Here is a 144,179-nt window from a genome sequence, read left to right as displayed (position 1 = left end):
GTGTTGGGGTGGTTTGAGAGCCCCTCCTGGGGACTCAGGTTTCTGGGAGGGGAGTTGTGCTTTTGTATTGTTTATCCTTTGTATATTTCTGTATATAATTGTATATAACTGTATATATTGTAAATAGCTGCTTGTAAATTCTGCTAGCTGTAAATAAATTGCTTCATCTATATTCCCAGGGTCCGTCTGAGTTAGCTGGGGCAAATTCAAAAGTGTGGGGGGGCGGGGTAACCCCCAAACCATCACATTTTTTTATTGGCGCCCAACGTGGGGCTAGATATTTCAGTGAGTGGAAATTAGCTCTGGGAATTAAGATGAAGCTAATCAAGCAGCTATTGTACTTGGTGGGGATTGCTGTGTGGCCTGTTTTCTGGTTTTTTGTGTACAACTGGATCAAAGATCAAATTGGTTATTTCTTGCTTCATGTAGTTTTTAAGAAGGCTAAAGTTAAGCTTTCAAACATGTTCTGGAGCTGGGGTGATTTTATTCTTGGTTATGCTGGTTTTAGTGTCACTGAGAATATTACTAGTGATATTACAAGAGTTTTTGTCAATAATGTGACGATCAGTCAAAATGCTGCTTTATCTACTGCTCTCATGAGGGTCATCCAGCCCCAAACTGAAATGCCAAGTCCATGCAAGGATTTTTACAGAAAAGAGATTGTGACGGGTTTGGTCTGCAGTAATCTGGCTCTTATGATTTTGATATTCATATTAATTTTGACATTATTGGTGAAAAATTCAAAACCAGCTTCTGTAAGGACTAGGAAAAATTCTGTGTCTCAGAAGCAGTCTCTTACACAGCAAAACAAGGGAACACAGTTATCGGCTTCCCCCTTGCCAGCCTCTGCCCCTCCTTCTCCAAGTGCTGGGAACACGGCCAATGTTCCCGCCAGTAACATAAACACTGATAACAAAAACAAAAACAATGGGCAGAGTTCGGTAGGAGCCTCAGGAGCACAGGCAGGTACCCAAAATCAGAATGTTCCCAGCAAAAATGATAACACCTCAGGGTTGGCAGGCATCCCAGGAGGACAGGCAAACAATCCCACTAATGCTAATGCTAATGCTGGTAACGCTAGCCCAGTCAGTCCAAATCCTAATGACACCAGCTCAGCTAATTTGAACCCCCAGCCAGCAGACCAGAACCAAAATCCTCCTGTTAAAAGCAAGGCAGATTTGAACTCACAAGCTCCAGGTCAGACCCCTAAGGATTCAAACCCTCCAAGTCAGACTCCTAAAGATTCAAATCCTCCAGCAGACACATCCAAGTCTGCTGCTGCTCAGGCCCTTCTGGCACCTGCTAAGGCAAAAGCTAAGACAAAGAGTGGTTCGCAGGAGGATGTAAGACAGGGGACCTCTGGTGATCAGCAGCAAGAGGAGGAGGATGAGATAGTTAGTCTGCGAGACCTTGTAGATGTGCTGAGACAACAATACTCAAGTGAGAGGAGCGCTGTGAGGTTAGCTGCCAAGAGAGAGGATGGTTCCAATGAGTTTAGGAATGCTATGAGGAAGATTGTGTTAGGCCCGGCACCACCAGATCAACAACAGGAGGAAGAGGAGGAAGATGACATCCAAGGGTCCAAGGATCCACTCAGAGAGGTCAGGGAAGTTAGGAAGGAATACACAAGAGAATCAGGTGAGCCAATCTTAAGCTGGCTAGTGAGATGCCGTGGCATTGGTGCTAATGCTCTGCAGGTAGGAGACAAGTCTGCCAAGCAGCTGGGACCACTCACTAAGGAGAGTGGAGTGGACAAACACCTGGCAAGTCCTCTTGGTAGGGTTAGCTTGTGGACACGCCTTTTGTTGGCTGTGGCTATGAGATATCCTTCCCGAGATGATTTGCCATGGGCTGCCAAGAAGTGGAACACCGTTGAGCAGGGAATTAAGCTTCTGAAGGAGTTTGCTGTGAAGGAAGTGCTTTATGGAGACCATGGCACTCATGAGCCTGACGATATTCCTTTGGGAACAGGTCTCATGAAGAAGCTGATTAAGCTTGCTCCTTCATCCTATGCTAACATCTTGGCCAGTAAGTTTCTATCAAGGAGTGATAATGGAAGATCTTTCACTGTTGGTGAATTCACTGACCAGCTCAGGCAGATTGAGGACAGCTTGTCACATTCTGGTTTAGTCTCTGCCATACAAACTATGACTACAGAGTTTAAAGATACCATGAAAGAACTGAAGGAGGATCTCAAAAACATTACTAATCTGGTAAAGGATACCAATCCTGCATCATCTGAATGGGTGCATGTTTCTGCAGTCAGGAACAGACGCCCACCTCCTGCAAGGCAATTCCAGCCTAGGAGGAGACAAATTCCACCCAGACAGCAGCAATCACGTGCGTCACTGTGGATACTTCTGCGTGACACATACGGTGAGAACATGAACAAATGGGATGGTAAACCTACTTCAGCTCTTTCAAAGAGAGTCAGGGAACTGCAGAGTGGCAGAAACAGAGGCAGCAATGCCAGAAAAGTAGCTGTCACTTCTTCAGCTCCCGAGAGCAACTGCAGTTGTTCCAACAGTTGCAATTCCTCTCGCAACAACACCAACCATTGTGTACACCCTACATGCCATGTTCAGCATTAGGGGTGCCCTGCCTCCAGCCAGGAGGAGGAAAGGGATAGTGGAGAGAACCGAATCTATTGGAATGTATTCATTAGGTGGCCTGGCAGTTCAAGAGTTCGGAAATACAGGGCTTTAGTTGACACAGGTGCTCAGTGTACTTTATTGCCATCTAATTGCAAAGGGACAGAGTCCATTTCTATTTTTGGAATCACTGGTGGATCTCAAGAGTTAACTAAGATACAGGCTGAGATCAGTTTAACTGGTAAAGAGTGGAAGACACATACTATTGTAACTGGTCCTGATGCGCCTTGCATTTTGGGAATTGACTTTTTGAGACAGGGATGTTTCAAAGATCCTAAAGGTCACAAATGGGCTTTTGGAATAGCATCTGTAGAGATTGAGGATGATAAATTGAAATTGTCCATTAGACCTGAACTTTCTGATGAATCTGCAGTTGTGGGACATCATGACATAGAGGACCTGGAAGTGCCAATTGCAACTCAAACTGTTCATCATAGGCAGTACAGAACTAACCGTGACTCTTTGTTGCCCATTCATCAGCTGATTCGTCAATTGGAGAGTCAGGCTGTCATCGAGAAAGCTCATTCACCTTTCAACAGTCCCATCTGGCCTGTGCGTAAACCTACGGGCGACTGGAGACTGACAGTTGACTTTCGTGCCCTCAACGAGGTGACGCCACCCATGAGTGCAGCTGTGCCGGACATGCTGGAACTCCAGTACGAGCTGGAATCGAAGGAGGCTAAATGGTATGCAACCATAGACATTGCTAATGCTTTCTTCTCTATTCCCATAGCAAAGGAGTGCAGGCCTCAGTTTGCATTCACCTGGAGAGGAATCCAGTACCAGTTCAATCGTTTGCCTCAGGGGTGGAAACACAGCTCAACCATCTGTCATTCAGTCATCCACAATGCACTGGAGAAAGGTAAAGCTCCAGAGCACATCCAGTACATCGACGACATCATTGTGTGGGGACAAACTGCTGAGGAAGTCTTCGAGAAAGGTAACAAAATCATTGACATTCTGCTGCAAGCAGGTTTTGCCATTAAGAGAGACAAGGTCAAAGGACCTGCCAAAGAAATTCAGTTTCTGGGAGTGCGGTGGCAGGATGGTCGCCGTCACATTCCTCAGGATGTGATCAACAAAGTCTCTACCATGGCTGTTCCCACCAGTAAGAAGGACACACTTTCTTTCCTTGGTGTGGTGGGATTTTGGAGACTACACATTCCTGGTTTCAGTCAGATTGTCAAACCTCTGCATGATGTGACTCGTAAGAGAAACAATTTCGAGTGGGGACCTGAACAACAAGCAGCCTTTGATCAAATTAAGCGAGAAATAGTCCATGCAGTGGGCCTGGGACCTGTGAGATCTGGTCCGGACATTAAAAACATTCTGTACACGGCTGCCAGTGACAATGGTCCAACTTGGAGTCTTTGGCAGAGAGCTCCAAATGAGACACGTGGTCGTCCACTTGGTTTCTGGGGACGTTGTTACAGAGGTTCAGAGACTAATTACACTGCAACTGAGAAAGAGATTTTAGCAGCCTATGAGGGAGTGAAAGCAGCTTCTGAAGTGATTGGAACTGAGTCACAATTGCTTTTAGCTCCTAGACTGCCAGTTCTTAACTGGATGTTCAAAGGTAAAGGTTCATCACCACATCATGCCACAGATGCAACCTGGTCTAAATGGATGGCTTTGATAACCCAACGAGCACGAATGGGTAATCTTGACCGACCTGGTCTAGTGGAGGTGATCACCAACTGGCCGGAAGGCACAGACTGTTCCAAACCTCCAGAGGAGAAAATAACTCGTGCTGAGGAAGCTCCTCCCTATGGTGATCTCTCTGATCAGGAAAAGAACTATGCTTTGTTCACAGACGGTTCCTGTCGTCTTGTTGGGAACAAGCGAATATGGAAGTCAGTGGTTTGGAGTCCAACCAGGAGAGTTACCGAAATGAAAGATGGAGAAGGAGAATCCAGTCAGTTTGCTGAGGTAAAAGCTGTCCAACTTGCTCTTGATGTGGCTGAACGTGAAAATTGGCCTATCCTTTACCTCTACACCGACTCGTGGATGGTAGCCAATGCTCTATGGGGTTGGCTAAAGGACTGGAAGAAGCATGGTTGGCAGAGGAAAGGAAAGCCTATTTGGTGTGCTGATCTATGGCAGGACATTGATGCACGGCTGGAGAGAACTCCAGTGAAGGTGCGGCACGTAGACGCACACATGCCTAAGAGCAGAGCTACTGAGGAACATCAACATAACCAGAAGGCAGACCAAGCTGCTAAGATTGCTCAAGTTGATACCAACTCTGAACTTGACATTGACCTTGATTGGAAACACCGAGGTGAACTGTTCTTAGCTCGGTGGGCCCATGACTCATCTGGACATCAAGGCAGAGATGGAACATACCGATGGGCTCGTGATAGGTCAATTGACTTGTCCATGGACGCTATCACCCAAGTCATCTATGACTGTGACATTTGTGCTGCTATTAAGCAGGCTAAGCGAATCAAGCCCTTATGGTATGGTGAGAGATGGTCAAAGTACAAGTATGGTGAAGCCTGGCAGATTGACTACATCACTTTACCTCGATCTCGTTCTGGCAAGCAGTATGTGCTGACGATGGTAGAAGCCAGCACTGGATGGTTGGAAACCTATCCAGTTCCACATGCTACTGCACGTAACACCATTGTTGGTTTGGAGAGACAGATCTTGTGGAGACATGGTACTCCAGAGAGAATTGAGTCAGACAATGGTACTCATTTCAAGAACAATCTTGTGAAAAACTGGGCCAAAGAGCATGGTATTGAATGGATCTATCACATACCCTACTATGCACCAGCTTCAGGGAAGATTGAACGCTACAATGGTTTGCTGAAAACCACCCTAAAAGCCATGGGGGGTGGAACTCTGAAAAACTGGGACAAACATTTAGCACAAGCTACTTGGTTGGTAAATAGTAGAGGTTCAGTAAACAGAGCAGGACCTGCACAATCAGATTTGGTCCAAACAGTAGACGGTGATAAAGTTCCTGTTGTACGTGAGAAGAATCTGTTAGGGAAAACTGTTTGGGTATTTTCTCCTTCGGGCGAAGGGAAACCTGTCCGAGGGGTGGTTTCTGCTGAAGGTCCTGGTCATACATACTGGGTAATGCAGGAGAATGGTGAAATCCAGTGTATTCCACAGAGAAATTTAACCTTAGCTGAGAGAGTTTAAATTCAAGCTGTTAGGAGTTTTCTGTTCTAGGTAACATCGGCGCCCAACACTGAGAGAATGTACGATAGAATCTACAGTACGTGAGCACGAACCCAACATCACCTGGGAGTCCCTGTTCTGAGCTTTTGAATCACCTACATCTGATTGAAGTGTGAATTGAACTTGTATATATTGTCTTAGTGTAAATATTGGTTTAGATTAGATTGGATAATTCTCAGCGATACTCTGAGCGAAGTAGACAGGGGTGGATTGTGCTAGTTTGAAGCAAGCTAGAATGTTTTGGTAACAGAACTAGATAATGGGCAGTGAAATGAAAAACAATTGATGTCAACTTCTCTCACAGTTACGCTGAGAACTCTGGGAAGAAGAAAGACTTTTTCTCCATTTTGTTTCTCTCTCTTGCTTTTGCCTTAGACCTGGTCACATCTCATTAACCCTGCTCCTACTAACCTTGCTTCCTAACCTCTTGGCTGCACCTCTTTTCTTCCCGAGAACTGGGGTAAGGCTGAGAGGGCCGGGGGGAGGTGTTGGGGTGGTTTGAGAGCCCCTCCTGGGGACTCAGGTTTCTGGGAGGGGAGTTGTGCTTTTGTATTGTTTATCCTTTGTATATTTCTGTATATAATTGTATATAACTGTATATATTGTAAATAGCTGCTTGTAAATTCTGCTAGCTGTAAATAAATTGCTTCATCTATATTCCCAGGGTCCGTCTGAGTTAGCTGGGGCAAATTCAAAAGTGTGGGGGGGCGGGGTAACCCCCAAACCATCACATTTAGCATAACTAAGAGGCTGATGAAAAGGGAAGAGAGGACAGAAAAAAGCCAAGAAAAAAAAAACCCACAAACCTACCCAAACCAAAAATCAACTAACCAATTGAAACACTCCCAAACAGCAATGAACCAAACAAAAAAAAATCCCAAACATCAACAAAATCCAAACAAATAAACCAACAAACACCCTCCCTAAAAAAAAAAAAAACCAAAACCATAACTTCTTACCTAAAAGAAAAAAAAAAGCCATGAATAAACAAATAAAGTCAGAACAAAAATCCATGAAATAATACAGAATGTGGACCCTTCTCTGGCAAGAGATAATACCAGCTAAATTACAACCACAGCTCTACTTCCTTTTTGATTTGGAAGCTTAGGAAATACTGTGTCCTGTAGTCTTTAGTATTGAAGTCACACATGGTGTGTCACCCTGTTTGCACTTTTGAGTCAGTCACACAGTAAATTAGAATAGGTTTTCACTCTTCTTTCATTCCCTATGTCCTTAGAATACCTATTGGTGAGCATAATACAAATCAGTAAGTTAGTCTTACTGCTGGGAGGTGATTGCTCTTTGAGCTGGTGTTTTGTTTAGCTGGTGGCCCCTCTGCCTGATGTGGGTCACAGCTTCCACTCCTAGAAGTAAAGGAAATTAGGTATTCACATAGCATTTCTCACTAGGAAGGTTGCCATGCAGACTGTTCATGGCAAGGCTAAGAAAGCTGCCTCACCAGCCCCTCAGAAGAGGCAGCACTGTGATGTGCATAGTCAATGGGGATCAGACTAACTCACCTCAAGGCACTAGGATCAGAAGGTGCCCTGAGTGTGTAGTTTCACAGTTGCTACAATCTGACCTCATTCTTTGCCTCCTTATTTCTGGAACAAACCTGAGCCCCTTGTGACATTCAGGGCAGCCTAGTTTCTTCTGTGCCTGAATATAAACAAAGTACTATCCTTACACTGTAACTGAGCAGGGTAAGAAACAGCCACTTATGAATTTCCATGTCAGCAGAAATTTCTCCTGGGCATTCTTCGCTGTCCTATGCAGAAGGCCTGAGTCATAAATCTGGCCCACACTACACAGCTGCATTTAAAGCACATTGTTCTGCATCCTTTGTCTCAAAGGATACTGATAGAATTTTAAAATATTCTTCACAGAAAAAAAAAAATCCATAGACATTTGTGAAGTCCTGTAAAAACATTGCCTTCATATGAATTGCTAATCATAAAATGTTTAATGTTCATGATTCACAACTCAGGACAAATTCTGTTGTTAAGCTAATTAGACAACTGCTTTTCATTACTGCACTGCTTTAGCTTCTTGCCAGCTTTGATTTTTACCATTGAAATGAGCAGGACGATTCCAACTTGCCTTCTATCAACCTGATGCACTGAACTCGTGTATCTGGCATATCTCAGGTATTTGTATAATGTCCAAATGTAATGGGTTTGCTGGTACAGCATCTGAGCTCCACCTCTGGCAACTGGTGTAATTAATGAAACAAAATAAACCAAGCATGCTTTGTAGAAGCAGAAGCTTATTGACAGCAAGACATATGAAAGGAAAGCTTGAACCTTGCTTTGCTTCAGCTGTTCATTTTCTACCAACAACATTTGTTCTCCTTCTGTGAATAATAAGGTAAACAGGAGTGATTAACAGTTTGAGCAAAGAATGTTCTCTGTGTGTAGAAGATTATACACTCTGATTCAGCACCAGTCTACATGATGATAATGGGTAAATTCGGAAGTATTTAAAACTAGTCTCTGCCCGTGGAAGAGTTGTTGGACAGGATGATCTTTAAAGGTTCCTTCTAACCTAACTGTGATGGTTTGGGCTCTTACCTGCCCCCCACACTTTGTATTTGCCCCAGCTAACTCAGACGGACCCTGGGAATATAGAGGAAGCAATTTATTTACAGCTAGCAGAATTTACAAGCAGCTATTTACAATATATACAGTTATATACAATTATATACAGAAATATACAAAGGATAAACAATACAAAAGCACAACTCCCCTCCCAGAAACCTGAGTCCCCAGGAGGGGCTTTCAAACCACCCCAACACCTCCCCCGGCCCTCTCAACCTTACCCCAGTTCTCAGGAAGAAGAGAGGTGCAGCCAAGAGGTTAGGGAGCAAGGTTAGTGGGAGCAACGTTAATGAGATGTGACCAGGTCTAAGGCAAAGGCAGAAGAAAAAGACAAAATGGAGAAAGTTTACTTCTTCTTCCCAGAGCTCTCAGCGAGACTGTGAGAGAAGTTGACATCAATTGTTTTTCATTTCACTGCCTGTTATCTAGTTCTTTTACCAAAACATTCTAGCTTGCTTCAAACTAGCACACTAAGCAAGCCTATCTTTCTATCATAAAGGACTTGACCATTAGATGCCTTCTTAATTATTTTATCACTTACTTGCCTGTCTTTCTCAAAGTATGCCATTCCTTAGGTGGTCAGTTATGAAGTAAAAGATAATAGTTTATATGTGAGAATAAATATATTTAGAGTGTAGGGCAACAGGCTAAAACAGAGTACTGCAAAGAACTAAAACAAATTTCTGATCCTTTCCATGACATAAAAAGGTACCTTAATTCTGCAGCAAGGCAGGTATAAGATCTCCTCAAAACTCCTTTTTTTTTCTTTTACCTCTTATCAGATTTATTTTTTCATCTTTGAAGTCACTGAAATAATCACAGTATCACAGTATCATCAGGGTTGGAAGAGACCTCACAGATCATCAAGTCCAACCCTTTACCACAGAGCTCAAGGCTAGACCATGGCACCAAGTGCCACATCCAATCTTGCCTTGAACAACCCCAGGGATGGCAACTCCACCACCTCCCCAGGCAGCCCATTCCAGTGTCCAATGACTCTCTCAGTGAAGAACTCTCTCCTCACCTCGAGCCTAAATCTCCCCTCTGTGTCCTCTCGTTCTGGCGCTGGCCACCTGAGAGAAGACAGCAACCTCCTCCTGGCCACAACCACCCCTCAGGTAGTTGTAGACAGCAATGAGGTCACCCCTGAGCCTCCTCTTCTCCAGGAAAAAAAAAAAATTAGTAAGTAGGTCATAACTCAGCTCACCTACCCCTCAACAACAACAAAAAAGCTTTGTTGGTGTTTTCTTCATAGAATCAACCAGGTTGGAAGAGACCTCCAAGATCATCCAGCCCAACCTATCACTCAGCCCTATCCAGTCACCTTGACCATGGCACTAAATGCCTGATCCAGGCTTTGCTTGATCATCTCCAGGGGCAGCGACTCCACCACCTCCCTGGGCAGCCCATGTCCCTTAGCACCACATCTCTGCATCTTTGAGCCACCTGCAGAGATGAGGATCCAGCCTTTGAGAATCTTTTCAGTGAAGAAGTTGTTTCTAATATCCAACCTAAACCTCCCCTGGTGCAACCAGAGGCCACTTGCCCTTATCCCATCCCTTGTTACTAGAGAGAAGAGACTGACATCCACCTCACTGCATCCTCCTTTCAGGGAGTTGTAAAGAGCAAGGTGGTCTCCCCTCAGCCTCCTTTTCTGCATGCTAAACAGCCTCAGTTCCCTCAGCTGTTCCTCACAAGACCTATTCTCCAGACCCTCTGCCAGCTTTGTTGTCTTTCTCTGGACCTTTCCCAGCATCTCAGTTTTCACAGGCTCACAGGATGCCAGAGGCCGGAAGGGACCCAAGGAGATCGTCAAGTCCAACCCCCCTGACAGAGCAGGACAACCCCATCCAACACAGATAGGAAGGAGACTTGGGGGGGGGGGGGGGAAGGGGGAAGGTAAAAGAAAAAATGCTACAAATAAGCAAGCTCTCCACAATAATTACAGCCTGCAGTGCTCAAAGGGAGATAACAGAATAAGAAGTCCTCTGCAAAGTGGTAAAGGATATATTGTTCATGGCAATGCCAGCAATAACAGCAAGTTGATTTTTACAATAATATATCTTCTTTACAGATAATAGTGTTAAAAATTCCTCTGTGCACTTTTTTCTTGCTATGAAAATGAGTAGTAGTCATTAACAAGAGCTTCTGTCCAATGTCTCAATTTTCTGTTTAGCAGATGCCACTTTTGAGTAAGGAAAACTTCAAAAGCCTGCTATTGTCAAATGAAATAAAATCAGTCACATGTTTGCACTCAGAACTCTCACTGGATCTGTAGTAACATTAGCACACACATACACAAAACCCCTAAAAAAGAAAAAAAAAACCACAAAATCCCTCATCCAAACCTCAAACTAAGCGACACCCACACATGGAGAATGAAGAATTACTGTATTATTTCATTTCATTACTTTCTGGATTTGGATGCAATTATTTTGCTGAAGTCAACAAGCCAAAACTTACTGTGTAAAATTTACCGTGGCTGATCTACAATAAAATGGCAAAGAAAAACAAATATCAGATCTTACTGTCATTACCCCTTCTCCAAAAAAAAAAGCAGATAGTAGCCAAGGATCTGTAGACTGTGGATGGAACCATGATCTGTATCAAGGCTCAGTGCCTGAGTTAGGGCAAGTCCAAAGCAAACCACAGATGTGTGAGTTCATCCTGATGCCATAGCTGTGACCCAGCTGGCATTCCTGCCTTAACATCAGAACTGAACAGTCTTGGCATTAGAATGAAGAAATGGACCAAAAGGCTGCAGATGGTGTTCTTTGAGTAACTGAGGTAATTAAATAACCCAAGACTGGAAAGAAACTGAGTGTTCCAAAAGTCTGTGCAGGTATGTTAATTTGATCACAGCTGGAAGTTGACTGATAGTGCAATGATTCAATGGAAAATAAATGCAGTGCTTCCAAGAATTTCTAACATCTATTTTTCTGTTACCCTCTGAAAAAAGCCAGAAGCATCAGCCAAATGAGGAAGTTGAGGAGAGGAAAATCTGAACTTCGCACCTCAAGAAAGCCTACACAGAATCTATTTGTCAGCAAGCTGCCTGGGCATGAATCTGAGTATTTTCCTACATTATTAGCTGTTTGAATAACAAATCAGTGAAAAGGAAGGAAAAAAAATATTATTTATAATCACAGAGTGACTGCAACAAGCACAGGGGCTGGGTGGAGATCAGGTGGTCTGTGCTGCTATGTCACTGGGAAGGAACGTGGAACCAGCAGAGGCCTATTGTTCCACTGAGTGGGTCTGGAGGCTCATTCACAGAATCACAGAGCATTAGTGGTTGGAAGGGATCTCCAGAGATCACCAAGTCCAACCTCCTTGCCAAAGCAGGATCATCTAGTGTAGTCTGCATAGGACTGCATTCCTGCCCTGATCACCCACAAAACAGCTAAAGTCTTGTGCTACTATTAAGCTAAATCTTGTGCTACTATTGAGAGCTTGACCACAGTCCCACCCCTGCCATTCTACACAATGGCAGATATCAGGTATAAATATTGCCCCCCCCTGCTCTTTTTTTTTTTTTCATCTGAAGTAGGAACAAGAATTTGGATGCTGAATGGTAGGGATATATTGACAAGTTTGGCCTCCTTGCCTCCCCATGCCAGCAAAGGGACATCTTTGGATAAAATTCACCACCTCTGCCATGCCTCAGTGCTTCCCTGGGGCATTTCATGCTTAGAACTGTAATGACGTTTTAGATCTATATACCTATGCTGCGGTTTAGTGTATTTATTGCCAGCAGTCCTAAAGAATCTGTGCACAGTGCATGTAAATAAAGCATACTATTCAAACACCTGACTGCTGCTTTTGAATGTGGCCAGACCTACAGCAGACAGGCTGTTTGTGCATCTGGTATGGTTTGGACCTATACTCACGGCATTCATTGGCATATCTATTAAGAGATTAGCCCAGCCACCCTGAGCCGCTCTAATCTCTGAGGATTGGTGAGAACGTGTGGTGATTCATCTCTTCCTAAATTTATCTTTCACTAAGTGTAGTGGCAGTTCACTCCATTTCCTAGCAGTTCACTAGAAGCAATCTCCACAAGCTGCTCAGTGAAAACTGAAGTCTCGAATCTTCTATTTTCAGCCTGTGATACGAGGGACCTCTCTCTAATAAAAAGCTCTTAGACCCTGCCATGAGCTGACCTAGCTCTTAGTCTTGGGCCTGGTTTATTTCGTAAGACAAAATATTGGCTTGTTTTGTTTTTTTTTAAGTTTACTAAAACCATGCCTAGTAATTTAGGATAGACTTGGTTGTATCAGAGAAAAATAATTTAATGTGAATTAAATAGAGAGTATCATACAAATAAACTGCACATTATTAGTAGCCCTCACAGCACCTGGATATGGTACTGCAAGCTCCCTTTTTGAACAGTTTATTGGATTAGAATGTTTATTTAGTGTGATTTCTCCAGTGTTTATTAAATGTTAATGATGGGAACTCTTCTCATAATTCTGCATTTATATTTTAAGAAAAGAAGGTCATTATTTTCAGATGTTTAAATCTGTGAGATCAGCTCAGAAGATGATTTTTGATCCCTTTAGTGCTAAATGGAAAAAAAACCATACTTTTTTCTTTTTTCTGAATCCATAACTTACATTGTCCAATGGAATGAAATGTTAACAAAATTAATTGCTATGAAATTTCAGAAGCATTTGGGAAAAGAAGAAAAAATGAATGCAAAACGTCAACACACTACGATGCATGCATTATTTCTGTGGTGCTAAAACTGTGAGGGAGCCTACAAATAGAAAGCAACATCAACCACAATGGCTGACAAATACAACCAGAATTTGTTCTTTACTCTTTTTTTTTTTTTTTCCTGGACAGCTCTTTATTAGTTTCACTATCTCTGTTCCTGAGTAGACTTAGAAAGAGATACAGCATCAATACATTACATTGCATGAACTGAACTTGTCCTTAGAATCATAGAATCAACCAGGTTGGAAGAGACCTCCAAGATCAGCCAGTCCAACCTAGCACCCAGCCCTAGCCAGTCAACTAGACCATGGCACTAAGTGCTTCGTCCACTCTTGAACACCTCTAAGGATGGTGACTCCACCACCTCCCTGGGCAGCCCATTCCAATGGGAAATCACTCTCTCTGGGAAGAACTTCCTCCTAACATCCAGCCTATACTTCCCCCAGTACAACTTGAGACTGTGTCCCCTTGTTCTATTGCTGGTTGCCTGGGAGAAGAGACCAACTCCCACCTGGCTACAATCTCCCTTCTGGAACCATTCTTTAGTGTAGCAGATGTTCCCTAGGTGCAAAGTCTCCAGAGATAGCCATTAGCAATCTAATGTGTGATTAGCAATGTTTTAACCTTACTTTGCCTCAAAATTATAGATATGGCAGTCAAAGGTTGTGTCCCTACAGGCTCACAAAACATTTTATTTACATGCAGAACTCCACAGAAAGCTGTCTTCATTTCATTCTACTGTGAGATATGGTGTATTAAATAAATAAATGAACAAACACCCTGTGGTGGTTTTGAACCACACAGAATTTGGGATTTGCCCCCTAAAAAGATAAATTACCATGCTTACTCAGAATTTGGAGGTTAAATGAAAGTATTGCTCACAAACGTAGGCTAAATATAAAAGGTGATAAACATATATAAATACATACATACATATACAACAAGACAATAGCCCAGAATGCCCCCATACACAATAGTTCAGACCCCCTGTGGACACCACCCTGGACAAAGCCCAGGGGCTGTTGCCAGCTAATGCAATATTATCTCTTTCTGGTCCCCGATGGTATTCTTACCATAACCCACACAATGAGAGGGTTATGTGCTTCAAATTATATAGACATTTTGGAGACCAATGGAATGGGGCAAAGATATCTTTTATGTTTTGTTCAGTCTCTTTGGAGACTAGAGTCCATCCCCCAGGATTCTGTCAAATGAATCATAGAATCAACCAGGTTTGAAGAGACCTCCAAGAGCATTCAATCCAACCTATCACCCAGCCCTAGTCAGTCAACTAGACCATGGCACTAAGTGCCTCATCCAGTCTTTTCTTGAAGACCTCCAGGGATGGTGCCTCCACCACCTCCCTGGGCAGCCCATTCCAATGGGAAATCACTCTCTCTGGGAAGAACTTCCTCCTAACATCCAGCCTATACCTACCCCGGCACAACTTGAGACTGTGCCCCTATTCTCTGCAAAACTTTTATTTACAATTAAGACATTAGTCTTAAGCCTGCAATACTCCTGAAATCCTTGTGAGTGAAAAAAAGTGTTGCAAATAGGTAATCCTTATTACTAATGTTTCATACTTACCTGTTAGTGACATAATCACATACAAATGTGACTTGACCAAAATCAGATTGCTTTGTGCAGTTGTGTAAAACAGATTGTATGTAAGGAAACTTTCTTCTGAACTCCCCAGAAAGACTTCATATGAGACAGAAAATTTCCATTGAGAGCATACAAATATCTCCAGTATTCTCTATATAGACCAAACCATCTTCTCTTACTTTAGAAGCCATCAGAAGTGTTATCCCAAAGGCAGGAGCAGATTGAAGAGTTTCTTGATAGCAAGCATGTAGAGTACATTGCCCTGCATTAAAAAAAAAGTCATAATTGTTTCCCATTACATCAAATGCAATTTCCTTTCCCAGCTCCTATGAGATTTTGAATACTATTCCATTCCTATAACTTTTACAGAAATGTCAAGCTACCATTTCTCTGAAAAAAAACCCAAACGTTTCCTTACTCAACTTCAGTGCCACAACTCTCAGAAATTTTTCTCTTTGTTGTAGTCTGTATCTCTTAAAATTCAACAACAAAATTTTAAGTCACATTTAATCAAGAAACTAAGTTTTTTAATTAAGACTGCAAGGGGAAAAAAAAAAAGGTTGCACCATTTTACTATTAAAACTTAAAACTTCAGTGGATTTGGGCCTCTGGGAAATTGAATTTCAACAGATTTGGAAATGCATATTGCCACACACTGTCAATACCACTAAAGGTAACCACAGGATTCTGCCATGGGAATTGAGATACGATTCATTTTTGGGACAAACAGTAAAAAGCTAACAGTCATAAATGTCTTCTCAGGATCTTTTGGTGTAGCTATGAGGAATAATTAAATTGAAATCACTAAATCTCTCTCAGTTTCATTTGTAAACCAAGAGAGCAAGGGAACAAAATCTTTTGGTGATTAAATAAGATGTTTTGACTGACAATGTCATTAGTCCCTAGCATTATACATGTCTGAATATGGATAATATATTTCTGCTTATAAAAATGCATTAGGGAAAAGTATTTTTTAATTCATGGGATTTTTCCTGCCACATATTTGTGACAACACTCTAACAGAAAGTGAGAAGTGCATGCATCTAGTGCTATGAGAGCAGAGATACACCACAATTGGAGGAATTCCAGTACCTCCACGCCCAGTTACTCCAACTACCTCACAGCACCCATGGCCACAAAGGAGCACAGATGTGGAGGGTGTTCATGGGGCTTTGGTATCTGGATACAAAAGCTATTAGAGAGCACATGCTGAGTGCAGGAGGAGATCAAGGATCCAGCTCCAACTACCGAACAGGCTGAATGTGAGAGCCCGTGGCTGAGAGATACAGTTTATGACTTAATGAAGAAGAAAGAGCTCACCAAACACCATTGTCACTGTATGTGACTCATATTTTTTGAATACACCTTTCACTAATCTACGGTAATACCATTCGGTGAAATAGAAATCATCAAAACAAGGGATTTTACAGTTCTGATTTGAATCTATCTAAGAGAATGATTATGGTCATAAATATTACCTTGCTCTACATCCTTTTATAAAGCTATTTCAAACTGTTTATGAAGGTTTATCAGATAATGGGGAAACTCTTAAAACATATTAAGCCTATCTAGAAAGGACTGGATTCAAATAAATCAAAATAGAGTACATCTTCTGATGCTGGAACTTTAAAACTTTATCAGGAAGTGGGAAAAGAAAATAATTGTAGAGTTCCCCTGTTTTCTTCACATCTGGCTATGGTGAAGGCATCTACAGGTTTGGACTTGACTTTTGCCTGATCACCACTAAATGCTAAAGACTGTATGAATTACCTAAAGGTCACAAGTTGATCTATGGACAACATTTACACAAGTCTAATGATGCTAGCAGGAATGAAGCATTCATGACTGAAAGGGACAGGTTCTCACTGTTACCTACCTGACACATCCTTATGGTTAGAATCTTGAAGTAATAAGTATCAATGTACTTTTCTAATTTGTGACGGTTTGGATGACTATGTTTACAAACCTATTCATGCCCGGACATGTTGTCCCCCCAAAGGGTGTTGCCCTGCCTAAACTTGGGGTAAACAAATTAAAGGGGACAAAGGGACACAATAGCCTTGGTGCCTTCAGTCTGGGTTGCCCCCTTGAAGGTTGAAGTAAACACGTTGCATAAGCTCACATGCCTAGGGTGGGGAATCCACCTGGGCCCTCTCCATATTTAGGGGTATCAGACCCTCGGACTTCACCTTATTTGGTATGTTTTGGCCTGTTGCCAAGCCCTCATTGGACAGAATTGTGGCCCAAGGACCACCAATCGTGGGGTCAAATCTCATAAAAAGGGACAATTATGTGTCCCTGCTACCTCTCTCTCACCTCTCTCACCTCGCTATGTCTATCCTGCCACCCTCTACCACCCACCACCTGCTCCTAGCTGCTTCTAGCTGCTTTTGGGGACCACTGCCGCTGCATGACTCCAGCCCACGGCACCGGCCCAGGGAACTGACCAAGGCGCTCCCGGCCAGGCGCTGCTCCAGCCACCGCTCCCAGCTTGACTGTACCCATGGAAGCTCCAGACAGTGTGCCCCAATAACCCCTGAGCTGAACTATTCAAACCCACAATGTTTGGGACCATCGGAACTGACTCCAGCCAGTGAGTAACTGAGCGAACTCGATCTAAGACAGCATAAACTCTCAATAACTTACCAGTGGCACTTTCATGCCACAGACTCTCTTCCTAAATCCTTTCAAACCTTTGCTAAATTCCCAAATTGCTGTACACAGGCATTCTGTAATATAATCTCGAAGCCACATACAAAGAACTTGTGTGGGGTAGCTGTAAATAAGTTTGGGGAGGGGAGTTTCCTTGTGTATGTAATATTAAGTTATTTAAACCCTTTTAAAATTCAGCCTCATATTTCATTCCCCCAAAACCCAGACGAACCCCTCCACAACACCCCCCACACTTTAGAAATCACCCAGACTCGACTCAGCCAGCTCTGGAAATATGAATGAAGCTTGTATTTACAGCTAGCACAATATACAAGCAGATATTTACAGTATATACAGTTATAGACAGAAATAGACAAGGCAAAAAGGTAATGCAGAAACACAACTTTGAAGTGAGGCTCTGTGAGCTAATAAGGCAGACTAGCTTCAAAACACACAGGATGTAGCAGTTCTCATTTGCTGACCCTTGGACAGCTGTGCTAATGGCTTTGTCTCTAGATTATCAATGTTTTAGCTCAATTAAAATTAGTTTAATTTCTAAAAATGTTAGGAACATGATTAGTGCTCCCATCCTAGCTGGAATAGATAAGCTGACCATCCAACTCTATCTTCTGTTTCTGAGTTCAAAATTCATGAGGAAGACAAAGGCATAGTCAGTGAAGTGGAGTGTTAGCTCAAAGTCCAGATCTAAATGTTCCTGTGCTTTAATTGGCTTTATCAACAGAAATTTTCTGAGTAAACAGTGTATTGTTTATTTAAGATATGGCCATCGACACTGTCAGAAAATGTGCATGTATTTCTCTAAATACATAAGAGTGATGTCTGAATTCTAGTTTGAATTGCTTTTTTTTAGAAAGTCTTTCTTTTCTGTATTTTTACTTTTAACATTGTGCTATGCATAAAGATATGTACTTTAATTAATGTGAAATATAGAAGACAATGCAGTAGTCATTGCTCCTTGATAGTCCTATTTGTCTTGCCTTGAATGTTAGAGTAATTTGTAATAAGGTAAGGAATGTGCAGCCATCTCATTTCCTGGTAAAGTTGTAGGGATGAGTAACTGTGCCAACAAATACTAGAACTTAATAATTCAACAAGAATAAGAACAAAATGACCTTCAAGGGTCCCTTCCAACCCAATTCATTCTCTGATTCTATGAAGTCATCATGCCATATCATAACTTTCTCTCAGACTACTGAATATTAATACTGAATATAGTTAAAGCTAAGAAAAAAACTGAGTTGAAACATGATGATCTTCAAATGATACAAAACTAGTGTGATTATTACATCATTTCCTCTGCTTGCAACTAATGATACAGAGAAAAAGACTCCTAGACCAGAATTTTGCTATCACACAGGTGTTGCTGTTCAGTGTTCTATGAAATAGCGATGAGAGCAAAAATAGTTCAGGAAGATACTATGATACTGTGAAGAGTGACCTGTGCAAAAACACCATCATGATCAGAGTTCTGTGAAAAATAATTTTTATGAACTTCAGTCTGATCTAGCTCTATAAGAGGGGTAAACTGAGTTTATGGCAAAACAAATTTTACTGCTTGTTCTAAACAAACCAAACCAACCAGAGAAACAACCACCCCACCCCAACTTTTTATTGAATACAAGCAGTATACTAGTAGAGGGTTGTTCTCAAACAGTGCAAAACTTATTCAGTAACACAATACATGCAAATAATGCATTTCTAGTGAAAATGTTTGATTTAGTTATTGAGCTTGTGAAAACAAAATCATTTATTTTCTTGGAATAATTTCTCTTTGATGACCTCTTCAAACTTAGAACTATAGAATCGTAGAATCAACCAGGTTGGAAGATCATCCAGTCCAACCTAGCACCCAGCCCTAGCCAGTCAACTAGACCATGGCACTAAGTGCCTCAGCCAGGCTTTCTTTGAACACCTGCAGGGACAGTGACTCCACCACCTCCCTGGGCAGCCCACTCCAATGGCAACCACTCTCTCTGTGAAGAACTTCCTCCTAACATTCAGCCCATACTTCCCCCAGCACAACTTGAGACTGTGTCCCCTTGTTCTGTTGCTGGTTGCCTGGCAGAAGAGACCAACCCCCACCTGGCTACAACCTCCCTTCAGGTAGTTGTAGACAGCAATAAGGCCCCCCCTGAGCCTCCTCTTCTCCAGGCTAAACAACCCCAGCTCCCTCAGCCTCTCCTCATAGGGTTTGTGTTCCAGGCCCTTCACCAGCCCTTCACTTCATAAAACCTGAGGTGCAACTTTGCTTTTTTTCTTGTCAGTTGGATGCAACAATTACATAGGAAAAGTCTCATTTTAAAGAAAGAAATACACTTTACTAATTGATTGGATAGGATTGGGAGATAGGTTGGACTCTATCATCTTGGAGGTCTCTTCCAACCTGCTTGATCCTATGATCATTTAATCACTTGTAATTGATGGAGATTTACTTGAATATGTTTTTGCTTAACACATACTTTCACTTTTGTGTATATGTATATCCAACCAGTTTCACAGCTTAGACATGTGACACATCATGTCTTCTCATTTTCTCCCAGTTTGGTTTTATTTTGGTGATAAATTCACAGTTCTTAGCATCAGGCTTGGAATGCCCTAGATGATATATGACTTAAGTATTGAAGTCCTCAAATGGTCAAACATCAGGTCTATATATGTCAAATCTCATTTAATTCTGAATTAATAGTTTATTTTCTTAACTAGAGGGGATTCTTAACTAGAGGGGATTTCTTAACTAGAGAGGACTTGATAAATGTTTATAAGTATCTGAGGGCTGGCCAGGGCTGGGGAGGACAGGCTCTACTCGCTCCCTGTGACAGGACAAGGAGCAATGGGTGTAAGTTGCAGCAAAAGATTCCATCTCAACACAAGAGGAAACTTCTTTACTGTAAGAGTCACAGAGCTCTGGAACAGGCTCCTCAGGGAGGTCGTGGAGTCTCCTTCTTTGGAGACTTTCAAGGCCTGCCTGGATGTGTTCCTCTGCGATCTGTGTTAGATAGTATTGTCCTGCTCTGGCAGGAGGGTTGGACTCGATGATCTCTTTGGGCCCCTTCCAACCCCTAACATCCTGTGATCCTATTTCTTGCATAGTACTGTGGTGAATAGTCCTAAAGGGCATAAAATGGGCTTAAGCATGTTCTGTCTTATTGACCTGCCTGTCTGCATTGCAGCCAGAGGCGGGAAAACAGGACAAAGAAACCCAGGCAACCTAATCTGGTTTAATCTGGTTGCCTGAGAGGGGTTTCATGGGGACCACGCCCCTGTCGTGTGCAAGGCGTATGCGCCCCTGTCATGGAAGCTAGCAGAGCCCTTTTGCAGGCCCCAGCTGTGCACAAGACAGTGACTCACATGAAGGCCAAGACATCGCAAAAAAACAAAACAATATTTCCTACCTGCTATTCAGCAGCTACAGGGCCCCTGAGAAGATTCCTCCTTCAGAGGGGTAAAAGGTAAACATTAGCTCTGTTTTGAGCCAAAAGGCCTTGGTTCCCATAGCTCGCTGGACACCTGCTGGGGGCTGACCCCTGGGTGGTCTTACAGGTTGTTTATGGTAAGAATTGTCCAATTGTATGAATTGATTATAACTTTGTACCAATCTGAAATATTAACGTAAAATCGCCTGAACTGGCTAAACACACCTCTCTTGAACACTATAAAAACGCTGCATTTGCCTTGATTGAGCACCTACCCTTCTTCTGCATCTCGAGACCCTCTCGCTCTCAATCCTGCTCTCCTGCTGAATGGCACCCTGCCTGCACACGCATCTGTGCTAGTTAGAAGCAAGCTAGAATGTTTTGGTAAAAGAACTTGATAACAGGCAGTGGAATGAAAACATGGTGTCTCCTTCTCTCACAGTTACGCTGAGAACTCTGGGAAGAAGAAGTAAACTTTCTCCATTTTGTCTTTCCCTTCTGCCTTTGCCTTCAGACCTGGTCACATCTCATTAACCTTGCTCCCACTAACCTTGCTCCCTAACCTCTTGGCTGCACCTCTCTTCTTCCTGAGAAGTGGGGTAAGGTTGAGAGGGGCCGGGGGAGGTGTTGGGGTGGTTTGAAAGCCCCTCCTGGGGACTCAGGTTTCTGGGAGGGGAGTTGTGCTTCTGTATTGTTTATCCTTTGTATATTTCTGTATATAATTGTATATAACTGTATATATTGTAAATAGCTGCTTGTAAATCCTGCTAGCTGTAAATAAATTGCTTCATCTATATTCCCAGGGTCCGTCTGAGTTAGCTGGGGCAAATACAAAGTGTGGGGGGGGCGGGTAAGAGCCCAAACCATCACAGCATCGCTCGGCAGCATTAAGCTTGGCACGACCTCGGCAACGCCCGATCCTCGTAAGCCTCGGAAGCCAGGGCCCACTTCGGCCTAAACCTGCAGGAGGCTCGGACAACACCCTGAACTTCATAATACTTCAAAACCCTACTGAACGGCTTGTGGACAGTGAGTAACTGATGAACTTTTTATCTAGAGACTGAATGATTTCTCCAGACTCAAATGAACTCTCTTAAAATCACAGACTCTCTTCATTTTTGTTGTTTTCTATTTTAATCTGCAACCGCAAATCAAGAACTTACGTGGCATAGTTATAAATAAATGTGGGGAAGGGGATTTCTCATATTTTAGTAATAAATCTTTTTACTTTCTTTATAATCAGCCTCGCATGTTTTTCCCCATAAATTCCCCTAAACTCTATTTCACAACAGCCCCCCATTTTTGGAAGACAACAGCTTGTGGGTTCTTCCATTTTTGGGTCTACTTGGGTGATTGCCAGAGGTGATTGGGTGATTGTGTGGCCAGTGAGACCATTGGCCTCGGCCATTGTCCTATAAATGGGGGTGAACAGGTGAATAAGCTGCTTGCATGCTCGTGTTCCTTGCTCACCTGCCGCTCGCCTGTCTGTCACCTCAGCTGCCTCAGCCATTGCCTCAGCCGCCTCAAGCCGCCTCAGCTACCTCAGCCAGCAGCTGATTCTACTTTGCAGCCCACGTGGAATTCGCCACAGGACTTTTGTTGAATATTTTCCTGCCTATGTTTTGGGCCACAGACATTAGGACTAGTAAGTATTCTTAACTCTTTGTTCAAGTTGCTAAAGGATCTTAATTAACCTCACAAGTGGTGAATGAAGCCTCCAGACTCTCTATTAAAGACATTCTATGAAACCTTTCAAAATTCCATTGTATAGAGACATAAACTATAAAATAGTTCTGCTAACCTCATAAAAGAACTTGTGTGGAGAGTTGTAAAAAAGTTTGGGGGAATTTTGTTTTTTAATATTAATAAATTATTTAGTAACTTTTAAATCGGCCTCACTGCATTTTACCCCAAACTCAGATTTCAACTAGGTCCCTTCATAACAAGCATGAACTTTTAATTTTTCAAGGTATTAAACACAAATATATGCCAAGAAATTTGTGCCACTGGGGTGCAAGGAATCTGTTGCTGGATGACAGCTATTATGATTACTTCTGCCTGGCAACCAGCAACAGAACAAGGGGACACAGTCTCAAGTTGCGCGGGGATGAGGTGTAGGCTGGATGTTAGGAGGAAGTTCTTCACAGAGACAGTGACTGGCATTGGAATGGGCTGCCCAGGGAGGTGGTGGAGTCACCATCCCTGGAGTTGTTCAAGAAAAGACTGGATGAGGCACTTAGTGCCATGGTCTAGTTGACTGGCTAGGGCTGGGTGATAGGCTGGACTGGATGATCTTGGAGGTCTCTTCCAACCTGGTTGATTCTATGATTCTATGATTTTTTTTCGATTTTAAAATTGAAATTAATCAACTAGAAATTAATCTGGAAGTTACCTGGAGAGCTCGACAGAAAATGCCTACTAAGTACAGGAGATTCCTATGGACCTTCACCCCTACGTACTAGGCAAAATGAAAGTGAAGAGTTGTAAGAGCTATATTTAGTAGTGGGATAACAAGTTAGTTGATTGGGATGAGAGAATTTGTTCAGTGATGGGTCAAAACTCATCTGACCTTTTTTATAACCTTATTTTTATTAAGTGTAAAAAAACCTAAGTAAATAGTTCAGCTGAGTATCTGCTTTTTGAAGCTTATTTTTTAATTTTATTTTTTATTTTTCTTTTTATTTAGGGATATTTATAAGATACTGAATATTAACTAAAATGTGAGGAAGAATCCTTTACAACTGCATGTATATATTCCCCTTTAATATTTATTATGGAGATAAAGAATCATAGAATCATAGAATGGTTTGGTTTGGAAGGGACCTTAAAGATCACCTAGTTTCAACCCTCTGCCATTGGCTGGACACTTCTTACAAAAGCTGTATCAATGAGCCTCCACAGCTTCTCTGGGCAACTTGTTCCAGTGCCTCACCACCCTTATGGGGAAGAATTGCTTCCTAATCTAATCTAAATCCATCTTCTTCCAGCTTGAAGCCATTAACCCTTGTCCTTTCACTCCATACTTTTGTCAAAAGTACTTCTCCTGGAGGTCCCCTTCAAATCCTGGTAGCCTTCTCTAAGGTCTCTCTGGAGGCTTCATTTCTGCACGCTGAAGAACCCCAACTCTCTCAGCCTCTCTTCATAGGGGACATGTAAAGTTCTGGATTTTTTGTAAAAGAACAAAGGCACAGGCTTCTTAAATCCACATATTGTCAGCTACTGTTGAATAGTGCAACTTCACTGATAACTGAGTTACAAAACTAGTACCTCAGTGGCAGTATTTGCAACATATTCAGCTCAATTACATCACCAATTCCCAAGGTCAAGAATGTTTGCTCATATTGCCACTGTTTGAAAAACTTCTGTTTGAAGTAACTGAATTCAAATCCACTGGGCAAAGCAAGCACAAATATATTTATGTATAGCTAGAAAACTTCCTGGGTATTAATTAAAAATTGCAATTCACTGCAGTCACAGTTAGGTTCCAGAACTGCTACCTGCCTATCCAGCTGGTAGATTTTAATGGCAAGATTTACCCAATGAAACATATGGCTGGTATTTTCAGAGCTGCTCTTGACATCTCCAACTTAGAATCATTGACTCATTCAAAACAGGCTGCAATCAAGCAAAAAAAAAAATGGTGACAAAGACTGAATTTTGCAGAGCTCTGTGAAGACCATAACTTTCCATACATATTTAGAAATACAGCTGCAAATCCAGTACTAGGTTTGGATGCACATCATTACAGGCATGCTCATTCTTGTCCTGGATTAAAAGGTTAGCTGTAGAAAAACATAAACTAGCTTCTTAAGAAGTTTTTATGCTTCGGCTCTTCTATAATGTACTGGAAACCCTGTTTTAAATAAAAGGCACCATTCAGAATGATATCACAACAGAGACTCTGCATGGTATTTCCAAGGCACTGTTGTTTAATGCAGCCAAAGGCAGGAGGCTAACTACAGTTTTTATCAGTTCACAAAAAGTTTCAGAAACACTGTTGTTAACTGAAGTGAAGAGACTGCTACACTTTGAACTTCATAAATAATGACTGAAAAACAAACAGAGCTGATCACATCCTTTGTGGACACTTGCTATTTTTTTCCCTCCTTCTCTTTGTCTTTGTGCCAATGAAATGAAGGCATTGGAGAACAACCGATTTCCTGGTCCTGAGAAGGCAATGTCTTTTTTATTGTAGTGTCCCAAAAGGTAAGCACAGAAACACAGAACCAAAGGGTTGGAAGGGACCAACCTTCCTAGAGACCATTTAGTTCAAGCCCCACATAGTAAGCAGGGACATCTACAACCAGATCACATTACTCAGAGCCACATCAAGTCTGACCTTGAATGTCTCAGGGAAGGAATATCCACCACCTCTCTGGGAAACCTGTTCCAATGTTCCACCATGCTCATAATAAATTCCTAATGAGGAAATTAGTTTGTGATTATCTCACAGCCACATGTACAGGCAACGGGTTGGAAAAGCTGAATCAATCACAGCCTGTAGCACTAGAAGACCTCACTTCTCACCTTGCATCCTTACTAATGACGAGTCAGAGGCTGGTTTGAAATGCCTCTCATTAGCTAGATGCTGCCTGTGAGGACTCATCATATACACCTCGGTCAAAGTTGCCCATCCTTGTACAGGAAAATGCTGCTTTCAGTTGGATGGAAACAGCAAAATATGATGTGTTTTAGAGAGCTATTTTTTGGTGGTATGGACCATCTAGGCTTAAGCATAGCCAACAGAACAGCGATAATGTGGATGATAGCAGGCATATAAGTAATCTACTTCATCTTGAAGCAAGTGGTTCTTGTGACAGAAATGTCACCAAATGACTACATGTCACAATCTGACATACAGTAGCAGAATCATATTGCAGCAATATTATTCCAACTCAGCATCATTCATGCACATTTTGAGAGCATTTTGAGAGGTGCGGTAGTGCATTTGTGAAGCCCGAATGAAAGGAAAGAGAGAAGAGTTAACCACATAAGGACCAACCCCTAGCCTTCACTTACTAGGTTTTAGTGTAGGTGTCCCTCATACTACAGAGAAAGCAGTGCTTTTCGACTCTGTTGTATTCTGTCTTGAGATAGGAATCTATGTTGTGTAATGGAGGGAAAGTTGTAGTGAGAAAAGAGCACACTACACCATCTTAATAGCATAGGTTCTTCCCTTCAACTGCTGGTGACAAAAAGGGGCTGTGTTGTCCTTTGAGTGCTTCAAGGAGTAGGAAGCTGGATGGAACTTCCTCTTTACCCATATCCTTTGCAGCTGTATAATATTAACCATCCTTAATAACAACTATAAATAGCAGGTGTTATCACTACTAGAAGCAGACACTGTCTACAAAAACTTGCTGTTAACTTCAGAAAGTGCAGTTACTTAGAAGATACTTCACAGAATCACAGAATTAACCAGGCTGGAAAAAACCTTCAAGATCATCGACTCCAAGCTATTACCCAACACCTTCTAATTAATTAAACCAAGGCCATCCCTTGTTTGGGGCAGTTAGGAAGAATCTGGACAGTATTCAGAGCAGGTACTTCTTAATATAACTCAGGGAGATGAGTCCCTGAACTAAGGACCTTGCATGACTGAAGCAAGGCATTCCTTGGTTGTTGTGCACTGTGGACATTTAACTGTAATCTAGAGTATGCACAAGAAGTGCGAAGCAAACAATTTCCACCCCAGGCTCTACAGTTAGTTGTCTGCTCTGCACTTGGAGGAAGGTGAGAGAAAGGTTATTGCAGAGGTCTCTCAGTGACTGTTTCTTTGACAAACAGAAAACACATTTCTGAATCTGATGACACAGATGTGGGAATAACTGATACACAGAAAGGAGATGGAAATAGCGTGTTTCATGCTTCTTATTGATGCTCTACACCAACTGCAGATCTTAAAGCAGCCCTCCAGTTGCAAACCCAAGTTGCCCTCTAATTTTTGAGGGCAATTAAGTTATGCTATACTTTTGAACCCCTGGGACTATATACAGCCCATGTGCCACTCTGCCAGCTGCACTGAATCTCCAGGTTGCTGTTGCTGCTGCTGTTGTTAAGGCAGAAATTAAGAATGCGTTCTCAATATCTTTTCACCTGACAAATGTTACAATACAATCTTGCTTTAATAAACCTGAGTAGAACCAGAAATTAAGACCATTTAGTGACACTTAGATGTGGGGTGGGGGAAATTGTTGCTAGATAAATTAACTCTTGGAAAACAATTGGTACTTTGGGGCACTATTTCCTATTTTCAGCTATTTTTTGTATCCAGATGAACTGAGTTCCTGCATCTCTTATTTGAGGATGAGAAGACAAGTATCTAATTCTGAGAGGTAGTAATTTTCAGTCATTTCATACTGTACTTCTGATATATAGCAAATTTGATGTCTGTGGAAACACAAAGCAGCTAACTGTTGCTTTTATTAATACTCAGTAATAACATCTTTATTTGCAACGGACATCAGTCAAATAAATATAAAGACAAGCTGGATACTATGTCTTTTCAAACCCATGCATTTCATATGATATTCCCCAAACACCATTTTGTAGGATTTTTCTGGTGTGCACATAACTGTTGCAGGCTGTGTTGCCTGCTATCAATAACTTGCCAGTGGGCCACAGTAAACAAGTCCATAGACCAGTATGGTTTTGGGACAAGCCATGAGGGTCTTCAGGAACAATTCAACATAATTAATGCCAAAGCCATTTATTGATCATAACAGCCCAAATTTATACACTCAGCCAGTAAAGCACACGCCTACACATTAGTATAATTAGTCAGGGACGACCCACCACATCTGCATAACTACACGCCTTGTTATTCTCGTTAGCGAAGGTCCATTATCTACCCCTTCTGAGATAAGGTGGGCAGAGGCATGTGAGACCCAAGGTCTGTTATTACAAGGACCTGCCTGTTGTCTCTTCTCTTCACACCATTCCCACAGCTCTCCTGCACCTGCACCCCACAACTCTTTTGCATTCTGCATTCCCACACATAACTAGCAATTTCTTCTCTTGGTGCATCTTCATTTTGCATTAAATATTTGCCATTGGTAGACACAGTCCAGGTACTAGAGTGCTCCCTCGCAAAATGGAACAAAAAACTTCTGATCTCAGCAGCAGTGAAAACTACCAGCAGGAGAATGACTCACTCTTGAATTCTCAGGAGCTTTTGAAGAGCAAATGATGGGTTCATTCATGTCAGGTAGAAGAATGAACTGAATCTGTCTCTCTTGATGTCTGATGAATAATGTCATCATTGCCAAATCCTGTTGTTTCAGGAATGGTATCCAACTCTCCCTTTATTCTCATTCAGATTTCCAAAAAGGAATAAAAAAAGCTCTATTTTTGCAATTAAGGTGGAAAAACACTATTTTCCCCCCTCTTCTCCTGGGGGGGGGGGGGGGGGGGCCCAGAAAATCCTTCATTTTAGCCTCAACCATTTTTCTCCAATTACTCAGTTCAATTATTGAACTGAATAATTATAGTGCCTAACTGCTAGTCATCTATCATTCAGGCCAAACTGGGACAGCAGTTATTAATCGAAGTGTATTATGATGGTTGGCAACATGAATCACAATTGCTCCAAAATAACTCTTTGGCAGTGAAAACTGACACCCGGGCAGTATTTCAGGCAACTCTGCCGTTTCTTTTCTGTACCCAGCTGCAGCCTTAGGGTTCTACAGGACCATTCATGAAAAGATTCAGCCTGTGGAAAATACAAGCATATAAGAGTTAAAAATATCTGAACCAGATTATGTAAGACAAATCTTTGATGCGTATGCCGTGGCTTTTAAAGAGAGCCGACAGAAATTAAGCTCCCAAATGAAACTGGAGAAAAAACACAGAGTTATATTTAGAGAGAAATACAGAGAAAGACATTACAAAGCAATTATCACATCCCTGGCAAACCCCCATGAATTTTCTCCCAACCCAAAAACTAAATCTAATACTCCCCAGTGCTCCAATCCTCCCCCCCCCCCCCCCCCCCCATCAATGCCTCCACCATCCAAGAGACCTAAATGAGCCTCTGGAGGCCCCAAAAGAGGCCTACTGCTACATGTTCCTGCCAATAAAGTGGCTCCTGCCAGACATAGGGCAGGAGGAGGAGGGAAGGAGAACGAGCTGACCTTGTTGTGTGTTTAGAAAGAGATAGCAGAATTATGGGATTGAATAACAATATTCTAGTCCCCAGAAGACTTTTTTAACCCTATAATTCTCAACCTGGGACAGCTAAGAGTCCTGCACAAATTTATTTTTATACAGAAACTATTGAGAGTTTTATGATGTTCAAATAAGATACATTTTCCTAAATATTCCACAGGTTTTATTATGCTGACAATTCAAATCCCATATGAGGAGTTGTATTAAATGCTTCTGGATTTAATAGGTTCCCACGAGAATAAAACCAAAATAGCTTGTGCTGGCGAACTTCTGCTTGTCTTAAACTAAAAAAGGAAAGCGATATCATCAAATTTCCCATTCCAATGTCATGCACCTTAAAGGGTTTAAACAGATTGTGCTTATGATAAAAGATATAGCTGGGAAGAAAGAGGAAGAACGTAAGACTTGACTGGGTCTGTGTATAGTTTCTGTAGAAGGCACCACAACTTTTCTGCTGTCACAATAAATCTACAACAGTTTTGTAGAGGAAATAGGTTGCTTATCTACAGCTACACAATTTCCAGAGGGAATAGAAATAAAATTCAGGGGAAAAAAAATAGACAGAAGAAAAAATATAGCATTGCTTTTGTACCATACCAACCAAACTACACCCACCTGTTGATGAAAATCACGTCCAGAGTCATGCTACACACACCAATACAGTTAAAAGTCATGCTCCCGTTTATTGCAGTGATACAATGACTTTTCTGCCAAACTTAGAAGAGGCACAGCTAACTTACTTCAAGATTGGTACACACGTAAGGCACAGATAGGCTAAGGCTGTGTGTAAGATAGAGATAGGGTAAGGCTTAATGAAAACATTCATGGGTCAGCCTCTTGCGGCCAGCAGATCCTGCCCCCTTACAGCCGGATGTGGGGGGCTGTTTCATCACCTTAGTTAGAAATAATTATAGAATCAAACAGGTTGGACGAGACCTCCAAGATCATCCAGTCCAACCTAGCACCCAGCCCTAGCCAGTCAACCAGACCATGGTACTAAGTGCCTCATCCAGGCTTTTCTTCAACACCTCCAGGGACAGTGACTCCACCACCTCTCTGGGCAGCCCATTCCAATGTCAATCACTCTCTCTGTGAATAACTTCCTCCTAGCATCCAGCCTACACTTCCCCCGGTGCAACTTGTGACTGTGTCCCCTTGTTCTGTTGCTGGTTGCCTGGGAGAAGAGACCAACCCCTACCTGGCTACAACCTCCCTTCAGGTAGTTGTAGACAGCAATGAGGTCACCCCTGAGCCTCCTCCAGGATGAGCTCAAGGACACTCTTCGCAGCATGGGTTGCTCATGTTTATCAGATCGTGTCTTCTGTCAGCAAGAAATCTATCCATCCCCCCCACCCCCCAAAAAAAAATCACCTAAACTTGTGTAAATACCCTTGCTTGATAGCACTCATTAAAAATGCTAATTTTCAGACATTAGTATCTATCTTTAATTGAAATAATATGTGGAAGATTTTAGCATGCTACCTACAAATGCTGAACAGCATTTTCTCCACTGCTGCATTTTGATTATTGGGTTTTTGTTTTCTATGTGGAGGCTTGGCCATTCTCAAGGAATTTCTCAGTGATTTTTTTTTTTTTTTTTTGCTTTTCCAAGTGGTTGGAAAATAATGTGAAAGATTCTTTATTTATTTAGCATTTGGTTATTTATTTTCTTTCTGTTCTGTTTGTTTGTGGGTTTGGTTGCTTGGTTGGTTGGCTTTTTTTTTTTTTATCCTTTCTAAAAGAATATCCATGTCCAATGGCTAAAATATATTGGACCTAGAATGATAATTTTTTAGCATAGTCAATACAAGTGAAAAAGTTGGGGGAAGAGCAGCACATTAAGGAGGGAGAAGGAACTTCACTTTCCACGTTCATTTCCTGTTGGGAACTGGATGAAAAATGGGGGACATGAGCCCCTAGAAGCTTGTATAATCAAGCCTTGGATGTGAAGTCTGAGTGTATTGGAACTGCAGTAAACCACAGTGTTGTGTGTGAAGAAGCTCAGAGGAATTTGTCCTTGAGCCTTCTGATAAGCTGCTTCTGTGGGACTGTGTGCAAAGTAGGAGGGAAATAGGAATATGCAAATTCTAATATCTAGGTTCACTAATAATGCTTTTGCAGTAACTGCAAGTAGGGAAGATTATACATATTCAAATATTTAGATGTGCCAAATGTTAGTGAAAAGTACCACGTTGCATGCTGCATGTGATCACATTTCTCACCCTAACTGGATGTGCTTTGTAACTTGAAGCCTGATGCTCTCAATAAAGAGTGCATTGCTTGGATAGCATAGCTCATACTGAGCTGTCTCCTTGCCCTCCCATTCCCTTCTGAGATTTCCTCTACGTTTTGACAAAAGATCAGTATCAAAACCACACTTTTCTTTCTGATGTAGTAATTTGAAATACTGCTTTGAGATCATTTGCAAGTCATGCTTGGAATCTGCAATTATACATTTTTTAAAGAATCCATAGTCCCAATGTTTTAAAATTGATCTGTGCTAATGGATCAAAAGTAGGTTAAGGTTCCTCAAGGTATCATTCTGCCTGAGTACATCTGGATTTTCCCAAGGTAAATTTTATTTATTTGTTTGTTTATTTCTTTATACTATTTTGTGAGAAAAACAGTGGAACTGTAGATTATGCAATAGTTCCTTTGTACAGAAAAGACTAACAAAACTGAGGTCTCATGCTAGTTACAGAAACAACAGAATCATGTCTTTCTCAGTTTTGTTACACAATAGGATCCTTTATTTCTCAGTTTTATTACACAATAGGATCCTGTAGGAAGTTTCTTTGAGAAAAATAGTTGTTTAAAGGGGTGGATATATTCCAGACAAGTATTTCTTTGGTGTCACTAGGTGCTGGAAATTAGAAGTTACTTAATGAAAATTAGACTACTTATTCATTCAGTGAATCTCATTTTCTTAACGCAATACACACACACACACACACACGTACACCTACCATTTTATTTTACTTTGGCTTATGACTCTGATTTTAAATTTAAACAATAGCCTTGCTATCTCTGATCTCTAGGGGACTGTCTTAATTCAGTTTACGAAGACGCACTGAAGCACCATGTGCTATAGCAAATGCATGCAGATCAGGGTATACAAAGAATAATATGCACATACATATTATTAAGGACATAATTATATATATTATATAGCATGTACATATTTTGGCTTAGGAATTTTATTGAATGGCAATGCTTTTAAGTCTTGATCAGAAGAATAAAACTGTGGAAGGGATCATCAAATATTTGCAGTGATAAATGTAACCTATTAACACAGTTTGAGATAACCAGGGGAGTTAAAGGGATCATTGCTTGAATAAAATATCATTTGTCAGAAAGCATAGCAACAGATGACATCAGAGACAAAGTGCAGTTTGAGGTCTGCATCTGTCTTGCTACTGAACTATCAAAATACAAAACTTCAGGAACAAGCATGACTGTTTTGGAATGTGCTGTCTGTTACTCAGCAATGTATTTTAGTCACGCAATCAGATTCAGAGGCAACATTTCTTTTGGCATGCAAGTGAAATCAGCAATGTCTTTGAGTGGAGTTAAATATCATATCTGGTTCACTGTGCCAAAGGGACAACTTTGCCACTATGTATTTTTAATTTTACTTTTATTTTTTGCTTAGTCAATATCTGAAAATGGATTGTTTATGAACCATACAAATAGCCAAAAATGTAAATATGACAAGGATCTAGAATCTAAACAAAATCTAAATATACTCTAGTAGTTGAGTCAACACTTCCATATCAAGAAGATAATAGATACCATTATTTGAAAATAGATTTTATACTTTAATTAGAAATATAAAAATAAAGACCATTTGCTTCCATAGACAAATTACTTCTTTCAACAGTTCATCTTCTGTATCTTCCTAGTAGCTTATTGTGCTTCTGTGTAAAAGGCGTGTAGACAGCATGCAAAGGATGTTAGTATCTCTAATATCTCTTTAATATCTCAAACTTTAAATAACCAATCCTGTTCTGTAAATAAATACTGATTTAACTGGGGCACATAATCATAACCTTAAGTCAACTGACAAATACATAGAATACAGGAACATTTAAAGATGAGCTGAAATAGTCATATGCATTCACTATTTCTATACAGATAAATTCCCCTTCTGCAGAAAAATGAGTATTAGTAATAATTGAGTGATACTACATGTACATGGAATATAGAATAAAAAGCATCCCAATCAGAGTAATGGGGGAAAATCCTGGGTGTCCAGATGGTATTGGAGCAATATATGAGATTAGATCATAATTGTGGAGTAATTAAGAAGAGCAAGGGGCTGGCAGTATTTTTATCCTACATGGAAAAGTTTCCAGCTTTGCTTTTGAATGCAATGTGAAGCAATTTTGAGCTCTTAATTACATCTGAATAATGAATCAATTAGCATATTTATGAATAGTTGTACACTTGAAAAATGTAAATAATATTACAGAATCTAAAACTCCAGCATTTATGTTCTTTCAGAAACTTTACATGGAAATTTTATTTGATCACTGTTTATTATACACACTTTTCATTGTAATTTTCCATAAATATATATGGACAACCTTGACATATTAGACACGGGTACAAGCCTAGAATGGGCAAAAATGTACTTAAATGCAATGTAATACAGTGCATAAGTATTTTACGTGGTTAACATACATTATGAGCAATGGATTTTGTCATGTCAGGAAAGGGTTTGGCATCTAGAAAGAGAATGTTATCAATCACCCAGATCTCTTTGGAACATAAATAGCACCTCCAGTGATTAAATGATTGTTAAAAAAAAAAATAGACATTCTATCTAAGTAAAAAAAAAAATTACAATGTTGCAAAATACAAAAAGGAAGAAAAAGACAATTGTTAGTCAATGAAAATGGCTACTCTATGTTTCATTATTGCATAGCAATACTGAGTTCTGTAGTAGGTAGACTGCAGATATGGCAAACTTTCCATTTAGGCTAAAAGTGGAAGATGCATCCATGTTACATGTCAGGAAGGGTATTTATGTATGTGCCTCATGCACCACTCTGAAGAAATTTCTCAATAACTTTTAAAGTAGAACTTTTTTTAAAAAAGAGTCTGAGACAAATGTAAACTTTTCACAGGCTTGCTTACTTGAAGACAAAATAAAAATAAGCTAAAAACATCCATAATCTGGAAAAGGTATGAAAATGTTCAGCCTTTGTAGCCTAGAGTTCTGGAAAGTTTCCCATAATAATTTAGCAGTATTATTGTTTGCAGGGCAAATGAGCATTCCTATTTTTCCTACTTTTCAACAGAGTATCATGTCCATCAATGCTTCAAATGATCTTGTCATACAAGAACTGAAAACTCAGTCTCTGTGTTCAGTCTGTTCAGAGATCATCTAGTTAATACTTCCACAGAAAGAACACTCAGCCAACCCTTTAACCAACAATGTAGGTCTGACAGTCTAGCAACGATGAAAATTCTCAGTGCTTAGGCCACTTTGAAATGCATCATGGCTGAAATACCAGTGTTAGGCAACATTGCATTTTTCTGAATGAATATCTACTATAAATAAAACCAGCAGAGACTGAAAAACAATAACACATACTCTTACAGAAAACCTTTACATTTTTCTCAGTCATTTGCTGAAGTCTTTTATTTGCTTACAAATATGTTTCATTTTTCAGGCACGGTATGCAACTCACTCTAAAACATTATATATATTTTATATATACACATATATATAATATATATAAATTAGAGTTTTATATAGAAAGGAATACATATATATATATATATACACACATACAAGCATATATATTCCCTTATATATATGTCTATATGTACATTCCCAAAGGACATAAACCATTTTCGCTGGATATAAGAAAAATGAAGAGTATAAACTGCTGAAGGAAGGCTTGAAAGGAAATAATGCAGTTTCCTCTGGGGTTAAACAGATTTGTTCAGATATCTGTTTAAATATATCCTCTATGTTTTATAAACTACATTCAGAGTTTATGGTGGCTGGTGGCTGGTTTGGGTTTTATTTTTACATAGGCTACCAATACAATACATATTGTGCGTTAAGTTAGGGATTGATTTTTTTAAAGAGTATTATGCAGACAGAGCTAAATTTTGCCACTTGCAACACATCTTGCTTTTGCTGTGTGTTATATCTGATAATCCTGAGATTTGATATGGAGAAAATAAGGCTGAAGCCTCCACTGAAGTCACCTCACCTACAGTTCCCAGTAAAGCTTGTCGACATTGATAGGCTTTTTTTAATGTAAGCTTCAGTGGGCTTTATACTAGATCCTAGAAGGCAAGAATGGTTTGCAGACTGAAAACAGAATTATCTTCACAGAAACAATCATTCTGGCTGTGTACAGAGCATATGATGTACAATCATTGTTCTTCGGTCTCACTCCAATGCGATCACCACCCTCTACTGTCCTAATAATAACAGTAATAATTTTGTAGCATTTCTAAACCAAAGAAATATTTTTTTATTTACTTTTGAGTGCAAAATGCAGTGCTCTGTAATCCTTTTAAAAACTATCTGAATTGTATTAGCTATGTAATGTTTACATTTAATTCCACTAATTTAGAAATGGGAAGATGAAAAAAAAAATCAAAAGAAGGCAGGCCAGCAGCTCAGGGAAGAGGCAGTAGACTTTGGATATCTAAATGACATGTGAGATTTCATACCAGTTTCCTGTGGAAAAACTACATCAGAGTATGTTAAGTCTTTAAACTTAATAAAGCTATATCAGTTGTTACAAAGAACTTAAGTCGTAAATATGCACTGCCTTAAAAACATCACTGTAAGTAGCTCTGAATATTTGGAAGACTTTCTAGTAGTCTCTACAGGTTTTACCATTATACTTTCTGTTAACTGTATTCTTCTGGGGCCATGCAAGTTTCCAAAGTTCAACTGAGAGGTAGATGACAAGAAAAACTCGAACTGCAAAACAGCATGCAGATTATATTGAAATTACATAGCAATGTTTACGCAAATTGCGATTAAAAAAAGGTGATAATCCATGCAAACACTTTAAATACATATATATATATGCACAAAAATCAGAAAAGCACCCATCCCCAAAAAGATGCAGAGAGCCTTGCTAAAACTGGTATGTCTTCTCAGAAAATGATTTAAAAATTCTTTTTATATTCCTCTGTGTGAGTAGAAAAATAGTGATCTATAGAGAAACTAACAAAAATTGCCTCCATTCTGTTTTGTTATAGGCAACACTGTCAGTATCACTAACAGGCTCTTCATCTACAAAAGTCACTGGCTTTATTGAGTGAAATCCCATTGGCCGACCCAAATCTAGCTGTATATGGTATCTGTAGCTTTTTGTGTATCTGAGAAATGCCTCCCCACTAGCACTCACACCCTGAAACCAACAAGCAAAAAAATGTTACTTAGTCGTTTGAGGAAAGAGAATGACAGGAAAGCATTTAAGAAAAATCACTACATTCCAGGTCTGAATTCTTTGTGTTACTTCAAAATGCAGAACAGAGTGGGTGATGGGGGACCTCCAAGAAGACTGAGAGTTCTCTGAAGAACAAGTATATGCACACTGACAAAGGTTTTATAAGAACACTGCATGCTGACATACAAAAGACCATTAAAATTCATGTGAATTTTGAATATCAGTGAGATTGTTGCCATTTGTTTCAGTAGTAAGTAAAATTGAGCTTCCTTTCATAAGCAGAGCATCATTAAAAACAAAACAAAAAAACCCAAACCTATTTGAAGACTTTTCCAATGAAATGAGGGGTAAGTTTAGTAAGAGATTAATCCTTTTGCATTCTAGCCAAGCTCTCACTGAAGTGTCCAGTTTAGCTCTAGATGCTTATCAGCAATTATGAGCTTTCCCATTTCCAGCATTTGTGCTTCCAACAAAGACTTTCCCTAATTGTTAAAAGAGTTCATAAATCACACCCCTGAAACGAAAGTCTGACTACTTATGCTACAGGATTTCATATAAAAACATGGAAATACAGAACTGGCAACGGATGCAAGCACAGACAAACAGGGATAAGTGGGAGAGGCGAATTTTTGACAGGTTATTGAAAAAGTACTGAGAATTACTGGTGAGAAGTCTTTCTCACCAGTAAGAGACATACAGAATAATTCTCCAGGTACCAAAGAATATGATGTCAAAAAAGTCTAAAGCAATAAAAGCATATTCTGAAACTACTTGAAATTTAACTCTGATGTTAAATAGAAAAACAAAAAATTAATCAAGTTACCTCCTTTCCTAATAATTTAGCATGATTTTTCTTGATTGATCAAAGTAAAGCAAGACAACAGTTATATTCAATAATATTGTGGCCAAGACATGAAAAGGATGAAGTATACATGAATATAAAAGAGATCAAGACCAAATAAAGACTTGCTTACATTGACTGACAGATTATAGACTCCAGAGTGCATAACAGATACATGCTATGTGTCTCAAGTCTGAGAGTACATTTCTTCACAGTAGCAGAGGGGCATCTCTTAGTCCTGAATGTGCAATGGTCTAAACTGGGGATAAGGTAACTAAAAGAAACTAGAGGAATTTAGAGACATGGAGTATACCTAGGTCTTATGCTGAAAGCAGAAATATAATGATTAAATGATTTGCAATACAAATTACAGCTCGGTGCAAGAGTGATATCCAGGGGGACAGAGGTGATATTCATTTTGCTACTTTACTGCTCTGTATAGAGTTGATTCAAACCAATTTGTCATTATTATTATTACTATTTTCAGAAACAAGAGCTACCTATACAAGGGGATTTCCCCTTTAAAACTTGTTTTTTGGAAGACACATCTTAATTTTTTATTTTTTTTTTAATTCTAGGCAGGTTTTGCATAGATATGGTTCCACTTTTGTTTATTAATCTCTGGATTTAAGCTTCTTTAACATTCAGTAATAGCAAGAGTATTCTGATGGATTTTATTTTGTTGTTAGTACTAAGAGGAAAAGTTAATGAGAGGAAATTAAAGAAATGTTTCATTTGACTCAGCTCCTATTTTACATTGCTCCAGTTGTCTGCTTCATCATTGTACCTTATGGGATTAAAAACTGTAAATGCTGGTACAACAGCTCTTTCATTCCCATTAATTTTTAACATAAGTGAGCAGAGACTGAAGAGTGGCATCTCTGCAGAAGGCTGTATTTATACTAATTTTGACTTCCTCAGAGATATTAGCAAGCTTTGTTCCTGGTGGTTGAGTGTGTCGATGGCTTGAGGAACTTTGTTTTTCCCTTATTTCCTATGCCATGTTGCATTGTATTCTGTGATCCTGCATAGAATAGCTAAGCTGCTAGCATGTTTCCTGAAAGCTTTTTTACATTATCTTTTTTTCTGAGTCCTTTATTTACTCAACAGCAACTCTTAACGGTCTTAAGTAAAAAATTGACACATGCTGGCTTCTACCCTGTAGTCTTAATCATGCTGTTTCTTTGCAAAGTGATAATAAGCACCTAGAATTTTTTCCTTAGTCATTTTGGTTCAGCCTCTATATTCAACTCTTCTCAAATAATCTCTGCCTTTCTACTACTTGCTGTCAAGAGCAGAGTGATGTTCCTGATGATTACTTTTTAGCTAAAATTGCAGTTCATCTTTTGCAATCCAGTATTTGTAACTGGTATTCCTCACTATACAAAAGCTTAGTGTCTATGAAACTCCTCACTTCCTGGCTTTGGGCATATAAGGCCTTCATAGTTCCTGAAATTTTCCCTGTATGTTTGCATAGACAAAAACAGGGCAATGTTTTTAATTCTTGAGGTGCTGGTAGGACTATGATTCAGGAGGTACAATGAATTTATTTCTTCTCTCAAGCTGCGGGCTTGGGGAGGACTTGTAATTTTACTGGGACTCTATCATTCTCCTTTACAGAGCTCACTGCTCAAATTGGAGTCTGCAACCTATGAAACGCACACACTTATTTTGTTTCAGATGTGCCTAATTAATCATATGACCTACAGAAGATATTTAGTTTTCCTGCATATAATTAGGTAAAGTGGAGGCATTAATTTCTGTACCATGCTATGAGTAGATCATGATGCTTCTCCCACAAACGGTGCTGCGATAATGAAAACGTTCAGCATTACTGCGGAAACTCGTAGTATATAAGATGACAAGCCAGTAAAACAGAAGCAAATACTACCTAAACAAATACTACCTTTAGAACAAAAATTACAACGAAAACTACTATTAAGAAGTTACTTTCTTAAAAGCATTCCCATATCTGTTTGACTTTACTGTTTTTCCCCTTTTTTTCCCTGTTACTTCAAAACTGGTAGCATTCTGTCCAATATCTTTGCATTTTTTTGAGATTTAGGAGGGCTAAAATGAATGATAACTTCTTTCCAGTATTGAGTGTATGTGCATCCTGCATAAACAGTGCATAAATATTTTACAAATTAGACCCTTAATTTTCACAGTTTTGAGGGCATTTATGTGCCTCTCTCCTAAATGAATAGCATGTCTCCTTACAAATAGAAAACAAATATTTTCACTTAACACTTCCAGAAGTTTGCACTGTTAGCTTTCAAGTGCAATGCTAAATGATCTCTGTAAAGTAAAATTGTAGACTTAGGCTTTCTTTTGCCTAAAGGAATAGGAGTGTCTGTGTAAAACTGTAGACACCTATTCTGCACAAAATTGATATGTCAGTACAAAGCTTTCAGACAGGCACTGTCAATGTGCCTTGCAGCATTTTTGCTCAAACTGGCATTACAGTAAAGAATTAGATTTTTGTGAAATACATGGGAAAGAGAGGTGAGAAATGGTATGCAGTTGCCTATCTGTAAAGACCTGAAGTTAGACCTTACATCTCCTCTCAGCAGACCATCAAACAACTAACAACTTGCCAATAAACCCAAGCATCTACTTTGAAGTCATTGCCCCGAAGCTGACACAGGCCACAAAAAACAAGGGTAAGTATCCTTTTTACATCAGCAGGTTCTGAATCTAGTCCCTTTGGAAAAAATGTTTCACAGTTCAGTCCAGATCCTTCAGTCATACAGGAATACATAATCAAACAAGCTAGTTGCCACTTTTGCTAGCAATGAAATTTTTGGTTTTAAATCATTTTATGCATAGGCAGATTTTAGCTTAGTTTGAATTAATGAGGTCTGAACATCCTTTTTGTTCGAATGTATGTGTTGAAGTGCAATGTAGTCAGCTATCACAGGAGGAAGCAACTTCTGGAATATATTGTAATTTAGCTGTTTATTGTGTCTTAGAGATGGTACTCACCAACTGTTCAACTCCTAGCCTTAACTTTTACATCCATATTATAGTTGTTAATACAGACATAATACAACTTTTGGATTTAGTGGGCATACAAAAGAGAAAAAAGTTTCAGTGTGCTTCACTCAGGTACTCTGTCTACTCTGAAACAAATCTTTGAGTTTTTATTCTTTTTAATATTAGTGGCAAATATAGATTGGGTAGGTTATTTCAGCAGGCTTTAACAATACTCTAAAGATGAACACTAAGTATCTTCCCGAAGAAGAGTAGGAGATACTTTTGCATTAGATATACTTTTGAAACAAAACTGTTGCTGGAAGGCCTTATAGTTTGGTTTACCTGACTCTTGATTGTTAAGAATCATATTTGATGGACTCATTTGCATGAAGTCTCTACATCTGTCATCTCAATTTTGTATCACTAAAATAAATAAACTGTAGATAGTAATTCAACTTAAGAGTCTTGCCATGGGGTAGAAATCTGTTCTCATCCGGTATTGTGACTGATCATAATTACCACAAAACCTGGCCTGTGTCTTGACATATTTCTAATAGCAGTCATAAATGTTGCCTTCTGAGCTATACTGCAGGTTAAATATTGGTTTCTCTTTCTGAAGGATCTTCAAGGGCTTTGTCAGCTCTGCTGTTAGCATCATCGTTCTCATTGTTTGTTAGTGGTTCCGCTTCCTTTAAGTCAGCATTCTTTTGTGCTTTCAGCTTCTCATCTTCTAACTTCTTTTCTTTTGCCAAAAGCCTGTAGTTAATGGTATTGCCAATGAACAACCAAATACTGGCCACGGTCACAATCACTCCACAGACAAAATACATGTACTGATATTCACCAGTAACATCCACTAACCAACCTGAAATACAAAGACAGGAAGAGAGAAAAAGAGTCTTTAGAATAGGATATCCAGTGTGACTCAGATCTTTCCCTAGGAGAAATATTTATACATTGCATGGTTTTGAAGTTGGAGTAGAAAACCATTCTCAGCATGTTCAAATTTTCTTATGTAGTATAACTTCAACAAAACCTGTGTTAAGTCAAGCTAGCAACTGACATTGGGCTCACTGATGATGACCAAATATTGAATAATAAAGTAGGTAAAGCTTCACAAATAAGCTTTTTATTCTTTCATTGCCTTATCATTGTATTCAGCTCCTAATTTTGTTTCCTATTGATTTAGAGTGACTGGCTGACACTCCTGGAGGCTGCATACAGACAACAGGATGAAGAGGTACATGTCTTTTGAAGCTGCTGTCACTGTGCATCAGCTGCCTGCTTTTCCCTTTCCCTTTCCTGTGACTGGTGAAAGACATAGGAAGGCTTGTCCCTTGAGCTATCATAGTCAGCTGCTGAGTTTTAAACTGTAAAGCCTATACCTAAATATTGCAGACACAGGTCTGAAATTAATTTGGTCACAACAAGGAAAATAAAATACAATCATTCTTACACTTTATGAGCCATTGCTTTTAAATTTTCCCAACTCCCAAGTCAAGACTTCTACATATCCAAGTGTTTTTACTCTAAACTGTGCTACGCTATTCACAGGACAATCTGCACACTTCAATGTAGTATGTATTTGAATGATTTTTTCTGGCTTGAAGCCATAATGTCATCTGATATACATCTACAAGCCATTAAATTATCTTAGGCTTTACTTCACAAGCCTAGTATTCAGAAAAACATAAACAGCACTGCAAGTATATAATTCACCTATTCGTATAAATACTACAACTTACTATTTTTATGGATTAGTAGTCTCATAAAGTTGATGATTAAAAATGAAATTCTTTATTAACAGAATAATATTTTAAGGGCTATGAACTACTTAAAACTGCAGATCATCTTTTCTGTGTGTTAATCCCCTTTGTTGTCTGTATTTAACAAGTTAAATCAATTATTCACACAGTTACAGCACAAACACACACTTATCAAAACTCCTGGAATGCTATTATACTGAACAACAAATAGCTGCATATGGTATTGCTCCATCAATATTAAAGTTGATCTCTTCAGAGTTAATATTAATATTGATTTCAGAACCTGACTGTAAAGGCTGGACTCCAGCTGTCTCAGGCTCAGTCGCCCCACTAGGTGGCACAGTCTGTGTGAGGAGAACATAATCTGTCCCACCATTACCAAAACCAATCTGTATGCTAAACGGTGAGAGAATCATGGAATACCTTCAGGGTTATTATACATTTACTCGTGCAAATATTATTCCAATGAAGTTCTATGGAATTGAAATACAGTAATCTTTAAAATATTTCTTTGATAGGTATAGACGTTTCTTAGGCACATATAAACTTCTCTGTTTACAAATCTGGTAAATGTCACTGTCTTTATATATCCATGTTGTTGAGCTTACATTGTAACACACACACATTTAACTAATACTTTTCAATAAGATTTGAGGATCTGTTTCTTTAGTTTCTTATACTATCAGAAACCTCAAGATTATAAATGTTACTTACAGCATTACTAAATACTGACTAAGGAGCTAGCAAATGGAAAACAATCCTGGTAAGATTCTTCAACATTTTTGGTGCAAGAAGACCAAAAAATATTAATGTAGTTGAAGCTACACACCTAGGGTCCCTTTAAGCTCCCCTCAAGAGAGAGAAGTTGGTAGGTAACATCATCTTTCAGTTAGCTCACGCTCTCAATCACATCTCTGTTCTCTACAGAAACAGGCTGCAAACAGGGATGTGGTGTGAAGTCATGTCAAGGTGAAATGCTCCATTGCACTGTGCCGGTATTCCACCCTGCATGCATCCTGCCTACTCTACTGAGCATGCCCTGGTCCATTCTGGCACATCCCTGCTAGTTTGTTCTCTCTAGAAATGTCAATCCTCCACTTTACACACACACACAAACATGGCTATTTTCAATTTAAGCGAGTGCTCATCTAGATGTCACTAGTTTAGAGACATCATAAACCACTCTGACAGATCTTCACGACAGCTGACCAGTGGATTCAGCCAGTTCAGGAAAGAAAGAACTGTGTTGGGAAAGATCAAATTGGAGCTGAGTACATCTAAATCAAGGTTGCAAAGTTAGCACTATGTGGTATCAGGAAAACATGCGTTTATGACCTGGATTTATTGTCCAGCAGAGACAATTCTCTTAAGCTACTGCAGATTCACACAATGCCTGCTTTTAGATTCTCAACTGTATCTGCAGCTGTAAAGCCCAAAGACAAATGATACAGTGCACTACTGCTGCACTACATTCCTAGACACAGTGAAAATAACAGATAACAGTAAGAACAATGCTTATATTAATTCAATACTAAATTGCAAGATTATGCTGTAAAGTATAATAATGAAGTAAAGAGATTCTTACCTCCTAGAGGAGGGCCTATGAGTACAGGGCAACATTCCACAATGGTGACAAGTCCAACTGCACTGGAAAATCTGGCAGCCCCAACGAGGTCCATCAATGTCTCAAAAAGAACGCTACTAACCATTCCAAATGCAAACCCAAAAAATACAGCATAGATCACCAAGCCAGTGTAATTTGTTGCCAGAGGGCACAAGATATGACAGACGCCATTGTACAAGACAGCAAAACTAAAAAAATACTGAATCTTTGGCCGGATAAACCTGGAGTTTGCTACAAGTCCCATTGAAGGCCTAGCAAACATGTCTACGAAGGCTAAGATAGATAGCAAAAAAGCTGCAGAATATTCATCAATGCCCTTGTGCTTGGCATAAGGAGCCAAAAATACTATTGGAGCAAAGAAACCAATAAACATAATTACATTTCCTGACAAATAGATCAGAAACCCTCTGTGCTTGAAGAGGGACAGATCTAGATACTTATTCATTGTTTGCCAAAAAGACTTCTTGTTGTTTTTGTGCAAGGTAGACTCTCCTGTTCCTTTTTCAACATCTTTTTTCACGGGAGGGACTGTTTTAGGTCCAACAGGTCTCATAAGTGACCCAGCCACACAGCAGTTCAAAAGAAGTCCTCCCAGAATGAGAAAGCTTCCTTTCCAGCCAAATGCATTGAAGAGAAATTGATTGAGAGGTGCCAGTGTGCTCAGAAACACTGGACTTCCAGCCATGGCCAATCCATTAGCAATGGGACGCTTCTTATAGAAATACTTGCCAATCATGGTCAAGGCAGGTTGCAAGTTGAATGCTAAACCCAGACCTAAACAACACATAAAGACAGTATTACTGCAGGTTGTGCACTAAAAAAACAAAACCAACAATCACACTTCTTTCAAGCAATTTATAGAATGACCAGTAGTATCTAATGCTTCCCAATGAAGACAGAAAACAACTAGAGATCAGAGGATGAAACTGAGCTTCGTTGCTGGCTATGTTAATGCCAACTGTGTCAGGGTGGCATTCTGCCATTTCCCTCTGTAGTACTGCAATAAAACCCAACACTCCTTCTTGTGTTTCAGCAGCGATAAAGACAGTGGAGTCAGAGGAATGATGGTACTGGTGTCTTCATTTACCATTTTCATTTTCACTGAACTATAATGCAATTCTCTCTTGGCTCATTTCACAAAGTTATTGAATGTCACCTCAGCTACAATGAATGCAGAGTGTATTTAAATGCATAAATCTCCCTATTTCTTATTTCCAGTCCCACTTAAGATCAAACCTATGTACAAAAGTGGAGGTGAAAAATGGCTATTTTGGAACTCATTCAGTTCCACTTCCCCAGGTATGGAAGTGATAATTAAAAGTGGAAGAGTTCTAGAGGACATACATGGGAGCAGATGACCCATTACCACATTAGTTGAGTATATAAAAAGAACCTCTAGGCCTTCTCTCTCTATTAAGACATCTAGGTAGAAAGAGTCTAGGCAGCTATGCATCTGCTAGATGGCACACATCCCTGGACTTCAACTTTATTTTTTCAGTGAACCCCAAATTTAGGATGTAAAAAAAGAAGAGCTTTAAGAAATAATCATTGAACACATTGTTTGGCTTGGGCACAGTGATCATGAAATGGACTTCTCAGTTGTTGGAGAAGAGAAGGGCCAGGAGAACAACCAGCTGGACTTCCAGCAGTCACACTTTGGCCTGTTTGACAGGCTAGTGGACAAAGTCCTTAGGGAGGTAGTACTGAGGGGCCAAGGAGTTCAAGCAGGCTGGACACTGTTCAAGAGAGAAGTCTTAAAGGCACAGGAACAGGCTGTCCCCATGTGCTGAAAGATGGTTTGGTGGGGAATAGAGGCCAAATAAGAGAGGTTTGGTTGCTGCTTAGGGTTGCACTGCTTATGGTTACTGGAAGAAGGGGCAGGCCACTCAGGAGGATTACAATATTGTCATGAGACTACACGTAGAGAAAATTCTTCTACAAATAAATTAGTAACAAAAAGATAACTAAGGAGAATCTCTGTCCTTTGTTAGACTAAGGGGGAACATAGTGGTAAAGTATGAGGAAAAGGCTGAGGTACTTAATACCTTCTTTGCCTCGGTCTTTAACAGTAGGACCAGTTGTTTGCTGGGTGCTCAGCCCCAGAAGCTGGAAGACAGGGACAGGGAGAAGAATGAAGCCCCTATAGTCCAAGAGATGATTAGTGACCTGCTCCCCTTACACAAATGTATCTACAAGAGGCCAAATGGCATACACACAAGGGTACTGAGGGTGCTGGCAGAAGTGCTCACCAAGCCACTTTCCATCACTTACCAGCAGTCCTGGATAAGTGGAGGGGTCCCAGGTGACTGGAGATTGGTAAATGTGACACCCATCTGCAGGAAGGGTTGGAAGGAGAACCCAGGGAACTACAGACCTGTCAATCTTACCTCAGTGCTGGGGAAGGTCATGGAGCATGTTCATCCTGAGTGCCTTTATGCAGCGTGTGCATGCACTGCCTGATGATGATGAAGAACAGGCCCAGCCGGCATGGGTTCCTGAGGGGCAGGTCCTGCTTTACAAACAGGACCTCCATCTACAGCAAGGTGACCCACTTAGTGGATGAAGCAAAGGCTGTGGATGTTGTTTATCTGGACTTTAGTAATGCCTTTGACACTGTTTCCGATAGTATTCTCCTGGAGAAAGTGGCTGTTTATGACTTGGATGGGTGGACAGATCACTGGGTTAAGAACTGGTTGGATGGCCCAGCAAAAAGAGTGGTGGTGAATGGAGTTAAATCCAGCTGGTGGCCAGTCACTAGTGGTGCTTCCCAGGGCTCAGTATTTGGGACAGTTCTCTTTTATATCTTTATGAATGATCTGGACAAGGAAATTGAGTGCACCCTCAGTAAATCTGCAGATGACACTAAATTAGATGGGAGTGTGTTGGCCTGCTTGAGAGTAGGAAGGATCTGAAAAGAGATCTGGACAGGCAGGATTGACAGGGCAAGGGCAGTTCTATGAGCCAAGAGCTGGGTCCTGAACTTGGGTCACAACAGGCTTGGGGAAGAGTGGCTGGAAAGTTGCCTGGTGGAAAAGGACTTAGGGGAGTTAGTTGGCAGCTACCTGAACATGAGCCAACAATGTGCTTAGATGGCCGAGAAGGCCAACAGTATCCTGGCCTGTATGAGGAACAGTGTGGCTAACAGGAATAGGGAAGTGATTGTGCATCTTAACTTGGCACTACTGAGGCTGCACCTCAAATACTGCGTTCAGTTTCGGGTACCTCACTACAAGAAAGGCACTGAATTGCTGGAGTGTGTCCATAGAAGGGCAATAAAGCTGGTGAAAGGCCTGGAGAACAAGTCTTATGAGGAATGGTTGAGGGAGCTGGGATTGTTTAGTCTGGAGAAGAGGAGGCTGTGGGGAGATCTCATTGCTCTCTACAACTCTCTGAAAGGAGGTTGTATTGATGTGGGATTCAGTCTCTTCTCTCTAGACTAAATGGCCTGAAATTGTGTTGAAGAGGTTTAGACTGGACATTAAGAAAAATTTCTTTATGGAAAGAGTGGTCAGGCAGAGAATTAGCTTACCCAGGGTAGGTGGTGGAGTCACTGTCTCTGGAGGTGTTCAAGAAACACATGGTCATGGCATTTTGGGACATAGTTTCATGGCCATGGTGGTGTTAGGTCGATGCTTGGATTTGACCTTAGAGATCTTTTCCAACCAAAACAATTCTATGACTTGTTTAGTCCTAATATAACAATATTTAATATATGAACGAGTATTGTAATATTTATCATACTCATTTATTACCTCCTAATATTTCACCTCACCTGCCTGCTTTATTTTTTAGAGAAAACTCCCACAGTTTTTGATAAGTTTAATTAATTTACTTTACTGCCTTAGGCAACATCCAGGCCTTTAGATGATATACGAATAATTTGGGGATTGATCCTAGGGGCTTTTAAGCAGAAAGATAGTGACCTGGAAGTTCTACTATTTTTCTGTGAGACCATTATTTGTGTACAAACCTAGAGAAAGATGGTACTAGCTTTTGCATTTTTACTAGAATTCTGCTAGTCTCTGCTACCTCGTTTGAAGTGCAACATGATTGAAAGCTGAAAGAACGAATGTGAAATTCTACATAAATAACTGTAATAAGTGCTGTCACCAGCCAATCAATTTTTATAACATAATTACAGTGCAGCGTGGAACAGTACACACATACAACACTTATTCAATAAAACAATCAATTGGTCCTAAAATATCCTAAGAAATAAGTTCACATCATCACACCAGCTAATTTAAAGCATTTGATAGCTCGGGTAGCTGAAATGAACTGGTTTGCATTTATGCGATGCCTTACACAGGGGGTTCTTGATCAGGAACCTTCATTGGTAGAATAGTGTTACAAAACATTTAATATAATTTTACCTTATTAACAAGATTCTTACCTCCAACGACACCAATACATATATAAAGTTCCAAGACACTATTGCAGAAAGAGGAAGCAATCATTCCAAATGAACACAGGATGCCTCCTGCTATCATCACAGGCCGGCTACCATATTTATTCACCAAAATGCTGCTTATGGGACCTGTTGGCAGAATGAAAATACCTTAATAGGCAACAGATATCTCCATTACACATCCTAGTATTTAGGATATTTTGGAAAGCTTTCCATTTCATCCTCGAAATTGTTGAGCTTTTTCTATACCAATTTACATTACACTCCAAGTTTGCAGACACATAAGTCTGGCTGTGGATATATTGCCTCCATTGATTAGTTATGGAGATTGATAGAAATATTAAAGACATCAGACAAGTAAGAAGGACTGTTACAGTTCACTAGCAATCAATACTGAGATCAGTCAATGCAGGCTTTGAAAGTGCAAGGTCTGAAGAACTTCAAAACTCCATAGAGCAGGAGGAATCTTCAGGCAAACAACTTAGTAACTGACAGTAATACTGTAGGACATCCTGGACCCCTGCCTACAAGCATACATAGGTTTAACATATTGTCAAATCAGAATGTGAATCTCTGGCCACTGAGGCTCGTTTTCCCTTACCTCATCCAGAAATGAATATTGGCCACTAGGACAACTATAGGTTGTCTGAGAAAACCTAAGACATGGTTTAGCACAAAGACATATAAACTTACAAATATTGCCACAAGTTCATTTTTCAGTTTCAAAAGCAATTCACTTTATGGTGTAACTACATCCACACGAAACAAACAGCTACTGTGCAATGCAGCATGACCTGCATTATATGGTTGTTAAAAGACCATGTCTAGAATAGATGGTGTGCTACATATCAAGAGGTTGTTAAAGCTCTTTAGGTAAGCTTGCATACCATCTGACTGCACTATATTTGGCCTAAACAATTACAAATAGTCTTGTTTTTGCAGTAACTAAACTTAGCCAATTAAAACAATAAATAATAACACCCCAATCCCAAAACATAATAAAAAGCAACAAACTTCAAACTCAGGAGAAAGCTGGCACCTGGCATAAAATGGAATGCCAAGCTCTGCATCTGATTTCACTGCAAATCATTCATTGTACAGGTTGTATTCTCTCTTATCTAAAGGAAAATATGCCAGAAACTCCATGATGTCAAAAAGAAAAATCCAACTAATTCAAAAGTGCATTTCCATAGATACTGTGTTATTTTAGCCTTTGACATTTGAATCACCTTCAAAATATTAAAGTGTTATTACGGAAACATTGTCAATGTTAATTACTACCTGCATATCAACAGCAGAAGTCCTAAGCATATGCCAAATGATCAGTTTTGAAACTCAGGAAAATAAGTTTCTACAAGTTGCTCTGCATCGTCCCATCTTTTTTAGTAGCTTGTGAATCCAGTGGTCAGTTTGAAATTAACTTGACTGCAAAGCAAAGGTTTGATTGATATTTATATCTTACAGTTTGTTCATTCATTAAGTAGCCTAGGTCTTAAGGAGTCTAGGAAAGCTCCTATGGCTCCCTGCCCAGGCAGCACAGACACTGATCCAATACACTCAGCTTTTCACCAGTAAAAGCAATCTATCCTCTTGATCAGACAACTATAATGTTCAAGGTCAGCAGGGTTGTAGAGGATTAACAGAGGGGCTCTTTTGCTGAGAAGGTAAAGAATGCTCACACTGAAGGTGTTAAGGCTCATCTTACAGACACATAAGCAAAGGAGATCAGGCTCTGCTGCTCAGTGAACTGCAGATTAAGCATAACCCTATACTGAAATCAACAGACTTAAACATCCACAGCATGGAATGGCCCACCCAATATACAGTAGCCCAGAGATGTGTTACAAGACTTTAAATTACATATATGCACTAAATATTCCAACAACTTATATTATGAGATACCTAACATTTATTTCTCGCTCCTCACCCCTCCTGAGTCAATGGACCTCTAGGTGAGGACTAGGAAGGGAAAATGCCTCCCACTGTAATGAATTTTTTTTTTTTTTTTAATGGTATCATAGAATCAACCAGGTTGGAAGAGACCTCCAACCTAGCCATATTCAATCAACCAGACCACGGCACTAAGGGCCCCATCCAGTCTTTTCTTGAACACCTCCAGGGACAACGACTTCACCAACTCACTGGGCAGCCCATTCCAATGGCAAATCACTCTTTCTTGTGAAGAAATTCATCCTAACATCCAGCTTATACCTCCCCTGGCACAACTTGAGACTCTGTCCCCCCATTCGATTGCTGGTTGTCTGGGAGAAGAGACCAACCCCCACCTGGCTACAACCTCCTTCAAGGTAGTTGCAGACTGCAATGAAGTCACCCGTGAGCCTCCTCTTCTCCAGGCTAAACAACCCCAGCTCCCTTAGTTTCTCCTCATAGGGTTTGTGCTCCAGACCTCTCACCAGCCTTGTTGCCCTTCTCTGGACACATTCCAGCACCTCAACATCTCTCTTGAATTGAGGAGCCCAGAACTGGACACAGTACTCCAGGTGTGGCCTGAGCAGTGTTGAGTACAAGGGAAGAATAACCTCCCTTGTTCTGCTAGCCACACTGTTCCTGGTACAGGCCAGGATGCTATTGGCTCTCTTGGCCACCTGGGCACACTGCTGGCTCATGTTCAGCTATTATCTATCAGTAGGCCCGGGTCCCTTTCTGCCTGGCTGCTCTCCAGTCACTCTGTCCCCAGCCTGCAGCACTGCTTGGGGTTGCTGTGACCAAAATGTAGAACCCTGCCTTGCTGAATTTCATTACATTCATCTCTGCCCATCCATCCAGCCTGTCCAGGTCCCTCTGCAGGGCCCTCCTACCCTCTAACAGATCATCACCTGCTCCTAACATGGTATCATCTCTGCAAACTTACTGATGATGAACTCAATTCCCTCATCCAGATCAATAAAGATACTGAACAGGATTGGGCCCAGCATTGATCCCTGGGGCACACCACTAGTGACAGCTGCCAGGTGGATGTGGCACCATTCACCACCACCCTCTGCGCCCAGCCCTCCAGCCAGCTCTTGACTCATTTCAGAGTGAATCTGTCCAAGCTATGAGATGCCAGCTTTGCCAGGAGCTTGTTGTGGCAGATGGTGTCAAAGGCTTTGCTGAAGTCCACCCACAGCCTGTCCCACATTCACCAGGCAGGTAACCTGATTATAAAAGCAGATCAGGTTGGTGAGACAGGACCTGCCCTTCCTAAATCCATGCAGGCTGGGCCTGATCCCTTGGCCATCCTGTAGATGCTCTGTGATGGCACTCAAGACGACCTGTTCCATCACCTTGCCTGGCACTGAGGTCAGGCTGACAGCTCTGTAATTTCCCAGTTCCTCCTTAGGGCCCTTCTTGTGGATGGCATCACATTGTCCAGTTTCCAGTCTCTGGGGACCTCTCCAGAGAGCCAGGACTGTTGATAAATGATAGAGAGTGGCTTGGCCAGCTCATCTGTCAGCTCTCTCAGCAGGTTCAGAATCACCTGAGGAACCTGAAGATACATAAATCCAAGGGGCCTGATGAGATGCATCCCAAAGTTCTGAAGGAATCTGCTGTAGTTGAAAAGCCACTCTCCATAATATATGAAAAGTCCTGGCAGTCAGGTGAAATCCCTGGAGAATGGAAGAAGGGAAAACTTGTGCCCACTTTTAAAAAGAGTAGAAATGAGAACCCTGGTAACTGTCTGTCAACCTCACCTCTGTGCCCCAAACGATCGTGGAACAGATACTCCTGGAAGCTGTGCTGAAGCACATAGAGGAGAAGGTGGTGATTTGAGACAGCCAGCATGACTTCACCAAGGGTAAGTCCTGTTTGCCCCATCCACAGGCTTTCTGTGATGGTGTAACTGTATCAATGGACAAGGGAAGACCAACAGACATCACCTATGTGGACTTCTGTAAAGACCTTGACATAATTCTCCACAACATCCTACTCTCTATACCCTAGAGGGATACAGATTTTATGGGTGGACTCTTCAGTGGATAAGGAATTGTTTAGATGGTCACATCCAAAAGGTAGTAGTCAAGAGCATGATATCCAGATGGAGCCGGGTGGCCTCTGAAGATTGCTGAGTCCAACTTCCCTGCCAAAGCAAGATCACCTAGGGCAGGTCACACAGGAAGACATCCAGACAGGTCTTGAAAGTCTGTAGAGAAGGAGATTCCACAAGCTCTCTGGGCAGCCTTTTCCAGTGCTCTGAGGTGTTGTAAAGAGAGGAAGGGCATTTATAAAGATTGCTGTGCAATATTGCTATATTCATAGAATCACTGAATCAACCAGGTTGGAAGAGACCTCCATGATCATCCAGTCCAAGCTATCACCCAGCCCTATCCAGTCAACTAGACCATGCATTTAAAACAAAATTATGGATAAAAAAAAAAACAAAACAACATTGCACAACACTGACAAAATTAAGGACAAAGATGAGCTCTGCTGTGATATCCTCCTCAAAAAAAGTATTGAATATAATATTAATATTCTTTAATACTGATCCACCAATTCCTCCTTCCTTTTCCTGTAGGTCAGAAAAATGAGTCAGATTCTTGTTTAGGGGCTTGAGGAAGAGCTTTGTTTTATTGTTATGCTGGCAATGGATAAAGATAACAGAGGAAAGACAAAGCTGACTGGTTGGTCTGAGCTCTGTACTTTCAAATTACCTGAAACTGGAATGTGTTATGAATTTTAAATTCCTTTAACGATAATATTCTACTTGAGATGTTTTCCTTATGTTAATGATGTATATTTACTACCACAGCTCCATTTCATTTTTGGTTTCATTTTAGCATACTCCAGTATTTTCATTTAAAATTTGTGCATGTGGGGAATATTATTTTTCCTGTAGCCATAAAGTTAGTTTAAGCTTAGTCTCTAAGTTATTTACAAACCTTTCCAATCCAGTGAGTAGGTTAAACATCTCCTTATGGTGCCTCTATATACACTTGGCTTTGGACTCGCACGAAATAATGCATATTCATACCTTAACATATATGACTCTACATAAATTCCAGATATTTGTCTGTGATGATACATTTTATAGCCTCATTTCACATCTAACAGCTTCTGTAATTATTTAAGCAATAGTCAGACACCAGCATGTGGCTATATTCCTTGCATCTTTTTTTTCTCTTTAATAGGAGCAAGATTAAGCTGTTTAAGTACTGTAATGTTGCTAAAATAGTGCTATACATGCACATTAATATACTAAAGGACTGCTGGATCTCTTAGTCTAACTTCCTGGAGCCTGAACTAAGTACATAACAGATGTTAAATCAGGAAGCCCACAAGAATATTTACTCTGATCTGTCCCTCAGCACCTACAAACCATCAGCCACAAAAGACTATACACTCCCTAAACCAAATTGAAGACCATTATCACAATATGCTAACAGTCTCCTGGCTATATTCTTGGTTTATATTTTCCTGTGTGGGGCAACTGACCAGCCTATGAGAAGGGATAAGCACAGCTTCAGGAAGGGCTGTGCAGCAGGAAAAAAAATGCTTTAGATGACAAGAAAACACATCAGCTTTTCAGATTAATTGTCATGTGTCAAGGGAAAGATGTCAAAAGTCATTTCAGCTATCTGAGCAAGGGCTGCTTCATGCATCTGGGAGAGGTTTCTAATGTTTTATCCAATGCCTATAATAATGTGACACCTGCATGCTGTTTTGATAGCTCAGCAGAACATTCTGTATTGAGCCAAATGTGAGGACAAAGCTATTTTCACTGTTCTTTAGTGAATACCAAGACCTCCTGGAAGAAACATATTGCTTACAAATGAGGTCAATTATTTTTTATAATAAGAAAGGTAGAAATGTTCCATATTTTCCTCTCTCTCTCTTCCAGATTTAACTTTTTAATCACCATTTAAGCCTTTATTCTGCTAGGCCACACGGTTATAAATGAAAAGCAATTAAAAAAACCCTATACAAATGAGTAATTTATGTTAAAAGCAGCTGTTTAAAGAAATATCCCACTTTGCACTCAAAAAATGCTTGTGGCACTAATATTGCTGAAATACAACTTGAACATTGAAGTTTCTTTTAAAAGAAATGCACTGCGTACTGTATTTGTGGAAATTAATAGAGGGCTTAAACTATGCATTATAAATGCAATATTCTTTCTCATATAGAATTACACTCTCTTCACTGAGAGAGTTCTTCACTGAGAGAGTCATTGGACACTGGAATGGGCTGCCCGGGGAGGTGGTGGAGTTGCCGTCCCTGGGGCACTTTAAGGCAAGGTTGGACATGGCACTTGGTGCCATGGTCTAACCTTGAGCTCTGTGGTAAAAGGTTGGACTTGATGATCTGTGAGGTCTCTTCCAACCCTGATGATACTATGATGATACTATGATAGAATCATAGAATTCTTCAGGTTAGAAAAGACCTCTAAGATCATCAAATATAACCATCAACCTAATACTACCATGGCCACTAAGCCATGTGCCAAAGTGCCATGTGCATTTCTTAAACACCTTCAGGGATAGCTACTCCACCACCTCCCTGGGTAACTTCTCCCAATGTCTGATCACTCCTAATATCCAATCTAAACCTCCCCTGACATAACTTGAGGCCATTTCCTCTTATCCTATCACCTGATAATAGAGAGAAGAGACTGACCTCCACTTCACTACAACCTCCTTTCAGGGGGTCGTAGAGAACAAAGTCTCCCCTCTTTTCAGACTAACCAGTTCCAGTTCTCTCATCCATTCCTCATAACAATTGCTATCTAGACCCTTCACCAGCTCTGTTGCCCTTCTCTGGACACTCAGTATCTATGTAGTTATGTTCTCAGTGATAAGTACACATTCATATACTCACATCCATCCATTTATTCACTTTTTTCAGCTCTAAGGAAAAATACCCTTCAAAAATGTTCTGACTCTGGATACAATACAACAATTTTGTACCTAGTATTTCTAAAAGCTTAAAGGATGCTAATTAGATAATGCTATTTCTATTTCATAATATCACAAGGTAAAACAGGCAGATCAGTTTTAAGTCCATGACACAGCATAAAGGAAGATTTATTTGCCGCCCAAAAAAAAGTATCATGCTTAACTCTGAGGTAGAATAACATTTTTAAGTCCAAATGTATTACATATGATCCATTCATTTATAAGAGGAAGAGGGTCTTGGACAGCAGAATTCTTGCTGTGTTTTTCTCTTTTTCCATCACTTTTTTCTTTTTTTAAACCAAAATGAAGCTCAAAAATATGTATTTTAGGCAGTTCTTCTGTCATTAGACATGACTTTCTGTGAGGAATGAAATGATGATCTGCAATTTAACTGCATTAAAACTAGCCAGGATGGTTACATTAGTAGGTCTCGGTTTGTAGAAGTTTCAACCTGCCATAATTGTTGGGTTTTTTTATGTCTATAATGAGGACATTATCAGTCTGCTCTGTATCTGTATACATTGTAGCAATGAAAGTTTCTCTTAAAAATATATAACCTAGGTTTTAATATTTTAATTTATTTGTCCTGGTTTGATTTCTCACAGTTAAAATACAGTAATGCAGTTGAAGATCATTGATATCTGTAATTTGTGTCTCATACAGACAGTGCATTTATGCTTTTTATTTTGCTACTTCCATTATCTTTAGTATGGAACTGGAGATTAACCTTCCTGATATAAAAGTAATTTTTCAAAGATATATTGATAATGTCATACAGTGTTCATGGTGTCATTGATCCAAAGCAAGCTGAAATGACTCACTCTGAGCAGTATGACATTCATTTAAATGAAGTGAATTGCTGAAAGAAGTTGAAAAGAAATGCAATAATAATATTTCAAGTTGCACTAATGCAATATTGTAGATTACAACCTGTCAAGTCCAGCAATATAAACAAAAGTTCCAGCCATCAGCTCTCTAGAGTCAATGCAGCTATTTTTCCACTCCAGCTTTACTTTTTATTTCTGTTTCCTGCAAGGCTGTTTCAGTTTCCTGGAAGGATTTTTCTTTTTGGGTGTTGTTTTTATTTGTTCTTGTTTATTATTTTGTTCCTTTTCCTTTTATTTCCTTTTTCTTTCCCTTTTCTTTTCCTTTTTCCTTTTCTCTTTTTTTCCCCTCTTCTTTTCCTTTCTCCTTTTTGTTCTCTCTTAAAAAAAATCCTCTTGCAGGAGCTGATTTGGTTTGTTCAGCAAAGAATCACTAACATTTTGCCACTTTAAAACAACTTTTTCAACCACAAACACTTTAAACAACTACATGGGACTTCTATTGCAATGTTGTCTCTGGTATCCAGAGGAAAAGCTTAACATTTATTCATTTTATGTTTTAAATCTGTTTGCTAATTTGGAAAACACTTTTAAAATACACTGCTTTTCTCAGGAAGAGAGGTAGATAGAGAAAAAAATCCAAAGAAGAATTGATGAATTTGAAAATATTACTATGTCATGCAATCAGTTACATATTAGATTATCACATTTCGTTGAATGGCAGACTTTGTTTCTGATATATCCTATATGTGTGTATATGGGCAATGAGGGTAGCATAGTTCACCAATCACTTCTCTGTAGTTCCTCTGTGCATTTGCCAGTATTATTTCTTCAACTCATACAACATTTACAACTGGCTGCACAGATTCCATAAAAATAGATAATATAGTATCATTGACAGAAAGGATAGAGAAAAAGATGGGTTTTTGGAATAAATATCACTAAAAATAAATTACTAACATCGAGTTAGGGTCACTAAACCATGAGTTAAGATAGCTCAGCAGCTGAAAGCAGAACATGATGGGGAGTAAGCAGTCAACCATCCATCCTACTTTGCTCACTGCTTCCCTGCCTCTAACTATGTTTCCTCACAGCATCATTACCCTGAAGGCATATATTCTCACTTCTACCCTGAAGGATGCTTCCCTTTATTCCTTGGTTTGCTTGTGGCATGTGGTTTACACTTGGTCTCTTTCCCTAGCTGCTACATAGGTATTGTCCTCTGTAGTATTTTATATTGATTCATTACATTTATTGGTTATCTCGACTCACAAAGGTTTTCTGCTATCTGCTTCCCAGATCTTGTGGTGGGACACTGGAACAGGCTGCCCAGGGAGGTGGTAGAAGTCCCATGCCTGGAAGTTTCTAAGGACAGGCTGGATGGAGCTCTGAGGAACCTGATCTTGTGGGAGGTGTCCCTGCCCATGGCAGGGGTGTTGGAACTGGATGATTTCTGGGGTTGCTTCCATCTCTGACAATTCTGTGATCTTCTTTCTCCTTGTCCCACCCGGGGTGGGCTGGGAAGGTGAGGCTGGGGTTGTGATAGTGGTTCAGAGTGATCTAACCATAAAAGTTTTTGTTTTGTTTTGTTTCTATTCCCTCCCAATCTTTATGTTGAGGACTTGCTTATGAGAACAGGCTGTCTTAAACTGGGACATCACTAATTTAATCAAGGAGTAGCTATGCTGGTTATTATTTACACGGATACATATTAATGCTTTACATTAATTAACCTTTGCATGCCCTGCTACATAATTTTTTTTCATGAAAGGCTAAAAAAACACTTGATCACAAAACAAAAGACTTTAAGGTTATTTATGACATTTCTTTTGAAATCAGCTATATGAAACTTCATAATATTTAGTAAGAGATTGGTGCAATTCTATGAGCTGCTGAACCCTCAGCAGGTTTCAGGAACATTTACGGCCATCAAGTAAATAAAAAAAAAATTCTCTCCCAAAATTAAGTGTTCAAATGTCACATTGAGACATTTACTGTGAATAGAAGCCAGGTGCAGCAAAACATTTAAAATGTTTTAGCACTTTTTAAAACGTACCATGACTGTGCTCCTCTTACCTTCAGTATCACTGGTTAAAGTGAAGCCTGTGCAGACACTTGTAAAAACTAGCCTTTCAACTTGGAAAAGGGGGAGAAAAAAAAAGAAAGAAGAAAGGAGGAAACAAGCTAATGACAAGATGGAACCAAATCACCTAGAAGGAGACATGCATATAAATAGAGGCATTATGATACCAGGCACATGTTTTCTCAAAGTGGCCTGCATGCCTCTGTAATGGGGATAGCTCAAAATAACATCAGCACATGATGTGTGCATTGCAAACAGCCTTCTCAGAAAAATGCCTTTTTCTTCTCAGAAAACTGATGCAACCAGATTGTCATTTAAGCAGGAGAAGTCATAATAGTGTATCAACATGAACACTAGAAAATTCAGTGGCAAATATGAGGTACCCAGAAGAATTAATGAAAGATTCTTGAAGAAAAAAGACAGTGAATTTTTAAAACTTAGTATTTAACAGTAATAAACTCTAGGCTTGCATGAATCTACACTTAGAACAGCCTCTCAGACCAAAACAAAAAATCACTATTGATATGTACAGTGAACTTAGGCCACTAAAGGTTATTTCTCCTTCAAACGAATAAAACAAACAATGACTCATTTTTCCTCTCTGGAAATACAGTAAAGATAATAATACTAATATACAAACATTAGTAAATATCATTCTCTATAGTAGATAGGTAGTAGGTAATCATAACAGGCGTCACTGAATGTATATCCTTTTCAGAGTCTCACTAGGAATTTCAGGAATCATAACTCTAAGTATGCCCTAATGAAAATATTTGTGATTTTCTTCTAGTGGTCTCATCCCAGAACTAATTACTAACTCCTGCTCCTTCTTTCTCTGTTGATGGTTGCAAAAGAAAGACTTAGTTCAATCTGGAAAGATTGATGTTTGAATATTTGTACTGAAAGAAGCATCACACATCTGAAAAGATTACAATAAATCCTATCTAATGTGGCTGCTTTCAGGGAACAAAGGAAAATGAACAGTAACTGGAAACCAGAGGTTTATTTGTAGCTACCCAGTATTTCTATTATTTTTTCTGCTTCACAAGTAATCTTACTAAGACCTGTTATGCTCAGATGTAGAGACTGCATATCCACACAACCACACACAGAAGAAACCCTTCCCACAATTCGACCATTTTCCTCATCTGATTATCTGATTCCTAATTATATAAATCAGTTCATTTTGTTTTGTTTTGTTTTGTTTTGTTTTGTTTCCCTGGCATAATTGAAAGTACTCCATTTATAAGAACTTTTCTCAGATTCACAGACTGCATCAGGTTGCAAGGGATTCCCAAAGGTCATCTTGCCTAACTCCCCCTAGTGTAACCAGGGACACCTACAACTAGATCTGTCTGCCCAGGGCCACTTCAAATCTGATCTTGAACGTCTTCTGGGACAGGGCCTCAACCACAGCCCTGGGCAGTGTTCCAGTGTTAAACCACTCTCATAAAGAATTGAGGTTGGAGCGAGGAGGCTGCCAACCTTGTCTCTTTGATGGCAAGCGACAGGACCATAGGAAATGGTTTCCATCTGTGCCAGGGGAGGTTCAGGATGGATGCTAGGAGACACCTCTTAACAGAGAGGATTATCAGACATTGGAATGGTCTGCCCACGGCAATGGTGGAAGCGCTGTTCCTGAAGGTGTTTAAGCAGTGTGTGGACCTGGTGCTCAAGGACACGGTTTAGTGTTGACCCTTCTGTTCTGAGTGGAAGGTTGGACTGGATGACTTTGAGGTCTTTTTCAACTGGACATTTTCTATGATTCTGTCAGTTTTCTCCTTATGCCCAATTTAAATCTACCCTGCTCCAGTTTAAAACCATTGCCCCTATTTTTTCACCTGGAATCTTCTGAATTCACTCTTCCAAGATTAAAGAACTTAAAAATTTATAACTGAAGAGGACTTAGTGTTCAATAATTTTTCTACCTTGCCAAAGCAGATTACGTTTTTTTCACTATAAAATTTGATAATGCAGCTTGCTATCTGTGTGAATCAGATTGCAAAACTAATTCTATATATTTTGGTACTACAAAGGGAGGATGATTTTCCATACTGCTGAAGATTACAAAAGCGAAAATAAAGAGAGAGGTTACAGTATACCACTGTTACAGCTACAAATACAGCAATGTGAAAAAAGAGATATGTTGGCTAATCCCAGATGTAGTTGCTAGGAAGAAAAAATAGAATCATAGAATTAATCAGGTTGGAAGAGACCTCCAAGATCATCCAGTCCAACCTAGCACCCAGCCCTAGCCAGTCAACTAGACCATGGCACTAAGTGCCTCGTCCAGGCTTTTCTTGAACATCTCAAGGGATGGTGACTCCACCACCTCCCTGGGCAGCCCATTCCAATGCCAATCACTCTCTCTGTGAAGAACTTCCTCCTAACATCCAACCTATACTTCCCCCAGCACAACTTGAGCCTGTGTCCCCTTGTCCTGTTGCTGGTTGCCTGGGAGAAGAGATCAACCCCCACCTGGCTACAACCTCCCTTCAGGTAGTTGTAGACAGCAATGAGGTCCCCCCTGAGCCTCCTCTTCTCCAGGCTAAACACCCCCAGCTCCCTCAGCCTCTCCTCATAGGGTTTGTGTTCCAGGCCCTTCCCCAGCCTTGTTGCCCTTCTCTGGACACCTTCCAGCACCTCAACATCTCTCTGGAATTGAGGAGCCCAGAACTGAACACAGTACTCAAGGTGTGGCCTGACCAGTGCTGAGTACAGGGGCAGAATAACCTCCCTTATCCTACTGGCCACACTGTTCCTGATACAGGCCAGGATGCCATTGGCTCTCTTGGCCACCTGGGCACACTGCTGGCTCATCTTCAGCCTACTACCAGTACCCCCAGGTCCCTTTCTTCCTGGCTGCTCTCAGCCACTCTGTCCCCAGCCTGTAGTGCTGCTTGGTGTTGTTGTGGCCAAAGTGCAGAACCCTTCACTTGGCCTTGTTAAATCTCATCCCATTGGCCTCTGCCCACCCATCCAGCCTGTCCAGGTCCCTCTGCATGGCTCTCCTACCTTCTAACAGATCAACACCTGCAAAGCAAACAGTGCATGCAAATATTTAAGTATTCACAGACATTTTTCCTAAACCATGTTATTAGCTAGTTACAAACATTTCCCTTTTTTGTTTGCTCCTCTTTCAGGAATGACTGTCTTCTACAAATCTGTGTTTACAACACTTCCTATTTATTACTCCCTATCACTATTCATGATTTTTGTACACCTTCTCAAAAATTTCTGGCTATTTTTCCCAGAAGGAGAACAAGTTTGTCATTTGGAAGCCTAGCATACATCAAAGAAAGCAAAAAGTCATAGCAAACACTTTCAGAAGACCTTGCACAGGCTATTTAGCAGGTCTCAGATGTATTCTCTGCAACTCAAATCATTGCATTCCTTCTGTGCTGGTTTGAGACTAATTGGAAAATTTTACTGAAATAAATTAAATCCTTAGCTGTGAGAAGAAAACAAAACATCTACCCTATATCACCCATTCTTCTGCTGAGAAACACAACTAGTCCAAATATAGGCAAGATGGTCACTTCTCACACATTGCTCAGCTCTCACTTCTGGTAGTGCCTTCTTTCTGGTGGTCTGATCTCTGTGGCTGTCTCTGCCTTAACTCTCTAATCCACCTAACCCTATTTCTTCCTCTAACTTCCTTGTCATCTTTTTTTTGATGCCTCACCTCAGATCTCCAGATTTCTCATGTGAGATACACATGGGTTGATCTGATTATTTTTGAAGGGAGGGAAAGAAGGAGGGGGAAGGGGAGGCTGGGTCGGGCACCTCCTGAGGACTCACTGTTTCTGGGAGGGGTAATGTGTTTCTGTATTACTGTTAACTTGTATATAACTGTATATATTTGTGTATATCTGCTTGTATGTTGTGCTAAGCTGTAAATATAGTTTCATTCCTTAACTTTCAGCCAGCTGAGTCTAGTTGGGGTGATTCCATAAGAGTGGACGTGTGGGTAACTCCCAAACTGTCCCATCCTTATTTTGGCACTTCCAAGTAGGGGTAATTCAATTTGATTGTTTGCTAATTAAGTCTGGAAGTTAAGATGAAGCTTATGTGGTTAACTGGTAATATCTTATATTCAATAGAGGTGTGGTTCTTTTACCATTGGCTGACAGCCAAAATTGGTGCCCTCTTGTTTGATCTAGTTTGGAGGAAGATTAAAGCAATTATTCTTGATTTCTGAGAGTATCTTCTTGGCTGGGTAGGCTTTAATATTACTGAAACTGTTACCAATTCTGCTTTTACTAAGTCAGGATAGCTGGAACATATTCAACATCTCTGATAAGGATAATTTTGCCTAAATTATCCCTGTGGTGGGTGTTACACATGTAACACAGTGGTATATTTATCATGCGTGATCTTAGCCCTAATAATTCTGTGTTTGGCACTAATGCTGCCATTGTGCATGAGAAATTTGAATGTGACTCCTTTAAGGAAAAAAAGAAAACAAGTTTCCTTGCAAATATAGATAAGCCTGCAGAAAATGAAAACAATGACTGTTGAAGGGGAGAGCAAGAGGAGGCTGCCATGTCCACCATTGCACCTCCTCCCACAGGTTCTGGGACAACTGCCAAAGTCTTTGTTGTTGACAATAACATGGCAGGCTGCCAAAGAACAGGTCCAGCTGTTCAAGTCTCTGCTGTCTCTTCACCTAGCTCAAATACTCAGGCAGCAGCTTCTAACCCTAAACCAGATGTAAACTCACAGGCATCAGGTCAGGTTCTCAGAGATTCAGAACCGCTACAAGGTACTTCTGCCACCTTTCTGTCTCCAGCAAAGGCACAGGCTAAGACAAAACATTTGTTAATGAGTGATTCAAGAAAGGATTTAGGGGAGGGGGCTGCTGGTACACAAGAGGAAGAAGAGGAGAAATACAGCCTTAAAGACTTAGGTCTCAATACTCAGACATTCCTCTTGGAACAGGTCTCATAAAGAAGCTTATTAAACTTGTTCCATCATTCTACGCTAACATCTTGGTGAGAAGGTTTATATCAAGGAGTGATAATGGAAGGCCTCTCACTATTGCTGAATTTGCTGACCAACTCAGTCAGATACAGGACTGCATTCTGCCCTAGTCTCTGCCATAAAAAAATATGACTACAGAGATAAAAGATACCATGAAAAAAAATGGAGGAAATTAAACCCTCCATATCCAATCTGGCAAAGAATACCATTCTTTCATCATCTGTATGGGTGCATGTTTGCTGAAAACTGCCCTAAAAGCCTTGGGGGGTGGCACTTTGAAAATCTGGGACAAAAATTTAGCACAAGCAGCCTAGTTGGTAAATAGTAGGGGTTCAGTAAATAGAGCAGGACCCACACAATCAGATTTGGTACAAATGGTGGATGGCGATGTTAGGAAAAAAAATGTTTGCATATTTTCTCCTTCAGGTGAAGGGAAACCTGTCTGAGGGGTGGCTTCTGCTGAAGGTCCTGGCCATACATACTGAGCAATGCAGGAGAATGGTGAAATCCAGTGTATTCCACAGAGAAATGTAACTGTAGCTGAGAGAGTTTAAATTCAGAGTGTATAATACAAGCTGTTATGAGTCTTCTGTTCCAGGTTATTACCTGGCATCCAGTAAGATAGAATCTACAAGAGAATCTACAGTACAAGAGCACGAACCCACTGTCACCTGGGAGCCCCTGTTCTTGTCTCATCTGTGAGGAGACAAACTGTTTGCTGCTTTCTGAGTTTTTTAATCACCTACATCTGAGATAGCCAGAATAAAGTGTAAACTGAACTTTTAATATTCATTATAGTTTTCAGCAGAACACTGAGTGATATAGAGGGGTGGCCCCATGTTGGGTGCCAAAATAAAGATGTGACAGTTTGAGTATTACCTGCTCCCCCATTCTCATCACCCAGACTAGACTCAGCCGGCTGGAAATTCAGAAATGAAGCTTTATATTTACAGCTTAGCACAATATACAAGCAGATATTTACAATATATACAGCTGTATACAAGTTAAAAATAATACAGAAACACAGTACCCCTCCCAGAAACAGAGTCCCCAGGAGGTGCCCGACTCAGTGCCCCCTTTCCCCTCCCTCTTTCCCTCCCTTCAGAAACAATCAGATCAACCCACGTATATCTCACATGAGAAATCTGGAGATCTGAGGTGAGACATCAAAAAAAAGACAACAAGGATATTAGAGGAAAAAAAAAGGTTAGGTGGATTAGAGAGTTAAGGCAGAGACAGCCACAGAGACCACACTAACAGAATGATGGCACAGCCAGCAGTGAGAGCTGAGCAATGTGTGAGAAGTGACCATCTTGGCTATATTTTGACTAGTTGTGTTTCGCAGAAGAATGGGTGATATAGGATACATGTTCTGTTTTCTTTCTTCTCACAGGTAAGGATTTAATTTCTTTCAGTAAAATATTCCAATATAGTCTCAAACCAGCACACCTTCAGGTAGTGCACTCACTGTGAAAACTTCAGCTAACTTAAGTTTAAATTATCATTTGAATATGTGTCTTCTTATCATTTGAATATGTGAATTGCTCATCACATTAATGCTCACACAATGTCCCAATTTTACTCTGCACATATCCTACTTGTTTTTTGGTTCTGTTTCTGGAATACTATTGCAGCTAGGTCAACTTGGAATTGATTCCTTCTACATTATTACAGGCAATAATACACAACTTCAGATTAAAACACAGTAGACATGCTTCTTCCTCATTGCTCCTTTACCCCCTCCTGGTCTCAATTTTGCACCATATAATTAGACTTCAAATTGAAAATACTTAATTGAGTACATATGATGTTTCCATGGACCACTTACTGAGAATTATGGATCCTGAGTGGATCATTAAATCACATCTACATATTCAAGATATATGTAATGAGAAATATAAATCTAGATGTATTTACAACTTGGAAATGTGCTGAGAAGTCTTCACATACATGAACTGTTAAGCATAAAACAGACTTTATAGGAAAATCTTTCCCAAACATTAATTTATTATTATGTTAATTATAATTTGTATTTTTACTAATATCCAATATGGTGACTTCCAGTGGTAACAGTTAGAATCTAGAGATTGGGAATTTCCCAAATTGTAATTTAGCTTGTGTCTGATGAAATATGTAAGGCAAATATACATGAATAACTTTCAGTTCATGACATACTGGGAGAATGGGAAGAGAGAGGGAAGGGAGGAGAGAATAGAGAAGAGGAAGGGAAAGGGAAAAGGAAGAAGAGGAGAGTGAAATTAATTGATCTGTGTTTCAAGAATATAATACAAAATGAACACTGAGCAGTATCATTAGGTTCTGGCACCTAAGTTATTTGGAGTGCAAGCAAAGACAATGGTAGGTAGTTAATGGGCTCATACCAGGTACAGATGTTGCCTTTCCCCCAGCATTTTGCAAAAGCGAAGGCTGAGAAACTGGGGTAGGGCTTAAGTGAGACACAACTACACCCAGTTTTCAATTGAAGAAGTCTATCTTTGGGAGCATTTGTGTTCTTTTCTTTTTGCTTTCTGACTAGTGGGAAAAAAAGTATATTGAGAACATGTTTAATTATAGAGTGATATGTAAAAAAAGTCAACATTTATCAACAGATTATCCTCTTGATCAACAATACGAGCAAGATTTATGTGATTTTTTATTTCAGTGCATTTCTTTGTTTCAGCTGTGCCTGAATCAGTAACCTTTATTACAACCTGGAGGAAGCAGAACCTTTGGAGACAACTAAGTGAACAAGTCTAGAATTCTGCAAGTGGCCCACGGTTTCAGATTAGGAAATCTTCTTACCTAAACTACGCAACACACATTTAACTGCTTTAGAAAATCAACAATCTTCAGGAAAATATTTACTGATTAACCAATAGGTCTAATCTCTTCTCTCATACTTTTTCCATTGCCTCTCCCTAGTCTTTTACAGCCTAGATACACATGCCTGAGAATAACACTTTATCCAACAGAACTTAAAGAGAAATCAGACACTTATTTTTTCTAATACATTATCTGAGCAGGTGTCAGTTTATCTTTGTATATTCTTATACCCACATCACAGACTTTTTGTGATTGGAGTTCAATTTATCACCAAGTTAACACTTTCAGATGGAAAAAAGCTTTGACTAACGCGTCTTTCAAATGTCTATGTTTTATGTTTCCTATGTGCAGTCACATGCCATTTCTCTTGTTGACTTCATCAACAAATACACCTTTCATAGACTGTAATCAACCAAAACATGATGACTTGCTTTAACGAGGGGAGAAAACAAATCTTCTCCTGTCATAACAATATTTCATAAGATATGACCAAGTAAGTAGTGAAAGAAGCATAGAAAATTAGTAGAGGAAACCTGGGATTTACACAGAGGAAAAGGCATATAAGTGTGTTGAACAAAGATTATGGCATTTGTACTTTGCCTGGACTAGAGAGGAAACAAAGGCCTGTGATGATAGGACAAGGAGCAATGGCTTCAAACTAGAGAACAGCAGATTTAAATTGGATGTTAGGAACAAGTTCTTTACTATGAGGGTGGTGGAACACTGGAACAGGTTGTCCAGGGAGGTGGTTAGGGCCCCATCCTTGGAGATATTCAAAGTGAGGCTGGTCAGGTCTCTAGGCAACCTGATGTAGTTGAGGATGCCCCTGCTGACTGCAGGAGATGTTGGAGACTAGATGAACTAGATGAATATGCTGATTAGTTCTTGTGCTGAGGGATTTGGTTTAGTCAAGGACTTGTCAGTGTGAAACTAATGATTGGACTCGATAATTTTGAAGGTCTTTTCCAATCTAAGAAATTCTGTGGTTCTGTGATTCTGTAACCCAGACCATTCTATGATTCTATATATAATACACTCTACACAGCCATTTTCCTTGTAGCAACTGAGGCTGTATCTCCATTCACATGGTCTTCTGAAAATGGTGAGGTGAAAAGCTGGGGGAAGCCTAGTTCAAGTCTGCTTAAGTGAAAAGGGAAAATTTGAGCCTGGCTACAAGAAACAAGCTGAAGTGGCTTGGTGTCCAGGTGCCATCATATTGCACTTCAAAATAGTGTTTGTGAGACTTCTGAAACAGATCTAGTTTCTTAACTGGTGTGAAGAAATAAACCAATCACAGGCAGAAACCTCACTTTCAGAGTAATGTCAAGCAGCTTACTTTTAAGCATCAAAAATTCAAAATAAATTAGGACCCATTCAAATACAGGTTTCTTGTGATTTGCATTATAGATGCTGCCCAAAACATCATGCATTCCTGGAGCCACCTTTTATCTAAGGAGTTATGTTGATATTCTTCAGCCAAAACATATTAATACCATCCAATAAAATACATCTGCTTCTGCAACGATTTAACACATGTGTCTATGAGGAGAATATTACTTAGGTTTACTAATGAAAGAAATGCTCTTCCCACAGGAGGAACTGTGCTTCTTTTCAAGTTTTAACACATCTTACTGGAAAGCAATTGGCTAGAAAGTTGACTGATCTAGGCAATATGCATAGCTGAATACCTTGTGGAGTCATTTTTTTTTTCACATCGGAAGAAATGATCCAGAAGAAATTCTATGATACGAATTTGTTCTTGCCTTAATCCTATATGCCACTTCAGCTCTGTTTCTCTGAGCACAGGGTCAAGAGCTTTGCACTTTGCGCTCAGGTTACTGTTTACATTTGAGTAAGTAAATATGAAAAGCTTCTAAATCACAATGGCAATGGCTTATATAACCTTGCACACTCTTTACACAGGTATAAACTACAGTGCTGTGTGAAAGACCGGAAAATCACTGCCACATGTACTACAGTTTGTTAATGTAGTGTAAGACCAATTGCTGAACCATGTTGCTAATTACTGTATGTGCAGTCACATAACACATATTGGGCCTTGCTTAGAGATAAATTGCCCCATCACACGATGGAGGCGTAGTCCTTATGCAATATATTCCATAGGAATGAGGTGGTTTCAAACTGTTCTTTGGGTTTTTTCTTGTTTTCTGTAACTTTCTATGACAGTAAGAAAGTGTTTCTCAAAAATGGCTATCCAGGTCATCAGATCCTTACAACCATCTCTAATGCTGACTATACTCTTCTTTCATGTGACAATCTTACAAAATGAGGTCATTACCTGAAATTGTTTTGTTACATAGTTTGTTGCTTCAATTATTAATCAGACCAGTCATGGTGCCTGATTAGCCAGTCCTCAGTGAACATTGCAGTATTGGAACTCTATGGAATCCAGTAAATTAAAACTGAATCTAGGAGGCTCATACCTAAAGTCTAATTGTATGGTGCCTCTAGGGTTTTATTTCTGAAGTAGGGACAAGGTTACTAACAAACAATTCAGAAGTTTAATCAAATGATTACTACAACAAAGTGAATACCATAAGTTTTGTTCAAATACTGTAAATCCTCCAAACAGATCTTCTATACTTTATTCATATTTTATTTTGGGGAGATGAACCATTTACGGAGAATGTAATTTTAAGGTTCCTGTAAATAAAAGTGAGACTTTAAAGAATGCCCTGGGAGCACTTAAGACATTGAAAGTACACTGTAAAGAGACCCTGATGTTACAAAGGCATATGGAAAAAACATATTATCGAGCCCAACCCTCCTGCCAAGGCAGGATCCTAGCATAGTTTGCACAGGAACACATTCAGGTGAGTTTTGAAAGTCTCCAGAAAAGGAGACTCTGCAACCCCTTTGGGCAGCCTGTTCAGTGCTCCATCACACTCACTGTAAAGAAGTTTCTCCTCATGTTGAGGTGAAACCTTCTATGTTCCAGTTTGCAGCTGCTGCTCCTTGTCTTATTGCTGCGGGCCACTGAAAAGAGATTGGCCCCATCCACTTGATGTTGACATTAAGTAGGTAAAAAAAAAAATTCCAGCTTTGAACTTCACAAGATTACCAAAATATTTAAAATTAAGCTTATAATGGAGGATTTTGCATGTTTCTGATAAAAGCATAACATCCTTAGTGAAAATTGTCATTCATCACTGTGTATATCAATAGATCTATCCTAAAATTTCCTACTGTTATTTTTCTTCTTTTCCCTTTTCTTTTCTTTTTTCTTTTCCCTTTTCTTTTCATTTTTTAATTTTATCTTTTATTTTATTTTTTCTCTCTTTTCTTTTCTTTTCTTTTCTTTTCTTTTCTTTTCTTTTCTTTTCTTTTCTTTTCTTTTCTTTTCTTTTCTTTTCTTTTCTTTTCTTTTCTTTTCTTTTCTTTTCTTTTCTTTCCTTTTCTTTTCTTTTCTTTTCTTTTCTTTTCTTTTTTCTTTTCTCTTCTCTTTTCTTTTCTTTTCTTTTCTTTTCTTTTCTTTTCTTTTCTTTTCTTTTCTTTTCTTTTCTTTTCTTTTCTTTTCTTTTCTTTTCTTTTCTTTTTTCTTTTCTCTTCTCTTTTCTTTTCTTTTCTTTTCTTTTCTTTTCTTTTCTTTTCTTTTCTCTTTTCTTTTCTTTTCTTTTCTTTTCTTTTCTTTTCTTTTCTTTTCTTTTCTTTTCTTTTCTTTTCTTTTCTTTTCTTTTCTTTTCTTTTCTTTTCTTTTCTTTTCCTTTCCTCTTCTCTTCTCTTCTCTTCTCTTCTCTTCTCTTCTCTTCTCTTCTCTTCTCTTCTCTTCTCTTCTCTTCTCTTGCCTTTTCTTTTCCTTTCTTCTTTTCTTTTCTTTTCTTTTCTTTTCTTTTCTTTTCTTTTCTTTTCTTTTCTTTTCTTTTCTTTTCTTTTCTTTTCTTTTCTTTTCTTTTCTTTTCTCTTCTCTTTTCTTTTCTTTTCCTTTTCTTCTCTTCTCTTCTCTTCTCTTCTCTTCTCTTCTCTTCTCTTCTCTTCTCTTCTCTTCTCTTCTCTTCTCTTCTCTTCTCTTCTCTTCTCTTCTCTTCTCTTGTCTTTTCTTTCTTTTTCTTGTCTTTTCTTGTCTTTTCTTGTCTTTCCTTTTCTTTTCTTTTCTTTTCTTTTCTTTTCTTTCTTCTTTTCTCTTTTCTTTTCTTTTCTTTTCTTTTCTTTTCTTTTCTTTTCTTTTCTTTTCTTTTCTTTTCTTGTCTTTTCTTTTCTTTTCTTTTCTTTTCTTGTCTTGTCTTTTCTTGTCTTTCCTTGTCTTTTCTTGTCTTTTCTTTTCTTTTTCTTTTCCCTTTTCTTTTCCCTTTTCTTTTCTTTTCCCTTTCCTTTCCTTTCCTTTCCTTTCCTTTCCTTTCCTTTCCTTTCCTTTCCTTTCCTTTCCTTTCCTTTCCTTTCCTTTCCTTTCCTTTCCTTTCCTTTCCTTTCCTTTCCTTTCCTTTCCTTTCCTTTCCTTTCCTTTCCTTTCCTTTCCTTTCCTTTCCTTTCCTTTCCTTTCCTTTCCTTTCCTTTCCTTTCCTTTCCTTTCCTTTCCTTTCCTTTCCTTTCCTTTCCTTTCCTTTCCTTTCCTTTCCTTTCCTTTCCTTTCCTTTCCTTTCCTTTCCTTTCCTTTCCTTTCCTTTCCTTTTTATCTTTCCTTTCTTCTGGTCTTCTTTTTCCTTTTTCTTTTCCTTTTCCTTCTTTTCTTTTTAATTAAATGTTTCATGGTGACAGAGTCTTAGTTTCTTATGCATTGAATAGTTACTGCAAAGGCAGTCTTAAAGTACAACATCCAGAACTTCATTTACCTGATGCTCTGAAAATTACAACAATCGTGATGAGGCAAGTAACAACAGATTCAGGCTCAATAATACACACTGGAAGCTTAGCAACATCACAATAATGAGAGATTAATTCTGCCATTTGGGTACACATCAATAAATATAACGCTTTAGAACAGAACCACTCTTGGAGCATTTCTGAGTAAAAACTGATTTCCAAGGACACATCCTAGTAAAGGTCAAATAGGGCACCCACCTTCTTCTCTTGTTCAGTCTTACCCTGAAAGCCATTGCAGATTCCTTGCGCAGTCCTGACATTAAGTTATATTCTACAATGTAGAAAAAGGGAATAAGATAAAGCTAGGACACATCTGTAAATGCAGAAGTAGTATGACTGGGACATAGAAGCTCATTCTTTTAAAAGAAAAACAAATTTAAAAATCAATCAATTCCTGTTCCTAGAAAAGCAAAGGAGTCCAAGTCCTCCAGAGATGAGAAGTATGACTAAGATTTCTACGATGACAAAGTTGGTAACTCCAGCTGGTACTGATTAAGTTTTTGCACAACAAATAGGCTGAAATGCATTCAACTTTCAAATCATTAATAGAACAGGCAAAAATGTAACAGATCCATCGTTTGGTCTCTCACCTAATTATCAGCTACAAAAGAACATGAGTTGGGACAATTATCAGCTAAACCAGCTATTTGCCCTGTTGTTGTGCTAGTTTGAAGCAGGCCATAATGTTTTGGTGAGAAGGACGAGATCATAGGTTGTGAAATGAAAACAAGAGTGATGTCTACTTCCCTCATAGACTTGCTGAGATGTATAAAAATATAAGTCAAAACAGATAAGACACTCAGCAACACTCTTGCTTGGGCTGCTGGATGAGCTGCATCTTACTCTCTAACCTCACCCACCTTTTTGGGGACTAATCCACTTTGCTTCCTAACCCTTTGGCTGAACCTCTATTCTTCCTTGGGACTGGTGTAAGGTTGAGAGGGGTAGGGGGAAGGTGCAGGGGTGGTTGAGAGCCCCTCCTGAGGACTCAGGTTTCTGGGAGGGGAGTTGTGTTTCTGTATTACCTTTTACCTTGTCTATTTCTGTCTATAACTGTATATACTGTAAATATCTGCTTGTATATTGTGCTAGCTGTAAATATAAGCTTCATTCAATTTCCAGAGCCGGATGAGTCTAGTCTGGGTGATTTTCAAGGTGTGGAGGGGTGGGGAACACCAAACATCACAGTTGTGTTTTTTTCTCCATTGGTTATGGAAAAGGAAATACAGGTATTGGAAAAGTTAGTGCAATATTAAAGAATCGCAGAATCACACAACCTTAGAAGTTGACAGGGACCTCCAGAGATCGTTGAGTCCAACCCCCCTGCCAAAAGCATAATCTCTCGGGGTAGTCTACACATGAATGCATTCAGGTGGGTTTTGAAAGTCTCCAGAGAAGGAGACTCCACAACCTCTCCAGGCAGTCCGTCCCAGTGTTCTGTCATCTTCACTGTAAAGAAGTTTATCCTCCTATTGAGGTGAAAGCTTCTATGTGCAAGTTTGTATCCACTGTTCCTGGTCTTATTACTGTGCTCCACAAAAAGAGAATGCCCCCCTCCACTTGACACCCTCCCCTCGGATATTTACAGACATTGATCAGATCTCCTCTCAGTCTTCTATACTCCAGACTTAGAAGGTAATCCTAAAATTATCAGGTATTTTTAATAGTATCAAAAGTAGTACAACTGAGTCAGTGTCACCAAAACACGGGCGAATTACAACCTGTGCAATATACAAAAGGAAGAAGAAAACCAAACCTTTACCAGAACAAGCTCACAATCACTAAACATGGATGCATACCTCTAACAGGAACATTGTCAGATTTCAAGGTCTCATCACATCATATTTGTGAAAAAAATAGGCCATCAAAACTCTTCTGCTAGATTTCTTTAGCACTCAAAAGACAGAGAAGGAATTTCTAAAACATGGTTCATTTGATGTGTTTTGAACATATAACTTAAGAAGAGACAAATCAGAAATTCCCATTTTTGTTGTCTGACAACAGCAGATGCCTAGACAACTAGATCAGATGTAGGTGTCTATGCTGAGGAAGGAAAACAAGACAAACATGAACACATATAATATCTAGTTATTATTGTTAAAAAGCAGCATGAGCAGCAGCATTTCAAAGTTTTCTAGAAGTCAGAGCACTTAAGTGTTTCAAAGCTGTACACAGAGAAAACCAAACAGGGCACATGTTCCTATTATCAGCGGGAAAGTGTTTCTGCTGTTTGAGTTAGATGAGGAAATCAAATGCCTTATTTCACAATACATTTGCCTATTTTAAATTCAATTCTTTCATGTGGTTTTATAGTCACAGTGCATAACCACCCTAACAAAACTCAGGTAAAACTGCAGGGAAAATATTTAACTGTTTCTTCACAGTTGAGAAAAAAATAATCCTGCCAAAGTGTGAGGAAAAGATTGGCAAGCTTTTCTTTCATTTGTATGCACCAATGAAACATATATTAACCTAATAAAGATGCAGTTGTTTGTGCTCTTTGACATAGGTAATCTCAATAGAATCACCCCATTAGACCCAAAGGTTCTCACTGAGCAAAAAACTCTTTGTATGGTACATATAGTTATCTACACCATGTCATATGCGATCGCTACAAAAATCTTCAGAATGGATCAATTAGTCAGTTAAGAGAGTGTTCAAAGTAATCAGGAAAGACAATTTAAAACCACCTCAGTCTTTGGCATCAGCATAAACCCCTCACTAAGCCCCTGGTCTGTTTACCTCTGTTAATGACTATAGATCTATGTATCTTTACAAACTCAGCTGTTGCCATTTGATACCGGCTTAGAATATAGCCTAAACATATCAGCCCAACTCTGTTTCCCTTGAATATACCTTTCAAAATAAACATGGGAATAGTTCTTAGGCATTCCAAAACAATGGACAAATAAAACTCTATAATAAGTTCTTTGTAAAGTGCTGGGTTTATTATTTCATTTGAAGTGCTGGAGTGATTACAGCAGTATACACAGACTCTTCCTTCCCCACAGTACTTCTCTGGTATCTGCTTAAATATCTTATGATTCCCAGTTGTGCTAGACCATTGTTTCATTACCTTTGAATCACCCGACACGCATCACAAATACGGCCATTGTATGATCCAATGATATGAAAAACTATATGGGAACTAATCCAACGTTGTTAGTACACACATTCTTTTGTCAAAGTTTTACAACCTCAATGAACATATCAAAGGCTTCAGTTTGTCCCTTGATACCTTTCTTAAACAAACTCAGTTTTAGCCCCTTAGAAAATGTATCATATGATGCATGCTATTTATTATTGTTTGACTTTGACCCTTTACTTGCAACTAAGTGGGAAGGAAAAAAAGAGAAAACATTTTCTTTGTAGACAAGAAAGCTGTCAGTATTGATTACTTACAGAAATCTCTGGCTATAAAACCAAATGAAGGCCAAGACAAACAGGAAAGGAGTGCTTTACTAACGTTCATTATGTAATCCCCTTTCCATATTTGTATGTAAATAAGAATTGTTTCACAAAAAGGCTTAAATTAATTAAATATAAGTTACCACAAATATTTCTATGACATGCATCAAATCATCACTAAAGAGCTATGGTTTGGATACTGAAGGAGCTTGACAGAAGCACAGTGTACAATAAAAGACAAAACCCCCCTATTTCTCTTAGTTGGCAGCATGTTCTTAGCATTAAGACTGGTTTCCTGAGTGTGGGTTGGTAGCCTCTGGTAAAAACTGTGTTTCACAAAGACATGACAAAAGGAATCCCCAAAAGGCACTGCACACTCAACAACTGGAGCATATCTGGTCAGTGAAACATAACCAACTCCAGAGAAGAATGTAAAATATGCCAAATAATCTACAACAGATCAACCTTATTTCATCTTTCTACCCATGACCATTTTGAAGAGTGTTTTCTAAAGATCAGGGAAGCTCTGTGTTTAAAACGGGCATTGCTGCTGCAGGACACTGCTCTACAAGGCAGAGTTTTACTGAAACTTGGAGCCTTTCAAGAAACATAGGAAGTGTCTGTATTACCCTGCAGAGACTCTGTCAGGCTTCCTTAGCATTCAGGTCTTCTTCTTCATTTTTTTTTTTTCAACTGAACTATTGCAAATGTATAATATTTTTGTTACCTTCTTTAGCTCTTTTTTAAAATTTATTTATTTATCTCCATTCTCTGGTCTTGTGTCATGTCATTATGACTTCTTTTCCTTTATCTGCAAGTCTCAAATCAATTTGACATAGATGTTTCACATATATTTTAGGCTAAATGTCAAGTATTCCCTCATGCCCATGAGGCATTCAGAAAGTTGATAAGCTCTGCTTTCAAAGACGCTCTAAATGAGGTCATTCAAATTCAGTGTTTTGCATATTCTGAAGGAGAATAACACTTGTCCCTGACATCAGAGGACATAGGTCAATTTAAGAAAGTGTCTCAATCTCCTTATCCATGGCCGCTGAATTCCTTGTGCTAGTATTTGTAAAGCCAAAATAAGAAAATCATAGAATCATAGAATCAACCATAACATCATAGAATCAGGGTGGAAGAGACACCTCGAAGATCACCCAGCCCAACCTAGCACCCAGCCCTAGCCAGTCATCTAGACCTTGGCACTAAGTGCCTCATCCAGGCTTTTCTTGAAGACCTCCAGGGACGGTGCCTCCACCACCTCCCTGGGCAGCCCATTCCAATGCCATTCACTCTCTCTGTGAAGAACTTCCTCCTAACATCCAACCTATACCTTCCCCAGCACAACTTGAGACTGTGTCCCCTTGTTCTGTTGCTGGTTGCCTGGGAGAAAAGACCAACCCCCACCTGGCTACAACCTCCCTTCAGGTAGTTGTAGACAGGAATGAGGTCCCCCCTGAGCCTCCTCTTCTCCAGGCTGAACAATGCCAGCTCCCTCAGCCTTGAAATGTGTGGGATTCCAGGTCCTGTCCAAAAGTAGAAGTCCATAACCATCTGTTGTTTGTTACATGGATTTCACAACTGTCATCTCCACTGTGCATGCCATTTCATCTTCACAGCAATATCACCAAAACTCCCACTGAGACAAAACCACAAACATTTTGAACATACCATATGATATGTTATTTTCCAAATTAATATTTGACAAAGTCAAAGTGAGAACTTGCCTGTAAGTTACTTTCACATTGTCACCTGAAAAATCCTTTAAGTGCCTGCTGCTGTTTGGAAATACTTAACCTTCAACTTGAAAAACTTCAAAAACATGGAAGTGAGAGTAAGATATTAAATGCTACTACATGTTTAAATTATAAACATGCTTTGAAAAATGGCAATGGCCAAAGGTGCTTCTAAAATTATTTACTTAGAAATATAATCTCTATTGACCTTTTTATTTAAATCAACCTTTGTTTTCTGAACTTCAGACCAGTAATTTATCAGCTTTCATGCAAATCTCTATAACTCAATATTACATCAAACCAGTATATTTTTAAAACAAAGAATAAACCAGAACAAAACAATCAAACAAGCAAAACTCCAAATGAACAAACAAACAAAAGAAAAGACAAACAAAACCCCGAACTGAATTTATCCTTGGAAAAACGACAGAAAAAAAGTTAAGGACAAGCGAATAAGCCAACTGCTTTTTCCCTAAGGAAATCTAAAACTCAAGGTCAGCTGTGTCTGAAATCACCAGACCTATCACATGGTTTTCATAGCTGCCACTAAGGTGCCTATCAAACCCCCACTGAAAGCAATGAAAACATTTCCAATGGAAACAGATTGAACTCTGATAAGAAGCTCTCTAATCACCTTTGGCTGTTAATGCTGCACAAAGCAAGAGATGAAATGGTGAAAAATAATGACCTGAGAGAACCTGAGGTCAAATCTATCTGATTTGTTTGTTGGTTTGGTTTAATTTCTTAATGCCTGTGTCTGTTGCAGCAAAATATATATCTCTCTGAGTATATGAATATAGTTTATGTATCTTAGCTTATGTATCTTAGAACACGGAATCACAGAATGGTAGAAGTTAGAATGGATCTCTAGAGAGGTCACCTAGTCCAACACACCTGATAATGAAGGTACACCTAGATTAAGTCACACAGGAATGTGTTCAAACATGCACACAGATTTTTATATGCATTTACATTCATACACATGCAGAAACATAGGTTGCCATGTTAGGGTAACTCAGCTAACTTTGTTTTGACTCAGTTTCTGTCCTCCAGTAACAGAAGTTTGTTGGTCTCTGTTACAGTTCCTTGGGTGCAGGAGTCCATCACAAAACCATCACCCTTAATTTAATGCAGCTGACAGTCTCTGCTCAAAAGAGGCAGAAGGAGTTGCCATGGAGACTGAACTATTGCTCTTCTCCAGAGGATGCTTTTTTCAAACATGGGCTGAAAAGTAGAGGCTTTGCAACACCTGAAACCTCTATTACATCACAGGATCTTGCTTTTTGTGACAGCTTTTTAGCAAACCCTTACAGACATCCACTAGATAGGAGGATAAAAAAGATAGTTACCAAAGAAAACCAGAACTCAACAAACACATGCATGAAAGTGCACATTATTCCAGATTGAGAGGAAAAGAGTTTCATATTGATTTATCAGATTTGTCACCTCTGCTTAGTGCTTTCCTAACAGGGTGAATGCTGTGCTTGACCTATTTGCTGGAATTAACCAAGACTGCAGGAGACCATATGGATTGCCAGATGGTCTGCTATAATTTAATGCCACTTATTCTAAGTATGAAGTAAGTGATAAACATAATTAACATTCTTTTAGCTCCTTACTGGATGCCTTTTATTAGGGGGTTTTTGTGCCCTTTTTTTTCTCAAGCATTGAAAGCTAAGTTAATATCTTTTTACTGAAACACAGATGCCAGCTAATTACTGCAAGAGGCTGCAGCCTCCAAAGCAAAGAGTGTCACACGGACTCTAACTTACTCACTGACCCCACTGTGATGATTAATAGTTGAATGCAAAGCTCTAATGAGGATGACAGATTTTAGGTGCTTTCAAGTTACCTTAATTAGTAATATGATGAACAGTGTTCACCGCAAACACACATATCACACTTTGTAGTAAACAATACACCTTGCACTCACAGCCTAAATGTGTACCTCACACATCAAATGCTAAGAAATCAAACCACTTTCAGACAGTAAAAACAATGGAGTAAAAACAATGATTTTCCTGATTGCTATTTCATATTCTGCCAATGATTGTCTAAATGGCCTATTTTTTAGGAAGTGGTTCCAGAGAAGCTATGGCTTCAAAGAGTGTTTATATTAGGCAGGGTCGTCACTCTCAACATTTTAAAACCACAAGCCTGCAACAAGATATCCAAACAACTTTGCCTACCATTCCTGTGCTATAATCTTCATAGTGGGATAGGTGTTAGCAGAATGAAGAGCGAATCATTCTGTAATTTTTAATGTGAATGTACAGGTGAAGTTAGTGTGCTGGTATGCACAACAGTATGAGAAGAATTAGAGAAAAGGCAAAAGTATTGAATGCTTTGTGCATTTCATGAATAGCTGTTGCACGTTGAAGCTAAAATATGACCACAGCTAGTTGTCCTGTGTTTTACATCTGTGCTGTTAACAAAACTTAGGCGAACTCTGAGGTTACAGAAACAACATAAATGAAATGTTATTCAAAGATTAAAACAAAAGAACAGCACCCACACTGTAAAGCAAATTTACAGCTACAAAATTTAGCTCCAGTTAGAAAATGCAGTGAAAAGAGTCAAGGCCAGAAGTCAGAGCATAGGGAAAGTAGAAACTAAGTCCAGCTTTTCCACATCTGTGTTTATTCCCATTCCAGATGGGTCCACCACTCGTTCATAGGCTTCCAGAGTTACACATGTACATTCCATGGTGCAAGTGCATATGTGTCCTTAAAAAGCAACTACATCAGAAGAGATTTGAATGTGATCAGACACACCTGCTCCTTTAATTCACTTGTACTCAGCACTGGTCAGGCCACACCTTGAGTACTGTGTCCAGTTCTGGGCTCCTCAATTCAAGAGAGATGTTGAGGTGCTGGAACGTGTCCAGAGAAGGGCAACAAGGCTGGTGAGGGGCCTGGAACACAAACCCTATGAGGAGAGGCTGAGGGAGCTGGGGTTGTTTAGCCTGGAGAAGTGGAGGCTCAGGGGGGACCTCATTGCTGTCTACAACTACCTGAAGGGAGGTTGCAGCCAGGTGGGGGTTGGTCTCTTCTCCCAGACAACCAGCAATAGAACAAGGGGACACAGTCTCAAGTTGTGCCGGGGGAAGTATAGGCTGGATGTTAGGAGGAAGTTCTTTACAGAGAGAGTGATTTCCCATTGGAATGGGCTGCCCAGGGAGGTGGTGGAGGCACCGTCCCTGGAGGTCTTCAAGAAAAGCCTGGATGAGGCACTTCGTGCCATGGTGTAGTTGATTGGCTAGGGCTGGGTGCTAGGTTGGACTGGATGCTCTTGGAGGTCTCTTCCAACCTGGTTGATTCGATGACTCTATGATGTTGAGGTTATAGTATTAGTTTAATTTATTTCACCTTGTGAATTTTGTGAATCATTTGGCTGTTGTTGCTGATTCTATAACATCCTTTATGATTCTCTACTTACATATGAAAAATCTATGACTTCGTACTCACATATATATATATATATATAAAGGATCAAAATATCTGAACAGCAAGCTTTTGTTGATGTTGACAGCAACAAGATGTCCTTATAATGGCTCTGTCTCTGCCAGTATTTGAAAAGAGGATCTAGTTTTCCATTCCATTAGGTGAAAATTATTTTCCTGAGGTACTTAAGCTAATGTTATGCTGCCTGCAGGTTCATTTTCATAGACAGAGGAGAAAAACAGGTATTTAGAGAAAGCAATTTGGGTAACCTAAATTCCTCTTTGTAGACACCCACTTCTCTTCCCTGACTGCTGAAGGGGCTAGCATCGTTCATGTGACAAAACTTAGACAGGTTGAAATCAGAGATAAAAATAATGTCATGCTAAAACCAAATTTCATATTTCCTTCAATATGTTGTTTACTGGCCTTGACAATACTGTACTTTGCTATTATGCAGGCATCACAGCATCACTTCTGAAAAATATTTGAGCTTTCAGTCTCTAAATATATACATTTACACATAAACATATACATAAATGTAAGCATTTAATTGCTCCATCATTGCAAACAGTCTGAGATCTTCCAAGCCATGAAAAGAGCAACAGCAGATCTATTCCCTGAAGCAACCTCTTAATCAGACCTCTGGACTGCCTGAAAAAGTGTTTTGCCTAGAGTATCAGATAGCTCTTGTCAATACTTTAAAGAAACAAAATAAAGAATGAAGAAATCAAGCATTATTTAACAGTCAGTCTTTGAGGCTGATAGATTTATAACCTGCCAAAGCAAGTTTGACACTTTATACTTAAATATGGCTTTGTATTTAAAGTCCTTTTTCACTTGTCTTGTTCTTTACTTGCACGCTCACTAGAGAAAAGATACCAGAGAAGTTATGTCTCCTGTTTACTTTAGACCCAAGAATAAGCCTGTCTGTATCTTAGTTCTCATAATGATGGCCTGTAGGAAACAGGGCTCTTGGCCTAAATGGAAAGTAGGATTTTGTTTTAGAAGAAATAGGGACAAGATACAAAACCTCCCATCTGTACAGGAATACTAGTGCCTGACTAAGGAACCAGGCTGTGGACAGCAAGCAAATTTTTCCTACCCTGCAAGCAGTGACTCCAGTATTGCTTTGTTGGAAAATGTGACTCAAAACCTACGAATATAGGGCATGACTGAAAAGCAAAATTAGCTAGAGGAACAAACAAAAGGCTGAGGGGAAAACTAAAATGAAGATAATAGAAAATGTTTCAAAAGAGAATGTAAACTATAATCTAGCTACCAGTACTCTCTGATAAAATGTAATAGAAAAAGAAGCAAGTATTTCAGTAAATTCTTGAGGTACTAATGACAAAATCAGGTAGTAATTAACTTTAAATGCTTTATGACCACAGGAAAAAAAAAACTATGATATTCACAAATTCACAAATGTCTTACCTCCTGCATACATGACAGCCAACATTATTGATGATATCCAGGCTATCTCACTATATGATGTGTGGAAGATTTCTTGTATTTCTTTGAAGAACACTGTGATGGCTTTGGGGAATGCATAGGAAAATCCAATGGAGATAAAAGCCCCAAAGACCACAACCCACCCCCAACCTCCATCTGGAGGTGGGTACTGTGGTGCTCCTGTTGCTGGTGGCATTTTTGGTCTCTCCTTCTTCTTCAACTAGACTGAAAAAGAAGAAGTGAAAGAAGGTTTCAAACAAATTTCCTTTTTTTCTTTATCAAACATTCAGTCATCATCTGAAGGAATTACCAAGAATCTTCAGACTAAATTTCAGCTTTCATAGGACCACAGAACAGAGTATCTGTTTTTACAAGCAAAAGACTATTTACAGCATCCTTTCAGCATGTGACAACTGTTGCAAATTGCTGAACTCAGCCATTGAAGTTGTATTTGCAATTAGTCACTCACGAGAAAGTGATTATTTTTTTGGTTGCTAATTTACACAGCTCTACTATCTACAGTGTGGATTTAGCACAGAAATGGAACAACAACAACAACAAAAGAAATTTGTTTTATAGGAAAAAATGGAAAAAAAATACAGCAAATTGTCACTACATGCCATTGTGTTAGCATGATTTGCCAGCACATAAGCAAAACCATCAGCAATGACAGCAAGGAATAAATTAATTACACCCTTTTTTTTATCATATGCTGTCATTATTCCATTTTTGATCATCACTGTGATCTCCTGCTCACCTCATGGGAACATCTACATCTAAAAAGAGAGCTCTAAGCTGAGATTTATAACACCCTACATATCTATTAGGTCAATACAAAATCCTACAATTCCATATTGCAGTCTTATTTTTAAGAAAATTTGCTGTCATATTAGTTGGTGTTCATATTATTTGTAGGTGGAGCTTGATGGTACTGTTTTTGTTCTGCTTCCACATGTCAGAAGGCATCAGGATGTCCTTTGCTAATAACCTGACAAACTTTCCCCAGCTTTTCTCTAATTAAGTATATACCACCAGAGTGATTTCTTAAGAGGTTCTGAGAGGTGCAACCAACATATTCAGACAGCTCAAGAAACCATAGTCAATCCATATAAATTTCATACTGTTATTATCATCCTTAAATTTAAAACCTTACACTTTCTACCTTCTACATAACCTTTTTATAAAACATGAGGTAGTGAGAATCTATTTTGCAGTTTTGTGGTTTTTCCACTACGGGATCGCTGTATTATTAAACACAGAGCTGAACTCCACTGTGCTTTCTTCTGCGTAATTCAGTGTACACACACAGCATGAACTGACAATTCCTCCTTCTGCCTTCCTTCTTTCTTGGGCATTTAGGCAACTTAATACTTTTGATTGGTCTCCTGCCACACCAGTACTGAAAGCTGTGGATGCTAGCAGTATGTAGGCTGCTGTTATGTTTATGATTACTGGCAAGTCTCTATGTGATTTCTTCCAAGTCACTTACAGTGCATTCCAGTTTCTCGCAGCAAACTGCATTAGCAGTGGGAGTGATATGATTACCTTAACAGCAACTAAACCCAAAGTGTGTCAGCTTATATTAATCTCTCAGAATAGTGCCTAGAGTACTTTCAGGTTAAACGTCATTAGCACTGCATGCAATATATGCTGCCAAACCAGCAAATGTTGCTTTTCAGATTATCTGCCACTAGCTTAGCCCTGTGATGGAAACTCACTGTATTTATGATTCTCCAGTGAAGCCAGTTGTAGACATCACACAATCACAGAATCAGGGGCTGGAAGTGACCTCGAAAGATCATCTAGTACAACCCCACTGCCAGAGCAAGATCACCTACACCAGATCACACAGGAATGCGTTTAGGTGGGTTCTGAACATCTCCAGAGAGGGAGACTCCATAAACCCCCTGGGCAGCCTGTTCCAGTGTTCTGTCAATCTCACAGTGAAAAACTTCCTCCTCATGTTTAAATGAAAATTCCTATGCCTCAGCTTCCATCTGTTGCCCCTTGTCCTGTCATCAGTGAGAAGAGCCTGGCTCCATCCTCCTGGCACTCACCCTCTACATATTTATAAACATTGATGAGGTCTTGATAATGACATCTGAGGGAAAGCTAAAGCAATCACTAGAATGTCTCTCTTCTATGCAAGGTTACAAAAGCCCAGGTAGTTTGACTTCTGCATCACATCACATTTGCTGCTGGCAGCAATATATATCTGTTGTTTTGTACACAGAGCATATAAATCTTTTTATATGCATGTCCAGAAAGAACCTCTGGCATGTACCCTGTTTCTGCTTATCTTAGTCTCAACTTAATGTTAGCCCACTGACATACTTCAATGATGAAATCCTGGGTCTTCCACTAGAAAATGTCAGGTAAGCAGAGAAAATTCTGGTTGCTGAGACATAACTTTGGCAAAGCAGTTAGATACCAGTTTGGTTTTGCTAAAGCAGGACATGTTACAAAGACAAGTTTATCAGAAAGCCCATTGTGATATAGTGAATATAGTGATGACCAATTTCCTTCAAAATCACAAAGTTTCAAACAGGTATGCCTGTGAATTGAGTGGCAGTAAGCAACAGAAATTGCCATCTGACCAAGAAAGCTGTCCTGCTCATCTGAGTAAACGTTTGGTTATTCCCTAAAAAAGGTTAGCTACTGTTTTCTTACACTTCAAATGCTTCAGCATATTTGTTTCTATATTTCATATTCATATGACAATGCTTCTCTGTTATAAATTTCAGTACTGCCATGCCTTATGAGGAGAGGCTGAGGGACCTGGGGCTTTTTAGTCTGGAGAAGACTGAGAGGGGGATTTAATAAATGTTTATAAACATCTGAGGGCTGATCAAGATCAGGTTGGGGCAGACAGGCTCTGCTCACTGCTCCCTGTGATAGGACAAGGAGCAATGGGTGTAAGTTGCAGCATAAGAGGTTCCGCCTCAACACAAGGGGGAACTTCTTTACTGTAAGGGTCACAGAGCACTGGGACAGACTCCCCAGGGAGGTCATGGAGTCTCCTTCTCTGGAGACTTTCAAGGCCTGTCTGGATGTGTTCTTCTGTGATCTGTGTTAGATAGTATTGTCCTGCTCTGGCAGGGGGGTTGGACTTGATGATCTCTTTGGGTACCTTCCAAGCCCTAACAGCCTATGATCCTGCCATGGATCTACAGCTTTGTAATTAAAGCATAACTCCCCATTAAAATGGAATGGGACTATCAATTTATTGTGGAAGCACTCCTTTTCCTAACAACACACAACCACTGTGAAAGATCACCGCCACTACATTAGTCAGAACAATGCTGAAGGTTCCTGAATGTCACCAAAGCATAGATGCTTTGGAAAGATTCTATTATAATACCCATCCCTTCAGGTCAGCAGAGCAGGTTCTGAAACTTCAGTGTTTTTATCCATTCAGAAGTTTCTACCATAAGCTAGGGCATTAAGGAACTGAGTGAAGGGACAGTGGCTGCACCTATGCCTCAGCCTAGAAGCAAACTGACTGATGAAATGCCCTGCAAGGCCAGCTCAAGGCCTTGCTGCAGCAAAAGGCTGTCTCCTAACCTGCACTAGACATTACACTGGCATGAAGAGGAGCCTGGATCATTGTATTTCTCTCCACCTGGTGATCCCACCGATTAGAGTTAATAATAACTTCCCTGATGTTCTTTTACAACAGTGATGGCAAATTTTAGCTGCAGTTAATAAAAGGTGAAAAGGAAAAACAAAACAAAACACAAAACACAAAACAAAACAAAAACCCCACGTTTGCTCTAGGAGGAAAAGAAAAAAAAAGTCTTCATGTCAGACAATTAAATTCGGTATCTCAAACATCCCATACCTGTTCAGAAGCACTTAATATCCCTGAAACTGAGTATCTTCTAAAGTAGTCTAGTATATTAACATACCTAGCTATAATCTAAGCCTAACTCATACAATTTGTGTAGTGTTATTAGCAACCAAAACAAAACAGCATTTTAGATGACTGGATATAGGTATTGACAAAGGAAGAGAATGCTGATTTCTAGTAGGGGGTTGGACTTGATGATCTATGAAAGTCCCTTCCAACCTCTGACATCCTGTGATCCTGTGAAAAGGAGGAATGAAGCAGTCAGAAGTAAATTGCCTTTCCAGAGCTCTCAGAGCTTACTATAGGCTGGGGACTGAGTGGCTGGAGAGCAGCCAGGAGGAAAGGGACCTGGGGGTACTGATAGATAGTAAGCTGAAGATGAGCCAGCAGTGTGCCCAGGTGGCCAAGAGAGCCAATGGCATCCTGGCCTGCATCAGGAACAGTGTGGCCAGTAGGACAAGGGAGGTTATTCTTCCCCTGTACTCAGCACTGGTCAGGCCACACCTTGAGTACTGTGTCCAGTTCTGGGCCCCTCAATTCAAGAGAGATGTTGAGGTGCTGGAACATGTCCAGAGAAGGGCAACAAAGCTGGTGAGGGGACTGGAGCACAAATCCTATGAGGAGAGGTTGAGGGAGCTGGGCCTGTTTAGCCTGGAGAAGAGGAGGCTCAGGGGTGATCTTATTGCTGTCTACAACTACCTGAAGGGGCATTGTAGCCAGGTGGGGGGTGGCCTCTTCTCCCAGGCAACCAGCAATAGAACAAGGGGACACAGTCTCAAGTTGTGCCAGGGTAGGTATAGGCTGGGTATTAGGAAGAAGTTCTTCACAGAGAGAGTGATTTCCCATTGGAATGGGCTGCCCAGGGAGGTGGTGGAGGCACCGTCCCTGGGGGTCTTCAAGAAAAGACTGGATGAGGCACTTAGTGCCATGGTCTGGTTGATTGGATAGGGCTGGGTGATAGGTTGGACTGGATGATCTTGGAGGTCTCTTCCAACCTGGTTGATTCTATGATTCTATGATTCTATGGGCTCTGAAAAACAACAAGGAATATGGTAGAGAGCAGAAGAATAGACATGTGTGATGATATTTGTGTGAAGGACATGTTACCAGACAGGAAAAACAAGGGCAGCACGTAATAAAGGTCATCACCAGTGTTTTCTGTGTGTCACATGAACTTCATCATGTGCTTAAAGTTAGCAAGTACTGCTCATGATGCCTGCCCTCCACCCAGGAAAGCAGCAGGGGAATGGTGACTGAAGTGCATCCTGAGTGAAGCCATCAATTTCCCTTCTCTGTCAGGCACATGGAGGTTGCTCAGCCTTTCCACGCCCTGAGTCAGACTGTGTTCAAGGATTTTCTTCTAAGCTCCTTCTAGTTTCCCTGTATAAATTGCATTTACGTAAGCAGTGAAGAAGAACATAGCTTACTGTGGTAAGAGCTGCATATGTCCACTAAAAATGAACAGAAACAGGGCAAGAGGACACTCTTAAAACTTCTGATATGATTTTTTTTTGTTATATAGGCCTCAGGACATAATTAGGAAAATGATAGAATTAAATGAATGAATGAAACAGAAAATGGGGGGAGAGAGGAAAGAAAAGGATGAAAAACAGGTGAAAAAAAGAGAAAGCAGCAAGCAAGCAACAAGGTCAGGTTAAGCAAATGCGACAGAAAAATAACGTATCTTCATGTCGTGCACCACAGACTTCAGTCAGTCATGATCAACCTGTTCAGACTGCTTTTATATCACTGCTTCATCAATATTCTGCAGTTGCCAGCTACCACAACCAGCTATTGATACAACAGCTTGTCAAAGACATTTCTGAGAAGGGGTTATGTCCTTCCCTTGTTGGCAGAAACTCCGATTTACCCAGAGTTTTCATTTTGTTTTTCTCCCAGCATCCGAGTAGCTGTTTGCTTTTCTGCTTCCATTTTTGTCTGCCTTGTCCTCAATGTGCCTCATCACCACTTGACTCAGCAGCCATTTGTACCAGGTTGAAAGAGCTGGCATGTGAAAAATCTCTCCCCAGTTGCTGTAGGACAGTAGGAATATTTGGCATACATGTGCTGCATTCCAGTTCCATGCAGTAAACCAAGGACCACAAAAAGATTGAGCAAATTTCTTCTCAGAACATCCCTGTGGGGTGACTGAGAAATATCAGCCATTTTCAGGTGCTAAATAATAAGGCTAAATAATAATAGGCTAAATAGCCTGGTCTTGTCTCAAAACAGTGACAGAGCTGTGATATAGGCTAATGTCCAGTAACATGTGAGTTATGATGGATTTTTAAGTACATCTGTATTTTAGAAGCTCATTAAGTAACAAATGCAGATTAATTGCACTGTTTAATACTTGAATTAGGAGCACAGGTAGGGTACAATGTTTGCTTTATAGGTTTATAGTCTGCTGCTCTAACTTATCCCTAACAAATTGTTAATTACATCAGTGTATTTTAAATAAATGACCTTGTGGTAACACTAGTAAAATAAAGAGCTATGTAGGAATTATATTACAGTATCACAGTATCACAGTATCACAGTATCACCAAGGTTGGGAGAGACCTCACAGATCATCAAGTCCAACCCTTTACCACAGAGCTCAAGGCTAGACCATGGCACCAAGTGCCATGTCCAATCTGCCTTGAACAGCCCCAGGGACGGCGACTCCACCACCTCCCTGGGCAGCCCATTCCAGTGTCCAATGACTCTCTCAGTGAAGAACTTTCTCCTCACCTCCAGCCTAAATCTCCCCTGGTGCAGCCTGAGGCTGTGTCCTCTCGTTCTGGTGCTGGCCACCTGAGAGAAGAGAGCAACCTCCTCCTGGCCACAACCACCCCTCAGGTAGTTGTAGACAGCAATAAGGTCACCCCTGAGCCCCCTCTTCTCCAGGCTAAACAATCCCAGCTCCCTCAGCCTCTCCTTGTAGGGCTGTGCTCAAGGCCTCTCACCAGCCTCGTCACCCTTCTCTGGACATGCTCAAGCATCTCAATGTCCCTCCTAAACTGGGGGGCCCAGAACTGAACACAGTACTCAAGGTGAGGTCTAACCAGTGCAGAGTACAGGGGCAGAATGACCTCCCTGCTCCTGCTGACCACACCATTCCTGATGCAGGCCAGGATGCCACTGGCTCTCTTGGCCACCTGGGCACACTGCTGGCTCATGTTCAGGCGGGTATCAATCAGTACCCCCAGATCCCTCTCTGTCTGGCTGCTCTCCAGCCACTCCGACCCCAGCCTGTATCTCTGCATGGGGTTGTTGTGGCCAAAGTGCAGCACCCTGCACTTTGAGCTATTGAACCCCATCCCATTGGACTCTGCCCATCTGTCCAGGCGGTCAAGGTCCCGCTGCAGAGCCCTTCTGCCCTCCAACCCAGCCACATCTGCCCCCAGCTTGGTGTCATCTGCAAACTTGCTGATGACTGACTCGATGCCCTCATCCAGATCATCTATGAAGATGTTAAAGAGGATGGGGCCCAGCACTGATCCCTGAGGGACACCACTAGTGACAGCCGCCAGCTGGATGTGGCACCATTCACCACCACTCTCTGGGTCCGGCCCTCCAGCCAGTTCCTAACCCAGCACAGAGTGTTGCCATCCAAGCCATGGGCTGACAGCTTAGCCAGCAGTTTGCTGTGGGGGACAGTGTCAAAGGCCTTGCTGAAGTCCAGATAGACCACATCCACAGGCCTCCCCACATCCACCAAGCAGGTCACCTGATCATAAAAGGACATCAGGTTGGAGAGGCAGGATCTGCCCTTCCTAAACCCATGCTGGCTGGACCTGAGCCCTTTGCCATCCCTCAGGTGCGCAGTTATTGGCCCCAAGAGAACCTGCTCCATCAGTTTCCCTGGCACTGAGGTCAGGCTGACAGGTCTGTAGTTCCCAGGTTCCTCCATCCGACCCTTCTTGTGGATGGGGACCACGTTGGCCATTTTCCAGTCTCCTGGGACCTCTCCAGTGAGCCAGGACTGCTGGAAAATGATGGAGAGTGGCTTGGCCAGCTCAGCTGCCAGCTCTCTCAGCACCCTGGGATGGATGCCATCTGGTCCCATGGACTTGTGGGTGTCCAGATGGCTCAGCAGGTCCTGAACTAATTCTTCATGAATCTCCAGGGGAACACACTGCTCCCCGACCCCATCCCCCAGTTCAAGAGGCCACTTGCCTCCTCCTCCCTCCTTGCTCTTGAAAACTGAGGTGAAGAAGGCATTCAGCACCTCAGCCTTTTCTTCGTCATCAGTTATAGTGTTCCCCTCCTGGTCCAGTAAGCAGTGGAGGCTCTTCTTGTCCTTCCTTTTAGCATTGATAAATTTATAAAAGTGCTTTTTGTTATCCTTCACGGAAGTGGCAGCCTAAGTTCTAGCTGAGCCTTAGCCTCTCTAATTTTTCTCCTGCATAATCTGGCTACTTCCTTAAACACGTCAGGAGAAGCCTTCCCCTCCTTCCAGAGGTGATACACCCTCTTTTTTCCCCCCAATTCCTTCAGGAGCTGTTTGCTCATCCAGGCTGGTCACCTTCCCCGCTGGCTCATCTTTCGGTACATGGGAACTGCCAGCTCCTGAGCCTTCAAGAGCTCCTGTTTAAAGTAGGTCCAACTATCCTGGACCCCTTTGTTCTCAAGGACTGCTGCCCAGGGGACTTTGGAAATAAGTTTCCTAAGCAAATTGAAGTTTGCCCTCCGAAAGTCCAAGGTGTGGGTTTTGTTGTAGTGCCTCCCTGCATATTGAAAACTCCACTAACTCGTGATCACTACACTCCAGGCAGCCTCCCACTGTCACATCTCCTACCAGCCCTTCTCTGTTGGAGAGCAGCAGGTCAAGCTGAGCTTGACCCCTAGTAGGCTCACTTAACAGCTGGGTCATGAAGCTGTCCTCCATGCACTCTAGAAATCTCCTGGACTTGCAGAAGAGCCTTGCTTAAAGTATGAAAAAGAAAAATCAACTTCTTTATTTGTATTAACAGGTATTTTAATGATCTCCCAGAAGAATGGCAGAATAGCAGGTACCATCTCATCCAATTATATTGCCTCGCTGACTTCCACAAGCTATTGTCACTACCTTGTGAGCAATATTCAGTATGTGAAAAATAAAAATACAAAAATCTTGTCAGTTTTGTGAGGTTTGCTCTGACTTGCAATTATTTGTGGAGAAAGGGAGTATGTGGAAAGATTCTCACTGAAGGGATCAAGAAAGCTGGTTCTCTGCTTTTAGCTCTAACTACTCGGTTCTTGAGGCAAAGTAGCTTCTAATGAGTTCTGGTACCCAGCCTGGCTAATCATCCTGAAACGGGAATACAGTCTCCGTTTTATCTGAATGTCTGGATTCTGAGACAGAGGTGAATGCAATAAATGAAACCCAAGCAGGCGAAATACAGACTCAAAATCTGTCTTTACTGCCTGTCTTTTTTTTCTACACGGTTCTAACTCGCAGGACAAATACACCTTGTGTGAGACCCAAACTGCTAAAACGTGTCCAGGCTACCTAGCGTATCAGAATGCTGCTGGGTTTTGTACAGTTCCTCCAAAAGACCTGAATCGAAAGACCATGTCTGCAAATGCTTCCTAAGCTTTAAAGGGACAATAAAATAAATTCCATATCTAGTATATTATATTAGATTGTATTTATGTGGCTTGTGTTAGGATTTACTATGTTTTTGTAAAAGTTTAAGCCAATCTTTAAAAAGAAGTGTCAGAAAGTCACCAGCATTACTTAATTTTAAAACCTATTTCACTTCAGTTTTTAATGGCACAATATCCAACAATATCAATATCTATTGCTACAGGTATTTCAAGTATAAAGCTGTATTTTACTGAGAAAACAAAACAACTTTCTTTTTGCCTTGTTTTCTTGAAGAAGAGACATAGGAACTAGTTCTAAATACCACATCTATGAAATAAACATGGTGTTATTCAACCCATCCATAATTTACAGTTAAGAATCAATATTGTAGCATACTTGTCATCCTGCTGAAGCAGTAACAAGACAAGTATGTGCTTGAAGACAGCGTAGGAAAGTAATAGCTCCTCACACATCCAAAGCAGGCACATTAATATCATTCTTCCAAATGCCTGGGAGGTTGGCAAAGGCAGGCTCCATGGAGAGAAACAGAAGGGGGAGAAAGGCACATGTTGTAAGATAAAAGTAAATGAACAATCCCAATAACTTTCTTTCTTCTTAGGGTTTAGCATAGGGTCTGATTCTTAGCAATGGCCTTAGCTGAGCAGATAATGAAGGCATAGATCATGTAAATACCTTCTTCCCATTTCAGCAGTCTGGAGGATTACTGAGACAGAAGTAAGCCCTATAAGATACTGTCCCATAAATGTAGAAATAAATAAATCATGTAATTAAAGTTGCATTTATACTAAGGCCCTACTTTATCAGGATTTAAAAGAAGACAAGGCCAGAAGTCACTACTAAGTCAGTCACTAAAGTTAAGGTTTCTAAGAACAGGAATTCCCATCTGGAAAAAAAAGTATATATATTTAAACCACATTGCAATTGTTACATCATTCAAATCACAGATTTTGAGCACTGTGGAGCCAGTAGTGAGGTGACCAACATAACTTATCAAAAACTACTATTAATGAAGTATTTGTCATTCATTAGAGTTTGGTTAGGGGAGCTGTGGTGGGGTTTTGATTGTTGGGGTTTTTTTTTCCCTTTTTTTAATAAGAAACTATAATCTGCATCCACAATCAGAATTATGGGTTGGACTTCCATTCATCATGCCATCTGTTATTACCTTTTTTCATTGACTTTAAGGGAAACCTAACTGATTGGCTTACTCTGGATGACTAAATGCCTAGATGACTAATGCTAAGTGAAACGAATTCCAACCAAAGTAATTGCAGTTCTGCTTTAATTACTTCAAAAAAGCAGTCAATAGAACATCTAGCCTAAAGAGCTTGACACTCCACCCAAATTGAAGTGCACTGAAATGAAATGTTGATGGCTAAATTGAAAATGCCAGTGATAGTGTCTGAAGAATTGATCAGTTTTAACAGAAAGTTGATTGAGGTTGATGAAAAATTCTGCATACCTGGGGAACAAAAAAAAAAAAAAAAAAAAAAAAAAAAAAAAAAAAAAAAAACCACAAAAACAAACAAACAAACAAAAAACAAACAAAAAACAAAAAACCAAAACAGCTCATCAAACTAATCAACCTCTGAAAAAAACCCAACCTAAAATTTAGTTCTGCCAATGAAGAAATTGTTTTAATAAGCTCAGCTGAACCTGTCCTTTATAACTCCAAGTGTTGGCTCCTCACATTGCAACAATATTGATCCACTTATTACTTTCTAACTACTCATACCATCCCTTAAATTCTAATACAATGACCTCATATTTAACAATGGTAGTTGCCAGCCTTCCAACCTGTTGTATAAGCTTATTATTTTAATCTGTATAAGCCAATTTTGAACCATTTTTGGTAATATAAGCCTTTTCAGTACAGCAGCCCACACAGCTTCTTTAAAATGCACTTTGAGTGAATGGTATAAAAATGAATAATACCTAGAATAATGGAAGTCATGTAAAACTAGAGCTGTATGTTTGATATATACTTTCAAGAGTTCTGATGTTTGGAAGACAGGGAGTTATATTTTCACTTATTTGTAATATTTTATAAATGGAAGAACTAAGGTTTCAAGTCAGTATTAATGGAATTGTCTGCACAGCTGCTGCACATTGCTAGAAAAATAAATAGCATAGTCTTTCCAGAGCAGCATAATTTCCATTATCAATAATAACAGATATTTATCTTAATATCATTCTCTCAACAGTAAATTACATTTGGGGGGGAGGGGGTCAATGATGGGAAAAGTCTATTCTTAGCCTGTGCTATTAGCTAATGTTTTCAAAATCAAAGTTCCTGTTTTTTACACAAATACATAATTTGAAAATGGCAATACTCAATTCATTTACTGCTGAAGAGCTAACCTCATATTAAACGATCTTCATATTAAACCATCTCTCAGTTTAATATTTGACATTATGAAGATGCAATAGATTCCAATTCAATATCTGTTGGCATTAACTTCTGCAAACTTTATCAAAGTTACTCCATGCTCTTGTTACTGAAATACAACTCCAAGCTGCTTTTTCTACTTCAATTATTATGTATTGGTATACTTTCTGTATATATGCCCCACCAAAACCCTGGCCTGGAAGCATCACCTCACACATACTAGGAAAATACTTCTCTTCTATTCTTGTGCAGCACATGACTCCCATGGGTGGAAATAGTTAGTAATGCTTAAGTCTCAGGGACAACTACTTAGATTATGTAATAGGAAGTAAACTGATCTGGATTCTGTTCCTAAGAGCATATGACTGTAAAGACGTAACAGGCCAAGGCTGGAAAATAACTCCAGACTGCAAAAGATTATACAGGGTTCACATTTCATTTATTCCTGCCAGCTTGGCAACTGTAACTGGTTCGAGAAATATTTTTTTATATATCATTAATAAAATGGAAAAACTTAGGAACACTTCTGATGACATTGAGACTTTTAGAAATGTGAACTGAGGAATTTAATAAATTGTTTATTATCTGTTAGCAAAGGTACTAAAATAGGTACATAAATAATGCAAAAAAGGAAATGGGTAGAGCCACCAAAACTTACAATGATGAAAACAGCTTTTAAAAGAAATTACTTGGGAACCATTGTATATTGGAAGACATAGAACACTTTTGGCAATGGTAGGTATCCAGTCTAAGAAACTCCCCAGGATTTAGATTGCAAGAAAAACACTGTATTACTACAGCTAACATAGCTTTTAAACAACGTGTTAAAGTAGAGAACGTAAGGCATCTGCTTGTATGAAACAAAACTTTGAACATATAGATGTTTTAAAGTTAAATATACAACTAATGTATCTGTACCCATAAAAGTTTCATGTGTGAGCTCTTTCTGCTAGGGAAAGAAAATGCGAGCCACTGATTCCAAATGCAATAGTGGCAAAAGATTAATTAATTCAGTAGTCTGTCCAGATTTATCAAAACATACTAGATAAGAGGAAAGCAGGAAGGAAGGGAGGGAGGAAGGAAGGAATCAGAGCAGGAAGGAGGAAAGGCAGGGAGGGAGAAAAAAAAGGAGGAAAGAAGCAAAAAATTCAGAAAGCAGTCAGAGAGAGAGAGAGAGAGAAAGGTTTAGAAAGAGAGAAAGAATGAAAGAAAGAAAGAGAGAAAAAGAAAGGGAGACAGAGAGAAAGAGAGAAAGTTCGAATACATTCAAACTTCATCCTTTCTTATGCTGGTATTTATGCCAATAAAGAAATTCTGTTCTGATTTGATAGCCTGACAGTTTGAGCAGGCAGATAAATAGGGAGGGATATATTTATGCAGGACAGTGTAGTACTATGCAGATATTCATACGACCTCTTGATGGATAAACATAGCTGCTAGGAACAGAACAGCTATGTTAGCTCAGTATCCTGTTGAGGCAACTTAGCTTTATTCGAGCAGCATCACATTGTGCTACATAAAGTAAGTACATGTATGATGATCATTCATTCAGTCTGCAACATGATGATAAAAAATTCATTTGAAGTATGTACCAAAACTAATATAGTTTAGGCAGTGACAATGTTTCAGCATAAACAAATACAGGGAAGGAAGAAGTTACGATTGTATTTGATTTCCATGGGAAGGAAAAGGATGTTTAATCACAAATTTACTATGTACTTTGTCCAAGTGCTAATAAGGTGAGCTGCTGATATATATACAAAACCACTTTAAAGACCAAGACTATTTCATAAAATTCTGGTGTGTACTCCTCCACCCATTGTTAAGAATTTGGACATGGGGAGATCAAAAAAACCTCTCTTGTGTATCATGGAAGACACTTTTTCCTAACACAAAAAACAATCTAAAGCAATATTTGAGTAATTTCCAACAAGCTTTAAAAACTATTGAGAGTTTATAATAAATCCTATTTTTATACATATATAATTTGTAACTTTTTTATTATTCGACTTACTAGATGGCATAGAAGATCCAGAATAGGTATGTGAAGCCTGTAGTTCTGCACTGGCACAGTGTCACTGAAAAGCTGTCTAGTCCTTGTCAATACAGTCAAAAGGATTAAGAGATGACCAAGCTCTGAAGGATGCAAGAGAAGTGCTACATAATTCTGAAACCCCTTCCCTCTCCTGTTGACATCAGGAATTTACTAAAAATCTAGATATATTTCTTTCTTCATATTTTTTGTATTTGAATCTCCCATTATATGTTTTCTATGTAATTCTAGCACTCTGTTTACCTTATATATGACCACTTCCACAGATTACAGTGGGAAACATAGGCCTTCTTGATCATAAATCTTTTGACCAGAACTTACGAGCTATTTCAGCCTCTTATGAAAGTGCTGCTTTCAAATATTAAGACAAGAGGAGTTCCTTTTCTTATTACAAATGGATAATCCAGATAGGCTACTGTCTGGGTACCACACTTGAATACTGAGGTCCTAAGTGCAGCAGCCTACTAATTACACAGTAAGACCTTCCTCTTGCAACAGTTATTTTATCTGGAAACTTACTAATTGCTGACAGAATATAGAGTAGTGTTGCTTCGTTACTCAGAAGCAATCTGATAAATTCACATGAAAATGTGCTTTTGTTGATACATCCTGGACTCTAACTGTAACACTTCTCCCATGTACCAAAGTGCTTTGCTCTATATAGCCATTCTTTGCCAAAAGCCTGTTTACTTTGCCAAAGCAAACAAACTCACAAGCATTAACTTTTACATTTCCCTGCTGTAAGAAGAAAAGCTTTAATCTTTGGATGGTTCTCTTGTGAACTGAGGCAACACGGCACATTGTTTTCACTGTTGAGAATCCAAATCAAAGTTATTCAAATCCTCAAAATTTCACTCTAATAGCTGCAATAGAAAGAGCAGTATGGTTTATATAAATATATAGCAAATGAGACAAGAAATATAAAGATCCTTGTGGTATTTTCATGCTTCCAATTAGCAAAAGGGCACAGCAAAAATATTCATGGAGGAGCTACAGCACATTTACCTGGAAGCTTAATAAATCAAGAGCAAGCCATATACGAATGTAGGGCAACGAGCGCATCAATCTGAGCAACGACTCTGCTGTCCCTTTCAGGATAGAAGTTTCATTAGTTCAGAAGCAAACACAGCACACACTGCATATCTGTTAATTTGGTTTTGATAACAACGTAAGGACGCAAGAGTTGAATTTTGTTAATGTCAAGGCTCTTCCTTGAGAAGGCAATACAATACCGACATTCATAGCCTAAGAGCATTATAGTCCACTGAAGATGACTCAGCCTCCAAGATACTAGCTTTTCATTGTGTGCACAACACCCAGCAGCACAGTTTATGTTTTTCTAAAACCTTAAAGACATCTCTTTTTCATTTGTACTTCACACTCAAACTATATATAGGTGTGCACAGACAATGCATAAACCTGCTATAAATAGCCTTTTACTTTCATATACAGCTCAAGCCACTCCAGAGGGGCTCAGATGTATTAGAACTACAAATCCATGTTCCAAATTATCATTTATCTAGATCCTTTCTTAGCCAATAGCTGCAGAGGAAACAATAACCACCTTATGGAATGACTGCATTTAAGTAAGATTTATTTTATTTTATTTTATTTACAGATTTTCTCCAAACACACTTTTCAATATTTCTCTTATCTCTCAAAATATTACTGGATGTACTGCTAGGTGTTCCCAAGGGGAGGTTGTACTTGTTTTAGCCTGATTCAAGCACAAAATCTTTGTTTGCTTTAACCCTATATTACTCCTTTTTTGTTATATTTTGCATTCTGTATAAAAGAAACTTCAGTTTGGTTTCATTTGAGGTTCTCCCTCCCCCGCCTTGCATTTATTATGTAGGATGACATTAACCTCTTCAGTCACTAAAACATTTACACAGACATAGATTGTGTAAAATGAACTCTAACTCCAAATAAATCTGTACGCCATTCACGTGTAAATAACAACAACAAAAGATGGTTTCTTTCTCTACTCCCTGGGAAAAAAAATACTCATTCAAAAAAACATGTCTGCAAAATACTGCATACATCTATTGCACTATTTACTTGATAAAAGAAGCATATGATGAAAAAAAAAACCATACCAAAGCTGAGTTTTTGTGCCTGTGCATCTCAGAATAAGGTACAAGGAATGTAGGCGGTAGAGCCTATGAAACTGAATTGGAATGCAGTTTTTGATTTCCCTCTTTCTGGAGAAAGATGTGCTGTTCCCCAGGGGTCATTACTGGGTCCAGTCTTGCTCAACATATTCATCAACAACCTGGGTAAAGGAAGAGAGTATTCTCAAGAAGTTGGCTGAAGATACAAAACTGGGAGCAGTGGCTGACACATCAGAAGTCCATGCTACCATCCAGTGTGACCTGGACAGACTGGAGAGCTAGACAGAGGTGAACCCCATGAAGTTCAACATGGGCAAGTGTCTTGCACCTGAGGAGGTATAATCCCATACATCAGTACAAGTTATGGGTTGACCTGCTGGAAAGCAGCTCTGCAGAAAAGGACCTGGGAGTCCTGGTGGAAAACAAGATGACCACGAGCTAGCAATGTGCCCTAATTGCCATGAAGGACAATGGTATTATGGGGTTGATTAAAAAGAGTGTGGCCAGCAAGTAAAGGGAAATTCTCCTCCCCCTCTACTCTGCACCTGCAGTACTGAGTCCAGTTCTAGGTTTGCCAGTTCAAGAAGGGAACTACTGGAGCGAATCCAACAGAGAGCCACAAGGATGACAAGGGGACTAGAGTTTGCAGAAGAGGCTGACAGACTTGGGTCTCTTTAGTGTGGTAAAGAGACAGCTGAGGAGGGATCTTATCACTGAATGTAAATATCTACAGGGTAGATCCTCATGAGGTTGAGGAGGAGATTTTTTCCATGTTTGTCACTGATAGGACACAGAGCAATGTGTACAAACCAGAACCCAGGAGATTTCACTTGAACTGAAACTTCCTCACTTTGGGGGTGTTAGAACACTGGAACAGGCTGCCAGAGATACTGTGGAATCTCACCTGAAGACTTTCAAAACCTGCCTGGACAATTCCTGTGCGATCTGATCTAGGTGTACTTGTGTTAGCATGGGGGTTGGGTTAGACAACTCCAGAGGTTTCTTTCAACCCCTATGATTGCATGATAGGTCCCTGTATAATAAATGTGACTGCTAAAAGATACAGCACTGATAACCTTTGAATTTTTATGATGAAAGGTAGAGTAACAGAATGTACCTGTTCAGGTTTCCTAAGCAAGAGTGCAAGAGGATGAAGCAATGTTGTTTTAATCTCAAAAATGTGTGCACAGTTATGACTCATGCTCTTTGTAAAACAAAATAGACTTTGATGAGCAGCACATGAGATGTTGTCTAGCTCTGGATATTTATGAGTTTTTCAATTGACTCTCGCTTCTATCTATAATGAATCAGATACAAACCTGCCTTATGGGGTCAGCTGCATTCAATAAAGTCATGCATAAATTTGCAGTACATACACATTACAAAATATCTGTGCATATTTTAAATGGTAAATCCACATGAAGTACTGTTTAATTTCCCATAAATCAATGGAAAAACTTGATCTTTTAAAGCTCCATCCCTAAGTAAGTCTATTCTGGGACTTTTTTTCATATCTTAGTTCACAGATTTTTTGCAATGCTTTAAATGAAAGCAAGATAGCAATACAAAGGTGACACACAAATCCTGTACATAAATGAATAAAATATTTTCTAATGTGCAATCCTTCAATCATACTTCTGGAAGAGACAGAGTGGGGATTCTGTAGAGTGCAATCTTGACAATTCACTAAAACAGCAGAAAAAATAATAGAATGTAAAAGCTTGACTTGGAATGATAGTAAATTTTCATGTACTTTTGACACTTCTCAGACCCCACATTTGAAGTTATAGATGAAAAGGAGGCTCAGGGGTGACCTCATTGCTGCCTACAACTACCTGAAGGGAGGTTGTAGCCAGGTGGGGGTTGGTCTCTTCTGCCAGGCAACCAGCAACAGGACAAGGGGACATAGTCTCAAGTTGTGCTGGGGGAAGTTTAGGCTGGATGTCAGGAGGAAGTTCTTCCCAGAGACAGTGATTTCCCATTGGAATGGGCTGCCCAGGGAGGTGGTTGAGGCACCATCCCTGGAGGTCTTCAAGAAAAGACTGGCTGAGGCACTTAGTGCCATGGTCTAGTTGACTGGCTAGGGCTGGGTGCTAGGTTGGAGTGGATGATCTTGGAGGTCTCTTCCAACCTGGTTGATTCTATGATTCTATAGTTAAAGCAAGTGAATCTATCTCCTGCAAACATAAGCACAAGTGCTCACTGAAGTGGGTGTAGGGGAAGAAAAAAAAAATCAAGAAATAAACAGACAAAACCCCATAACAATCAAAAAACCCCAAAACCAACTTCCTCAAACTTCATTTGGTTTTGACAATTCTGAATTAGAAAGCTAACACAAAAGGTCAGTCATGCAAAATGAAAATATTAAACCTCTTTAAAATAGAGCAAGTGCTGTAATTCTTGACTGTTCTTAGGTATAAAATAGACTGAAGCTCTGCACTCTGAATACTTGTTTGGCTATACTGAATAGCCAAATACTCTGAATACTTTAATTCTACTAAAGCAGCCAAATACAGAGGTACAGTATAGTTCCTGGCACGAGAATCTGACCAAAACTGTGATCAGAAGCACTGTAAGAAACTAAAACATTAATAAATAAACAAATTAGCATTCCTGCCGTGCAAAGTTTTATGCCTTCTGTGATCCAGATAAAACTTATCAAATCACTCAATTCTTGTAATGGATGTAGGATAAAACTACATATGAAACACATACTAAAGCAGTACTTTGTTATATTCAAGAATAAAACTGATTACTCAATACATGACAGTATCACAGTATCACAGTATCATCAGGGTTGGAAGAGACCTCACAGATCATCAAGTCCAACCCTTTACCACAGAGCTCAAGGCTAGACCATGGCACCAAGTGCCATGTCCAATCTGCCTTGAACAGCCCCAGGGACGGTGACTCCACCACCTCCCCGGGCAGCCCATTCCAGTGTCCAATGACTCTCTCAGTGAAGAACTTTCTCCTCACCTCCAGCCTAAATCTCCCCTGGTGCAGCCTGAGGCTGTGTCCTCTCGTTCTGGCGCTGGCCACCTGAGAGAAGAGAGCAACCTCCTCCTGGCCACAACCACCCTTCAGGTAGTTGTAGACAGCAATAAGGTCACCCCTGAGCCCCCTCTTCTCCAGGCTAAACAATCCCAGCTCCCTCAGCCTCTCCTCGTAGGGCTGTGCTCAAGGCCTCTCACCAGCCTCGTCGCCCTTCTCTGGACACACTCAAGCATCTCAACATCCCTTTTAAACTGGGGGGCCCAGAACTGATCACAGTACTCAAGGTGTGGTCTAACCAGTGCAGAGTACAGGGGCAGAATGACCTCCCTGCTCCTGCTGACCACACCATTCCTGATGCAGGCCAGGATGCCACTGGCTCTCTTGGCCACCTGGGCACACTGCTGGCTCATGTTCAGGCGGGTATCAATCAGTACCCCCAGATCCCTCTCTGTCTGGCTGCTCTCCAGCCACTTCAACCCTAGCCTGTATCTCTCCATGGGGTTGTTGTAGCCAAAGTGTAGCACCCTGCACTTGGAGCTATTGAATGCATATTGCATGTATTTCAGATCACTACCTGGGTCACTTATAATATAAGAGCTCCTTTTATCAACGCTCCTGTATTTCATAACTTCTTAGAAGACCAAGAGAGTACTCTCCTGGAGAGTATATTGTACTCTCTGCAGAGTATATTATAATTATACAATAATTATGTGCATAGGTAATAATTACATATATTATTATTCCACGAGGAAAAAATACCTATTTCACATACACTGTATATCTGCAAGTCCTCATGATGAAGATATGCTTGACTACTCTAAGGAGATTACTTTTTTTTCCTGGCAGCAGAGAAAAGCAGTGGTTTACTTGCTCTAACATACGATAGACTTTGCTTTGATGTGAAATAATGTAATATTACTCTACCATTTCCTGTCGAATAACTACAAAATCCTTGTTAATTGGCAATAAAGCATCTGAAACGGAGTGCTTATTTAAGCAAAACAAAGATGGCTCTAGGGCATATTTGCAGAATGAGACTGTCATAAAACAGCTACTATGCAATCCAACATACAGCCTTTATCCTTATCAGTTACAAAGATATATTTTATCAATAAACCACTATTTGAAACAATTATTAGTATGAACACTCCAGGATATTATGCTTCAATTAAGAATGTGGCATACAGAAAATCTGAACTCAATAACTGGTTGCATATATTTGTTTCATTTAGATATCAATGCTGAGTAGCTGAATGTGACAAATATGTAGCCTTTATGAAGTATGACTGTTTTTCTTACAAATAGGTCGATGCACTCAGGACAGGAAACATTAAGCAGAGAGATCATAAGGACTTTCAAGGCGTGCATTAATTCCTTCATCCTGGAGCACACTTCCACTCCATTATGAGTTGATTGTTATGTGTTAAATCAAATGCCATATTTTATTCTTCCTTTTTTCACAGCTTATTGTTTTTAGTACATTCCACTGTGCTTATTCTTTGATCTTAATAATTATTTTTTCATTATCTATATTTATCTTATTAGTGTACCAATAATATTAAGCATACGCCTCACTACATTTAACTCCATTCCTAACATGGAAGCTTAATCTTCCAGCCAAGGCAATGGCTTAGGTTTCAGGTGACACAGACACATTCTCTTATTCTGTATCAAACTATACTTGTATTTTCAGGCAAGCCTTTCATGTCTCAGTTCAACAAAGAGCTTAAGAATCCACATCCATCCATTTTCATTTCAAAGAATACATTTAGGCTCAAGAGCTTTGTTTAACAGTTGTTGGTTTGAGTTGTCTAATATTTCTCTAGAGGAAAGACAGTCATTTCAGGAAAACCTAAACTCTACATATCCACCTCCAAAGCAGCAACTTACTCCTGCTCAGGATAAATTTTATCAGTTTTATTACACCCAGCAGTCAAGGAATATGAGATTACTGTCTTTTTAGCCAGATGGACTGGCAATGCCCTCCTGAACAGTCTTACAACCAAAGTACTCTCCTGAAATGTAAAAGGTGTGGGCTAGAACTTTCTAGGATAGGAAAAAACCCTTGAAACATTAGGTAATGTTCTGATCACTGATCAAGCTCCTAAAAAGGAAGTGCCAATGCCACTAACACAACCAACAGTGTGACCAGCTAGCCTCTAAGAATGTAAAACAGTGCAGACCTATAAAATGACCTTACATTATTTACTTAGATCCCAAAGGGAGTAAGACATTCAACACATTCAACACAATCAAAGCTGGGGCATTTCTGACTATGCTAAGAAACTGAACATCAGTAGTCTGAATCAACTAAGAAAGGAAATTCAAGGGCCTTCACTATCATGCAGCAGCTATTTGAGGTTTTGATTACTGAATTTTATATATAAGCTTGTATTTATTATCATGCATATATCCAGCTTATATATCAAGATTACACAGGAAGCTTATATTCCTCTATGTATCAAACTTTATTGTAGTGAATTGAGAGATGATGAGAACTGGCAAAATATGTGTCTCCAATGCAAATAGCAATCAAAGCCATTTTATTCAGCTCTCCATTTATGTACCTATATGTGACAGGTTTTGTTACCTTTATTTTGTGCATCAAGAGAATTCAGCAATGAATGGGACTGTTTCAGATTGTTGGCTTCTGTCATAGTTCAGTATTCACTGTCAAATATGTATGCTTCTGAACGGCAAGGTCTTTAATACTGCATTATTTCTGCCCTTTAAAATTGCCTTTGCAAAGCCAATGTCAAAACCTAGACAAGCTACCTGCATTTTTAAAGTGTTTATTCCTGAGGCACTGCCCCCATAGCAACGCACAGATTAAAAACTAACAGGCAGGCTATCTGCTGGTAGGCAGTGGAATATTAGTTCTAAACACTATGGCATCACGAGGTTTCTCTGGAACAACCAAGGGAGAGTCTGGAAAGGGGAAGGCTCTGAGGAGACCTTATTGTGGCCTTCCAGTATCTGGAGGGGGCCTACAAGAAAGCTGGTGAAAGACTTTTAGGATGTTGGGTAGTGATAGGACTAAGGGGAATGAAGCAAAACAAGAAGCAGATAGATTCACACTGGATGTTAGGAAGAGGTTCTTCATCATGAGAGTGGTGGAGACGCTGGAACAGGTTGCCCAAGGAGGTGGTGGAAGCCCCAATCCTGGAGGTTTTTAAGGCCAGGTTGGATGGGGCTCTGAGCAACCTGATCTAGTAGGAAGAGTCCATGCCCATGGCAGCAGGGTTGGAGCTAGATGATCCTTGAGGTCCCTTCCAACCCTGACAATTCTATGATTCTACAAGACAGAAAAAATATGGGCTCTGCACAAAACTCCAAAATGAAAGCAGTAGTAGGGAATCCCAAATGTCAAAACCATTTTTTAAAATATACTTCACTTACTTTCCCAAGTTCATGGAAAAGCAGAAGAGTTTTAGTTATGCAGGTAACCTAAACTCAGTGGGAAACAGGTTATTTCAGAAATATTCTTTCTCAGTTTCAAAAGGTTTAAAAAACAAAACCAACCACAAAGCCACCAGGTCTCTATATGAAACTTTCTGCTTGGTCCTGCATGCTCATTTGTGATTTATATGTGGGGTAAACAACACGTCTCTTTTTAGCTGGAAAAGAGAATGCATTAAAATGAACACATCAGACGGGGATAATTTTAAGTGATAGGTGACCAGAGCCAATGTTTCAGACTTTGTGAAAGTATTTTCTGTTGTCTTTAGTATAACTTTGGCAATTTCAATGCTAATTACATATTTAACCGACACTGAATGAAGCCTAGTAGCAGTGCTACTTTAGCACTGCGTGATAGCAAGTCTCTCGACAATTCATTCCCCATTATTTCTGTCTCCTAGGCAAAGAAATGTATCTTTTCACAGTATTCTCAATACAAGATTACATTTTTGATTGGCCAATTGGAAATCCAATACACAAGTTCATGTATCAGAAAAATTTGACATCTTGATTTTGAAAGTCATGCTGTAGCAAGAACCTTTACTTTTACTTGCTGCAAATAAAAGAGATATTCCATGTTCATCCTGAAATGTAAGGATTTACTAGAAAAATTAAAATCAATGTTGGCTTTGGTGCTATACTTCACTTACCTGGAACAATATATGCAAAGTCCACACATTCAGCACTAGCCAAGCTATTGTCTGTTTGCATTTTGCAGCATAAGTTCTTGTTAAAAGACACAGATAGAGGAGTAGATTAGCATATTTACTGTGCCAAAGTAGAATTTATTTATGAAGAAGTTGCCATACACAAAATTAGAGAGCATTCTAGAGGATTAGCATGGCATGCATAGTATTTTTTGAAGCCTTGTTTGTATTTGTAATCCATTCTACCTTCTATATCATAACATTTATCTTATTTAAACTGTCTTTCTCCAACATGTTAATACTTATGTTTGCACTCAAAAACATTGCAGGAGGACTCCGCTGGGGTTTCAAACAAAATATTTGTCATTACAGGAGAACAAGGTCACCTTTTAGCCTCATGACTAGAGGGCTTAGTTTACCCTCATTGACCCTGCCTGTACTATATTCTGAGTTAAGTCATGCAAGAAGGTGGGAAGGATTACACAAGAGAATGTGTGCACGCTCAGTAACTTGTATAACCATATGCACCTGTTAGAAAAGAAACACTCAGCTCCTTCTTCTTAGTAGGGTTGTGGTCTTCCAGTTGCCTCTTCCTTTCTGCCCTTTTCTAGTCAAGCCAGAAGAAAAAGTCTTTCCTTCATTTCTATAACACAGCACAGTCATAGGTCTTTCAAACTACCTGTGGCTTGTTATCACCCTGCAGAACTTATTCCAATAGTTGTTCTCACCTCAGCTGACCAGTGAACAATGCCACAGCATTGCAGGAGCTGAACCACTATGCCAAACAGCTTTCAAACATGAAATTGTTTAATAGACTTAGGAAACAACATTGATCTGGGCCAAACTGCTGGGGTTCATACCTTCTTCATCAAGTGGTTTGACTAAATACCAATTTTAGGAGCAAATACAAAGTCATTTCTATTCTCCGTAATCACTTTCTTATTCTTTGGCTTGTTCCCTGGCACCCAGTATACACCACTTGTTGCTTTGCCATGATCAGATTCATTACTTTCTGCAAGAAATACGTGGCTTGATCTCCTTTGCCAAAACAGTTTTGTCCAGTGGCGCTAGTATGAGCACAGAAAAGATCACATACGATGAAGAAAACACATTGTTTTTCATCTTAGAACAATCAGATCCCAAATCAAATTAGAAAGTACAGACAGAGGAGCTATAAGGTTCAGAGGATAGAGTATCTACCATAAGCCTTTTTAATTCCCTCAGTTTCAGAAGTCTTACACGTAGGATGCAGAGAAAAAAAAAAAAGGGGGGGGGGGGGGGGAAGAGAAAAACAAAACAAAACAAACAACCAGTCTTTAGTATTGGAGTTAAATTGTGTAAAACTTTTCAGAGATTCCTTTAGTAGCCGTTTCTAACAATTACATCTAAGTGAAACTGGGGCTTTAGGTTTGTTCTAGTCCCAACATGTCTCTTGAGACAAAAGTTGTACGAAATGGTAATGTCGACACAAGGCAGTTGAAGAAAAGTAAGCTGATTGAAATAGATAAATGAACAAAAATCAGTATGATTCTAAAACCCTAGAAACCCATTTGCAATTAAATACATAGATGAACCCTTCTTCTGTCTGTCTGAATAGTTTGGATAATGTTTATAGGTTTCATATTACCATCTGTGGTTTAATCTGGTTTTGGCCATCCCGTTTCCCATCAGTCACCTTTTCTTCATCACTTTATCATGTTATAATGAAAGAAGTTGGAAATGTAGAAAGAAATGTAGGAAAGAAGTATCTTTGCACATACACCTGTTAGAATTCTTTGTTTTCCTTTTATGAAGAGGTGAAAGAATCTTATTTATACATTATCTATTAATTCAGAATACATCAAACAGCAATGCTGCCCACTTACTTTCAAATTTCAAAACTAGTATTTTCTTTCTAAGGAAATACATGAAACTTCACCCTCATAATGCAAATGAAGAATAGCATCAACCTGTGCCACATCCAAGCCATTGAATTATATGTAGCGAAAGTAATTTAAGCATGTCACATACAATATCATAGAATCATAGAATGTCACGGGCTGGAAGGGACCTGCCTCCCTGCCAGAACAGGATCTCCTACTGCAGATCACAGTGGAATGCATCCAGACCGTTCTCAAGTATCTCCAGAGAGGGAGACTCCACAACCAAAACATGTAGTATTTTATGAAACTTGAGCAACCAGACAACTAAAGCACAGTGAGAAACACTGTAAATTACATCAAAAGGAGTAAAACCAAACCAAATCAGCTTTATTTTGATTTTATTCCACACACTGCACCTCAGAAAGACTATACTTTACAAAACTTGCTGCAGGATTTAACTACAAAACCCTTTTTGACTACCTGACAGGGGCTATTAATGATCTGCCAACAAAACGACAAGGAAGTAAACTTTATTGTAACAGAGTATGTGCTGAACCAACCTCAGCTGGCTGAATCCAGATACATGAACCAAGTCATGCCTTACTATGTCAGGACTTAAATACTATTCTCCTACTTGCACGGTACGCCTGTGACAAACACAGCCTGAGGTTTCCAACAACAGAGGCGCTGTTATTATGGCAACTGCACAAGGTAATAAAAGAACCCTGTGAAAATCACACGTGACAGAACTTGGAAAAAAAAGGCACAGGAGATAATTGCTTCCCTGAAGCCAGGCCTACTGATACTCTTTCAAGTACTTCCATGACTGTTTGTTAAGTCTATACGTGATACCAACTCTGCAATGAAATAATTGTTATTAGTAGGACAAGTATGCACATGATATTAGATACTGAAATGAGAATTCTGTAAAGCAAGCTTTTGCCTGTAAGAATGTATTGATACCTGATTATTATACCATAACAGCATCAATCTGTTATCTTTAATGGACTTCATTCTCACTTACAGAGCATAGAATCATAGAATCAGTCAGGGTTGGAAGGGCCCACAAGGATCATCTAGTTCCAATTCCCCTGCTATGGGCAGGGATACCCTACCACCCTACCCTAGATCAGGCTGGCCAGAACCAGCCTGGCCTTAAACACCTCCAGGGATGGGGCCTCAATCACCTCCCTGGGCAACTCATTCCAGGGGAAAGGAATAGGAAAGAATTAAAGTTGGTTCTATATTCATAAAGCTGTTAGGACGATTCAAAATGGAAAAGGTGGGTGTGTCTTCCAAATTTCCATGAAACAAAATTGTGTTTTATCCCAATACTTGTTCAAATAGATAAAGCACTTTGGCTATTAATTTATAGATGAGTGAATTGGATGGAAGAAGAGAAAGCAAGGTGAAAATAAAAAGGGAAAATAGCAGGAGTTTAAAAGATGAAATTAAGCATTAAAAAAAGAAATAGAGCAAATGTGCAGATATAACAAAAGGTAATTCTAAGTCAATATTCAAGTAATGCAAATTAATGTTCATTACTTCTGATGTTTCCCTGACATCTCCTACTAGAAATATTCTCTATGAATATAAGAAGGTCTTCTGGAAATTTAGCACTTGTAATGATGGATAAATCTTTTTGGTTCTGAGTAGGTGGAATCACGTTCGTACTGTTCATATCATGCAACAAAAGAAAATATCAAGAAGTAGTAAAAAGTGATCAGGTAGGCTCATGCTACAGGTTGAAAAAAATCCTCTTTCCAGTTCATTACAGAGTCAGCATATTTCAGAAACTGCAGTATTCACCATGAATAAACAAGTAATCCCCTGAAAGCAAGTTCAGACGTTGTCCTCGTCAGAAATGAGGAAATAGTGGAAGCAAGCCTTCATGGGAAAGCACGTCTCTCCTTCACCTGCCACTTACACTACACTGAGATTCCTCAGAGGCTGAGATTTAGCTCTTCAGTTTAAAATTACCCCCAGAATTATCAGCAATGTTTTTTGTCTAATGCCCCATGCACATGTCCATCAGCATACAGACATCAGGATAGTCTGTACTTTACGTAGACATTTCACATCTCATACAAAAAGCCAGCACAGCCATTTCTTTGTGACATTGGCTTCTATTACCAGGCACTCACCAGGCTGTGGGCATCTGGGAAAAACAGTTTTAGTGGTATCTTAATTGGATAAGGACAAAGTGAATGTGTGCATTTAAGTGAAGGAAGAAAAAGAAAGAGAGAAGCAAAACATGCAAGAAAAGAGTATAGAAGAGAAAGAAAGATCAATAAAGTGATGCCTGAGGTAGAAAAGACTAAATTCTTCATTGTGTATTGGCAGACAAGGAAAAACAGTTTGAGCTTCTTTACTATTGTGGCTAGGAGGGAGGGTGAAATGAGGAACTTATATTTAGCTGAAGAAATACATTTCCCTAGTAACATAAAGAATTTAACGCATATCTTCTTTTCTGTGAACTTAGTTAAATTACACTCCTCAGACACCTTTCTGTCAGAAATGAAATGCCATCAAGAATAGGTATCAGCTGTTACCCCAGTCTTCAAAAGCAACTTGGTGATTCAGCTGATAGGCCAGCCATGATAATTAATGAAGCTGCATTTCTGTCATTGATGTATTTCACTGCTATATATATAACACTTCATTTTGTAAAGGGCTTGCTTCTGCAATTTCTCTTCAAATCTTCTATTTCAACTCTACAATACCCAGCAAACCACCAGCCTTACAGGGCTAGCACTATTTTCCTTGGCTTAAATCTACTATTTGAATTACAATAACTTTTATTTAGGAACTAATTACATTTTCTTATATTAACACATTTCAAGCAGTGCCTGCTTTGTCAGTCTGTTTAACCAGCATTGCACAAGAATACTGGTTGAGCCTAAAATTATGTATATTTGCATGCTGTTTTCTTCTACTGCTGTCACACAAGTAATTTAGCTGAACTATGCAACCAGATGTTAGTACATATTGTTGATGTATATCATTCTTGCCAAGTCAGAAATTAATATTATGGGATCATTTTGAACAAATAAAGTACTTACTGAGGAACAGAAAACAATCTGTCTTATGTGATGGATGCAATGTATGCCAAAGGCTTTTCTATGAAGTGTAATTAACTCTTTAATAATTTTCATACATTATAGAGTCTTCTTCATAAATCAGAGATGCATTACAAAGGAAAAAATGTTAGTGTTTGTTCCAGTGGTCTATTTCATACTGATTGTCACCAGCTAATTTCCTAGTAATGTATGAAGACAGGTGATAACTAAAGCAAAAATTCCTACTATATGAACATTACTGTTCATCTCTTTTCCTACTTCCAAGAATTACTCATTTGAAATTTAAAATCAAGGATGGATCAGTAATTTTAGGTATCACAGGGGCACTAAAACTCAATTCATACTCTCTGAGCAGCCTTACCAGCAATAAAGAATTAATTCAAGTCAGTTAAGATACAGAAATAGACACCCAGAAGCACTTAAATAGTTGTTTCATTATATCGGTATTTTAGTACAGTGATGATCTACTTATGAATAGTAATTTAAAGTATCTGTAATACCAAATTTGGTTACAATATTTAATAAAGATTCTTGATTTGTCATTAGCTGTGATTTCTTCTCCCTTTTCAATTTTTTATTTCACTGTTCAGTATCTTTAAGCGCAGGGATGAAGGTGTGTAAGATGAAAAATCGCTTCCTCCTCACACTATGCTTAGTCTTCTGATTTGCAGAAGGTATAATTTTGCCCTCACTGAAATGGATCTTTTCAAATGTTGACTTCTGCTCTTAGGGTGAGTTATTGTTATAAAACTATTTTAGCAGAAAGGGGGATGACTTTCCCTCTCACAGATTAAAGATTTCTACATTTCTGTAGTGAAGATCAGATAACCATATCTAAAAAGAGATGATTCTCTTTCTTGTAGCCCCATCTCATTCTAAACGAGAAAACACCAAAACGAAGATTTTTTCTGGCTGACGCCTTCATGCTGAATGGTTATGTGCATCATATTCTCTTCACTCCAGATACCTCCTCAGTCCTTTTCCCTTTCTTCTGCATGTTTCAATGTCTCACCTATTCCATGCCTGCCATCATTCCCTTAGTGCAAAAGGATGAAGCCTAAGGGACTCAAAAAGGCTTTCCTTCCCTCAGAAATCTTAAGTCAAGACCTTTAAGGCTGCTTAAATTGCACACCACCATCAGGATGTCATCTGAACTTATAATGACCTCAGGCTGAAGTATCAACCTGCCACTTACAATGTAGATTAAGCTTTTCTTTTCCTTGAGCCCTAATTCAGATGTCTTCGGGGAAGTGCTAGCCAGCAGAGTAGGCACGTGTGTGAGTTACCTCCTAACTTCTGGGAGCGCTGGCTACTGCATACAGCCTGCCAGGGATTTCCCTTCCACCAGCAACCTGGGTACCCCAGCTGCACCAGCTTGTCTCCATGTCTGCATTTCCAGTGAAGTGCAGGCTGCAAAACAAAGACCAAGCCAAAAACGTTCACACTATGTTATCTAATGAGTATCTCTATTTGCATATCCATTTCTATTATACTCTCCTTTCAGAAATACCTGGGTTTATACTCTCCTTTCAGAAATACCTGGGGTTTGCTGTTAACCAGGGCAAGCACTTCAGCTTTAATGAGAATGGAAAAAAGGACAATGAGCACTTTATACAGATACCTTAGACAGCCACCCAGAATAAAGTGGAATACAGGCAATCTAAAGATGATGCAATACTATCGACTGCATATTCTCAGTGCTCTATTTACCTGATGTCATGAAAACTCAGTGATGTAGAGAAGCACAGTAGGAACAAATACTTGATATTTCACACAATACAAGGACAAGAAGCTGCTCAAAGAAATAACCAAGTAGATTTATGATGCATGTTTTTAAGGCAAATCCACAAAAAGAGAATTGCATTCCTTTCTATTTCCCCAAATAAACTTTGAGCCTTGCAAAAATCAGCAAGGAGAAAACCACTATCCTTTCCTTAGGAATCCTACTCCTCAGAGAATCTTCACATCCATGCCACCATCCCTTTCTCTCAGAACAATATTAATGATGTGTTTTTCACCTTTCTCCCACAGCTCTAGACTTCAGAAGACACACATGGACTACTGTGTTTTGCAACCACTCTTAGGAGTATTTCCTGAACATATTGCAAAATTAACCATTTTGCGAAAGGGAGAGTAATTATTATTCCCAAATATGAGAGTTAGTCCTTAGAGAGAGTGATGAGAGCAATCTTGACACAAAGCAATGGTAAATTTGATAAAATATAAAATAGTTTGCTAACTACTGAACATTGTAACCAGTAGTTACCAGGAAAGCACTCATTTCTTCCAACAATATTCCCAATCCAAACCTCTGCAAACAATCTAATTCTCTCCTAACAAGGAAAGCATGTTTCTCTCTACAAAAAGGATCCTTGGTGATACAGTTACCAAACACATGGTAGGCATTTTTTCTGGATCAGAGACAGAAAGTCCAACATACCTGGGGACCAAATTCAAGACAGGCAAACAACTGCAAAATGCACCTTCCTCTTTAACTCATGTCTATAGCTCAGCTAGACGACAACTCAAGAGTGCAACTAGTGCCATCAGGTTGATCTTACATAAAGGAGTGAGATGAACAGGACAGATAGCCAGCAACAGATGCTATTCCATATCACACGTTGGTAGAGCTCCTCTTGCAGCACATGCTGTCCAAAAGGAATGCTAACTCTAACGCAGCACAATTTTTCCAGAGGAAGCTTGGCTTTTAGGTCAAATCCTAGAATCCAAAAAATTTCAAGCCACAGTCAGGTCCTAGAATTCAGAGAACTTCTTAAATTTTCTACACTCCTTAAACAGTTTACAGTTGAGTTGGTTGAGCTGGAAAATAATTAGCCAGCTCTTTAACAATTCCTTTTTGTTTAACTTAAGGTGAAATCATGCCATAGCCTTCTCTGTTTTTTTGAACAGAACTTGATCCAACTATTGACTGCTTAAGATTTCTAGTCCTTGGAGGAGAAAATTCTTTGATTTTCTAATCACATCATAAATGCAAAAAAGGTCATCATCATTTCCACTCACCACAAGGATGATCGCTTTCACTCATTGTGCATTACAGTAACATTGGCTTTGACCATCAATTGACTTTTGAAATAGACAAGCTGCATTCAAATTAGCCTGTTGTTATTGAAACTTACAATGAAATGTATTTATCTTTTATTCATTCTTTTAACTTTGTATGGACACCTAGAGTTTAATTTTGTTCTTTTGATATTTCAAATTAAATAGTACTTGAAAATGAAAAAGTAAAACTCATTTGAAAACTTATAGAAACAGAAATTAAGGTACCAGTTCATTTTGACCTTGTGAGTGGAAAAGAAACGAATGAATTAAACATTTATGCCATTTCTCATTACCAAGGTGACTGGACGTAATTGTAGGGAGCTCATTCCACTGTGCAAACTCACCCTGACCCAACTAGCCATTATGTGTCAGTATAAGGAATTACCACCTTGTCTTACCTCTTTAAGGTAGAGATACTCTCTATTACACATAAAGTTATATATACCACATCATACACAGAATATCAGAGGAATTATCACCTTGTCTTGCCTCTTTAAGGTAAATCACCTTGTCTTACCTCTTTACATATAAAGTTATATATACCACATCATACACAGAATATCAGAGGAGAATATTCACTTGTAGTGCTAGATTCACACCAGCTTTTAAATTACAAGACATTAATATAAACTTACAAGAAAGATGAACCTGAATATACGTAATCTAAGGAGCAAGTTAAAGGGGATTACAAAATGGAGTTTCGCTGAGCCACACTGCTTCTCTGCATTATAAATACCTGCACAACTGCAGACAAAGTGTTATAACTTCACAGGGTATGACATTCCCTTTTAAAATGGCTTTCAAGTGAAAAAAATATATTGACAATGATGTATAAACACAACTCTGTAACAGATCGTTTTTAAACACAATACAAATTAGAAAAATGAACATGGTCTAATATTCATTCAATGCTAGTTTTGTATTTTGTATTTCTGGTTTTTTTTTTTTTTTCAGATGAAGGATCAGTTTAGAGAAATATTTATACAGTTGGACCCTTTGGAAATGCCTACTGACTTCAAGAGAAATCTGTCAAAGAACAGGAACACATGATGAGAGGCTGAGGGAGCTGGGGTTGTTTAGCCTGGAGAAGAAGAGGCTCAGGGGGGACCTCATTGCTGTCTACTACTACCTGAAGGGAGATTGTAGCCAGGTGGGGGTTGGTCTCTTCTCCCAGGCAACCAGCAACAGGACAAGGGAACACAGTCTCAAGTTGTGCTGGGGGAAGTATAGGCTGGATGTCAGGAGGAAGTTCTTCCCAGAGAGAGTGATTTGCCATTGGAATGGGCTGCCCAGGGAGGTGGTGGAGTCACCATCCCTGGAGGTGTTCAAGAAAAGACTGGCTGAGGCACTTAGTGCCATGGTCTAGTTGACTGGCTAGAGCTGGGTGCTAGGTTGGAGGTCTCTTCCAACCTGGCAGATTCTATGATTCTGTTTTATAGCCTCCTCCTCATTATCAACAAACATTTCAGTATTCAAACTAAGGGATAATTCTGGTGAATGATTACAAACAGCACTTTAGTAATAGTGCATATTCCTACTAGATCCTGCAGTATTAAGTTTTGGCCTCTTAAAGGGAGTCTTGACTGGAAAAAAAAAACCCAAAACAAAACAACCAAACAAAAAAAAGAAAAAAACAAACCAAACAAGAAACCCCACAAGTTTGCATAATGTAGTTTATAAAAAACAACAGGACACTCTGAGTACTCATACAAATACAATAAATATTAACACTAAATGTTTACAGATGTGAGGTAGAATTGAGTTTATCTTAGTCCCTTAGCTACTAATTGCCCCTCACCACAAACCACAATAGAAATCAGATACAGTTCTATCCAGAAAGAGGAGTTTAACTTGCTGAATAAAATAGTGCCAATTTTATGTCTTCTCTTTCTCTGCAAAGTCACAGCTGACCCTTTTCCTTTTTCATGATCTTTCTGTTCTTAAATTTGAGGCCTAGATTTAAAGGTGCATCATCAGTTTATCAACTTTAAAAAAAAATTTAATTAAAATAGTTATAATTATTATACTATAGTATAATATATATAAAGATATGCTATATATTAAATAGACACTATTTTTTTCTCAAGTTTCTCCACACATCAGACATTGGTAATACCACTTTACACATGAGCTATACAAAACACATGTAAATCACAAATCAGAGTTCAAGATCTAATGTAAAAGGGGCAAATATATGTTTACATTTTTATCATTTATATAATTGGCATAAATATGGTATATAGCTTTTGTGTCAGCACATGCCATACATACTTTTCCAGCAGTCCTGGCTCACCGGAGAGGTTCCAGGAGACTGGAAAATGGCCAACGTGGTCCCCATCCACAAAAAGGGTCGGATGGAGGAACCTGGGAACTACAGACCCGTCAGCCTGACCTCAGTGCCAGGGAAACTGATGGAGCAGGTTCTCTTGGGGCCAATAACTGCGCACCTGAGGGATGGCAAAGATCTCAGGTCCAGCCAGCATGGGTTTAGGAAGGGCAGATCCTGCCTTTCTAACCTGATCTCCTTCTATGATCAGGTGACCCGCTTGGTGGATGTGGGGAGGCCTGTGGATGTGGTCTATCTGGACTTCAGCAAGGCCTTTGACACTGTCCCCCACAGCAAACTGCTGGCTAAGCTGTCAACCCGCGGCTTGGATGGTAACACTCTGTGCTGGGTTAGGAACTGGCTGGAGGGCCGGACCCAGAGAGTGGTGGTGAATGGTGCCACATCCAGCTGGCGGCCAGTCACTAGTGGTGTCCCTCAGGGATCAGTGCTGGGCCCCATCCTCTTTAACATCTTCATAGATGATCTGGATGAGGGCATCGAGTCAGTCATCAGCAAGTTTGCAGATGACACTAAGCTGGGGGCAGATGTGACTGAGCTGGAGGGCAGAAGGGCTCTGCAGCGGGACCTTGACCGCCTGTACAGATGGGCAGAGGCCAATGGGATGGGGTTCAATAGCTCAAAGTGCAGGGTGCTGCACTTTGGCCACAACAACCCCATGCAGAGATACAGGCTGGGGTCGGAGTGGCTGGAGAGCAGCCAGACAGAGAGGGATCTGGGGGTACTGATTGATACCCGCCTGAACATGAGCCAGCAGTGTGCCCAGGTGGCCAAGAGAGCCAGTGGCATCCTGGCTTGTATCAGGAGTGGTGTGGTCAGCAGGAGCAGGGAGGTCATTCTGCCCCTGTACTCTGCACTGGTCAGACCACACCTCGAGTACTGCGTTCAGTTCTGGGCCCCCCAGTTTAGGAAGGACACTGAGATGCTTGAGCGTGTCCAGAGAAGGGCGACGAGGCTGGTGAGAGGCCTTGAGCACAAGCCCTACGAGGAGAGGCTTAGGGAGCTGGGGTTGTTTAGCCTGGAGAAGAGGAGGCTCAGGGGTGACCTTATTGCTGTCTACAACTACCTGAGGGGCGGTTGTGGCCAGGAGGAGGTTGCTCTCTTCTCTCAGGTGGCCAGCTCCAGAACAAGAGGACACAGCCTCAGGCTGCGCCAGGGGAAATTTCGGCTCGAGGTGAGGAGAAAGTTCTTCACTGAGAGAGTCATTAGGCACTGGAATGGGCTGCCTGGGGAGGTGGTGGAGTCGTCGTCCCTGGGGCAGTTCAAGGCAAGGTTGGATGTGGCACTTGGTGCCATGGTCTAGCCTTGGGCACTGTGGTATAGGGTTGGACTTGATGATCTGTGAGGTCTCTTCCAACCTTGGTGATACTGTGATACTGTGATACTTTTTTGTGACTATGAAAATGCATGAATTATGACTTACTGGTACTAAATGTAGGATATCAATTTGACACAATGGAAGAATATAATTTGGAATGGAATTCTGATGATGGAGACAGCTGAGGACCTCAGAGTGCTGGTGGATAACAAGTTCAGCATAAGTTAGCAATGTGCCCTTGTGGCCAAGAAGGCAAACAGTACTCTGGGGTATATTAAGAGCCTGGCCAGGAGGTTGAAGGAATTTCTCCTCCTCCTCTACTCTGCCCTGTTGAGGCCACACATGGAGTATTGGGCCCAGTTCTGGACTCCTCAGCTCAAGAGGGACAGGGAACCAGTGGAGAGAGTCCAATGGCCAGCCATAAAGTTGTTTAGGTGACTGGAGCATCTCTCTTACAAGGAGAGGCTGAGAGATCTCAAAAAAAAAGAAGTCTGAGAGGGGATCTTATAAATGTATATAAATATTCATTAAAGCCACCGATACTGTTCTCCACAGCACCCTCACAAAGAAACCGGCTACCCTAGATCTGGTTGGGCATACACTCTTGCCGGGTCAACACTGACTGAATGGCCAGGTCCAGAGAGTGGTAGCCAATGGAGTTGGTGGCCAGTCTCTAGTGGTGTTCCTCAGGGCTCAGTGCTAGAATCATTCCTGTTTAGTAAGTTTATGAATTATCTGGATTGAGAACATCCTCGGTAAGTTTGCAGGCATCAAGATAGGTGGGAGTGTTGATCTGCCTGGGGGGTAGGAAAGCTCTTCAGAGGAACCTAGGCAGGCTGAATCAATGGGCTGAGGTCAGTCATATGCACTTCAACAAGGCCCTGTGCTTAGGCTGCAAGAGCCCTGTGCAACACTACAGGACTGGGGCTGAGTGGCTGGAAAACTGCTTAGCAGAAAGAGACCCGAGTGTGCTGATCGACGGCCAGATGAACACAACGCTGAGGACCAGTTCCATTTCTCATAAACAAGGTGATTACATCAGTTCATGTTGTTTTGAATCACCAAATGGCACTTCTCCCTGCTCTAAAGAGTTACCATCTGAGCATGTAGGAGTTAGATCTGGGAAAAACACTGCCAGCTGAACTGTGATGCTTTATAAATGTTCAGTGCTTCACCAGTAAAAAAAAAAAAAACACTTATCTTGTTTCAATCTCTCTCTTTAGCTGAAAATATTCTTTCTCAAATTAGACAAGCAATCTCTACAAAAGTGCAAAAAAAACTTCCAAAACCCCTACTTTTGTCAACATATATACCAGCCAGGGGCATTTTTAAAGGCATTCTTTCACATTCCCCATAAGACTATATTTAAAACTGCACTTCTAACGTGAATAAATTAATGTCGACAAAATGAATAAAACCATGTTGAGAATTTTGCCCACTTCTAAATATCACCGTATCACAGTATCACAGTATCACCAAGGTTGGAAGAGACCTCACAGATCATCAAGTCCAACCCTTTACCACAGTGCCCAAGGCTAGACCATGGCACCAAGTGCCACGTCCAATCCTGCCTTGAAGTGCCCCAGGGACGACGACTCCACCACCTCCCCAGGCAGCCCATTCCAGTGCCCAATGACTCTCTCAGTGAAGAACTTTCTCCTCACCTCGAGCCGAAATTTCCCCTGGTGCAGCCTGAGGCTGTGTCCTCTTGTTCTGGCGCTGGCCACCTGAGAGAAGAGAGCAACCTCCCCCTGGCCACAACCACCCCTCAGGTAGTTGTAGACAGCAATAAGGTCACCCCTGAGCCTCCTCTTCTCCAGGCTAAACAACCCCAGCTCCCTCAGCCTCTCCTCGTAGGGCTTGTGCTCGAGGCCTCTCACCAGCCTCGTCGCCCTTCTCTGGACACGCTCAAGCATCTCAGTGTCCTTCCTAAACTGGGGGGCCCAGAACTGAACGCAGTACTCGAGGTGTGGTCTGACCAGTGCAGAGTACAGGGGCAGAATGACCTCCCTGCTCCTCCTGACCACACCATTCCTGATGCAGGCCAGGATGCCATTGGCTCTCTTGGCCACCTGAGCACACTGCTGGCTCATGTTCAGGCGGGTATCAATCAGTACCCCCAGATCCCTCTCTGTCTGGCTGCTCTCCAGCCACTCCGACCCCAGCCTGTATCTCTGCATGGGGTTGTTGTGGCCAAAGTGCAGCACCCTGCACTTCGAGCTATTGAATGCCATCCCATTGGCCTCTGCCCATCTGTCCAGGCAGTCAAGGTCCCGCTGCAGAGCCCTTCTGCCCTCCATATCATTACAGTTTTGGTGCTTCCCTTCTAGTTATGTTTTTCAGCTAATTTCTCTGCTTTTTTTTTTCCATGTGCAATCCACGGGAATTAAAAAGAGAAAGATCGGAAAGGTATGCAGTCATGGCAAGAGCTCTCAGTGAAGTATAACCATGATTCATTATCATCACACACTAGTGGAATATCTCAGTGGAAACACCATAAAGCAATGTTTAAACATCTTGCAGTGATTGCTTTATAATGTTTGTAACTACATCACACATATCTTTCTGTCTCCTGCTTTCTTCAGTTCTGCGGGTCAAGCACAATGCTTCCTTTCTCTGTGACTTTGGGGAGAAGCAACAGGCTGATTTGTGTGAATTTTTTTCCCCCTTTAATTTATTTCCATCTTCTAACTGTTTAAGGGAATAGGAAACTGTACTGGTAAATCAGTTTTGTGTGACAATCACAGAAGCACAGAATGTTAAGGGTTGGAAGGGATCTCCAGAGATCATCAAGTCCAACAACCCCTGCCAAATTAGGATCAGGGTAGGCTGCACAGGAATGCATTCAGGCGGGTTTTGAAAGTCTTCAGAGAAGGAGACTCCACAACCTCTCTAGGCAGCCTGTTCCAGTGCTCCATCACCTTTACCATGAAGAAGAGTCTCCTTGTGTTGAAGAGTTTTTTAGGAGGTAATGTAAAACAAAACAGAATTTCCTTACATTGAAACTTCACTAACGTTGCATGCAGCATCACAGAAAATCACTTGTTCAAACATGAGTCCTTTATGTAAGGATTTGGAGACTTCTCTATTATTACCCTGTGGGAATATACTCTCCTGACATCTCCTATTGTTACAAACAAGCAAGAGTCTGTTCTTTTGTTGGTTTTTTTTTCATTTTTTACTGTTTGAGAGTTTACAACCCCTGCACAAGGATGGGACTATGTGAATATACACAAAGTTCTTGGTTGCTTGTGAAAACCTTTGTGGTTTTTTTTCTTGGTTTCTGTCGTTGGGTTTTTTTAAATCTCCTCACTATTTTCTTTTTTATTCACAAATACTCTATGAATGAAATTTTACATGGATTTATTGAGTCTTAAAATGATCAAACACAACTGAAAAAAAATATAAAAATTATGAATCAGAAATAAACATGAAAACTGTAACCACTGGTCAATTTTGGAATTTTTTGTTTTGCAGTTTGACTCTTTAAGTCCATAGCTTTACTATGTGGTAAGTCATTACAATGCTCCTGATGTCAGAAGACTTGTGAAGATGACAGTCAAAATCTGGTCTCTGAGCCATCACCCTGATGTAGTGAAATCAGACAGCTTTGCACTCAGTTTTGAGCTCCACAAGCAAAGAATAAGACCTTGAAGCTTTAAACTTTGATAACAAGGATGACACAAACAGCACCGAAAACTACCAGATTATCCCCATGAAATAAACTAAGTAAACTTTGTTTATGTATTATCAGCCATTGCAAAACTGCTAGCACATTAACTGCTGGGAAAACTGTTTAGGCTGGTTGAAGGTTTACAGGAGTTGTTGTACACGAAAAACAGAATTGGAAATTACTTTTGCACTTGCTTCAGTCAAAAGTATCTAATAATTTCAAGGTGCCTACAGCTAAAACTCGGCGTAGGACACTGAATTCTGAAGTTGCAGAAAAGACTGAAACAAAAATCCTTCTGTCAGTGTAATACACACCCACGCTGCTGGCTTTAAAGTAACCCCTCACTCTTTAGTATAAAAATCTCTCGCACTGAGGAAGAGACGACTGTTTAAGTGCTCAGCAAGGCTGAATTCCATCACTTGGTTTCATGCAGGGGGATTATATTATTGCTGCCCTCATGAATCCTTATGAAAATAAGATGTGTATCATGAAGACTAGTTGTCTAACTAAAACTGATATTGCATTTATAAATTACATGTTACTTCAGAACACATTAGTTTAATTCTTCTCAACTCAGACTCCAGTCTTCATTCCCACACATGCTGATATAGCAGGCATTTACCTTGCCTGTTGCCTCAGCTAAGTTCAATTTATCTTCAAATCTTTTCCTGCCTTCATTCATCTTTTTTTTCACATCAGTTGTGAGCTTCTTGAACCTCTTAAAAGTGTTTTTCGTTTTGGCTTGTTTTTTTGTTGGTTGTTTTTGTTTGTTTGTTTGTTTGTTTGCAAAACATTTTGTTTGCACTCTTTATCAGTGTCCTATAATTCTTCTAATTCAGTCCAAGTTACAGAACCATTTCCATCACACTTTAACTCTGATTCACATTTCATGTCCAGCAGTATTGAAATCTGACCCGAGTTACATTGATGCTTCCCCTTCTTTAAAGTTTCTCTTTAGAGAACACATCTTTGGACAATTTTATTTTTTCAGATGTGTTGGCAAAATATACAAACAACTAAATCTATAAAAGCCTGACAAGACTGAGGACTGTCACCATTCTAGTCATTTTTCCTTGTTATAACTTCCTAGTGCAAGAATATATCTTAAGTATTTCATGCTCTTCCATCAATACATGCTAGATAATCATTAAAAAGCCAACAGCAAATACTGTGCAACATGTGCTGGTGCACTGACTTGTCTTGCATTTAATTAGTCAATTAGTTTTGCATGGATTGCCACAGTCATCTGAAACTACTTACTGTGAGTAAGCAAAGCTAAAAGGAAACAGAAAAACAGCACATTACCTGGCAGAGAGATGCTGTCCAAGACAATAATCTGAACTTGGTAGATAAAAAGCCTTTGTTCAGTTTGAGCATTTAAAGACTCTCTGGAAATCTGATTGGCTGATTATCACACGTGATGTCTGGACAGTTTATTTTGTGTCACCAACCACCAAACCAACAAGCATCTCAGATTTCATAGGCATAGGAGATTATGGTGAAGCTCAACATTTAGAACAGTATCCCAAAGGAGGGCATCCTTGGTTTATGAATATTATATCATCTGTTTAGGGCTTCTTTTTCAGATATGAAGGATTTTTCCTTTGTGCATGTACCAAAATGTATTTGGATGTTATACCCTTTAAAATGAGTGCCAGTATCTAGGGACACCTGAACACAGTCTGCACCTAATGCTACTGGAGTTCAGCATATATTGAGATGCTCACTGTGAACTCGCTTTTTAAAACACAAAGTTAAGACCAGCCTTAATATGATTTTGTTCAACAAATTACAAATCTAATAAAAGTGGTCTAGAGACCATTAGGAAAAGCTTAAAAGCAAAACTGGAATCACTCAAAGCAGCTAACGTGTTGCAAAAGTCTAATATTTTTCTTATTTGAACAAAATTGTCCAGCAATTAACAGTAAGTATGCAATTAACTTGGACTTTTTTTAGTCTGCTCCATTAACACGCATATTAAGATATGACATTAGGCTTTATAGAGTGATTAGAAACTTCTTTGTATTAATAAGCAATGCTAGCCACTACATTATTTTAAAAGCTGTATTTTGCTGGAGATAAAGCAGAATGTGCTTCGCAGCTTCCCCAAAAAAATATTTTCCATTATTTCTTTAATTTTACAAAAAATCACCATTTTTTTTGGTGTAAGGAAAATAATTAATCATTTCAGTACCAATAATTAAATAAATGCATATATAAAAGGCAAATGACAGCTTAGACCAGATTATAACTTCACTCCAGAAGTCCAAGCGAAATGCTATTACAAGCTCACAGTTCACACTGAAACCTTTTTCTTTCTAATTGCAAAGCTGAGCTTAACTGTTTTCTTGAAGAAACAAACTAAAAGGTGCAGTGTCCTTAAAATTATATTTCACCATTCCCGCAAATTATACTTGCCTTGATCTGACAAATGCTGGAAGGGGTGAAAGTGCATAGCCAAATAAAAAGGAGAAATATTCTGACAAAAGAAAGGATAAACCTTCTGTTGTCCCAGATATTCACTGTGCAACTGATATCAAAGACTTAAAGCTCTTAGATGGGCTTTGTTTGGGAAATTTTAGGCAATCTCTGGGACAGAATTTATTTATTTCGCTGCCCACTGTTTTGCATATTCACAGGGAAAGAATAATGCATTTCTTAATTTATCTGAGAATAATGATGCTGATGCTGATCTGCCTTTCTAAGACCTGTGGCAATCTCTCATGCAAAGCGAGATGAGTTCTAGAAATACTCGATATGAGAGTTGCTTAAAGACCAGCCTAATCATGAGAACATATTATCATTTAATTGATCTCTCTACTGTCTAAAACTTTCTTAATTTGAATCTGAAATTGTTCCTTTGGGATGGGTGAAATACATTGGAGATAATACACAGCAGCAGCAGGTAAGCCCCTAGACCTAAACTGTGGGGAGGACTATTTGCAAGGGGTGCTTGAAAACACCGAAGACAACAGCAGGAAGGGAACGTTTGCTGACACAAGCACACAAGAGGAGGACAGAAAAGGAAGTAAACATGGCTTGCTAAACTCTGACGGAGACTTTGCAGTGACAACAATACCATATTTCCTATTATTGGGCAGAAACAGGAAGTGAGGCATTGTTCATGCTGGACATCCTCTGTTAAGACTTTTACAACTTGTGTTTAGTCCCAGGTACAGCTTCTCATCTGTGTCTGCAAAACCACTCCACCTTGCCATGCCCTTCAGTGTGAGGGCCCTTCCTTCCCTCCACAGGATCCCCATCCTGGGCAGGGAAGAAAAAAAATCACCTCTGGCCTCATGATTTCCACATCCACATAAAGCATCCACAGAAAGAGGGATTAACAATAGGTACCAGTGCAGTGTCTTCAGAAGGTGAGTGCACAGCTGTCCTCTAGAGATGCTGACTGTATGGTCAATACCACTAAGCACAGCACAACACCAGCTTGGCATCATGTTGGAGGACCATAGCTGCCCTTCACTCTATTCCAGAGAGCAAACAGAAGGGCTCAAATTCGTGCCAGCAGTGAGACCAACTTTCTAAGAATCAGGGAACTGAGCATGAGGTCAGAGTTAATGCTAAAGTGTGCATCTGAGTGACAGAGCTAATTGGCACAGGACATATGAGTGGCAAACAGTTGGTCTGAAGTTCACTGTCAGCTTGAACTTGACAAAAATGAAAGCCAATATTGTCTTGCTATCTATAAAAATACATAGATATCAAGAGGGCTATTACTCAACTCACCATATGAGACTAATCTGGTGATGTATTTTTTAATAACATTGACAGTGGGGTTTTAAATACAAACCAAACCACTCCAGAGCTCCTCTTAGATAAGTGCTTAGATGTAGTTGCTTTAGCGCACCTTGGTGCCCACTCACACATAAGCACACACTTAGTAAATTTAACCATTCCTTTCTCAGAGACAGCCAGAAAGAAGCTGAGATTTTCTTCCTTAAACTGTTACAATTAAAGTAGGTTCCCCATAACCACTTAGTTTGGATGTTGTTCTGAATTTCATCTCAGTTTTTCTACTCATTAACATGTGTTATATTACAACGTCTGTTTATTAAGAAACGCTTAAAACCCCAACTCTTCTGCACACATCCCAAATGATATTGTTACTACTGCAGTATGGGTTTTCATTCAGTCACAATTCAAAGATGCTGGTTTTCTTGAAAGAATGCCTTATGTTAACAGTGGCAATAGCACTTAAAGCTACAGAGAGGTTTGTTCTAATAACAGAGGTTTGGCCACAAACTGTTTTCTGTTGCTGTCAATTTTTTGTTTGCTTGCTTTTAATTTTATTCCTTGGGGGATCTAATTTCTTTCAATATCTCAGATATTGGGTGACTTTTCTCCTGTTTCTCCTACTTTTGGATTTTCTCATTTTATGGAAGATTTAAATTAGTAATAAAGCTCTGCAAGATATCATTTGGCTTGTATGATTGGTAACTTTTTCTGATTTAAGGAACAGATTCATCACAGTCATATTAACAATGCTGATATCTGCATGTGATCTGGCTATCTAGGTCCTACTTACAGTCAATGAGCAGAAACTAACTTCTGGGACATATTTCACTGACCTGCTTCAGATATTTAAGCTATAATGAAATTCTATGTAGTCTACAAGTGCTTATATCTCCCAATTATGTAGACTAAGCTTAGATAATTTGATTAATTACAAATACCTATGCTACTGAACTATGGGACACCCATAGCCCTATATGCCCATGACACTGTTTCTTGATATTGCAGGGAACTGAACATAATGACCCTGTTCTTTTTCCCAATCTAGTGTTTTAAAATCTTTAGTGTTTTGGAGTAGGTAGGAAAAGGGTTGTCTTGTTTAAGTCTTACAAAATAAGTAACTGAAAAACATATGTTCTGGATTCTAAAAACGTTCTGTCTTTCCTTCTGCTCTGAAATAGATCCACAGCTTAACAGCGCAGTGTTGAAATCTGAAATTTTGCAATCTTTTCTGTTCAGCTTGGCTGAGTAATGAATCTCTGAAATGCATGTACTGCAATACCCACATTCGTTGCCATATTTGTAAAATAAGCAATTTGGGAACGTTGCATTATGAACATTTTTGTGGCTACCAGGATTGCATAGAAGAAAATGTATGGAAGGTGTAGATGTAAGCTTTACGTGCATGCTACTGCCAACTAATACTATCCTTTTTGAAAGTAAATCTTCAAGTTTTACATAGCAAAAGTGAATCTCTGTCTTGTTAGACAAAAAAAAAATTAAAAAGTGATGCATTTCATATGTGCAATTTCAATTCACAAGTTACTCAACGAAGCCACTGCATAAAACATCTAGGTCAATCAATGTTCAGTTCCTTATAGAACACCATAGAGGGCAGCTTACCTTTTGTAAAGACTACACAGCTGCCCGGAGCTGCAGAAGTGGAGAGGCAGAATTTTTAGAGCCAATTTGTGACTGCACTGATTAAATTTCTAGTAAAACATTCATTTTTATAATGTTTAAGTTCTTTGTCTCATATTTTTCTGTAAGACTGTATTGCATAACAGCTCAATATGTGACATACTAAAATTCTATAAAAATGCCTGGCATTAAATAAAATTTCTTACAAATGCTCGTGTAGAAGTAGCAGTACATTTTTCACTCAAAGCAAGAAAATAGCTAGGGCTGTCTCTGATGATGTAGATACTGAATATCAATCAGAAACTGTTCAGAACTGACCAGAAAAACAGTAACTGTTTGCCAAACAGTGTTTTTTGCATAAACTCAAGAATTCTGTAGTATATGTTTGCAGGACAAAACAAACCAAAAAACCCATTTAAGAAAAAACACACAAAAAAAACCCAACAAAACACCTAAACTAACATTACTTTTAAACTAATCTCTGTGAATTACTTTTAAAGTATTATTATTCAACTCTGAATTTTTGTTGGCTTAGATAACTGCAGATACACAATTGCTTGCGTAACAAGATATGCTATAGGGTGTGACAGTGCACAAGTTTGAGTGTGTTAGGTATGAAGAAAATGCAGTTCTGAGAGGTTTGCTGCACATTACATTGCCTAACATGGAGCTTTTTGTACTGGTTGCTGCCTGTAAATGCCCTTTTGCAGTAATTAGTACTAAGGTATGGTAAAGAGTTAGTGGAGAAAATCACGAGGAACTGTGAGCGGACAACAGCAGGTCAAGACCTGCTGTACTCGAGCAATGGGAAACACAGATTCTTCTCAGCTGTTTTCAGAATGGCACTGAATCTCTGCTCTTTTCTACTACCTTTCAGAATGAGTCACACCCATCGGTGGGCTAAAAACTTCATTGTGCACAAGCTGCAAACACACATATATCTGTAGTTTTCTTCTCACTGCCTGTACTTTAGTGCTCATTGCAATGGAACTACAGAGAAAACACATGTTCTGCCACCACTTCCTTAGTCTGCTAGCTCTCCCCAGCACCAACCACTGCTTCAGCCTGCTCCACAGGATGCTCACTGCCCTCTTTCCACTTTTCCTCCTTGCTCCGCCAACATCAAAGGCTGGCCACCTCGCCCTCCTTGCTCTAACAGCTCTAGTAACTCAAAAACATACCACCATACAAAGTCCAAGGTAAGCAGAAAACACTCCACAACTGGCTTAAAGCTTATTCACAACAAGACATATTTGTAGCCAGGTGGGGGGTGGCCTCTTCTCCCAGACAACCAGCAATAGAACAAGGGGACACAGGCTCAAGTTGTGCCAGGGTAGGTATAGGCTGGATATTAGGAAGAAGTTCTTCACAGAGAGAGTGATTTCCCATTGGAATGGGCTGCCCAGGGAGGTGGTGGAGGCACCATCCATGGAGGTCTTCAAGAAAAGACTGGATGAGGCACATAGTGCCATGGTCTAGTTGATTGGATAGGGCTGGGTGCTAGGTTGGACTGGATGATCTTGGAGGTCTCTTCCAACCTGGTTAATTCTATGATTCTATGATTCTATGATTCTATGGTTCCTCTGGTGCCTTGCTTTCCCTTCAGGTGAGCTCTCTATCTTGTGTTTAAATATATCTATATGAATATATAGATTATCATACACAAATACTTTCAAAATAATTTTTGAGAATGCTCTAGCAAGACAGAGATAAGCCATGATTATGTTAATATCACCTAATGCCTTAAATAAAGAATAAACTTGTCCATCAACATTCTTTTTAAAAACACTGCAGTAGCTTATGAAGACAAATGATGTTCCAGTTATTAATATTTGTTGGTAATTTCTCTTTTACTTGAATCACTTTAGATAGTTACACTGAATGCCTTCCCTTATTTTCACAAATTGCAGGCAAGTGTACTTTTTTAGAGTATAAAAACATTTTTTTCTAGTCAGATCAGATAACAGACGTGAGACAAATTCAGTGGAACTGAGTGTGTACATGAGACTTACTCTGTATTAGAAAAGAAAAGGTGTTCCTCAGGAAGGAGGGGATGCTATGAGGACATTGCAAACTCTAAGTGAAAAGGAAAATTAACTTGAATGGAACGTAACCACTGCCTGTGCTGGCATCTTCATTTTTATATGTATCTTGTGAAAGCCTTAAGACTTAAAGTTTAACTTAGTAAATCTTTGTAGTTGCACAATTACTGTGTTGAGGACAAAAATACGTTTTTAGACTGTAAGAAAATGCAAGATTGTCTTGAAAGCTTATGAATTTACATACAGATATGTAAATTACTAAATATGTGTTATATTTGCGACAGGTACAGTCAGATTTGGGCCACAATTAAGGGAGGCTTTTAAAACAAATAAGCAAGAAATGTAAGTGTACATTATAGTGGGAATATGGCAGTTGTATGTGAGTATACATTACTTAAACATGTAAGAGTAGTGATAAAAATGTTCGGTAAATGATGAAGCAGTTTTCTTTAAAGGCATGAAGGAGATATAACTCATACTGATTTAAGTATGTAGCTTGCTGTCTTTCTACTTTGTCTAGAGAGGCAGCTGTGCTGGCAGAAGCTTTCACCCCTGAGAGATCAACTCTTGGCTGTGGCTTCTACCAGGCAAAAGCAGGTTTGTCTTTATGGGCAGAAATCCACACAAATCCTGCCAAGTGAGGCTCCTCAGGAGACAGATATATTTTACGCAAGTCCCAGCTGGACGCAGTACCGCACAGCAGCACCTTTCCCTTACAGCTCAACTTTGCTTTTTTCGTTCTCTGGACTAATCAACCTCTCTCCTGACACCCCTTGTATATCCACCTGAGAAAAATACAGCACTTTCAGCTATCACAGGTAAAAGATTCATACCAATGTACACATTCACTGTGGTGCTACAGCAGCTATTTCGTTCATGTTCGGGGTAATAGGGGGTTTTATAGATGGTAACATTAGCAGCAACAAAAATCGCCTCTCAGAAGGCAGCCCATGGTCCACAACAGAGCTGCTCGATCTGCTCTAATACTTATGTTGCTGCATTTTAACACTGAAATTAATGCCAGAGTTTAGGGGGGGAAAGAACAAAAATCCAAAACCATCTTACATAAGCTTTTCTTTCACTGTGACAAGTCATAGTCCTTCATGGTTCCCACATGCAGCCGAAAGCAGGCATCCCATTTCTATCACCAGCAGGGCCCAGATAAACAGTTAAAACAAACCAAAAAGTAAATAGGGATTCCCTCTGGCAAGGTCAGAGAAGCAGATGAAAATGCCCCTGGAGCAGGAGTTCATCTAAACACAAAAGGGTCCGTGCTCAGTGGGGTTTGCTCAAGTAATTCAGGTCCAGTCTTTAAAGAACACAAATACAAACCATTCCCATCTCAATAGGGTAATACAAACAAACACACAAAGTTAATGAACCCAGCAGGGACTGACCAAAGAGCTCAAACTCCTCTTTGGAGCAGTGAGAACAGCTACGAAGCAAACTCAGCCACATGGTAAAGAAAAGCAAAACCTCGTTCTCCTTTGGTTGGATGAATAAAACCTTCCATGATTACAGGAGCCTATCATTCTGTAGGGGGCTAATTATACTATTAAGTGCTGACAGAAGAGTCATTCACTCATTTTTGACAATTCATGTACTAGGTCAAAACAGTGGCAGTGAAATGTCTTCTCCAAATATTTAAATCCTTTGCTCTCTTACTCCATCCAGAATCTAGATCTCCTCACAATCCTGTAAGGCCAACATGTCAGCTACCCTCCATCAGAAATACGCTTTCTGTTTTCCTTGTATGAAATGCTGCTTTTTTTTATCCATCACTCTGCACTACTCCTTCTACGCATCTAGTCATAGAACTGTTCCAAAGGAGTCAAAAGGATCATATGGGAAATGCATTTACATCTTATCTATGGTACTCAAGGCACATTAATCGAGGCTATAAAGACCATGCTGCAACACTAAAACTTTGTGAAAAATTAAACCACTCTACTAGCATTTCTTTTCCCAGTGCTTTCTTCTTTTTCTCACTTTATCTCACAGTATGCAGTACACTGCATATTTCCTCTTTTTTTTTTTTTATCATCTTCTATGTTTATATATATACCATTACCTTTATTAGAAAAAACTGTCGTCTCACTTAGGTGTATTTGACTGCTATAATGAGAAGCAAGTAGATGTGTCCTTGAGACTACATCAGAATGCAAGATCATCTGCTTATAAAACACCTATAACTGCTGTTGAAAGTACCTATAAAATAGGCTGTTCAGCGTGCAGCTGTAATTTCTGATTTCATCCTGTACAAGTGTTAGTTATAAGAGAAGGTTGCTTTAAAAGTAGAATTTAAGCTTTGGTTATTAAGAGATAACAACCTACTTACCCAAGATCCAGTAACACTGAAATTAAAGATCCTAATTTAGGTGGCTAATTTAGGTTTCATAAGACTATTGTGCTGCATACAAAACCTGCTGTATTTATACACCTGGGATAAAAATGGTAAATGTGGGAGAACAGGGGAAAATTGTTTTAAAAGGAAGAAAAACATTGTTACTACCTCATTAAGGTTACAAAGGTGTTCTGGATCTTCATTAAAATGTATTATTCAGTATTCTGTAATCATCCTATTCTATTAGACTAACAATTTCAGTATAATAATTGAAAAGTAAGCTCAGACCTGGCATCTACAATAGCCTTGCTGATTTTTCGGGAAATAGGTACAAGAGGGCAAAAAAAAAAGTGGCCTCATATCTAAAAAAAAAATGCACTTCACTAATCATTTTGGGTATACAATATTTCAGCAGTGCCAAACTATATTCAGAATTGCAAGCTGATCATCTAGTTAAGCAGGAACATCTTATTCCATTAACACCTTTCTATGCTGTAACTTCAAGAAGAATGTATTTTTACCATGGAAAGGGTAGGCTTTTTTATGGTATTATGTTATGAACATAGTACCACTGTATTTTCCAGGTTGCATAAAACAGGGGAATGGTGGAAGCCACTACTAATTTTTAATCACAAAAATATTACTGAGTTGGAAACTATAATCTAGATTAACTTTCTCTTATGTCATACATTTGAGCTCAAGAGGGAATCATCTATGCACGTGCAGATCAACTTAACAAACACAGACAAGGGGATGCATTAGTAGACTGAAGGCTGGCATGTGGCTTCCTGATGGCCTGTGTAGGTCAGGAACAGTCTCCTTTTTGCTCACCCACTGCTAAAGCACCTGAACCAATACGTACATAAGAGTCCACAGTAGCTCTCACTGTGGTCACAGGCCATCATTACTATTAAATCTAAATTATACGTTTAGTCTTTATTTAACTTTACAGTGTTAAGTGTAATGGTTTTAAATATGTTTTATTTACACTATTTGCAAAGTACTTCTGGAAGTCAAGATATTCTCAACCACCAGCTAAATGATTACCATAAGAACTCAATGCTAGTCTTTAATTTCTAAGATTGTAATATTAATGTTTCAAAGCTGCATTGCTCAATTGTTTTGTTTTTTTTTCTCATATCACACTACATATTTATTTCTTTATTGGCATCTTGCTTGATGGATATATTGGTATACACAACAGCACTGCCAAGAGTGCACACCTATTTGGCTATCAGACAACAAAGTATTCATCAACAACAAAAATTATCATACAGTCTGCAGTTAGCATGCAGAAATAGTAAAAGTCAACATTCTCTCTACTCCTTTCTCAAAACTAATAAAACCTGAAGACAACTAAAAAATGCTGACTGAAAACATGCCACATTATTCCACTTCTGCTAGATTGAAGAATTTTGCCACTGTGAAATTCCTTAGGATAATATTTCCTCAGATTGTTACTTTCCCTTCTCCTCTGTTCTCAACTTCTCCATTTGTCAGTTTTCTAAGACTTCATTTTTTCTTTACCCTAATAACTCAATAAAAGTTGAATTAAAAACCAGAAAGCTAAGAATGTAAACATTTCTAACTCTAAAGATAAAAACAGTATTTAAAAAAAATAAAAAGAAACAAACCATAAACATTGGTTACTGTGGAGAAGCATCATCTATGGTCATATAAAAGCTGTCCAACAAGTCAGCTATCTTAGACAGTTTCCAGTGTTAGTATGGAAAACCCAGTATGTCAGTGGGATAAACAGAGCAGAATAATAACTTGATCTTTTACCTTCCTTTTTAATTCTAATAAATGGAGAGGAGGAAAATGTTCTCACAGAAAGAAGGGAAAGAGAAAGACAGAGAAGGACACATAAAAGCAGTTGTTTAGAAACAGATAGTTGATTTGATAACTGATAATTATTAAATAATATAATTTATTTGGATAATCATTGTCAGAAATAATTTCCATTTAAATGAATCAAGTAAGTCAGTGCAAGTGATTTCAGAGATTAATTAAGTGGTCCTGAGAACCAGCCAAGTTATTCTCTTGAGACATTTCTCAGTGTAAACTGCAAGTAAACCCTTTTCATTCAGTGGAACTGCACAAAAGGATAAGTTCTGACCTGGAGTCATAGAAACAGAGGAAATGACAATCAAGCAACACTGACATATTGACTGAGTGAAATACCACAGTGCTTTTAGGTCTCAGTTTTAAGTACTCTTCCTGGTCATCTCAGCTTCATATGACTTTGGCCCTTATATTCATTAGCTTTGCTTATAAACCTCTTTCACTATTGTAATACAGCTATGACTGAGACAAGCCATGCATGCCTCTCATAATGCTCTGATGTTGTTATGTATGAATGACAAAATAAGCCAAATTGAAAGAAAGCATCCCTATATCCAGCATAACTACATAGAAGCATCTCTTTTTTGATAACTACATCAGAAAATCATGAGAACAAAAACTACCTTATGCCTCTAGCCAACAAAACTATATCTGCAGAAAAACAAGAAAATAGGATCTCCTTTTTTCTTATTCTTTACAAATAGTATGTAGACTTTATGCTTTGTAAATACAGGCTATTATGGCTTTTTTTTTTTCCACCCATTTTCCTTAAATATACAATCTAGAGGTCTCAAAATCCCTAAGTATGGTTGTTGTTTTGTTTCATTTCTTGCTAAAATCTGGCATTGTGGCTTCTAATAATGGGCTGCTGAATCCCCTGATTCACCTTTTGTGGTGTTCAGAAGGGAAGAAGGTGCACTAATGGAAGAGAGAGTTAGGACCTCTATGTGACACAAGGAGCACAGATCTTATAAATTCCTCAGGGCAGAAAGGAAGCTTTTAGTTTATGTACAAATTATTATAAAGATGTATGGCTTAAAAAGGGTTTGTTAATAGGATGATAGGCCCATTGCTTTCTTCTGCTTCCAGCACTGATTTGCCTCCACAGTCCATTCTGTTCTCTCCACTGGCTCCCAGATGCAACCTCCTTGCTCAACCAGCTTGAGTCTCTGGCCTAGGCACATTTTTTTCTGACTCCAATGCCAGTCTTCAGTTATAGTTTGCAGTTTATAGTGCTCCAGTTTCCACCTCTAACATCAGCAGAAGACACTGATGTGAAACAGAGTCCAATACCAGCATCCAAATCCACCCCTGATATACATGCAAAAGCAGCTAACTTTTAGAAGAGATTTCCACAGTGGAGAGTGTACTCAGCAAGAGTGGAACTGTAAAGGAATTTAACAGATAAAGTTCAAATATTAAGAAATCAGACACCTATATTCCCATGGGGAGTTTATTTGCATCAATAAATTGGGTAGTCTTTTTTTTTTAATTTTGTTTTGTTTCTTGAACCTGCTCTGAGGACCATATTAAGAATGCAAACTACAGGAGCTCTATTTTGTAATCACAACTCCTATGGCATTTTAATTCAATAGCATGGCAAACTGTTGAGACACACTACATTTTAAGGCTTCCAATTTCCATCTCTCAACAAGGTCGGCAGAGAAAAGCTGCCATGTCTCTAAGGAGCCAAGTTGTTCTAGCTGGTAGTTTGAACACAATTCTGTGTCATTTCAAAAATTCTAACCTTAACTGCCAAATACTTATATTGTTGTGCCAGGCACCTGGGATGAAATAAATTAATTAAATAAATAAAAGCATTTAATTTCTAATGTTAAAAACTCACTCTAATGCAACTGATTTAAAAATCATATGCTGCAAGTGAACACATTTCTCTATCTGCAATACTAATTGAAATCTTACAGTAGGAGTTGATATTGTTTTTAAAAGTTTGCCATCTTTGGCAGCACAAGAAATGACAAGTTCTCTTGGGTTTGTTTCCTCACATGTTTTTAGTACTTTAAAATACATTTATTCTCAGTATTTCTTGAATTTGGAAAAAAAGCACTGAGCAGTACAAGTCTGAAATTGATACTACTATGAATTTTAAAGTAATGCTAGAGAACTTGAAATTTCATCACTTTTTTGCCTGTCTTTAAGAGTGTCTAAGTTATGAGTGGCAAGCCATGAATAAGATTTTAATTAATCTATTTCAATGCAAAAACAACAAAAAAATCTATCTTTTGTGATGGTGTAATCCTGTCACTAATTTTACTGACTTTTATTGCACAGAATAGGTGCAAAAGGCAATGCACATCATCAAACTGCCATTTCCATTACTGTAATAACAGCAGACAGCCATTCTTTGATGCCAAACATATTCTGAACACCACTGCAACCCGTGTGCTATATCAAAGTGCCAAACTCGGGAGTGCTGTCAACAGTTTGCTATCATTGAGGACATACGATGGAAAGGCATTACACAATGGTCATGCCTGAAGCTGCTGCAGCAATCTGCTACCAGGTATGGGAAGACGAGCTAAAGAACAACAACTCTTAAAAATATAGAAAGAGAGATCATGAAATACAGAAAGTTCTGAGCAATGTGCTTTTTGAATGCTCCCACAGCAACTTGATAATCACCTACAGTTGAGTCCTCCATTGAAAAACCTTAAAGAGGGATAGAAGAGAAATAACTACCAAGCTTGCTGTCAGAACAACTGTAAAGCGTTCTTTGGCGGGGAGTGTATATGTTGAGGCTGGAAGAAAGTAAGCACTGTTTAAACAATCCTGCACATTTGCAAAGCTCCAGTCTGCAGAGCTTTCCACTTTGACCAATGAAATCACATGCTGTCATTATTTTTTCATAGTAACCATAAGGAAAAAATGTCAAACAACTATCACCAAATATTCCAATTTCTGCAATGTTTGGGATTTCTGCAGTTTGTCAGCAGCAGACTTAAAAACAGAAGCTTCCTACAGTCTAAAGTTGTTAGCCAGTTCTTTACAATTTACGTAATTAATTTGAGCAATGCTTTCTTCTTGAGTGGACCTGACATACATTAAATACTTCACATTCATTAATCATGACACATAAAAGAAAGTTCATGAACAGTTAAATTAAAAAAAAAAATAATTCCAGTGTAAGTTTGGTTTCTAGCATTTCCTGAATTTGTGATTTACCATTAATTCCATTTCTTAATGTAAGAATATGAAGGAAAAGAGTACATCCTGCTCTGATTCAATTTTTTTTTTTAATTATTTTCCCTCCTCCAATTTTGGGAACATTTTATTGCCCTGGTTACGTTAATACCCTTTTGGAAACTTTTATTCATTTTTTATCAGTAAGTGTGCATACTGCACACCTCTGACTTACATATTACTGCAAGTGAAAAGGAGGAGAGCACTAAGTCCTAAAAAAAAACACAAACCAACGAAATGAAACAAAACAACACAAACAAACAAAAAAACACCACCAACAACAACAAAAACATGCAAAAAACCCAACAACAATCAAAACTTGCATGTAACTGGGGACTTGACCTGGAAAATAGCACATAAATGAGCTATTTAAAGACAGTGCATAAACTAAAACTAAAAATACATTCAACAACAGAATTAGCTGATAATAATGAATCTCCCCACTCTTACCCCCACTCCCAACATGAATACTATGAATGAGATGCAAGGAAAAAAAATAGAGACTCTAATTTGTCAATCAACATGACTTAGTTAACTAGGCATCTGCTTTTTAGTAGAAGTTTAATATTATTTTGATTGTTTGGTTAGAAGACTCCTCCCTGGGGATGTTGCCTCCTCCCTGAGGGTGTTCAAGGCCAGGTTGGATGAGGCTTTGAACAGGTAACTCTAGTTGAGAGGCATCCCTGCTCATGGTGGGGAGGTTGGAATAGATGACCTCTAAGGTCCCTTCCAACCTAAGCCATTCTACAATTCTATGAAGACCAAGAGCCATAAGAAATACTGGAAACATTTGATAGATCATAAAGCCAAACAGAACTCCTCAGCTTGTCCAGCATCTTCAGTTCCCCAAGTTATGGAATATTATCTCCTTATACCTATATCTCAATTACTTTTGTCTGAATACTGCAAACTTTCCCTGAAATGTTGCAAGACTCACAGTAAGATCATGAAGTTGGCAAAACAGCTCACAAATACACTCAAGTCAAGGAATGTAGGTTTGAACTGAGATGCATATGTAGAACACAGCCTGTTTCTTGCTTTCATTTGACACAAAAGTGTCAAAGAGCTCCTAATATCCTGTCTAACCTCCTCATTCATACTGTGCAAACATTAGGCCATATACATTACCTGGTAACATCCTTTGCCAATGATTAATGGCTAAGATTCAACCGTTTTTAGTAGAAATCAAAAGAGAAATACACCTTCATAATCACATAAACTTTAAAACATTACATGTATTCAACAGAACAAATTATTAGCAGAGGCCAAGAACATTTTTGTTTTCTTGATCTCACATAAGAAAATGGACAGCTTTCATTCTGGTAAATGGTGTAAGCGATACAACTAATTAACAATTATACTCAGATACCACCTAGCAAAGAGTCCCTCTAGAAAAATGCAACTCTTCAAAAGCATCCAATGATGTCACAAAAGGAAACAGATAGATAGACAGACAGACAGATAAATCAGGTGAGCTGCAGTCTCCTTTCCTAAACTGGAAAGAGACCAATGACAACCAGAGTTAAAGGATACAAACCCATCCGCTCCTAATGAAAAGAGGGCAAGATAATTTAGTTAAGAAGCAATGAAAGACTTTTCTGTTATGAAGCAGAAACAATGCACATCAGAAAAAGAAATATATATGTGTATATATATATATATATATATAAAGGAATAGACAATAAGAAGGACACAGTGAAAGATATCCAAGAAAGAAGAGTAATGAATGAAAAATATTTTTTAAAATAATCAGCTTATGAGTCAGGAAGCACTCTTTTCTCTCCTCCCTAGAAAAAGGATTTTGCAATAGCAAGAGCTGAGTGAGCTTAAATCCAATGTCTACTTCAAAGAAGTGGCAGATGAAATTAGGTTAAAGTGCTGGAAGGAGACTTTTTTAATATATTATTAATGATGCATTCATTTACACTGAAATTTGCTGAAATTGGATTCCACCTGTCTTCACTGCAGCTGCAGAGCCACAATGTTTAACTATATTCTATTTCTTGGTATTTCCCTCTGTAATATTTTAAAGTTTCTGCATTTACATGTAAAATAGATGTTCAGATAAGTTGTATCACCACATAACTCAAAGAGTTCCCCTGTCCCTAAAACATGTGAACTTAGTTCTCTGTCATTCATGAAAACCATGGGTGATAATTAGGCTATTCCATATCTTTATTGTATAAATAAAATAAGGCTGACTTCATTAACCACAATTACTTACTGGTGCCATAAATGGAAAGTCATGATCTCTAGCCACTCCTGTACAGAATTATTAGCTACTTTGCTCTGAAGCCACTTACACTGTAAACACTATGCTGCAAACTAAGCTAACCCTTACAGATACATGGAGCTACAGATCTATAATAAATTTTACAAATAATATGAACAACTGTACTAAGGAGTAGATATTTAACAGTCATACTGATGCTCAAAGTTAGCAGACAATAATGGAAGGGGAGAGGAGAAAGATGTCTTTAAAAATAAGAAGGGAATCACTTACACATTATTGCCAGATTTAATACTTGTACATAAAAGCATTTACTACTTTTTCTCAAGTATTTGGCAGGTTTCCATTTCCTTTACATATCAGGCCACATCCCTCTTTCTTGGAGACTAGCTTTTGTATCATGAGTCATGTAAATTGGGCTGAGACAATACTTTGTTGGCTTTATTTACAGCCTTAATTCCTCAATGGAGCTGCAAGCACCTATTTCATTCCTATTTGATAATTAACTTGGGAGGCATAGATGGAGTCACTATAGAAACACCAGTGATTATTATAGAGACCAACAAAACAAGAATGGACTCCTCCATGAAGCATCAGCTTCATTCAAACTTTTTTCTTTCTCCCCAAACAAGGTTCAGGAATAGTATTAGTGAGAATCCTTTACTGAAAGCTCAGGGTAGCATCTAAAACAAGCCAGCTATCTCTAAATGGTTTTGTTTGCTTTCCTATCCGCCTGACTGGTAAAGCAGTGAATAAGTCACAGCAGTTCTGCACCTCTGCAAGTAACACACTGTCCCAGGGAGTATGATGGGATGGCTCTGAGATGTGAACAAGTCAACTTTGTCTCTTCCAAGATTGCTTCAGTGTCTTGTAGGGGGTCACTTCAACAGCCACAGACCCAGGACACAAAGTGTCTATGGACACAGAATTCCTTTTCTGTCAGGATGACTGCCCTTCACCAAGGGGGCATTTAGACCATTGCCTTCAAGGGCTCTGAGTCCACCATGTGTTAGCAAAAGTCAAGTACTGAGAACGATGGAGAATGTCTGTTTTCACAACTCTGATACCAGTTACACAGGGAGCTCGGTACACAATCACTAAAGCCAGCCACGTTCACAGATAAAGCAGCCAGTGTTGTAGGGCACAGGGCAGTCCATACTAGGATAACTAGAATTGCAGCTGTCATTGTGCAGCAGGTCCATCCAGACCCTTCTTCCCCAAGGTCACCTCACCCACGAAGCTATGACATCAGAGCTATGCGGGCCCGTTTCTGATGACGGCAAGGACAGCAGCAGATTTTTGCTTCGCTGCTATCGCCGCCGTAACTCCCCGCTCACATCTCCCAGCGGAGCTGCCCCCGGGACCGAGGCGCCCCGGACCGCAGATGTGCGCTGGGCAGACGGTACCACCGCGCCCGGGGATGCGGCAGGAGGCAGCCTCAGCGTTCCGCCTCGCCGCCCTGCGGGGATGCGCGCAGCGCCGCGTGGGCGGGATCGCGCCGCGCCCATCCGAAGCTGCGGCCTCGGCCCGGCCCCACTGCCCGCCCTCCATCCCCGCTGTCAGAGCCAGGCGCTCGCGTGGCAGCTGGGCGCCACTCGTCGCAGGGCCGGCGGGGCACAAAACGTTTGCCCGCACTGTCTGCGTTGGTACTGGGCAGCAGCGCCTGCAGGGGGGAAGCGACTGCGCCCCACGCGCCGTCCGTCCGTCCATCTATGCCGGCGTGGGCGGCGGCTGGTGTGTGTGTGTGACTGACAGTGCGGCGCCCAAGGCGCCGGGGCATTCGCCCTCGCACAGCCCACCAGGGGCCACGCCGGCGCGCCCCGGCTGCGACAGTCCCTTCTCTTTTCCCCGGAGCCCTCCCAGGCGGGGGCGACCTCAGCGGCCTCGCTGCTGCTCCTCCTCCCTCCTGGCGGGTAGGTTACGTTACCTGGTCTATAGCTCGGGCTGGATCTAATCCCGCGGCCGCCGCCGGCTCCTCTCCCTGCCGCGGGAGTGAGTGGGGTAACTAATTTATTTATTTCCCATGAGGTGTCCTCGGCAGCGGAGCAGCGGCGGGAGAGCTTGTGCCGGGTGGCAAGGAGGGAGGACCGGGTGCTGCTGAGGGGCCGACAGGGCGCCGCTGTCCCAGGGGTGCTGCCGGGGAGCGGCTGAGGCAGTTCAGCACCGGCGCGGGGAGGCGGGGGCTGCGGAGGAGACGCCTCCCGGGCTGCCCAACCCGGCTCCGCGGGGCTGGCGGGGGCGCGGCGCCTGGCCCGGGTAGACGGAGGCAGCGCGGGTGGCAGAACGCGTAATGCCAGCCTACGGGAGGCGGGCGAGGGGGTAGCATCGGGGTCGCACTCCCGCTGAGACAAGGCGTGAGACCTTCGCTCTTGCGGCCTCCCCGCCTACCTGCCCGCCCCGGACTGCAGCCTCCGCGGGTGCCGGAACCGCCGAGCGCGGAGCCCCCCTTGCTCGGGAGCGCCGGGCTGGCAGTGTGCGGTTCCCGAGGAACAGAAGGGCACGGAGAATCCCACCAGCACCGTGTCTAGCTCCTCACCTCGCTTACGGCTGCACAAGACGTGTCCATTCCCCCATCCCCAGCTCCACCCCTTCTCCTCTTCAGGGCTAAGGATGCCAAGGATTTCACATCACAAGGCTGTTTGCACTCGCTGTTCCACGGAAAGGTTACAGAAAGACACATCAGTTTGCTCGTATTAGGGGAGGGGGGGAGTACTAAAAAACTTGTCTTTTTGCTCTTAAACGCGAGAATTTCGTCTACTGAAGCAGGTACTGAAATTTGGCCAGTCAACAATGAATTATTGATTAAAATCTTGGTCATCTCTTCCTTTGCCTTTTTTCTCTCTCTTAGGAAAAAAAAAAAAAAGTTACAAAGACCTGTTTTGTGTGTGCCATGAACATAGTTATGAAAGTGGCAATTGAATTATCCAGAAATTCTGTCCTTAAGGCTAAAATCTTGTAGGGAAAGAGACAGAATATAATCACATAATTGCATCATTAAAGCCTTTACGGTAATGCCTATTCTCATAAGTAAAGGTTGCACATCATGTGGAACACATAAAATAGTGTGAGGAGGCTACAGTAATTAGAGTTGTTGATATTACATTGCAAAACACGTGCAAAAGTAGATGTGGTTATCATGTGGTTTGAGGTTTGGGTTTTCTTTTTCTTTGTTGCATGTGCTTTGTTTAGTGAAGCTTTATGTACAAGATCTTTACAGACATGTTAGGAAATTGCACTGCCCGCCTATGGACAAGAGGAGAAAAAAAAATAATTTCTTCATTGGGGATATTCCATTTTGGTTAGCTGCTAGAGAAGGTCTTGACAGGGTTGTCTGTTTATTTACCATTAATAACATTTGAATCCTTTAGCTGGAAGCAGCCACAATGAACAAACATTTTTGAAAAATGATCTGGAAAGGAATTAGGCACCCCTCAAAAAATCTGCAGCATGAGTACAATACCTGTTGCACATCAAAGAATCCATCCGTCTTGAAGCACAAATTCATGCAAAGCAGGTTTCTTTGTCTCTAATGCTTCAGAAGCTGTTCTTATGTGAGAAGAGTTAGGGATTATTTTGTGTTTTAAACTACAATCCTGAGGCTAGAAGACACAGATCTAAAAATCTTTGTAATGTAACATTGTATCAGTCCTTGTTTCCTTAGGATATTATTGTTTTAATTTATACATCATGTTTCCACTGCAAGTTCTTTAGATTCAGGAGATAATAGATTGTCACGTGTTTATAAAGCAGCCAGGTCGCTACACTCTCTGGGCAGATTCTGGCACTGTAGTCAAAAGGAGCAGTGAGCAATTCATTGGTAGAGACAGCAAATGCTTTTGTTTCTGAAACAGACTGAACAATTTGGTGTCACTTTGTTAACATCACGTAAGATAAGTAGTACTTGACATATGTACCTGAGTCCAGGGATGTTTTCGGGAGCAAACACTGATGCTGACTGCCAGGGCAGCTCATGGAAGTCACCACTGCATTAATTTAGGTAGTGGTGTCTGTCATCTCTTGTACAAGTATGTGAAAGTAGCCTGTACCCAGCATCTCCACAGTCACAGTGTCTTGTCCTGGAAGCAAACTGCACAGCAGCCTTTGGGAGACCAACAAGCATGCAAGACAGCCCCCCTAAGCCAAGCGGAGTAGAGAGCAAACACTAAGTAGCAACTCTTGGGCTTATTATAAGCAAAGGAGGCTCAGGTACAGATCCAGTACAGTGTTCAAACTCACTATACTTCCAGGCAGACCCATGATTGAAAGGTTAAAAATGTGTAAATTAGGATAGCAACTGATGTAAAGTCTTTCATAGAAAAGCTGCTAGCACTGAAATCAAAGTCGTATACTTGGAATTACAGCAGTGTTAAATTCTTCTCTATATTCAAACAGTTTGCATAAAATGAAGAAAATTGTAGGTCTTATAGGACCTCAGACAGTTCCTGTAGAATGCAGAGCATGGCTACGTTGTCCTTCACAATGAAATAATGTATTTTATGTGTTCTACAGAATTTATAGAATTTCAGGAAAGTCATTTTCAAAATGAGCTGAAAAACATATACAGGAAGATAGAAGCGGTAACTTTTCTCATTGCATAGTTCTATTTCCTCTACTGATGTGCCTAAACTAGAATAAATATGTAGCTATATAGATAAAAATATAGTTTGGTTTTTTTAATTGATAAATGTATACAGTATGCTATAGACAAATTTTACTAAATTAGCTAATAAAGAGGGACTGATTGAGGACATTAAGGTTGTGAACAGCCTTGGGGACAGTGATCATGACATGGTGAAGTTCAGTATTATACAGGGTAGAAGCAGACCAGCAAGTAGAATTACAACCCTGGACTTCTACAGAGCTAACTTTGTGCTCTTCAGAGGCATGCTTGCAGAAATCCCGTGGGCTAAGGCTCTAGAGCAGGGGTCCTCAAACTACGGCCCATGGGACGGATACAGCCCCCTAGAGTCCTCAGTCTGTCCCGCCGGTATTTACAGGTGTGGGGCCACTGCTGAACGAGGAGGCAGCTCTGAGAACTGAGGATGCAGAGAAGGCAGAGTTGCTGAACGCCTTCTTTGCTTCAGTCTTTACACTTAAGGCTGAACTGCCCTGTCTACTCCAGACCTTGGATGAAGGAAAGGAAGCCTGGAGGAGGGAATGCTCCACACTGGTCAGTGCAGACTGGGTTAGGGATCAATTACACAAAATGAACATTCACAAGTCCGTGGGCCCTGATGAGATGCACCCAAGAGTGCTGAGAGAACTGGCTGATGTTATCTGCCATTCTCCATTGTTCTTGCCAAATTGTGGCAGACAGGAGAGGTCCCTTAGAGCCAATGTCACTCCAGTCTTCAGAAAGGGCAAGAAAGAGAGTCCACAAAGCTATTGACCAGTCAGTCTCACCTCCATCCCTGGAAAAATGATGGAGTGGCTCCTCCTGGAGGGCATCTCAAAGCACTTGGAAGAGGTTATCAGGAGTAGTCAGCCTGGATTTAGCAAGCAGAAATCATGTTTGACTAATCTGATAGCATTCTATGATGCTATAACTGAATGGGTAGGTTCAGGGAGACCAGTGGATGTAGTCTACCTTGGCCTTTGACAGTGTCTCCCATAACATCCTAGTAAGCAAGCTCAGGAAGGGTGGGATGGAAGAGCAGATAGTGAGGTGGATTAGGAACTGGTTACAAGACAGCGTTCAAAGAGTAGTGATCAAGGGTGCCAGGTCCAGCTGGAGAGCTGTAACTAGTGGAGTTTGTTGCGGATCAGTGCTGGGTCCGGTGCTGTTCAACGTCTTCATCAATGACATTGATGAGGGCACAGAGTGTCTGCTCAGCAAGTTTGCTGATGACACCAAACTGGGAGGTTTAGCTGATACAGCTGAAGGCTGTGTGGCCATCCAGAGAGACTTGGACAGATTGGAGAGCTGGGCACAGAGGAACCAAATGAGGTTCAGTAAGGACAAGTGCAGAGTCCTGCACCTGGTGAGGAATAATAAACTGCAATAGTCCAGGCTGGGAAGTGAACTGCTGGAGAGCAGCCCTGTGGAGAGGGACCTGGGAGTGCTGGTAGATAACAAGTTATCCATGGCACAGCAATGTGCCCTTGTGGCCAAGAGGGACAATAGGATCCCAGGGTGTATTAAGAAGAGTATGTCCAGCAAATCAAGGAAGGTTCTGACCCCCCTCTACTGTGCCCTGGTGAGACCTCATCTTGAGTACTGTGTTTAGTTTTGGGCTACCCAGTTTAAGAGGGACAGGGATCTGCTGGGGAGAGTCCAGCAGAGGGCTACAAGGATCATTATGGTACTGGAACACTGCCTTATGAGGAGAGGCTGAGAGACCTGGGGATTTTTAGTCTGGAGAAGAGAAGACTGAGAAGGGATTTAATAAATGTTTATAAATATCTGAGGGCTGGATGCCAGGAGGGGGGACAGGCTCTTCTCACTTGCTCCCTGTGATAGGACAAGAAGCAATGGATTTAAGTTGCTGCACAAGAGGTTCCACCTCAACACAAGGAGGAACTTCTTTACTGTAAGGGTCACAGAACACTGCAACAGGCTCTCAGATAGCCTGTGGAGTCTCCTTCTCTGGAGACTTTCAAGGCCCATCTGGATACGTTCTTCTATGACCTGAGCTAGATTGTATGGTCCAGCTCTTGCAGGGAGCTTGGACTCGATGATCTCTTTGGGTCCCTTCCAGCCCCTGACATCCTGTGATCCTGTGATCAACACTGTGATAAGTTATATCACATACCTTATATCCATATATCATACATACACAGTATATATTCTGCTATGTATGTACTACAGTGCATATCACAACACCACATATGGTACAAATGGGTGACTTCTGCTTTTATAGAATAAATTTGCATTTATATTACTACTACATATATTAATACAGACATATAGATTATGAGATTATTATCAAATTATGATTACTAAATTGTATTAGCATGTGCTAGCCCTTAAATAGACATAGGCATTTTCTTCATATACATAAATGCCTTATGCAGTTTCTTTCTTTATCTTTTTTCAGCTTATCCTCTCTAGGAAAGTTGTATGCATCTTAACTAATTTACTGTTGCTGTGTGCTTCATCACATTTTGTGTTTTTTAGTCCAAGGAAGAGTCTGGACGTAGACAGTCTGCACTTACAGCAGTGTGTGATTCTGACCTAGAGTCTGCAAAAGTTTAGGTACAGTTTGGTATCTCATTCTGCTTAAAGTCACAAAAATTACCATCATCCCTCAGATTAATAGTGTGTAATTTTATTTCTGTACTGACCTCAAATGTAAAGGCATCAAGTTTTTAAAATGAATGCTTGCCTCTGCAAGTGCTCTGAAGATTCTGAAGATTTCCCCGATAAAAGTTAAATAAAAAACCTGTTGTCATTCTACATCCTTCCAGTCTCAGAGTACCTTCAATGTGGGAGGCCCATTATTCAAAGTAAAACTGTTCATAGCTACCCTCTAAGGGGAAAAAAAATCATTACTGATAGCAGTTAATGATTTCTTTGTGAATTCAAAGAAACTAGCAGAGGTTCACAGCTGTGTTGTGGAAGGGAAATTAATTGATGTGAGATGATATTTTCCAAAATTAATATTGTTAATTAATTTTGCTATTCAGAACTCTCACCACCCCCGACCACTAATTTTAATAATATTTTGGTTCATACACAGTCATGGAAACATTCTACAGCTAATATATAGATCTAGTAATAACCAGCAAAATATATAAACATTGAACTGGAAGAGAAGGATCCTGCAGTCAAATACCACTTGTGGTCAATACACCGTTTGCCCAGTAGATGGGCTCAAGGAGCTCTTTCTGCTCTATGGCAGAAGGCAGTAGAGAATTACAAAGAGGCATTTAAGCATTTACTCACAAATTATTATTGTTACCCTCGTGGGGGCTAGCCTCAGTCCAGACAGTGCCCAAATGCTTTCAGGGGACTCTGTCTTGTTGGACGTTGAGGCTTGAATCTTGCCAGCTTCTGGGGAAAGGACACAGACAATCTCTGACCTTGTCTCCTGGCAGATCTGGAGGATCTGTATATATGTCCAGGGATTCTAGACAGGACCTTCAGGTGCAACAGGCAGATGTGTTGCAGTCTCAGCATGATGTCAGGCTGGCCACACAGGCCGATCGCGTGCAGACATCCAGGGTCTG

General features: G+C 40.0%; 1 protein-coding gene across 2 annotated transcripts; it reads right to left on the bottom strand.

Moving 5' to 3' along the window:
• Nucleotides 1-31,746: 31,746 nt before the first annotated feature.
• Nucleotides 31,747-138,178, bottom strand: SLC16A7 (solute carrier family 16 member 7). 2 transcript variants are annotated; one of them, XM_064142239.1, is made up of 5 exons: nt 137,938-138,178; nt 80,516-80,758; nt 48,050-48,193; nt 43,618-44,430; nt 31,747-41,131 (listed from the first exon to the last, which is right to left on the bottom strand). In XM_064142239.1, exons 2-5 carry the CDS (start codon nt 80,727-80,729, stop codon nt 40,860-40,862), a joined length of 1,443 nt encoding a protein of 480 aa, XP_063998309.1. In that variant the 5' UTR covers nt 80,730-80,758; nt 137,938-138,178; the 3' UTR covers nt 31,747-40,859. The 2 variants fall into 2 exon arrangements, with proteins under 2 accessions (XP_063998309.1, XP_063998310.1); XM_064142240.1 differs by lacking the exon at nt 137,938-138,178 and adding an exon at nt 120,263-120,294.
• Nucleotides 138,179-144,179: the final 6,001 nt, after the last annotated feature.

The sequence above is a fragment of the Pogoniulus pusillus genome, chromosome 4 (assembly GCF_015220805.1).
Source record: "Pogoniulus pusillus isolate bPogPus1 chromosome 4, bPogPus1.pri, whole genome shotgun sequence".
NCBI classification, from domain to species: Eukaryota; Metazoa; Chordata; class Aves; order Piciformes; family Lybiidae; genus Pogoniulus; species Pogoniulus pusillus.
Note: the sequence above shows the minus strand (reverse complement) of the source record. Positions and strands in the feature narration are given on the sequence as shown.

Excerpts from the sequence above, each read along its gene's own strand:
- SLC16A7 (XM_064142239.1), bottom strand. The coding sequence starts at position 80,729 with ATGCCACCAGCAACAGGAGCACCACAGTACCCACCTCCAGATGGAGGT. Across the intron at positions 44,431-48,049 it reads ATGTATTGGTGTCGTTGGAG|GTCTGGGTTTAGCATTCAAC; the intron begins GTAAGAATCTTG and ends TGTGTTGTTTAG. Across the intron at positions 41,132-43,617 it reads CATAGGCCCTCCTCTAGGAG|GTTGGTTAGTGGATGTTACT; the intron begins GTAAGAATCTCT and ends TTTGTATTTCAG.